At 40.4% G+C, this 144179-nt stretch overlaps 1 protein-coding gene and 2 long non-coding RNA genes across 10 annotated transcripts; 1 reads left to right on the forward strand and 2 right to left on the reverse strand.

Moving 5' to 3' along the window:
• Positions 1-40821: 40821 nt before the first annotated feature.
• Positions 40822-91905, forward strand: MAP3K7 (mitogen-activated protein kinase kinase kinase 7). Of its 7 annotated transcripts, none has more exons than XM_072036179.1 (17): positions 40822-41461; positions 52746-52856; positions 54464-54529; positions 55480-55525; positions 56379-56517; positions 57641-57765; positions 61517-61645; positions 63800-63930; positions 64345-64426; positions 65599-65750; positions 66368-66527; positions 69106-69186; positions 76419-76486; positions 82800-82908; positions 85708-85769; positions 86298-86413; positions 88877-91905. In XM_072036179.1, the coding sequence occupies exons 1-17, from the start codon at positions 41369-41371 to the stop codon at positions 89055-89057; spliced, it is 1851 nt and encodes a 616-aa protein (XP_071892280.1). In that variant the 5' UTR covers positions 40822-41368; the 3' UTR covers positions 89058-91905. The 7 variants fall into 7 exon arrangements, with proteins under 7 accessions (XP_071892280.1, XP_071892281.1, XP_071892282.1 ...); XM_072036180.1 differs by having other exon boundaries at positions 76422-76486; XM_072036181.1 differs by lacking the exon at positions 69106-69186.
• LOC140002226 (uncharacterized) lies at positions 49911-71926 on the reverse strand. The gene is made up of 3 exons (XR_011808463.1): positions 71793-71926; positions 51610-51740; positions 49911-50540 (listed from the first exon to the last, which is right to left on the reverse strand). It is a non-coding gene; the product is annotated as an uncharacterized lncRNA (long non-coding RNA).
• A 10352-nt stretch (positions 91906-102257) lies between the features above and the next one.
• On the reverse strand, positions 102258-109080 carry LOC140002225 (uncharacterized). 2 transcript variants are annotated; one of them, XR_011808462.1, is made up of 3 exons: positions 108628-109080; positions 105415-105564; positions 102258-103006 (listed from the first exon to the last, which is right to left on the reverse strand). It is a non-coding gene; the product is annotated as an uncharacterized lncRNA (long non-coding RNA). The 2 variants fall into 2 exon arrangements; XR_011808461.1 differs by lacking the exon at positions 108628-109080 and adding an exon at positions 106169-106234.
• Positions 109081-144179: the final 35099 nt, after the last annotated feature.

The following is a 144179-nucleotide window of genomic DNA, read 5'->3' on the forward strand; positions in this document are numbered from 1 at the left end:
ATAATAGCGACACGGTCTTTGTGAGGCATTCAGGCTGCATGCTTAAGAGAGCACTGAACAAATATTTTCTGGGCTTCTATAGTAACTAATAGTTGCTCCTGCCTTAAAAGGGTCATATATTCTTCCAAGACATATTTCAGTGAAATTCTATTTAAGTAAAGCAAATACCTTTGTTAGTGGAATGTCCATAATGCATATTAAAACATGTAGTTTACAAAAGTGGGCCAAACATAACCATGAGAGGGATTCAAAGCTTTGTAGAAAGCAGTGATTACACTGTCTGTTCCCGGTTAGCTTTCTCTTCCAGGTACAGACAGGCACAAAGATGTCAGTTTTTAAGGCACAGCCCTGCAGTGGCAGGAAAATTGTTGTACCAGTATTTTAAGATTGGCTGTTTCTTTGACCCACTCTCCATGCTTTTTCCTTATCCTCATAAAATTGCGCTTTCTGGCACTTACAGAGAGACCCTCACTCAAGCTGTTTTACTTGTGAGATACTAAAAGTCCATGGTGATTCTTCTACCTAAGGTTTTTAATTATAAGTTTTATTTTATAAAACATATATCGAACTTAGAATGCAATAAGCAATTCAAATCGAGTTCTATGTTTATTCACTCTGAAGCCACGATGACAAAGCCCTAGCCACTTTATCTTTTCTGAGTTTCGTCACAAAGCTGCTGTTAAACCCTTTTGGCTACCCAGCTTTTTATATATCTGTTTGAAACTAACGGGAAGATCTGCCCTCTTTCCTGGAGTTTTCCCACTACTTTTGAAGTGAGTAAGCCTCCAGCAACAGCCACGGTCGATGGTGGAGAGACACTTACTCTGTCATCAGTCAGTGCTTGGATCTAACTTCATACCTTTTGTTCTGAGAGCTTCAGCAATAGCTTCCCCGTTGTTTTCTGTGCTGTAGGAGCTGTGAACCACCAGCCCAGTCACTCCCTGCTGGGCTCCTGAGGTCTTCATAGCACAAAGATCCACATCCACATCATGTCAGGGATAGGAAGAAATGTCTTGCAGATATATAACTAAAAGATTATGCAACTTTTTGAGACTTATTCAATAACCCATATAAAGAAAACACTCTTCAGGAAAAATATACAGGTTTATAGCTGATCCATAAGATTTTAAATATAGATAGATAATCTAAATGCTTAATTTAAATAAATGATTTATTCATGATCTTTAAACTATCCACTCCCATCATTTGGAAATGATTTAAAGTAGCTGCAGTCCCACATGGGAGAGATGGTAACATGCTGCTGGGAACCTTTGTTGATAGAATTTACAGTTTTATCTGTTTTGAAGTTTAAAAAAAAAAAATGTTGCACACATAGGACACTCCATGTGGCAATAAATTAGAAGATTTGCAAACTAGCAGCAGGGGACAGTGTTTCTGAAGGAAAGTCCTTTACTAGAATCTGCAGGATACTCCAAAATTGCTATTATTACTATCTATTAAAAATCACAGTGTTAAAAATGCATGGAACGCTCTACAAAAAGATTAATGTTATGGTTTATTCCTTGCTCCAAAGAATTTAAAACACATCTCTGCCTCCAGAGACGTTGTTGCCATGCTCATGTAAGCCTGAAGGACCCAACAAAGTCAACAAAAGTTGCACAATATGATAAAGAGCACAGCTGGGCACTGATTAGGCAGAGCAAGCAAAGAAATGCAAGAAAAACAAGATAGCCAGGTCTGAGAATTTTGACCCTGGTTCCTCTCACAGTTTGGTTTCACTGCACTGCATGAAACACTGTTTTCTTTGGGAGTTAATATAAGTTGTATTGTCTATTTAAATGCAATTTCAACTGACTTGAAAGAAGTGTCCCTAGTTCAGTTGTAAATGAGACTGAAACATAGTTATGCTTCAAATCATCATAACCTGGGACTCTACCTGGGTAGCACTGCAAAATATATCTCAGCTCTTCTTCAGACTGTTTACCAGGGAAGTACAGCTTTCTTTACTTATGTGTGTGCAAACGAGTGTAGATATGTACGTGTGTGTTTATACATTTATTTGAAAGAAAGTACATGAGTAAATTTTGGAGAATAAAGTTCTTTGTTTCTTTTAATTTTGGCAGAACACCTTTCTGGCACCAAATCATTATCCAAACTGGTATGAACAAATAAATGAAATAAAAGTCCTTCTAACTCTTTGGTTTATATACCCAAGTAATGGGATAAAAGGAAGATTCCCAGATAATTAATTTTGATTACAGTTTTGTTCCAAGTTCTCATTCATACATATATACAAAATTCATAAAGATATGTGGTCTCCTCTATGGCAAAAGCTTATTTTATCTTGAAGAATAACTACCTTTACTTCAAGCTGTTCAGTGTCTCTCTATGGCTTTTTCTGCGCTAGTAACTGCCAGGACCATTCTTGGTCAATTGAGTCTGTTGTTTAAAGGCACTATGGAGAAGGGACAAACTTGTTTAAATCATGTCGTTGGTGTTAAAAGATGTAAAAGATGAACAGGAACAAAATATTATTACTTGTAGATGGCATACATGGGAGTCCATATCTCATGCCATGAGATGGAAATCTGTCCAGTATGAGTCTGCATAATACATTTTTGAGTTCCAAGGGACACACCAAACCAGGTTCCCACTGTGAGCTGCCCTTTCTGTAGCCATAGTGGACACACCATACTTTGAAGGACTCTCTCAGGCAAGGAATGGAAGTGCCAGCGGCAGCTTTAGACCCAGGAACGGCATAAGTGGAAGGAAAACAAGGAGTGGAAGTGACTATGCCCCACAGCATCCTTTTGCCTTATCTCTCCAAAGTCTCCTGGTTTCACATATTTCTGCCTGCTGGAGAGGGAAAAGGGCAAAAAGTGTCTGATAACTGACTGCTGCACTGTGATACTTCCCTCTGCAAGGAAAAGGTTCTCTCTCGGCACCCTGCCAGAGCCACAACTGGACCAGGGAACTATTACACTCCTTATTTACAGTCATAGGCATTATGACACTTGTCATGTAGCCTGTTTTACTGTAGTATTATTTTGTACTATTACTTTATTATCACTATTTCAGAGCTGTACCAGCAGAGCACAAGTCTGTGCTGGTAAATATATCACAGCTTCAGTGCTCAGTCATGACATCTTCAGGGCCATCACAAACTGTTGCATCAACAGATACGTATACAGTTTAGTTATATTTTTAACTGCAAATAACCTTTCCAATCTCCAACATAAATGCATTGCATGTATAAATGACACAAGTTATATCCATGATACAGGTAGCAGAGTAATGTTGCTGCACAATGGCAACTTTCCACTGTTCAATAACTCAATTTTTATCTAATTATCACAAATTATAACATAATTTCTGAGCCAACAACATTGTTGTAACTGATTTTCTGCTTGAGCTGTACAAACACTAAAAACCACCTGAAACTGGCAAGCTTGTGTGTGTAATTGAAAAAAACAGTTTGTGGTAAACAAAATGTGCCAAGGTTCTTCACCTGGAGCAAATTATTACAGCTGTTAATAAACCCATTTAAATAGATTTCATAACATGAGCTCAAATAGCTCTGGATTTGGGTCTTTAGCTTTATCTCATGGGAGTAATCTAGTGATTGCAGTAGAACTAAACCGATCACATAATTATTTCAGGAATGGCTCCTGTAAGGGGATAAACATATTTCTGTTTTTCACTGTTGCAGGCTTTGAAAGACACACAGGTACTTTGCATGTATGTCAAAAGAAATAATAAAATAAAATTAAAAAAAAAGAGTCCAGAACACTTCTTCAATTGATTTGCTCTTTGTCACTGTCACAGATATGTTTTCCCTATTTTGACAGGTAGTTGTAATTCTATTAGCAACCCATCGACTTCCCTGTGAAATCAATCTCTGTTGGGCTAGCTGGGTCTTCTTAAACTAGCTGATTTATTGCTTCTGCCTAGTTAAAAAAAAAAAAAAAAAAAAAAAAGTGAGAGAGAAGAAGAAAAAGATCTTCTGCTTCCACAGTGAACAAAGTACCTAAACAATGTCTGAAAATGAATAATTTTTAGCCTTGCTGCTGGTTGTCTCAATGGCAGATGAGCTGTGACCTCTCGCCAGCAGTTTTGCTGAGATGCCTGCTGATTCTGGCATGTATAAATGATTGTCAATTTCCTGTATTAATTTACCTGGCGGTCTCATGTATAAACTAGAAGATCTCATTCACCCTAAATGTCTTCAGCATCAATCTATCATGTTTACCTAATTTTGTGATTTCGCACTGGGCTGCACAACCGCCTGAAACTGGAGAAATGCTTGAAGCACATTCAACACCTATTCGCCCATGCAGACAGAAAATGGGGGCACACAGGTGAATTTGCAGTTGTTTACATCCTAGTTTAGGTCAGAGGAAAAGGTTATCACCATACTCTTCTTATTCAGTGGCATCCAAAGAAGTTTAATGATTTGACAGGCTTTAAAATGATGTCCTAGAATTTTAACTGGTATCTGCCTTGGTTGCATTAATTCTTTCTTCTTTACTTTAGGTCATGAAAATAAATTACTTTTCTACTGGCCAGAAAGCAAGTTTATGTTTTCGCAGGTGGTTATATGAAGCTTTCTTATTATCTTTAAATATGTATTTGTGACTGTGGGTACAAAGAGATAAGGAATATTTTTGTACACTCTGTTATCTTGTTCAAAAGTCAGTTACCAACTACCTTTTCTAATAGGTTGTAGAGTCAAAGTAGACATTTAAAACTACTCTTTGAAAAATGTAGTATCTCTCCTCCTTTTTATATAAGGGTGGAGGTCTTTTTTTTTTTTTTTTTTTTTTTTTTAAGTGGATGCAATCAGCTAGCCAATCTCGCTGTTTTAGAAAATCTTATGAGATTAAGGACAGAGAGGCTGTATTGTAGGTGGTCTTCGTGAGAGAAACTCACCTACTCAAAATGTTGCAGTAGCGAGTATTTCCCTTTCAGTCTCCCTTCCTTCTTACTTAATTCAAATATAGAACTTAAAAGAGTACCTTAATGCTGAGTCAAAAGATCCAAGGAGGAAAAGAAAAATAACCCAGCAATTATGTGACTTTCAAAATGGAATAAGACACTCACAAGAATGTAAGTATGTGGAAAAGTGGAAAGGGGGGGGGCGGATTAAAATCAATAATATCCACTTAAAAATAGAATTAAATAGTACTAATGAAGGTAAATATTAAGGTTGATACATTCTCCTAGGTGAAGACATAATATCAAACCAAAGCAAGACTGAGACTGCTGGGTAAAGAATATCTTGCAATAGCTCCAACAGAAAACGTATCCAGGAAATCAAACCTCCACTTAGTCCTTTCAATATGAAAGCATAAAGAAAAATACATCAGGCCACAGCAAAAGTCAACGCCTTTTAGGAAGAGACAGGTAGCACGAGTCAGGATAAAACTGGAAGAAATTCCTCAGATCAGACACATCACATCAGACCACAGTGATAGAGTAAATATGTAAATATGAGTAAATATGTAAATAAAAGAAAGCAAGACCAATTGCCTACATTATCAGTGAAAATGTATAGCCTGAAAAAGTGCATTAGGCAAAAAAAAAGGGGGAGGGGGGGTTACTTCAGTGCAGCTTTTTGACAGGACCACACCACCAGCCATAGCTCCACAAACAGCCTTTCCTTCGTGTTCCCCCAAAGACCTTGAACCAGCCAACAAAACAATACCCTACGCAGACACAATAGGATGTAGACCAGATGGTCTCCCTCTTTTCTATCTACTATTTTCTATCTATCCACAAGTTTTTCCCTGTGGCAGTGAAACTGGCTAAAATTTTGTCAAAACACAGAAAGATGTTTACAGAGGCAGCAGTTCCTGCAAACAAGAAACCACTTCTCCTTCAGCATATGTAGTGAAGTAGCGTTTTGGGGCCCAATATGGAGAAATGGAGGAAGATCTTGGATCATTCAATGTCACAGCACATGAACAAATTCTAGCCCCACAATAATGATAATTGAGGTCTACTAAATTGTAATCACAGATATTTCCAAACTGAGGAAGCATTTTAGAGCCTTTGTGTTAAGCAGTGAAAAGGATAAATGTTTTCCAGGACTCTGGGAGGGAAAGAAAAAAAAAAAAAAAAGGAAAAAAAAAACTTCAAACCCCTCAAAACTAACTGTTCATCTCCTTTGATTTTGTGTTTGTTTTTGTTAGATGTAAGGGCAGTTTTGTTACACGACATGATGGATGTCGGAGAACAGCCAGTTAGATATTCTTGATAAAAAACAAATTGGGTTACTCATTACTATATGAGGAGCCACCATTTTAAGAATTTAAGAAATCCAACGCTACTTGCAGAAGAAGCCCTTTGTCATTCTGATAAATGACAACCATACATGGGACTCTCCACAGAAAAGAAGGACTTGCCAACCCTGGCAGTTGCCCAGATACAGCATTTGACACCGACTTCAGCTGAGTATAAATATAGAATAGTGCCTAATGGACATTGGCTTCTAGCAGCATGGAGACCTTGAGTTGAATTCAATTATAGAAAAAACAGGTTCTAGGGGAGATTGTGTTACTGCTGGAAGGCCTCCACTAGGTACAGTAAAAGCTCTCTGCAAAAGGAAATGACTAAATATGGCAGAATCCTGTCTCTGAAGAAACACTATGAGCAGTGCTTCAGCAGCCTCCTACCATAAGGGGTCTGGTTCTGTATGTTTATGGCCAGGACAACAGCAGAGCAGAAAATACAGCTATACCATGGGTCACAAAAAACTCTTCTCCTTTACATCTCTTTTCCCAAAGGCAGGGACCATAGAGCAAACCTTGGTATTTCTTGTCTTGGAGATGCATATCAGGATATGTGACTGGAGAAATATAATGAAGAAAACATGAATGTCATGATAGCATCAGGGCTTGTCAGTCTTAGGGATGGAAAGAAACCATAATGCATCAACTTTACAGAATTTTTAAAGGGTTCAAAATGAGTAGAAGAGCATGTGACAACACCAGCAAACTCCCCCAATACCTGAGATGCATCTCTGTCACATGAGGTATTCACAGTATATATTCCTGAACAACAGGCTACCTCTTATAATGCTGAAGTGAAAAGATCAAGTTTACCTAACTTGGGTATCTGCCTTTCACCTACATTTAAGGCAATAGGAGTGGCATTTATCTCATATTTAGCCTCTACAGCATAGATGTGCACATCTAAATTTATCAGTGGAGTCCAGAAAGCAACTTGTTTGGTCATATAAATAAAATCCATTGACAGTAAGGGCTAGGTCTGCAGTGGCCACAGCAGAAAGCTAGACATCTACCCAGTGGTGAACATCCCCATCTAAAGTCAGGCAAAACGAGTGAAACAGGTCTCTTGAAAAAAAAGTAGAAAGTGCCCTAGCTCGCTGTGTAGTGGAGACATGTTCTCTTGAGGGATTTTAGGTTTTATAAGTCCTAGAGAAAAAAAAGGCCATTAAGACTGGTAAGGAAACAATGTGGAAAGTGATTAATGGGGAGCTATAATCACAATGTGCTTGATTTGTTTTGCAACACAGAACAAATCCTTAAACTACGGCTGCAGTAAACCTCATCCAGCTTTTGAAGGGAATACAGTCTGTTTGTCTTCACTGAACTGAATCTTCAACATGCAATAGCTAATTAAAGACTCCAAAAGTCTGTAAATATTTTGATGAATATTGATATATCAGCCTGGGATCCTCACTTGGCTAGTTGGCTAAGTCTTGTTTCATTTATTTCAGTGACGCTACGAATGACTGGTGATTTCATCATCTTCAGCTCCTAATAAAACAGCTAGTCCAGGAAAAGAGATGTGTAAAGAAGATCTTTCCATTATATAAGCCAAAGAAATTACTTCTGATAAAAGCAGGAAAATGAAATCTCTTGTACATGTCTACAGTATTAAGATATCTGGGAAGAATATTTCCCAAAGTGCTTTTCATTAGAATGAACAATAAAACAAAGGATGAAATTCAGAGCTGGCTTACAGCAGGGAAATAATATGAAGAATTTGACTCTTCTAGAGTCAAACTACTTACTCTACTTCTGCACAGTTAAAAATAGACTAGTCTGGCCAAAAACACTTAAACAATGAGCAGTTGGATACTTAGGGGCTGATTCCTCATACATCAGATTTACATGCTGAGGAATATTTTTTCTACCTGGTTTCCTAATTCACAGTGCCATTGGCAGCAAATATATAGATACCAATTATTTTTGAAATTACAACTCAGGTCTGACAATGGTATCAGCTTTTATTATTTTCATATCTGCCTAATGCTAAATCAACTCAAAGGTTATAAACATAAGGTAGCAAGCAAAGGCACATAATTAAGATGCATACAAAATACCCTGTGCAGCAAGTAAATATTTTCTTTTTAATTATATTATTACCTGGCTTTATGTTACTAAATTGCTACTCAATTTCATATATAATTGATTTTCCAAGAAAAATATTACCAAAGTGATTCTGCAGTTCAAAACAGCGTGAATTTAATAACATACAAACAATTTTTATCTCACAACCTATAGTGCTGCATGGGATTTAGTATGCTGAAAAAAAGATTCCTTCATATTCACAGTAATTTTGAATGTAACACAAAAACTCAATGACTTTTTTTTCTCTATACTTGTTAAGAAGAACGCTAACAGTCCCTCCTGTGAGGATATATTTTGTAGGTGCTTTTGCAGATTATGAAAATAGTTGTGAGGAAATATTTGGATAAAGGAAGACAAAGCTCCAGGTAGCAATAGGTTTCATACTGAGTTGATAAATGCAATTAGGGATCAGAAGGATGAACAATTACTTCAGGGGAGTTTTGATACCAGAATGCAATATCAGATGATTAGAAAACTGGAAAAATATAATCTTTTTCCTATTGCAGAAGCACCCAGCAGCCTCAGCACAGGTGAGAAAACTATTGTGCTAGGGCAATGGATATTGCATGCCCTGAAGTGTTCACAGGCTCAGTAATCAAATTTGAGATATACCTTTGTGATCATGATAAACTACAAAGCTACATTACCAGAGCACAACGGAAGGAGGTACTGTGAAGAGTTAAAATGAAGGAGAACTCAGAGAGATCTTTCTTGGCCCGGAGGGCTTGAGATAGGTGGAAAACTTTCCCCCTCAGGAGAAGAGTGGACCAACACAGAGCCTACGCTAGAGTTCTGATCAAGAGGTGGAAACATTTCACAGCCGCTCTTAAGGGACTTTGAGTTTACCAATGTTAATATCTCACCAAACCAATTATGACATTAACACAGGGTCTGTGTTACTAACTGCCAGGATTTCTCATGTAATTAATTCTGAAAGAATAATACTGCCAGGAGAGGTCCACTGCTATTAGGCACTGAGCACCTCGGTGAGCTGCTGACCACATTGAGCTCCTATTGATTACAGGGAATGTGCAGCCCTGCCCAGACTGAAAGGCATAGAATGGTTCGCAATCCTTCAGAGATGAAGCTTTTGTTGAGGAAAAATTAAACTGAACTTGGTAACTTAACCTCTGATTTGGTCTCTTTGAACTTGGAGGAAAAAGTAATGGGATAATAAAACATGTGCTGATTAGCTGAGCAATTCTAACTCAGTTATTGTTTCCATTATGCGGCTAATAGCCTCTCCTGAACAGACTTGATTTTTTTATCTGTTTGCATTAGAGTCAATTTGTGGTATGAGATTGGTATTATTTATTGAATGCTACACCCAGCTGCAAAGTTAAAAGTATGACAAGCCTCTTTGAATTTAATCACAATACTGTGAGACACAGGCTTGTATAGATGTTATAAATTAAGTTTAGCAAATATCACTGGTGTGGGGAATGGTCAAATGGAGGTTACCAGCTCCGTGAAGTTGCTTTAGTCATTTCAAAAGGCTTAGACTGCTGTTTTGACCTGAGTTGACCAGGCATTTAGGACTCGCTTATTTTGTACAGATAAACATTCACAATAAAGTCAACTTTACCTAAATATGTAAGGCTAACCTGAGAATGAATATGTTCAAACTCAGAGGCAAGCTAGGATTCAGCATCACTGAGCAATTTGACTGTGCACTGATGATTCTTTAGTACATTCAAAGCTGCAGATTGTTTTTAATTACTACAAATACTTAGTATTCTGACAGGCAGAATAAAATTGATATAAATAAACAATAGCTTTTTTTTTTCTATTTTGTCTAAAACCTTCTGCTTTAAGCACTACAGACAGTTTCTTGCTTTTCTTGTTCCAATATGCAATTGACCGCTCTGCCCAATGTCCTTTTTCTACCTTTTGATTTTTCCCCTAGCTGCTAATAGCATACACCATTTTATACAGCTTCAGTCTATTAACCAAGTGCCTGACCTTGTGGGATGCTGAACACCTGCTGGAATACATTCAGTGCCCATAATTCTCATTGATTTCATTACAGGAGAAAGAACTTGCTCTCTCCCAGGTCATTTGGGCTGACGAACAAAACCTCACTAGAAAAAACACGGCCCCTGGTGGACCCTTGCGGTTCCAGAAAGTCAGACCAACACCAGAAACGGCTGCTTCCAGAGCACCTAGCCTTGAACTGATGCCAGACAATATTACCTGCATACGACAAATTAAATGAGGAGCACAGCTACTCTTTATTTCTTACACAGCCAGTGGAGGGGTATGTTAGACATTCACCTCTGGGTCTCACCAGTGATCCATCTATCCCAATACCATATTTCTGACTTGCACAATAAGAGAGACATTACTAAGGGAGAACACACAAGCCAAGCTGCCTTCTACAATTTCTTCTTCTCATACGACCCAGCAACCACAGCTGTTGCTCTAGGCATGTTAGAAGATGCATTCCTGCCTCTAACACCATGCTCTACTTCCAGCAGTGCAGGATTTGGTGAGCAGCAGTTCTGCCATTACCTTATCCAGCAGCTTAGTGACTTTGGAAGCCTCAGTCATGTCCTGCCTCGCCCTTCTCTTCTCCAGCTGAAGTGTTATACATCTGTTAATGCCTCCTCATCAGGCTGCCCCACACTATTAATTATATTACTGAGCCTTCCCTGCGCCTCCTCTAGCTCCCCTATATCTTCCTTGAAACACCAGGCCAGAACTGTCTAGTGGTCAAAAATGAGGCACACCAAATTATAATGGTAAAGCAGTGCCTTCTGCCTTGCTCTGGATACGGGAGGATCTGAGCCACAGTGCTTTGTATTTATACACCAGCGACCCTGTGCCTTGTCACTCCTACAGCAGCTGTGTGCATACAAGCCAGTCGCCCCAGCCTCCCTTCAGGGAGCAACACCCTTCAGACATGAGCCATCTGGTTTATTTTTTCACGTTCTAATATGAAATGAAGATTAACTTCTGTGTGCCTGCTTCTTCCCATTGACTAGAAAGCTAAGCTACACAGCTAATGCAGACATAGACACCTGAGCTGCAGCTATGCAGAGCTGCCCAGAAGCCCACCTACTGCATGTCTTCTATTTCCAGACAGGTCCCTGCCTCCTTTCAGTGGGATTTTCAGGAGAATTGACCTAAGGAAGGAAAGTTACATCATCCTGTGAATCAAAACTTGCTTTGACCCAGGCAGTGGTTGGAGAAGAAAAGGAAGTGCTCTCAGCACAGGTTCACCTGGGCTGCATGTTTTCTGGGCAGGTGTGACCTGTGTTGGGCTTGGTCAAGATGGAGTTCTTTGGCAGAAAGGCATATTTGGAGCATTAGATTTGCACAGCAACGTGAACGAGAACATAATGATAAACTATAATGATAAGGGAGTACAAGGATACGATCTACTGATGACTGCAACTAAGAAAGAAAAATGAAAGGATGATTGGCAGATAAATACCGCTTTCTTTTGCTTTGCCCTTTCCTGGAAAGTACGTTTTTCATTTCAGGAATATGACTTGTTTATAATGAAGTGTGAGAAGTGACAAATAGGGAAAAGAAAAAATTGAGTGCTAACTGCTCTCCCACCAATTGTCCGTGGCCCAGTCACTACTGCAAGAGCTGCAAGAGTGACTCATTCAGCTTCAGTTTATGTGCATAAATTTAGCACTACTCAAGAAAAACATTTTAAGGGTTCAATTAAAAAAAAAAAAAAAAAGGTAAGTATATGGAGAGATGAAATACTACTGCTGGACTCCAGTTCAGCATTGTTTTGAGTATCCTCAAAGCTTTCCTAGTGAGTTGACCTCCAAGAAAACATTTCATGTCTGATTTACTAGGCGTCTTGCTTTGGCTTTAGTGAACTTTCCTGTGAGGGAGCACATTATAATCAACTTTGAAACACAGAGCTAGTCACAACCTCTAACTATGGAGAGACAAACATCTCTCCATAATATTTACTTACTGGTTTATTTATTTGCAATTCTTAGGGTAGCAAACCAATAATAAGCCCCCTCTAATTCACTGAAAGTGATAATATACTTTCACTGACATCACTAAAACATATAATCATGAACTATAAAAGTTTAAAAACCTGGAAACTGCAAAGATCAAAGGTGAAAGCTAAGAAGTTTATATTAGAAATAACAACAGATGGCCCCAGAATGAAAACAAATGAACTCATTCCTAGAACTTTGCTGCCACTCATGAACCACTTGCACTGGGAGTTTGGAGTTTATGACTTAAGTGGGCCTTTCCAAAGAAATAAAATTTTATTTTCACTACAGAGCCACCATTTATCCTTTACATAGATTGTATTAAACTCTAAGTGTAATAAACAATTGCAAATGTATTTATTACAATTTAAGATGTATTTACCAGCAACCATTTACTTTCATGGAGTTTAAGTACAAATCTGCAGAACAGCATTTGCTTCATAATATGATAGTGTACTAACATCAAATCACAAACTGCTGAAAATTAGCACAGGCTTCTTTGCTGTATAGTTCTCCTGCTTATCAGAACCCATCAAGCCTGCTGCATCCTTCCCAGGAGATAGGAAATATGCAATGGAGAATGGAGAACAGTATGCTTTATGCCAACTGCCGTCCCTTATGTTCTTTTCTCTTTCTCTGTTTGTAACTGAATAAGTAAAACCAAAGGTCAACATAAGCAGTACAGCTGTCCACATGCACTGCTTACTTTGCTGTTTCTTTGTTTTTATATTTTCTTTTGCCTTAACTCTAGAGAGGGTTAATTTGGACCATTATAAGACTTGAGAGTTGAAATGTAAAGAATTGTATGAAAACATATGCCAGTGTAAAAGCCTATAGTATTCAAAATGGACATTTTCCATTTCCTTTCAATTCCTTATATTCTCTTTCAAACTGTATAGCAAGAGCTGTGGTCCTTCCCATTTTGTCCACCTTCTCACCAGAAGAACCCCGGTCTCCAAGTGAATGAGAACCAGCAGCATAAATAATCCTCAATGTAAAACTCAGACCTGAAATATTTCAACTGCTGAAGCATATTAGCTGGGTCCTACCAGTCTGGAGCTGTTGTTAGGTATGACGTTTCCTAATTTCCACTCCTATTACTATGATTCTAGCTGGAGCATCACTCCTTTTGTGGCTCCTTAGGCCAATCCCCCAGTACACATACCCTCTCCTTTTCCTACCTTCATCAGGAGGTCATGTATTCTCACTTCCCAACCGTCTTTATTCAATGCCTTTCTGAAAACTCCTGCCATGCCACCATTGCTAGTTTTTCCTTTCTTTTTGACTGAAGAATAAATATTTCAGGGAGTCAGCTCTTCAAACTGTTTTGGAACGGTAAGCAAAGCTGACATAGAGAGTATAATTATTTTGGAAGAAGTAAGTGATCGCTATCAACCTGTCCTTCGGTCTATAAAGAGAAAAGTGACTGAAGGTGCTGAATCTGCTAATCCTATACCAGGTATTCACATTTTCTCTTCTCTTTTTTTCTTTCTTTTTTGTCCCCCTAATTTTTACCTAGAAACAACGGGGTTTTTCCACTGATAATCGAGCATATTCCCTGAAATGCTCTGAGCTGCTACGCAGAAGTTTCTTTTTACAGAGAAAGGAAAGAAATGTCAAGCTGAGTAAAGAAGCTTATTTTGTTCAGACAAGAAAAAAAAGTGTACCTTTACCTCCCCTAACCAAAGCATTTTTAGGAGCAGGATAGAGGATGTTTAAATCAATAACCATTAAGAAGCACAAAGCTGCTAAAAGCATGCGTCTTCAGAGAAAGAAATTACCAGGCTTGATGTAGAAATTACTGGGTGAAATTCTGTTTATGCAGAAGGGGTCCAGATTAGATGATCCTAATAGACCTTCTTGACATTGCAGTTTGAGAAACTATGAAACATGAGAACAAATAAAACAAATATTGCTCATACTTGCAACAGCTTTTAAAGAATGCTTCCCCAGTGACATAAGTTTTCACTCATTCATTTACTGCACTGAATTTATTTTTGTTCTACATATAGTTTATCAGCTGAAGGTTTTCACGTTGTCAAAACCACATTTTTGAGGACTTAAATTCCAAGCCCTTCCTTTCTTTCCAACGGGAGGTATAGAAGACAGTAAACACAACAGCTGCAGTAAGCGACAGCATTGTCAAGAGCTTGCAACAAGGGGAACATAAGGCAGGAAGGATAAGCAGTGCTCCTGGGGTAGGGGAGGCTCAATAGCCATTTGAGCATCCATCAGAGCCTGAAAGCTGCCTCACAGGCAAATAAAAGCCATGTAAAGCTCAGAAAACCTGAAGAATAGAAGGCAATAACCTGATCCTACAGACACTTGTGAGAGTTTGGCCATTCACTGAGGTGAGCTTTATACACTCAAATACCGAATTACTACTTTAATTCCCACAAGAGAAGTTACAAATATGAGACTGGGTCCTGCCTTAGGTTAAAGCTAAAGGATATTTATATAGACCAGGAAATACATTATCTCAAACAACTGGAAATCTCACTCTCCATTCACTAATGACTGGATTCCCATGATCTTTGGAAAAATCATATTTCTCCACAAAAGGTGGATGAACTAATCACTGCTATCCCTTTGTGATTAGGTAATGATCCCTTTCCTGCTTGGCTGATGTGCTCCAGAGCTGCTCCAAGAAAAACAGCTATGACATCCTACAGCTTGGCCTATAGGAGAAGGTAACACATAAATGGCCAGCATGATGGCTGTACCATTCCTTCCATCTCCTTTCCGCCCTGAGAGCTTACTGTGCACCTGATCCCAGAGCTAGGCAAATACTTGCAATGTAGCACTAGAAAGGCCATTTTCCTTCCTGAAGACAATCCTCAAAGGTTTTACAAACATTCTGCTGCTACTGTAACATTTCAGTTGATTAATGTTTTCCAAGAAACTCACTCTGTGCTGTGCTTTTGCATAGCCGACCAAATATCAGAAGGCTTACATAAATGTACACAGCCATAGGTCTGGCTTTTGTAGGTGCCTCCACATCTTAGGGTTAAGATCAGTATGACATATGCCTTGCTTTTCTTCTTAAATTCCATAAATGATATCTAAATACATGTAATCCCTCTGTAACATGATGACACAGGAGATATCACTGTGCTCAGGGTGTAACACTATATTGCTTCTCTTCACTGGTAATATTACAAAGCCCTTAGAATTAGAAATACTCCCACTTCTTTTCAGATTTTCCTTTTTATTTTAAGCAACAGGTTATTTGCAAGTCCAAAATCATGTATCAGCTATTTGGAAAGGCGGGGTGCGAAGTTCTGCACTGTAACATTTTCATGCCACAAATTGCAGCCCACAGCAAAATTAAGTTAAGATTTCCTCACAAATAAGAGCGTTCTGATATGAATGCATTCATCACAGATGGGGGCTGCTTCAAGATCTTACAGACATAATTTTTTAGTGTAAAATTGACTATTGGAATTTCATTAAGCTTAAAATTAACACAACTTATTTCCAAACAGTATTAATCATAATTACTAGAGTTCAGCTTCTGATTACTCTGTGAATATACATTCATTCCACTTTTGCAGCCTAAATAGAAACTTATCATACTCATCACAGCTTGTTGTCAAATGACAAAGATATTACTGAAATAAAATAAAAATTAAGTTGCAGCCTGCTGTGATAAAAACAATATTATAGTCAATATTTCACCCATGGTTGAAAACCTGACTGATTATGTAAGTGTATCTTATCAGAGTAGAAAGTAGAGGCATCAGGAGACAAACGGCATCTAATCCCTCTGTGGAGTAACTTCAATAAACTTCTCTAGAGTTATACCACTGCCAGGATTAGCCAACAAACTTTGAATTAAAGTATGAACCATGCTCTGACAACATGATTGTAATTTTTTTCATTATTTTAATCCTTGATGAGAGAAAGAAATTGTTCAGACTCCAAGAGCAGAATAATAGTTGTTACATTTATGTTTCTCCAATTATGGCTTATGAGGACTGCTTCTCAGCCATCTCTTCACTCTCATGAAGGTTTTATAACAAGGCTTTTGAATGAAACAAGTGTTTTCAATAGTGTAAGTAATGTAATGACATACTTGTGCAAAGGACTTGCTTTCATTTTGCTTTTATTCATGTCTGAAGTTACAGAGTATCAGCCTTCTGTTTGTTCAGACTCTTTTATCCTCCTCACTTACATTCTTGGTTTAAGTGGATCTGAAGAAAACATTTCTTAAGATTGGTCTTTTCTATTTCCACTTATAATATTGTTTGAAGGGGGACATACTTTTTAAAAAAATGTAGTGTTAAATAGAGAAGAAAAGCAAATGCTCTTGTATATTCTGCTCAGGCTCATAGGGATCAAGGTTGAGCTAAAATGTCTTCTTTGCACCACTACGTAGGTTGCAACAGTGGATCCTAATCCCAGATATCACATGCCAGCTGACCACTAGGCCACTAGGAAGGGTTTCTAAGTATATTTGCTTTACAGTTGATGATTTTTGATATGGAAATGCAGAAATATTAGCAGTTAAATTTTCTCAAGAAATGTTGCTGTTACTCCCCTGATTTTACAAACCATTGTACATGAAGTTTCTATACCCAACCATAGGTCAGCTAAAATTGGGAATCAAAACATACAGCTGGCCAAGGTGACATAACTGATTCAAAAACTACAAGGTATGATATGATATGATATGATGACATTATGATATGATATGATATGATCTTTTAGCCTGACCTTTACTTTCCCCACAGACCTTTAAGTGACTCCTGCATCAAGACTATAACATCTAAGTGAGCTTGAGCCCATCTCTGAAAAAAATATCCACTATTGATTTGAAGACATCAGGTAATTGGAAAGCCATCATATTCCAAGGTAAATTGTTTTGTGGATTAATCACCCTCAATACTAAAAACACATCTTATTTGTCCAGCTTATTTTCTGACTGTTGGATCACATTATGGCTTTTCCACTACATTAAAGACCTGTCTCCACAAATATCTTCTTTATTTAATTCATAATCAGTTCACTTCTTAATCTCCGCTTGGAGAATCAAAAATGCATCAAGCTTCTTACACCTCTAAATTTATGGTATATTTATAGACTTGAAACTAGCTCTGATAAATCTTTGTGAAAGATTTGTGACAGTGATAGTAACATTTCCCTGCTTTTCAGTGCCCTTGAAGGTGTTCATGCTTGATATATTATTATTCCAGTAAATATCTCCCTGCCACGGAACAATGTGGAATACTGGTTTCCTGTTCACATTTGATATTCATTGCAAACACCTGAAAGTGGTGTTCATCCTCTGTCCTTAGCACTTCCTAGTGAGTTCCTCCTTTACTGGTTAGTATATCATGAACCTAGCTTTTTTCAGTCACAATGCATTTTAGGATACAATACATGATTTTTCTTACCACAGTTGTCCCTGTTTTGCTAACTTTACTCCCAGAAAGCTGTGCAAAGCTACACAAGTTCCTCTGATTAAATCAATTAAAGTCTGTTACCTAAAGAGGCTCACCTCAAAAAGCCAGGTCCTACCTGGCATCAGAGAACACAGTTCCCCTTGCCAACCTTGCATTACATGAGCTGACGCTGGCTCACAATTTGGTCATAAGCACAGCAAGGTATTTTAATGCCACTCATATAGCCATTCCTCGCTGAACTTACCATATCCTCTTCCACCAGATAAGGAAGAACAGGAGCAAAGGTTCAAAAGTTTCCTGCAAATGCATCTGGAAAGTAGGCAGATGACCTGCTTGTCACCACCTACAAGACTTGACCTGCCAACTTGAAGGCAAGTAAGCAAGATAAAGGAGATGCCCTTTAGTGGAGTAAAATGAAAATGCTTCTGCCTAATGCTTCATCCCACCATAACAGAAAAAAATGCTAACAAAAAATTAGCTAACTTATGGCATACTTATCTTTAATTTTATTTAGCCCAGTACAATACAATAGGCTTTTCTTTCTTTATTCCAATGGTTACTTTAAGTTCTGACAAAACCCCATTTTTGTAACATGCACCTTTCTAACCTGATAAGCTTTTCAGCTCTAGAAATCTTTTTGGTTAATAAGGGTCATCAGCGGGGACTAAGGAGGGACAAAGAGGGATTTTAATGTGAAATCAGAAACACCAGTGAGAAGCAAGACACATGAGAAGTCTGCCAATGTTCAGGCCATAGAAAATAATGGACTCGCATTTAAAAATTATAGCCCTGTTAAAGCATGGAGATATTGCACTAAAGGTGTTAAAATAACCAATTAAACATGCAGTTTTACTCCTGCAAAAATATAGAGCATTTCTGTGGAAAAAAAAATACCACTGACAAGAACGCACCACAACTGCTAGAAATCAAAATAAATAAATAGCTTTAATTGGAAAAGGAATACTTCAGACCACAGGGCACAGTTTTGTGGGCAAAGTGAATCTGTTAGCCAGTCTTTTAATAAGCCCACGTTGTTCTGGATTCAATTTAGCCTTCTGTGAACATGGACACAACCTGTTAATAATTTAACACACCTCATGGCAAAGTAGGAATGCTGTAAATAAAATGTAAACAAACAAAATAAAAACAGTGCTTTGTATTTGCAACTAGACTGTTGTTACAACACAAAGTCTGAAAATGCTAAACACACACAAAAAAAACAAGAGACCCAGAAAAATAAGATTCCAAGTGAGAAAGCAACTTTCCTATATTCCATGTTTCACAAAACATATATCATGTTTGGGTTTGGTTGGGTGGGTGATAGTTTATTCATTTGTTTGTTTTAGGGTGTTTTTTTGTTGTTGTTGTTGTTTTTTAATGTTTATATATATATAATATATATTAAATACGTGTTTTAAGTCCTGCTCAGCAACACTGCTGTAGGAATTTCACTTTATGAAATTCTTCATTGCATTTCAGTACAGTCCTCTATCTACATTTCTTTTTTCTATAAACAGACAGAGGTGATTCACATCATCAAAGAACAAGAATGCATTTTCAAATTAGAGCATTTATACATGTATTTGTTTGTACAGAGTGTTTATGGAAAAAAATGTATTTATTTAAATGAACAACTAGAAATGACTCATAATCGCTATGTGAGGTGGAAAAGCACTTTGCATTAGTTAATCTACTGCAGGGTTTTGCAAGTTTTAGTTGCTTATTATTCAAGCTTTCAATAAGTGAAAGTAAGGGAGGCCACAGTACATCAGTCCACACAAGCATGAGCAGCCAGCAGCCTCAACCACTTGCCGTTCTCCTAAATTTCACCTTCTGAGCTCCTGAACCACAACACAGGCAAACTCAGTGTGGCTCAAAGCAGCTAAGAGGTCTGAGCTTTGGAAATTAAGGGCCTGAGTAACTCCAGATAACTCAGCTAACCCTCCCCTTGAAGTTTCCACCCAGGCTGGCTGTGGGCAGGTCCGTTCACCTCCTTTATAGTGGCTGCTGGGGCTTCAGCTGGACACTCTGAGCTGGTCTCTCCCGACAGTGTGAGGGGAGCCAGCCCTCGTGCAAGACCTGACCTGGCCCACCAAGCCCGGCTGCAGGCTGAGGCCTAGCGTTGCAACTTGATGGCCACCCCAGGCTCTTCCTCAACACCAAGCCAGCAGTCAGCGCACAGCCAGCTCAGACACCTTCACCTGGAGTTCCCCTAAAATTGCCCTTCCATCCCACTCAGCTGATAGACCCAGGGAAACTTCAGCTGCACATCTGGTGCCAGTTGTCCCATTTCTGCAGCTCTGTGCAGGTCCCTGTTTGGACAGCCTCAGATGCAAGTGCAGCTCCAGCCCTGATGAAGGCTCTCTGACAAACACAGAGATTCTCTATGGGGCAATTCCCCTGTTTGTCAAGCTCTCATTACTTTCCTTCCATAAATCCTTTTGGTTTCCTTTCCACACAGATCTGGCAAATGCCTAATGCTAGATGTGAGGAGCACTGCCCTCTGCCTTAGCCACTAAAACTCCAGGGAAAGCAAAACTTCAAGTTTACTTATATTCTTCCCTGTTACATTTGGAGAGAAACAAAAGCTTTGATTACTATATGGAGCCCCACAATTGCATGTTATGCCAGTGACTTCTGCAAGAACTGAACTCTTTGTGTCTGCTCGCACAGCAGATAAACCCTAAGTTAAAGAACCAGCGTTGATGCAGAAAGAAGCCAGAGAGATGCTGCATCCTAACCTGTTCAGTCCTGGAGAACTACACAGAGCTGTGAGCAGTTCATTTATGCCAGGATGGACGTGCCATGGGAAGATGGATGGGACAGATCTGAAGACCATGCAGGAATGGCAGGATTTGCCCTTGGTGTTGTGAGCTTTGCCACAGATTTGGGCTGAGGTTTGTTAAGGGGTTGAAGATTTGATGCTCCCTGCATAGTGATAAGCTCACACAAACTGCAGTGAAGGCACTGGAATATGTCTGTTCTTGTTATGTCCTTTACATTATACATCCCTTCCCATTAGACATGAGAGGATGCCATTTCCAGCTTAGGATGCATGAGTGAGAACAAGGACGGAAAGATAAGAGTTGTGCAAAACAACATCCCTCTGTTTTTTAATACCCTTGTCATCTATCAAGAGACTGACTGCTTCTCTTGCTTTTTTTTTTTTTTCTTCCTCCAGCATATTTGTAAATGTTATTTACTTATTGTCACCAGTTCCTTTGGGCTGTCTACTTTAATTTTATACCACAAATTGTGACCGGCAGCATTTTGTTGCTGCTGCTTTCTTTATTAATTTGTATCTTACTGCTTCAGCAACAATAAACAGTCTTCAGCCCTCCCATAATTTGTGCTCCATTTTGGATCAAAATTTCATGGGAACATATACAGCATTTCAACTGCAGCAGAGGTGGAAAGGAACTGTGGACATTGCTAAGGCATGTCTGCACTTCTGACAGTCCCTTCTACACAGAGGAAAAGAATATATATATGCCTGAATATCATATCAGTACTTCCACATTCCTCTTGTATCACTAAGCATCGCCACTAGCACATTACTAAAAATACTTACGTTTTACTAGTATTTAGAGTCTCCATAGTTCAGCATGTTATATGCACCTAAAAATAATGTTTCACCCTTAAAGCACTTCAGACCCATTTTTTTTCTGTCTTGAGCAGTTCAGAAGCACTTCCATGAGCCAATTTTGCATACAGAATTTTTGCCATCAAAATTAATATTCTAGTCATGCAAACGGCCTCGACAAGTTCCTCCAGAGTCAACATGTCAGTGTTTTATGTGCCATTGAATTTGCTATTTTCTATCTGTGAATATTGCAGTGGCATTAGAGGCTTGACTCTTTCCCTATTTAACACTCCCTTTCTGACAGTCATCATTCTCAATTCTCTTAATTTGGACCATTACACTATCTCCAACCAGACTGCAAACCTGAATTTGATTGTCTGATTATTAAAAATTATTGAAATCATCTTCTCTTTCCACACTTCATCTTCTTTAAATACCCATGTCTTGCCATAAATAAGATTTATAAAAACAATTCTTACTGCAGTCCTCATGCAATAATGCTAATAAAAGCAATAAAAAGTATTTTTCTTCCATGCCAAACATGTTTGTGTATGCAGAGTAGTTACTTAACTGCATTAAGGGACATTTAATCATGTCTCTTACTAGGGATGATGCAGAAACTACATCCTATGAAGGGAAGTTCTCCAGACACATTTGGCTATGGGTATCCCCAGAAGGCATATGGCTTTGCAGCACTTTTTGGTTTCTATTCTTTTTCACTACCATGAATTTAAACTACTGTCTCTACAGTACAATATATTACATTAAAATGTAAAACAGATATAACTGAGGGGAATAGGAGGAAGGAAGAAAGGCCAGAAATCTGTGATATTAACCAGGATGAATTAACTTGTTTTCAAGTGTGTTTAATTCCTGTAGGCTTAAGTTACTATGTTTTAAAGCACCACTCATTTTCTTAAAGGTATTAGTTGAGGTACATGAGCTGAGAGATAGAAATAAGATTGGATAAATATGTCTGCGATTCAGATCAACACCCCTAAAGTAAGAGTCTGCCTGTCATTGTGTCTGCTTTGTATGCCATCACTGCTGATCCCTGAGTGCAAGGATTCATGGCATTATCACAGCTTCCTTCTCTAGACCTAAATGCTAGCTTCAACACCATTTGGTTTTTTATTATTATATAGTAGGAAAATTGAATGACTCACACTGCCCACACACACTGGCTTATGCATTTGCACACAGCGGTCAGAGCCAAGGGTTTTCTAAATGATACATATAGTGGTACTTTGAAAATCCATGTTCCAATGAAATCCCCCTCTCATTTCTAAATTACTGCTCTTGCTACTTACAAATGCATATGAGGCATCCACACTAGGAAATAAGCTTTCTTGTTATACCAGGGCTGATTGTTCAAGTGAGGATTTTTTTCCCCCATCACATCATCAATTTAAAGAGAAATATATCCCTCTCTGTAGGATTTGTTGCTTCAGAAATATATAGTGAAAACATCATAAAAAGGCTATTAATGGCTATTGTTTAATTCTTAGGGGGTTTAGAGTAATTTCTGTAAAATGCTATTACATTTTTATTGAACTTGTTCAGGTTTTTTAATAGATTTTGAGGCTAGTAGGGACTACTGAATCATCTGATATGACCTCCTATATTGCTCATAAGAAAACATGCAGTTAGTTCTGTATTAAGTCCATTGTATTGTTTAAGTAACAATATCTCTCTGTTTCAGCTCATTCACTGTAATGGATCCCTGCGTAGAGTTGCCTTTTAAAAGATGGATGGAAGACACACTTGAATTGGAAAGAAGGGAATCCTGTCTCACCTCTCCCAAAAAGAAAAAAAAAAAAAGACAGATGATGACAAATAAAATTCCCATTAAGTACTTCAGAAAATTGGAATACTGATTACAGAGATTCCTCTTCATAATAAAAAATAAATATGTAAATAGTCATCTGTTGTCCCCTAAGCTGCAGCCTGTCCCCTGGCCTGAACAGGTCACTATTTTTGAGACTCTCAGGACACAATAATACCTCTTGTATGTTTGAGGTATTAATTTTGGTATAAGACAAATTGCACCCTAGAATTGCTTAGTTTTCTTCCCTAATTTATAAGGGAAGGCGATTAGGTCAGCTACAGAGAGAAGTATTTGAGCAGATGAGTCTCATTCACATTGACTTGACACACTGCTGTCAAAAGAAACAAAAACTAGAAGATGCTACATAGCATTTGTCTGCCTCACAGAAAGTTTATAGGATCTTCAGTACAGTGAGCATATGATCTCCATCATGCCCACAGATAAGCTGCAAATGTAATCTGTGAATGGGTCTGACAGGTTATGCTGTCCCGTTTGGAGTCATCATGAAGAACAGGCTAAAATACACGTAGTTGTCTCTTTTATGGTTAGAAGCACCTAACACATAGTAATGAGAAAAACACCTGTCCATCAACAGACTCCTTAAAAACAGAGTCCTGCAAGGAACAGTTCTCTCCCACAGCCTTGCCAGCATCTACATGCAGCCATGAAATGGGGAGCTAAGATACAGACTCAGATGCCAACCATCCAGCGACAGCATGCAGTGCTGCGCAGCCTTCATTACTGTAAAGCCCACATTACTGTCAAGTATAAAAGATGCAGTCAGTGGCCACACCTTTACTACTGTTCAGGGAAAAGCTGTGGAGAGAGTGAGGGCAAATATACCAGCATCACCAAATGAGCCAAGAGTGGCTCATATCTGAAAAATCACTGGACAATCCAGAACTTGAGAAACACAGAGGTTATGTTGGAGGCTGCGGAGCACGCTTCAGAAAGTTTAGAGCCACTCTGTAATAACCTTTTTTTGACACTGCAAGCCCACAGTATTTAATTTAGGTTTGGATTTCTCATTCAAACTGAGCTCCCAAGGAGCTGTAGCCATCAATAAATGCTTTCTTTTATCTCTGATTGGTTTTAAGACACCATCCTAAGCAAGTCCATCTTAGTTATATATGCTTTCATTAACTCCCATCTGGATTGTAACAGTGCATTTTATTTGAACATGAAACAATCAGACCTTCAGAGACACCTACTAGCTGATTACAGAGAACAAATCATATTACTTTCTCCACTGATTCTGCAAAGTATTGAATCAGCTCAAGATTGCAGTGTTTATACTCAAAATACTCCATGGACCCCAGAAAGCTCTGTCACAATGAATCTTCACACGTAAGAAGAGAAGTTAGCTGCCTGAGAAAGAACTGCCTTGTGATCCAATCTGTCATGCCCGGATCCCACAGGTCATCCCACCTCCTCCTCCAAGGGACATTTTATGCCTATGTAAAATTAAAAGGACTCTACAAACACTAAAGCACGTGACCACTCACTCCTGTTCCCCAGGAGTGAAATGGGAGAATAAACCCCAAATGACAAACACTACTCATGGCAGTAGCCATTCGGCCACAGCACCCCAATATTCTGGTTTTGATGGCAGTATATGGAATAAAACAGCTACCAGAGTGGACACATTATAAATGTTGCCATCTCTGATAAAAATTGTTATGTTCAGATGGATGCATAATCATGTAAATTACAATAACTCTTCTGATTTTGCTACTTGTTATTCAGCTCTTCTTTTCCTGACTTTTATTGCAGTTCCAGCTATTGGATGGACCACAGAGAGTATATGTAGAATAATCCCTTCCTCCCTTAATGAAATACAAAGGCAAACTACTCTGTGACTAACTTGCCTCTATCAGAAGTCATAATTCTTCAGGCAGACATATGAAGGACAGCTTTTGCCCGGTTTACCTCTGTTCGGAAAGGACTCAGTTCTCCATTTTCTAAGCAAGACCACTCCTGAGATTTTATTACTAACTGAAAGATTATATCTGTAATAATATTATTTTTCGACAAGGTAGTGCCCACCAGGAATAACAGATTAAATAGTGTTCTAGCTTAGACAATTGCTAACACACACTGCATGAATTCTTTCCTGCCAGCTTCAATGATTCTGCCTGAGCGTCTACATAGCCTGTTTTAAGAAAGCGCTTACTTTCTTTGCAAGCCTTTTAAATGCAGAGAACTGAAGCAAAAAGAGAAAATAAGTAATTAAAAAAAAAATAGGTTGTCCCACATGACACAGAAGGATGTGATTGAATAAAGATGTAAAAATTTAATTGCCTGTAAGGGACTAGTACTAGTTGTGAATAGTGATTCGGGGGCGATGTCAGAGATTTGCAGGATCCTGTCCCCCAGAACAGACTGCATGCCCTCCTCTTGTTTTTTGGCCACCTTGAAGAGTGTGCTAGCTCAGAGGGCTGGATTTCAAACTGTTCAGGGACAAGAGGCAAGGCAGAGGTGGTGGAACAGCCTTATGACGGGGAGGACTGCAAGAGGGGGCCTGACACTACTCAGAGTGCAGCAGCCATTAACTCAAGGAGCTGTGGCAGGGGAACAGCAAACGCTGCTGCTGAAATGGAGTACATCAATGTCAGCGCTGTCCTTGCTAGCTCAGATGCATTGCTTTCAGCTGGAGTATTTATTATTAATTATTATTAAATTTATTTATTTAAGTGTGCTTTGCACAGATAGACACATTGTCAGTCACCAAGGACTTAATATCTAAATTAGCTAGGACAAACAAACACAAGATGAAACAACACTGTAGCAAAGAGAGTGTGAGGGGATTATTAATGAAGACAGAAAGAGAGAAGTAATTGTTTGAAGTGTTGGGTTATTTAAATGAGCCTCTAAAGATGAATCCAAGGATTTTAAAACTAGCCAATATGATCATTGCAACAGTATAGACTATCAATTTTAGATGATGCAAAAAAACAGGCTGTAACATCAAAATGGACATCCACTCATATCTCAGTGTAGATATAGAACCCTTCGCGCAGTCAGGAGTCAGTTCTAAATCTAACCTCCTATTTCCCTGATTTTTTGCAAAACATCCTTAAAATGAGAACAGACATTTTCCAGATGCAGGAAAAGAAGTGATAAAGACAGTAGAACACAACAAGGAGAAGGTAGAAGACAAGGGAACAAACAGAACAAGAAGATGGCCCAAATGGGCCATTCAGAGAGAATCAGAGTATGTGTACTCAGATAAGAAACATGTAGGTTGTTCCTGGGGTGTATAGCCTTACAGGATTTTAGTGAGTTTACTGCTAAAAGGGCTAGAGGTAGAAAGCCAGCTGCAGAATTAATAATATGTTTAGAGTAGCTGAAAAGGATAATAACTGTACTAGCAAAGCACCACTAGATAAAGGGAGGAGGAATGAGTAGGGCATGGAGGCCAAATGAGATCTAAAATGTCTTTGGCTCTTTAATAAAGAAAGGCTTTTATCTGAGGTCTTTTTCATTTCTTTTGTCCAGATAGAACAGACCAGCAATTTATATCATTTATTAGATAAACCAGCATCCATTCTTCAGTTGGTGACTAGAATGTATGTTTGAATTCTTCCAAAAAAAATAAATAAATAAAGCAATAGAAGTTGAAAGTATATGGACTCCCAAGCTCTGAGGGTCAGCTATTTCACCCACAAGCATCTTGTAGACATACCTGGCAAAAACAGCTGACAAAGAAATTACAGAATAAGACTTTCAAAAGGTCATTTTCTCAGCTCTATTACCTCTTAAGCGCATTCCTAAAAGATTTCTTGTAATCTTGATCCTGCAGTCCCCTTTGGTGGTCATCTCAAATAGGCGACCTTTAATTTTCTTTTCATAATACTAAAGCTGTGCTTTAGCAAAGGTTCCCTAAAGCCCAAAATGGCTCATAAAACAACGGGGTTTCTGGTTGCTTTACGTCAGAGTCTGCAGATGTTTCAGAGTGCATGTGAGCTCTGGGCCATGAAGGGGTGAGTCCAGCTTAATACTTTTCTTAGGCTTCAGAGAAGGAGCATTTAGGAACAGGAACCAAAGCTGGAAGCCACAGGGAAAATATTTTCAGTATCTGTTGCTCTTCTTTGTGTGATATTCCCCTGCTTTCGGAAGTAAGATCCTGAAAGTTGTCTTGCATGGCTTCAGTTCAATCTCTGAAGTGCATTCTTATAACAAAGCAATATTGTTACTAGGATCCAGTGTCATGGGAAACAAGATTCCCACTTTATAGGGCATACACGCACCTCCTTTTCCTGCTTGTAGCTATATAGCTCACTTTTCCCCCTGCAAAGATAACTTGTGGCACCTACAGCAAATTCTGACATGGAAAAAAATGATGTTAGAAAAGTATTTAATCATTTTTCACCTTCTTTTTATGAGCTCTAAGTCCTGGAAACAAGAACTATACCCATGTTACTAAACATCCCTACGAGCAATGCTATCTATGTACCACTGGCAAACCACTTCAGTGTGATTCCTTCCAGCATGCTTCTAATATCCAGGAGTCTCAAGAGCCTGCCTAAGACACATGCTTATTCTTTTTTTTTTTTTTTTTTTTTTTTTTGTAGATAGACCTAATTCAAACACATTTGAGACACTGCTTCATGGTCCAGAACACCTTTCAAGGGCATTGCATATGCTTTTTCCCCCACATAGAATTAATACTCTGAATTACTTCCATCAAGGAAAAAAAAAATAAAAATCTAAAAGAACCCACAGAAAGTGTTATTTTAAGCATTTACATTTGCAGGAAAGCCCCAAGATTCAGAAGACTTCTTTGGAATGAAGAAAAGTAGTAGGAAGAAAGAAGAGTAATAGATGGAGATTTGCCAAAAGCTGAGCCAAAAGCTGAAGATGCACGGTTCTGTTAGGTTGTTAGCCAGATAGGGTGTACAGGCATTTAATAGACCTTAGCTTTATGCTTTGAGAAGGCGTAACCATAGGGAAATCCTCTGCCTGGGATCTGATGCACAAAAAAGCGACCCCTTTTGTAGAGCATGCAGAATGTTTGAGTAGAAATACCTCCTATCCCACTCCCATCTTAGCATAATAATACAAGCACAATATTGACAAAAGACACCCCACTGATATCAGAGACTTGCATCCCACAGCTGTATATCTGCTTTGCAATCATGAACTTGCCAGGGGACTTTAGATCTTTAGCTCTTCCTTTAGCTCTTATTTTAGCATCTATCTGCTGTTCCCATGCCTCCCACTTACTCACCTCAGTTTTGCAGAGTCACATATTCTGAAAACAAGGAGCATCTGGTGTCCCATTTTCACCTCAGCAGGACCAGCTCTATCCTCTGACCTAGAGGCCACAAAGGGGATGCTGTGCACCTTGGCAAACAATGCCTGCTAGATTGCTTGTGGACTTGAAACATTCCCTCTGCCTTGATAAAGGATTACGTGGTGCCACATGGATGCACCTTCTTAATTCATGACTTGCCTGGGGTCTCAACCACTTGCCTGAAGTATGTCATAGTCCCTGGCCTGCCTCAAAGCACAAGAATCTGAAGTGGGACACTACTTGCAAGGATGGTCTGAAAGATAATAGCCATATACAGCTCTCAAATGTGTTTCTTCAATTCAGGAGGAATATACCAAAACTCTACAGAAAAATAGGTAAGTTTTCTAAAACTTGGTTAAATATCACTAAACAAGGCATCACTAAACAAGATCACTGTTTTCTAATATATATTTTTAAAAAAAAAAAGTTAAATGTGAGCCTGCAAATGCCCCCCCTACCCTCAGATATAGATATATATAATATAACTAGGGCTCATTTTGATGCTTTCCCCCACTCTTAACTATAGATTATGTATTATGTTTCATATCTGGTAAGGCCAGAATATGTGGAGTATTTGCTTTTTCAGGCTATCTATAGCATACCCATATACATGGGGTGAACAGAAACAGACCACGCAGAAAAACGATGGATGTAAAAGCTATATCACTGAAAATAAGTTTCTTTTTCTAAAACTGAGCAGTCCCAAACCTAGCCAAGTGCGTACTTAACTTGGAGCAACAGCATTACGCAGGTGGTCCTCATGGCTGCATTGATCCTGGTTAATAAAAGGGACCAGGGCCTATTCTCTGATCTCGGGACCAAGAGGCACTGCATGGCCCGTGTCAATATAAAGCCCATCTCTCCTCACAGTAAAGCACAAACTACAGCCAAACCCAAGCAATTTCTGTCTGGGGGAGTATTTGGTGTCCAGGCCTTGGCCTTGGTCAAGGGCTGTGATGACCATTTAACAGCATGCATGCCTGCACACTAGTGCTCGGGCCTCCACCCTAGTCTTTCGTGATTTTCTAATATAAACTGTGGTGGTGTATCTATATAGACACAACCACGGAAATTATGCAGCTTATCAAATGTGATGGTGGGTGTGCTAATGTTCATGACAGAAGCTACAGGCCTCCGCAAGCAGCTGGAAGAACCCCATACTGCCGCAGAGTTCAATTTAAGCAATTAATTATGTTTCGTTTCTCTGTTTGATAGTGGTTAGGTTTGTTTCCAGGGGGGAGAAATGCATTCTCCTGAATATTTAATGTTTTTAATTTATTCTTTCGTTTCTGTAATTAATTGTAGGTGCCTGTTTTTACTTACATGTAACTGAAGAAGGAAAAAAAAAAAAAAAAAAGATGAATTTCTGAATAACCATACAGGAGCTGTTTTAGTTTGAAAAATAAGGGAGTCTGAAATGGCCTGATTAGATTTAAAAAATGTAATAAAAGGTGAAAAAGTCCAAACAGCTATAATGGAGTTTTTCTGGTAATCTTAACTTGCAAGAAAATCTATTTTTAATGAGACCAAAAAAAAAAAAAAAAAAAGTTAGGAAAAGAAAGCACACCAAAAAAAGAGCCTTAAGACCATTCTGCTAATAAATTTGATTGTAACACCAGAACTGTCTCCTTCACAGACAAAAATCTGCCTTTAACACATTTGCAGAAGGGTTGCAGAAATAAATCAACTGTAGCCAGAACAAGACTTCTATAGTCAGTACCACAGTACCACCTTGTGGGAAAATAAAAACAGCCTCAGCATTGATTTCTTCCACTGAGCAGTTAGTTTCAGGAAATACCTATAATATAAACATAAAATTCTAAGATGAATGAAATAGATACAGGCACCAGCAACATATGTGATGCATGATTTCTCCCAGCGTCAAATTACTTGTTTTGAAGAAGTCATGTTCCAGTCAAAATCTTTCATAAGTCAAACGTGAAAACTTCCTTGGAAGAAAAATGCCTCCTTTTACATTTGCTCAGATTCTTTTCTTGACTTCCATTTGCTGCAAATTTATTTCTCTGGTTACGCTGAATGAAGAGAACAATTGTCTCAGGTATGTCGAATTCTGCCCCTGCAAACACTTCATAAAATTAAAGGCTATGACATAAACAAACTAATGCCAGGACCTTTGAGATGACTTTTCTTATTGCTTTTCAGTAAATGATGCAGAGATTAGGGACAGTAAGATTCCTGAGTACATTTGAAGAAACAAGGTTATCAAATTCTTAGATGCCCAAAGGGAACTATCACCTGCTTTTCTCCATTTCTTTTATACAGTGAAAGAAATCTGTATGATTAAGTAATTGCTGGCTGTCAGAAGAAACAGTCACCCAGTCGTCATATTTTAAGAGCTCTATTAAATGTAATTTTCACACTTTTAAATATAACTTCTTATAGGCTTCTCTGAATTTAATGCCCCTAATAAAGAAGAGTAACTAGTTTTTTTCTTTCCTAAGTGGCTTGTGTCTTGGCCAAACCAAAAGGCAGGCTTCCCTCATGCATTTTACCAACAGGCAGCACTTTTATACCATTAGCTCTTACTGACATTTAATTATGGGGCACTCCCTGGGCAGCCTGTCCCAGTGCTCCATCACCCTCACCGTGAAGAAGTTCTTTCACATGTTGGTGCAGAACTTCTGGGCTCCATTTTGTGGCCCCTTGTCCTGTCCCCACAAACCACTGAAAGGATGTTGGCCATATCCCTCTATCTCCCACACTTAAGGTATTTATAAACATTAATAAGATCCCCTCTCAGTCTTTTCTTCTCAAGGCTAAACAGACCCAAGTCTCTCAGCCTTTCCTCATAGGGAAGATGCTCCAGGCCTCGTATCATCTTTGTGGCCCTCTGCTGGACTCTTACCAGGAGATCTCTGTCTTTTTTGCACCAGGGAGCCCAGAACTGGACACAGTACATTACTGGATACAGGTCAAGAGACTTTCTCAGAGAAATATGTAAGTCTCATTGTCAACATTTCAGGTCATCTGTGAATTTAGATATCAGGTATATTTGGTGGTTTTGTCCACAGTCATGAGATACACGTACTTAAATCCTCTTCACAAGTAGGGTCCAAGTGATACAGATTTAGAATCCCTAGAGGGTGTTGGCCTATGGTTCTCATCAATGTAAATGAATCGGTAATGAAATGGCTTTGAGAATTTGAACTACCCGACCCCAGAAAGAAGTGATTCAGGCAACGGTATTTATTTGCTTTTCAGTGTATCGACTTCCTAGGTGCAAGAGGAGAGCTGTAGCATGCCATGTAGCCACCGTAGTGGTGAATCATAGAATCATGGAATGGCTTGGTTTGGAAGAGACCTTAAAGATCATAGATTTCCATGCTTCCACCATGGGCAGGGACACCTCCCACCAGAGCAGGTTGCCCAAAGCCCCATTCAGCCTGGCCTTGAGCACCTCCAGGGATGGGACATCCACAGCTTCTCTGGGCAACCTGTGCTAGTGCCTCACCACCCTCATAGGAAAGAATTTCTTCCTTTTATCTAACCTAAATCTGCCCTCTTTTAGTTTAAAGTCATTACCCTTTGTCCTGTCACTACACTCCTTGACAAAGAGTCCTCCAGCTTTCCCATAGGCCCCCTTTAGGTATTGGAAGGCCCCTATGAGGTCTCCCCAGAGTCGTCTTTTCTCCAGGCTGAACAACCCCAACTACCTCAACTTGCCTTTGTAGGAGAGGTGCTCCAGACCTTTGATCATCCTTGTGGCCCTCCTCTGGACTCACTCCAGCAGGTCCATGTCCTTCCTGTGCTGGGGGCCCCAGAGCTGAACGCAGTGCTCCAGGTGGGGTCTCATGAGAGCAGAGCAGAGGGGGAGAATCACCTCCCTTGACCTGCTGGCCACTTCACCTGCTAGTGCAGGTGCTTTGCAGCTGCAAGTCCACTCCTCAATCACATAACATGAAATAGTTTCTCAACCATTCAGTCACTAAATGGAAACATCTGCATACTGTGCTATTTTCAGCTTTTTCATTGCTCATCTTTAATGTTTTGGCTTAAGGCTTTTGCAAGAAAAAAAAAATCTGTGCTAGACTGGCCAACAGGAGATAAACAAAAAAAAAAAAAAAAAAAAAAAAAAAAAAAAAAGTATCACTGTATGAGCCCTTCTTGTTGAATTGTTCAGTATGTGCAACGGACCACCGTCCAAAACCTCTTTGCCCAAGAGGATTCAAACACTCCTATAACATTCATCTCCCAAAGATGTCATTAAATACAATTTTGGGGTAATTTGCACTGAGTGTTCTTCAGCTTCTTGTTCCACTTCATGTAAAATACTTAAAAATTAATTGAGCTAGGGAGTAACAACACATAGCTTGGATCCCTTCCCTTGCGCCAATAAACTGGATCACATGGGGTGGAAGAGCAATGACTAACAGCACCACCCATGTAAAACACTCAGTGTCTTTAGGGCTGGATTCCCCATTAGAATGTGACACCTGTATTTCACAATTCTTTCAAATTTTAAAGAAACTAAACCTTGTTACAAGGAGCAAATTTATGGCTAGTAAAATTAGTAGGTGTAGCAGCCTCTGAAGTGTCATTAACATCTAACCTACTGGTCTGATATGAAGAGAAAGATGGATTTGTGCTCACTGAAGATTTACATGCTTAGATACTAGAAAATGTTGAGGTGATGCCAAAAATTAGGCTTTCGTAAGTTAATTGGCTCAGCACTTTATTCCATTGATCTGGCTGTTGAAGTAAAGGCTACAGTACTGCAAACTGCATAAGAATCAGGCTGCCTTTCCCTAGCCTTCTGTGGAGGTGTTTCTAACCTGCTGGCTTACTTGACCGAATTACCTACAGCTCTCCATGTTCTTGCTGCTGTCAGTTCTAGCTGGCATGAAAACAGAAACTAGGTACACAGAGCACCTATCCCTGGTTCTCATTTAAATAGAATAGATCTTCTAGGAAAGTGGAAACATTTTGAAGATGAGTTCTTGACTTTCAAAAGCCTTTCTGGAAAAGTGCTCAGGTGACATTAGTCTTTATTCTTATTACAGGATTAAAACCATGAGTGGTTTCCCCTCTTACTTCCAGTCCACTATTATAGCACTTTGTGGCATTCCACAATCGTGTGTCCCGCCTAAAACACAGAAGGTTGTCATCTCCCTTTTCTAGTATCACTTAAAAATCCTACATGTAAGAATTCCCTCCTCTTCTTTAGACTCATAATGCTGAAGTTTATAGAGATGGTAAAGAAAAAAAATCAATAAATCCTTTCCCAGGATTGAAAAAAAAAATTAAAATTGTCCCTCCACACTTTGTCTTGTACTTCAAAACAAAGCCTTACTCACATAAATCTATCAAAAATATATTTTTTCAAGTAATAAACATATGAGTTCATTTCAATGTATACTCAGCCAAAAAAAGACTATGATTAGAATTCATTATATTATTTACACTTTTAATAGCACTCATTTGGCCAACATAAGATCAGAAAAGATCTCCCTAGGCAATGAATACAGTACTCTGCTCTCACAGGTAGTTATGTCAAATAAATTATTTCACTGATCAGGCACCACACAGCTAAGCAACTTCTGCCCTGGTGGCTAGAAAGCTTTTTCAGGTTTCCAATTTGCATGTATTAACAGCATTGTTGTGCCAAAAGAAGTTTCTTTTTGCCTGAACATCACTTTTTCATCAGCACTGCTTACCTTTCCAATATCTTTATCTTTCCAATCTCTGTAAAACGAAGCAACACATATCCTCTCTGTTTTGCAGGGTTAAGCATGCCAAGTTGTTTTATTTTCCCTTCTGTGGTAAGCCCTCTCTTATCTTGGCCATCTTAGTAGCTTTTCTCTGCATCTAGGTTGGCCTCAATTTATTTTTCTTGGAACACCGATAACCAGCACTGTAGAGGCTTTTAGATGAGGTCTCGCATAACCCTGTATAGCTTTATCACGTATATCATACAGGATATATACAAGCTTGGACTTTTTTCTAGGCACGTTACCTACAAGACTCATAGTCCTCTTGAAACCAGTTAAAACATGCAAGCTGTATTCTTCATCTGTTCCCAATAAGTCTCTTAAAGGACAAGAAGATGCCAGGAGTCCTCAAGTTAATTCACAAACTTGCACTTTAATATTTTAAATATTAGCCACTTCTATTTCTCTTGTCCCTAGAGTCATCTAATTTTTCCCATTTGATATTCTTATCCTCCTCTCCATTAACGATGCTGTCTAAACTTGTGTCACCAGAAAGTATCAGCCACCCTCCTGATTCTTTTGTCAACATCATTAATGGAATTATTAAGATTAACAAAGCTGATCTCAAAACTCAATCTCAAAAAAAATCTATTAGTAACTTCTTTCCATTCCAGTACTTCCATTTTGATGGTCCCCACTGTCTTCTGACTGCTCTCATGCTCTCCTTACCCACTTTCAGTTCTTTTAATGATTCTTATCATATCCAGCTTAATTAATAATTTCCCACAAGGCAATAAATCAAATACAATCAAGATAGAATAGTTCTATTCCATTCCTTGTGTCTAAAAATATCAAAGAATTTATCAAAAATGATCCTTTGTTAATCTGAGATAATTTACCCTTGATTAAAAAAGAGATATGACATTTTATTCTACTTACCTCCATGCTCTCTATTATTCCTTTAAAAAAAAAAAAAAGTTTTAAAGCTTTCTGAGAGCAGACTGTATTTAGATGCCTAGATCACTTTTGTTATTTCACAGTTGCCTGAAAACACTTCTGCCTTTCCCTAACGTATCCTCTATTGGAATCTTCATGTACCATATCTTTTAGACCCCTCAACTGAAGATCAGCTAGTCTATTACCATGGGTTTCTTCTTCTCCCTGTGCTAATTCTTTAGTATCTTTTCCCATTAGCCACTTAGCCAGTCCCAGTTGCTGCCAGCTGCAACAGGGGTAAAGTGTTAATTTAGTTTTGGGGCTGCATCTAGATCATCTCTCACCTTTACTTTGCCCTTTGTGCACAGTGGCTGCACTACATCTATTTCATTGCTCTCTGGGTGGCTTGGGCTGCTGGAAACCTTTGAGATCTCATATGCCACAGATTAAGAGGCAGAGCACTCTTCAGAAACAATTCTGACCACCTGAGTTACTGCAAGATTCATATGAGAGAACTTCCTTTTCTTTTATCAAAGTGAACACAGTTCCTTGCATATAGCTGTGTTTGGTATTTCACAAAGCAGCTCACGTACTTGTTTTGCAAGGCTTGTATTTTTTTAAAAATGTATACTTTTCATTGCAAGTAATAAGGCATACCTCAGCTGAAGGTATTTGAGTGAATTCACAGCCCTTCAGAAGATTTTTACATAGTGTGGAGAAGTCTGTGCAGAAAGGAAAATAAAAAAAAAAATAAAATAAAATAAAAAAAAAAAAAAAAAACATGAAGCATGTTGGGGCTGCTATCACAAAGTATTCTGCAGAAAAAAAAAAAAAAAAAAAAAAAAAAACACTTTATGCTGCTTTTCAAGAGTTTTCAAAACGCAAAAAGAACTGTAGTTTTTTTTTCAGTGGTGTCTAGTGACAGGACAAGAGGCAATGGGCACAAACTGAAACATGGGAGGAGTCGAGTTCAGGTCCCATCTGAACATCAAGAAACACTTATTCACAGCGAGGGTGACCAAGCAATGTAATAGGTTGCCCAGAGATGTTGAGATGTTGTGGAGACTTCTTGTAGGAGCGAGAAGCAACAGGAATTCAGTGTGTTCAGGACACAAATCTGCTCCCGAGGCATACAGAGAACACTTGCACAACGTAACCACACTGATCCAATACTCCCTGGAGATACTGAAAAAAGCCTGGACAGGTCCTGGGCAGCCTGCTCTGGGTGGCCCTGCTTGAGCAGGGAGTCAGACCAGACGGCCTTCAGAGGGCCCTGCCAGCCTCAACCATTACGTGATTGCAACTGAGATTCACAGTCAAATTAGGCATACCTAAATGCTGCAACCCATGCAGGAAATCTTACAACAAGAGCCGAAGAAGCTACATGAGAAGAGTGGATTAGGCAAGAACTGCACCATACTGAACAAGACACCATTCAACACCTTCCACCACTGCTCTCTAGCATCATTCTTCCCTTGCTTAAACTTAGGTATTTTAACCAGCTGAAAAGAAAATGCATATACTGAAAGTATTAAACAAGGTGAAGTCTCCTTAAAGAAATTATTTTTTTTTATTATTTTTTTTCTCATTTACGTTAAAATAATGATGGTTTGCTCTTCTTAAAAAAAACTCCTACAGCTCTTAACATGGGATAATTTTAAGGGAGCTGGAACCTGAAATTTGACATGTTATCTTAAGATTTCAAACAATCTTTAAGTGCTGACCTTCCCTGAAATGTAATTTCTCTCCAACGTGAGAGATAAACTATTAAGGGAAAGAACACTGTCTTCCCCAGTTCTAGGCTTTTCTTCTAAACAAAGCTTTTCTCCCAGATAAACAAAGCCCATGATGGATGCAGCTGGAGTGCTTTTCTTTTCCTTCACCTTTCAAATGTGTTTGTTGAATAAATATTTAAAGTGTTCTATTTTGGGAGCGTACAAGTTATCCTCAGTCCTCAAACCCAACACATAGCTAATTAAGACTGTCAGTCAGAAAACAAAAAGAAGTAACAGCAAAATTACCACTTCCTTAAAACCCTATCTGATCTTCACAACAGTGACATTTTGATAATGATGATGACTCCACTTTCACAAAAGAGAGAACTCATTATTTTTGAGATACATATTTCTACATCAATTTCAGAAAGGAAATGAACCTTACAAACAACTATAATTGGAATGCTGTCCTCTGTGCTCTTAATTCTCATCAACAAAAAAATAAAGGTAACGGAGGAATCACACTGCTAAAATATAAAAGACAGCAACTGTCACTTGCCTGATGTGTATCCTCAAGAGAGTTCTGTGAAACATAACAGAAAGCCAAACATTCAATTATATTTACCAGAGATCACCAACTGCCGTCTAAAGTACAACCACCCAAGCAGCCATATTTCCAAAACAATCCCAACTTCCTCAGTCTGTCTTTGTAGGAGAGGTGCTCCAGCCCTTTGATCATCTTTGTGACCCTCCTCTGGACTAATAGGTCCATGTCCATCTTGTGCTGGGGGTCCCAGAGCTGAACACAGAACTCCATGTGGGGCCACACGAGAGCAGAGCAGAGGGGCAGAATCACCTCCCTCGACCTGCTGGCCACGCTTCCTTTGATTCAGCCCAGGATATGGTTGGCTTTCTGGGCTGCAAGCACACATTGACAGCTCATATCAATCTTCTCATCAATCAACACCCCCAGGTCCTGCTCCCCAGGGCTGCTTTTAATCCGTTCTCCACCCAGTCTGTATTTGTGTTTGGGATTGCTCCAGCTCAGGTGCAGGACCTTACACTTGGCCTTGTTGAACCTCATGAGGTTCGCACAGGCCCACCTCTCAGGCCTGTCCAGGTTCCTCTGGATGGCAGCCCTTCCCTCCTGCGAGTTGACCGCACCACACAGCTTGGTGTCATTGACAAACTTGCTGAGGGCGCACTCAGTTTCACTGTCCATGTCATTAACAAAGATGTTAAGTAGTGCCAGTCCCAATACCGACCCCTGAGGAACACCACTCCCTACTGATCTCCACCTGGATATCGAGCCACCAACCACAACTCTTTGAGTGCAACCATCCATCCAATTCCTTACTCACCAAGTGGTCCATCCATAGAACTCACATCTCTCCAATTTAGAGAAAAGGATATCATGGGGGACAGTGACAAATGCTTTGCACAAGTCCAGGCAGATGATGTCAGTTGTTCTTCCCCTATCCAGCAATGCTGTCACCTCATCTAGAAGGCCTCCAGGTTTGTCAGGCATGATCTGCCCTTAGTGAAACCATGCTGGCTGTCACCAATCTCCTCCTTACTTTCCATGTGCAAAATCTTAAAAGTGTTTACAGGACTGAAGCAATCCATTCATCACTACAAATTTATCTGAGAAGCGTCTAAATGTTAGGAGTCTGTTTTTTATCTAACCTAATTTCTCAATACCTCAGAAATCTATATTCTTCATCTTCCAAGAGCCAACATATTGCACACTCAGCACCTGACATAGTAGCAGCAGCTGCTCGTACACTAGTGATAAGTTTTTCCTTAAGTCATCAGGTCCAGGTACAAAAGTGCCTATTTTGTGACTCCATGTCACACTATGATAAAGGTGTGCACTAATGGCAGCTTTCATGAAGGCAAAACTGCAACATACACCTGGGTATATCAGGTGCTAGATCTGCATCATCCGGAGACTACGCATCTTGAGAGCACCAGAGTCAGTATGAACACCTAAATCTAAATACAACCTTTCAGAAACTAGGGGCTCCTAATTATTCCATTTCAGGATCAAGCAGATATTAACCAGATTTTGTGGTAAGGGAAGCCTTCCCATTTCTAACACCAGCCTCTTTAGATCTTTCTAGACCAAAATGTATTGTAAAATAAGTAAGCAACAGGAATCCGATGTATTCAGGACATGAGCCTGCTCCCCATGCACACAGAGGTCACTTGCACAATGTAACCACACTGATCCAACCTGTTCTGGAAACGAGTTTAATCTTGCTTGCAATGCAGTCAATTGGTACCTGCACCACGACAGTTTGTCTGGGGCTTTCTGGACATTTGGAATTCCCAGCAGGACTGACAGGAAAAGGCAAAAAGGGAGCAAACAACCCAAAATGACAATCTATGGCAAAAAGCCATACCTGTGACAGGACTGGTTTTACTTTGCTTTTTTCTAGCAACATTTGGAGCCATCATGTTGGTAGGTTACTGCCCATATTCCTCCTTATCTTGATCTTCTCTTTCCCAGTTAATTGCTTAAGCAGCTTTTTCAGGCTAGCTGCGTAAATCAGCTCTCTTTCCCATTTACTAGACTTCACTGTGAGGTACAAACATTTGCTAGCATTTTAGTGAGGAAGATCTACGAAAGCTCACTGGAGCTGCTGAAATTACGTGCCATTAATAGTATTTTACAATAACATAACTTTTTATATATAGCACTGAGACTAAACATATGGAAATGAAGCACAGCTGTTTCAGTGAGAGACAGGAACTACATCCACTCCCTCTCAGCACCGTGGGTAGCCCTACGTACTAAACCTAGGAGATCTAGCACCAAAACAGGGATCACAGATTCACAGAATGGCTGGGATTGGACAGGACCTCTGAAGATCATCTAGTGCAATCCCCTTGCCTAGCAGGATCACCTAGAGCACTTTGTGCAGGCTGGCATCCAGGTAGGTTTTGAATATCTCCAGCGAAGGAGACCCCACAACCTCTCTGGGCAACCTGTCCCAGTGGTCTGTCATCCTCACAGCACAGAAGTGCCCCCTCATATTCAGCCAGAACCTCCTGTGCTTCAGTTTGTGCCCGTTGCCTCTCGTCCTGTCACTGGGCACAACTGAAAAGAGACCAGCTCAATCCTCTTGACATCTTCCCCTCAGATATGTATACATATTGATGAGGTCTCCCCTCAGTCTTCTCTTTTGCATGCTAAACAGGCCCAGCTCCCTCAGCCTGTCCTCGTATGACAGGTGCTCCAGTCCCCTAATTGTCTTCGTAGCCCTCCTCTGGACTCGCTCCCTTAGTTCTATGTCCCTCTGGTACTGGGGGGACCAGCACTGGACACAGTGCTCCAGGTGTGGCCTCAGCAGGGCTGAGCAGAGGGGCAGGATCACCTCCCTCGGCCTGCTGGCAACACTCTTCTGATAGCAGCCCAGGATAGCATTGGACACCTCGGCCACAGGGGCGCGTTGCTGTCTTGTGGTCACCCTGCTGCCCACCAGGACCCCCAGGTCCCTCTCTGCAGAGCTGCTCTCCAGCAGGTCACCCCCAAGCCAGGAGCACAAGCAGACACGCCAGCTGTTAAGAGCGGGCTGTTGCCATAACTCCTGGACAGGAAAGGGAGTGGTGAAGGTGTGCTGGCTCACGAGTCCTACCCCTTTTAGTGCTGCGTGTGTGCATCACTCCCTTAATTACCCCCTGCCCCGCCACCCTCCCACACACACTTCCTCTTGAGAAACCGCTGCTGCGTCTCTGAGGGCAGAGCTGAGGCAACACGCACACACTTGTGTACGGGTGTACAAACACACGCGTGTGTCAGGCACTTCCAAAACCCAGCCGTCTGCCCCTCGCCTTACGGAGGCGAACAGTGGGGCTCGGCTGTGTGCTGGGAACGAGCCTGGGGCACGTCCCCGCTACCACGAGATGGCGGCGGCGCCACCACAGCCCCGGGGCCGGGAGCGGGCAGGAAGAGGAAGCGGGGCCGGGGCCGGGGCCGGGGCCGGGGCCGGGGCCGGGGCCGGGGCTCCCCCTGCCGGCAGCGTGCGGCGGGGCCGGGGGGCGGAGCGGCGCGGCTGGGGGCGGGGGCGGGGGCGCCGCCGCCAGGCCGTGGCCCCGCCGCGGCCGGCCGAGGAGCAGCGGCCGCTGCCGGCGCCGTTCCCCATCCCGCCCCCTTCCCCTGCGCTCCCTCCCCCGCGTCGCGGCCAGGCCCGGCCCGGCCCGGGGCGGCAGGAAGCGGCTCCCATGTCCGCGGTGGCGGCGGCGCGGCGGCTCTGAGCGCCCCCCCCCTTCTCTCCCCGTATCGCCGCCACCACCCCGGGGGCGCCCCCTTCCCTCCGCCGCGGACGCGCGGCCGTAGGCGGCTGCCGGGCTCCGGGGAGGCCGCGGCCTAAGGGGGGGGGTGCGGGAGGGCGCGGGATGCGCCGCGGCGCCGCCGCCGCCGGGGCCTGCGGGGCCTCCGCCCGCCGCCACTGAGGCCCGCGGCCGCCGCGGATGCGGCCTCGTCCCGGCCAGGCCCTCGGCGCCCGGCGCCCCCGCGGAGGGCAGGAGCCGGCGGCGGCGAGGAGCCCCGCGTAGCCCCGGGCCCTGCTCCCCCCCCTCGGCCTGCCCCGGGCTCTCGTCCCCCCAGGTGCCAGAGGAGGGATGTCCGCTGCCGCCTCGTCCGCTGAGATGATTGAAACCCCCCCGGTGCTCAACTTCGAGGAGATCGACTACAAGGAGATCGAGGTGGAAGAGGTGAGTGGCGGGGAGCGCGGCCTCGCCCCCCGCCGCGGCCTCGGGGAGGGACCGGCCCCGAGCGGAGCCGGGCGCTCACGGCCGCCCTCCCGGCGCCCTCCCGCAGCGGGGGAGCCCCGTTGGGAATCGGGGGGCTCCCCCCGGGCCCCCAAGCGGAGAACAAAGCGGGCTGGGTGCCGGGGAGCCGCCTGCTGCCAGCCCCCACGCGGGAGCGGGGACGGGAAAGTTTCGCCTCCCGTGGTGGGATGGGTGGTGAGAGCGGTTGTCAAAGGCTTGCACGGGAGGGAACTGCGAGCCCTGGTGTGCCCCGGGAATCCTTGTTTCAGTGCGTCTCTGCTGTCGCCTCCTTCCTGCCACCGACCTGAATCGTTGTGTATTTAGTCATCGTCCCAGTGTTAACTATCGCCCGAGTTTACAGCTCTGATGGCAGTCAGGACACACATCTATCCTTTATTATTATTATTATTTTATTATTTTTTTTGACACACGCTAATGATGTTGCACTCATGGATCTATAATACTTCATCTGTGACTGGTGCCTGTTACCCAGGAAGTGGCATTCAGTGTAACATAGTTGGAAGCGAGCATTTCTTCCTCACCAGTAGGGAGTTTCACAGTGAGATTACTGCCTTGAATTCTTTGGGTAAAGTACAGAATTTCTTACGGTCTTTTTTGTCTTCCTGGATTTCCCGTGAAGCTTGCATACTTTACCAAAAAGCTTAGTACGCGTATACTGCAGCAGTTTTTAAATCGCAGACACACACACACAAAATATTTCTGTTGGATTTTTCTCCTCTGGTGAGGTCTCTACTGGCACGAAGTTGCTTCATGCAGATCCGTGCTGAATTTGATCGCACAAGTTCATAGAGGCTGGTCCCAAACAGACATTGAAGGCTGCCTTGTGTGTTTATTTGCCAATTAACGTCTGTCTCTTTCAGTAATAATTCCCCTTTTGTTCACAGAGTCCTTATGTGGGAGTAAATTTAGGTTCTTATAGTAGCTTTAATGGGTATAACAACCATTAAAGTACTTTGGTCATAATTATCGGACGGGACTCGCATAGCCTGGGAAGGTTCATAGAACATAAAATCTGTGGTATTTAATAGTACATCAGAACACTTTTTGCTGTATTCAGGTAGTGTCATGGTGCCTTCAGCTTCCACCAAAGCAGGCACTGGAAGCTTTCAGAAGATACTATCTCCCAAAATGTTGTCTTTTCTTCTTTGTACAGATATGGCAATGGTGGTGATTTTTTGACTCTGTCTAATCTCTCCTCTTCCCTTTATGCATTTAACTGTTGTAAAATGAGAGAATTTTATGGTGTTTGGGAATTGGAAATATTTTTGCGTTTGATAATATACTGACATTTTTGCAACACTTGCTAATGGACAGTGATCAAATCGTATTCTTCAGGAGAAGGGGCTTTCCTCACCCACAGAAGAAAATAAAGTTCGTAGGAATTTAACCATCATAAAAAGGTGCCCAGTGATGGCTCATAAAAGTGAGTAGCACATACACTCCGCACACAGCACTTTGAACGAAAAAAACACTATACAAGTTTTTTATCCTCACAGCACCCTTGGGAAGACTGTCAGCAAGGACCGTATTGCCTTTTTGCACTTAGAAAATGTGGACTTGCAAAGCAATTGGCGTACCTAGAATTTGTAATTCTAAAGCTTAATGTCCAGAGCATGACTGTGCCATACATGCCTGCCTAGCACCTGCGGAGACAGGAATGTATGCACAAAAATGTATGTAGAGATAATGCCTAAGCACTAATTTGGGCCTTATTTAGTGTGATGGCTGTGTTGTCCTCAAAGTAGTATCTGTGTTGGAGATAACAAATCTCATGTAATATGAGCAAGGAAGCTTTGATGAATTGTCCTCTTCATGAGGAAAGCTGATGACAGCTGTTGTAGCATTTTGAGTTATGCTTTATGTACCTGTTCTACCCGATATTATTATTAGGCAATGGGGCTACGATAGTGCTGAACAGTCTAAATGTCATTGTGCAGTAAAAGAATTAAGATCTACCTTATGATAAAACAGGTGAATTGAGAACCGTGCTTAGACCTAGCTTTCCTCAACTGTGGTTGTTAACCTCTTATTCGTGGTACAGTTTCAGAGCAGAAAGACAACTTTGCAATCATAAAACATACCCTGTTGCTGAAAGTTGTCTGTGCTCACTGCAGATCCAGAAGTTTTCAAGCATTTTGAATTGGCTGTAAGGTTTCAAAAGGGTCAAGTTTTAATGGTAAACTTCAGATGTTTCAAAATGGAGTGTCAACAGATCTGCAGTGGAAACTCAAATGAATGCTTGTATAATCATAGCTTTGCTGTTGTATTATCAAGGCTGTCTTGTCAGCAGATAGCAGTTCCACGCTGCCACTGGTTTATTAATAGATATTGAAGTTCTGGAATACTTGCAGGCACTGAGTCCTTGCTAATAAATGTGAGATCTATAAGTGCACTTTCATTTAGGTTTAGCCAAACTCTGCTGGAGCATATCAAGAATATACCATGTTTTGTTTTAGTTACTGTGTATGTGGCTGTATAGTGCAGCTATCCTGCACTGTTACTTCCTGTAAGTCAAGCATATCTCCAACTTCAGGCTGCCTTTTCATTTTTTAAAGTGCGTGGACTGAAGTAAAATGTGGAGATAATTATGAATGAGTTGGAGTCAAGTCAAGATTGATGTGACAAGGGGAGTGTGTTCAAAACTAGAAGGGGAAAAACAAATCAAAATTTGGGTTCAACAGAAACATTCCCTACTTTACCATGCCTAATTTTGACCGTGTGACTGCCTTTTCAAGTTTTCATGTACTGGACCAACAAATCACTAGAAACCGGATAAGTAAAACTAAGAAACCAGATAAGTAATACTTAAGAATTTATCAGAAAACTTAATGTAATTGAAATCAAGGTAACAATGAAAGGCCAAATAGGTCTACTTAAAAATCTTTTACTTAAGTCTAGCCTAAGTATTGCTTGCTGTTGCTGTTCTTCTCAGAGGAGCTTTCACATCTAAGCAACAGACAAACTTTGGTTTGAGTTGTTCTAGCAACCTGCTCCCTGCCACTCTTTCCTGAAAATCCACAGCCCTTCTCCATCATGTAACTCGAGAACAGTCCCATACATGACCAAAACGCAGACCTCTTCATCACATGATGTGTGTGCGCCTTAGATTGCACAGCCAAGAGATGCACGTCTGGTCTTGTATGCTGTGGCCCTGCCCAGTTGCTGCTTGATGTACACAGGTTGAAAACCAGTGCCTCATTTGCCAAGTTGCAAGTTCCAAGTGTCAGAGTATGCAATTTACTTGAAAACTGTTGTTTAATGCTCTCTTGATATACTATGATACACGTTGAAGTTTGTACTCAGCAATCTGTTTGAACAGCAGTTAATTCTACGGGGATTTAGGGGAATGTTTTCTTTAAGATGAAAAAGTAAGCTTTCTAAATATTTATTTCAGGAAACTTACTTAAGGTGCCAGCAACTAAGGAGATGCAATTTTTAGTCGGTTCACCTACGTTAGGTATTTTTGAAGCAGTTGAATAATTTCATCAACTGTGTGAGAAGTGTGCTGAAATTTATGTATGTGTTCCTTGAAGTTATGGAGCAGAGAAGTTCAGAGGCAAATATATGAGGAATTCAGTGAGATAAATGTGTTTTGCTCTTTGCTTTTCTTTAGAGTAAACTTTAAATGAAATGCGGTGACCAGTTATGTCCCTTGCTCTACAAGACAACACTTGATTGTGTAAACATCTGCTGAACATGGAATTGTTACTACCTCTGTATAAGACTTCATCGTTCTTAGATGCAGTCCTCCATGGATTGTGTCTATTCTGAAAATCTGTGCAGTTGGAAGGAGTGTTAACAAGAACTGCACTGAGATCTGAATTATACATTTGGTGTATATCTGAATAATATTCTGACCTGGGTACAAAAGGCTTGGTTCTAAGGAGCTAGGGGTGGTAATTGGGAATCCATCTGAAGTTAGGCACGTCTGCAACTTCTCAGCCTTTTTCAGAAAGCAAGCCTCTAAGGTGCAATCCTGGGCATCCAGAAGCAAAGGCAAAAACTGAGTAGATGGTGAAAGCATAAGCATGAATTTCTGTGATTTAGTCTAAGTACATTTATGATTTAATTGAAATCATCATTTAAATTTTGTTTAGTTATACCAGTGAAAGATTCTCTTAATTCATCTACATGAAAAACTAGCTGAAGTGTAGAGTGTGAATTTATAGCAGTAGTTACACAACATCAATTTCATGTGGATGAAATTTAGCTTGCAGTAAAACGTTCGCAAATCAGTAACAGTCTAGTTAAACCATTAATGTAAGACTTTACATCTATTTCAACACGTAGAAATATGTTCAATCAATCAATTTGCATCCCCTAAAATATACTGATATTTCCCTCTCATAAGAACGCCTGGGAAAGAAACCTCGCAGGCTCTTGGATGCCAGTGGTGAAAGCAAGACACGTATTTATGAGATAATAACCAAGTTCCATGTCTGATGTGGCAGCTAAGGTCACAAGTGAATGACAGTGTAACTGCTACCAGAAATAGGGGAGGGGGAAGGCCTTTCCCAGCAGAATAAAAACTGAAATAATAAAACAAACTTAGTGTGACCTTTATGTATCCCAGCTGGTGGATTCCAGTAGTGCTTTACCAACTGTAGGATGATTATTTGTTTTTCAAAGACCAATAGTTTTAGAGTGTGCCAGGCCAGCAAGCCAAACTCATGTTGGAGCCCCTTACCTTGAGTGCCTCGTTATCCAGCAATTTGTGTCTAAACCTAGAAAGAACCTCCTGTCTGGTCTGCTGTAATGGAACAAACTGATACATACAAGAACATCAGACAAATCTGTTGTTAATATGGTTAAATGACTGTTAATTAAACTGAGTTCAGTTCTTGAGACAGCCTTGTAAAAGGCTATCGGTATGTAAAAAGTTGGAATGAAAATATAACCTGAGAAACTGTTATCTCTGCTTGAGATGCACGCATTTCTTAGAATGAGCGAGCTATCTGCACGCAGAGAGTTTCATGTTTGGAGAGGAGAGAAAAAAAAAAAAGTCTGGAAACACCCTGATCTAGTGGGTGGCATCCCTGCCTGTAGCAGGGGGCTTGGAGTTAGATGATCTTTAAGGTCCCTTCCAACCCAGATCATTCTATGATTCTGTGATAACATTCAGAACAGGTATGACAGTACTTTGGTACTCCATAAGCATGTTCTGCACAAGTTGAAAAGAAATTGAAAGATTCCTTTTAACAGAACTAAGTAATAGTGCAGTGTTGTCCAACTCAAGAAGGTAATGCCTGGAACAAGGACTGCCTGTATCGCTTTGTGGCAAAGAGAAGTTAGGTGTGTTTATTAAGAATAAAATTATTTTTTAATCAATGATTTTTCATTAATAAATCTTTTTTTTTTTTCTTACAATATTTTGTATAAATTAAAGTGAAGTTAAAACTAGATATGAAATCTTGGTGCTAGTGGGATTGCTAATGGTCTTTTTAGGGTTTGGATGGAGTTTTTTTCACTGCAGTATAAATCCTGGAAAGGGCAAGCAACATTTAGAATTGGGTTGAGCACTAGTACAAATAAACTTAACCAGTCAAAGACCTCGGCTGTAAGAATTGGAAGATCTGAACTCCTTCCTAAAAGTTCTGCCAGCACATTGGCCACAGTCATTTATGGCATGGGGCCGATTTGCTTCAACCTACTTAATAAAGCATAGCAAATGCAGGGGAACTAAAGCTGGAATTTGAGGCTGGAATGATAGAAAATTTAGGGATATATTTAAGGGACTCTAAACTGTTGTTCATGGCTTCTGTTGGCACTTTTTTTTAATGCGCGTCTTTTCCATATGTTGTATGGGCAGATGGGTGAAAAACTAAAAATATTAGTGTGCTTTATTGGTACGGCTGCAACTCTGGTAGATAAAGAGAAGTTAACATATTAAAAATGTTTCTGTTTTCACAAAACACTGTCAAACTTTTTTTTTTTTTTGCCCTCCATCATGCATTGTGTCAGAAGCTTGAAAGATCCGTAAGTTTCATTGGACCTTTCATTTCCAGATACGCCAGCAACAAAAGGGACAGACGTACTAAAGATAATTTAGAGACTGCTGTCTGTTTGGAAGCACAGGTTTGGTTTTGTTAATTTTGAACTGCTTGTCTTTCTTCCTATAATCATAAACAAAAATGTCATGTAGATACTGCAAATTGTGAAGACAATTCTCATACTACATATGCTATCCAGGGAGCTATTACATTTTATTGCTGCCTTGAATATCCAGCAAAGCCTTTTTAGAAAGAAAAGCACTACGTTTACAACATGCAGAGCTAAATGACATGGAGTTTTCATGGATAGGGATAAAAACTATTTCTGTATCTTTATATTTTTGAGTGAATAGAGGACCTCTGCAGCTGATACAAAATCGAAACTTTGGAAGGATTAATTTCAACATTTGATAGGGGAATAGTATGCCCCTATAGTATAAACTTGGATGCTTTTTTCTTGTTTTACTGGGAAAGTGTAGGGAGACCACTGTTCACGTCCCCTAGGACAAAATACATCCTTAACAGCTTAACATATCTGCAGTCTCTTATTTCCTGCATGATTTCTAGTCTACATACTTACTAGTCAGTATAGTCTACATACTTACCAGTCAGTGTCATGTATCTTTGTTTATGTACAGCATTTGATACTATTTGTACACAGGGGCAGAGGTAATGTTTGTTCCACGGGTCTTGTATGGTTCATATTCTTTAAATAAGATTCTAAATACATTATCTGGAAAACATGCAAATGGCGCTCTCTTTCGCGATGTTGTTTTATCACACGCTAAAATGTAACTTTACTGGTATGGCTTTTGTAGGGAGAGGAATACATTCATGCATAGTTTTTAACCTATAAAGCTCTTCAAGCATTTCTGCCAGTTTAAAACATGTTAGTGTCACGTTTTGTCAAGAATCACTGAGTACGTGATTCTTGACAAATTCTTTCTATTATGTGGGATAGCAGAAGCACCAGTGTTCTACACTTCTAAACCTCTCATCTGCCCTGTATTTCCCTTTTCTTCTTATAAGATATTTAAAGGGCCAAGGCCTTTTACCAAAAGAATGTGTTTATTTTTAGATCATTTTCCAAACATACACAGTGCTACAGATCAACTGCTGTTTATTGATTTGTTGTGTCAATAATTCCATTAACTGTGCTTCATATAATTCAGAATATGCGCTACTGCCCAAACATATGGTGTGGCACCAATAGCAGGGGACAAGAAGGAATGAGCATGAAGAAACTAAAGTTCAGGCAGCGCTTCCCTTCCGTGCTATTAAGTTACTTAGTTCCAGTACACGGTGTTGAAGGAAACTTTACTTATTGCATTTGTTACACTGTTCTGACAAATTCCAAGACTTGCTCCTTTAATGAATAAGTTTGGCAAAAACCGAGAAGGAAGAAAATGAAATGGAAGTGGGTTCCACCACTAGATCCATTGTGTTGATTATAAAGAATGTTTTTTGCAATGGATAGGATACTTTTTCCAGATTAAGTAGGAAATACATAGGGGAAAACTATATGCAGTTGGTATACAACTTTAAGGTTGTATCCAATCCATCACTGCTCCTGACTATTGCTCCTTCATATGTTGTCCTGGAGGCTGGGCTGCTTTAATGTAGAATTGAATCTTCTCTGTTTTCCCCATCTCCCAGGTAAATATTTGTTTTGTTCATGTTCTCCCCTCGAGTTAAAGCCTCTGCACAAGTAAGCAGAAAGCCACTGATAAATTGTTATGGAACCTTGGCTGCATAGTCATTTATCAAACTCTTTTCACCAGCCATAAAATTTATGTATCTGATGATCTCTCACAGCCTTCCATTATGTAATTAAGATTTAGATTGCTTGGTAAATTTTTTTATTTTTTTTAACAGTCTTTGGCAGTACTTCCTGAAGTGCATCTAATTCTTAGTATTTACTAATGGATTCTTGGTGTTAAACCAAAAAGTCATGGATTTATCTTCGGGGCACAGCATGGAGTTGTATTGGCTTACGTGCTGATTTTGACTGTGTGAAATCAAATGCAAGAGAGACTTGGGCTTTTTTTCTTTGTTACATATATAAATTTATCTTTATATGCTTAATGAAAAAATGTATTTAATACGCATATAGTTTATATTACACAAATGCAGTAGCAAAATTGAAACTGTAATATATACATAATATATTTGTACCTGATTTATGAGAAACTGTTTGTTTTGTCTCACATTACTGGATTAATTGGAACAGAGCCATAGTCAAAAAGCATGAAGGGTATGAGTACATTTAGCAAAGGAGCCTCACTCTGCCTTCTACCATAAGGTCAATTGTCTCCTGCTAGGACAAATCATTCTATGCACAATTCCCTTCCCCTAGGCCAGGAGGAGAGTTCTTCCCAGTTACTTGATCAATTTAGGTTTCTTTGTGTTGTAGAGGAGCAGCAGACCTGGAACTGAATCGCTGCTGCCAGTGCAGCTCATCCCGCATGAGTTGCTCTGTGGCATCCTTCTCTATTTAATGGTGTCTCCTTAGCGTTTCTGGGATGTAAGGAGGCTGCTAAGTTGAATGTGCTTAATAGTGTGTGCACGGTAGATTCTTTCTACGTGCATAGTAAGTAAATCAGCACTTCTGCAAAGTGCAGACTTAGAGTGCACCCACAGATTGAGACTTTCTGTAAGCTGTAAGTCTGGTTGTGCGTTGTGAGGGGTGGGTTGAGGCGTGGTAATGGACAGCTCTCTTGTGCTAGTACAAGGCGGGGGCCTGCCGACATCAAGAATTTGGGCATTGCTATTCAAAATGTGGTCGAAGTGAGAAGAGGAGATACCAGGAGAGACTTGGGACCTCTAAAGAAGAGCCGTGGCCGTACACTAGCTGGTGAAAGGGGGTACAAGCAACAGGTCCCTTTTGTGTGGAGCAAAACGTGGCACATTGTGGAGCTGCTGTGGCAGTCTTGTGGTAGGCTCAGTCTATGAGCCATCGTTGTGGCGGGTGAGGGTGAGAAGCCAGGGCATCCTGGAAGGCGAAGTGCGTGCTGTAAAGTGGAACAGAAAATATTTCTTAGTGTGTATTAAGGAAAGCAGAAAGTGAAAATGTCATTGATCACCGTTCCTGGGCAGCTGGCTCTTATAGATGTACATGACCTTTCAAAAAGATCTTGGTACTTCCCCTTTTCTCATCTTTCTTAACGCGGAAATCTTGCTTGGTTTTTGTTGTTGTTTTTTTTTGTTTTTTTTTTTTTCTTCCTCAGGTTGGGCCTTTGCTTGCAGACTTTCTGATTTTAAGCATGAAATTGTAGCAGGTCTTGATCTATGTACCTGTAGCTTTACCCACCCCTGCTCTCAGGGGAAATCAGCCTCTGTTTATTTGTGTTATGAAAGCATGTAGCACACACCTCACCAGAGCATGGTTTATGTGCATGACAGGCAGGTCGCTGTGACACAGAGCCTGGCAAGTACCATCTTTGTGTTGTTTCAGCACTGGGAATGTGCAGTTACTCACTGAACTCCTTCAAACTCCATTTTTTTTGTAAGAAACCATCTGGTTAAGGAGTGAATTCACTACCAAGCCTGTAAGAATCAGCGTGATGTTAATAACGTGAATGCAATACCACGTTTGAACATTTTGTGGGTCCTTTAATTATGTGGCATCTCTGTATTTTAATTTTGAATATTCCTTTAGTTGTTGTTTCCAAAGGCTCTCTTCCCTCTTTGGTTGGGTAATGTCATAAATAAAAAAAGACTCTCTAGTGAAGAGTGAAGGTAATTTTGGCAAGTGTGTTTTTTTCGATCCAAAAGAGTAATTGTGTGTGTGCGTTACCCATTTCAGGAAGACTAAAATTAAACTGCAATAATAAACTGTTGTTACAATCTCATTTGTAAATGCTTCCACTCCACCCTGTGGTTCCACTGCCCACTCCCGTTCACTTCTGTTCTCCTTGACCCCTCAAAAAGCATTAATTGGATTAGAAACATCTGCCTTGTTTCTCTAGATGCGTACAGAAGTTGAGAATTAAGGGCTAGTAACGTGAGCAGAGAATACTGTTAAAACCATCAGCAAAGGAAGGCTGAGACAGCCAAATACAGAATCAGAGACCGACATACCAAGCCCACTGTCCCTTTCTTCGTTCCTTATGCTTCCCATCTGCTCCACCTTGCCTTCTTTTGGATTTGGAGGAGCTCCTGTCCCTTAGCTTCTTTTATGCTGTTCTGTGCCTTCCATTTGCTCCTCTTGTCTGAAAGAGAAAGGAGGGGAAGTGAAATGTAACTACTAGCTTGTCCGTGCTTTCCTGTAGCACCTTGTGTTACTGTTGATGGTGGTCTGGTTTCAACTTCAAATTTGTATGTGAATGTTTTGTTGTTTCTGTATGTTTCTGGTTTGCTGGAAGTGAAATTTCAATTTACAGTATTTTAGATTTTGCCCACAACTGAAAGTAACCTCACAGAAAAAAAGACATTTCTCTGCACCCTGTTTATGTTCTCATGCTGAGTTTCAAAGAACTATTCTAAATGATAACCTTCGTCACAACAGATGTGTCTGTTCTTAAAGGATTCTTGAATAATATAGTACAGAGAATCTGCTACTACTGCTCCATGAAGTTACAGTGAAGACTTAGGGCTCCTGTCTTGCTTTGTATATCTTTAGGCAATGCAAACACCAAACACAGTAGAAAGCAGGCATCAACAAAAATGGAGAAAGCACAGTTATGCAGATACTGTGCTTGCTTTCAAGACTCAGGAAAAATTTCCTGTTCTCACACTATTCAGGCACCTGTGCGAAAGTGGGAAGGTAACTGTGAACACCTCACCCAGGCTTCAGCATAGTTCATACAGTTGTTGGCAATGCACTTCCATTTTGGAAGTTTGAGTTCCGATATTACTCACAAGCATAAAAATAATTCAGCTGGTAAAAATACGATTTCACTGGTCAAATCTGTAAAAACAAATTTGCCATAATTCCCCTAATTTTCTTCTGAGCGGATCTTGTTTGAAATAATTATTAAGATCATGTTTTTTTCCGGAATACTGTTATTGAATTTCTTCTCTAAAAGATCTCTGGAGGAAGCTTAGGTATGCACGAGTTATGCTTTAACTGCATAATATTAAATTGCAGCTGTAAAACTCAATTTTGCCTGTCTTTAGTTTTGTAAGGTAAATGTATTTTCTATTTGTGACGTCATGGTCAGAAAATTAAACTATACTGAGTTTTAACTGAAGTATTTCATATTATGTTATTTCAGGTTGTTGGAAGAGGAGCCTTTGGTGTGGTCTGCAAGGCAAAATGGCGAGCTAAAGATGTAGCCATTAAACAAATAGAAAGTGAATCTGAAAGAAAGGCCTTCATTGTAGAGGTACAGTAAGTTTGGTAAACACGTTTTTTTGCAAAGCTTTTTTTTCTTTTCATGTTAAATTTCTGGGGACATTTAGAGTATTTAAAATAATGTCTGTATTACATAGCAAATGTGGTCAGTGGTACCCAGTACAGTCCTGGACTCCAGGTCATACAGAACAGGACTCCTATCAGAGCACGCTGCTGCTCCTTTAGTTCACTCCCACAAAAACTGGAAGGAAAGGGGGAAAGGGAGTGGGTGAAACAGCAGTTTCTGGTTTCTGTCCCACTGTGGAGTCAGGACACAGACAAAATACCCACCAGAGTCATGGAGCTGATTAATGCTTCCAGGTGCTAAAGCTTTTAGGTTCTTCACACAGTCAGGTCCATGCTCTAAAAATGTTTAATTCAGTGGTTTAAATAATTCTGTTATTTTTATATGTAAGGTTATTAATGACTGTCACTCATTAATAGGGCAAATTAATAAGGGCAAATCAGTCTTCTGTTCAACGTCTGCTTCTTTAGAAAGATCCTGAGCACTTCAGATACGCTGATAAACTTCCACACATAGTATGTTGTAGAATTAAATGTTATCTAATTTAAATGAGGTGTATTGTGTTATGCTGCTTAGTAAGAATCTAGGATGTTCAAGATATACAAATGTATTAAAAATGTAACTTTTTTAAGGGGTAAAGGAAGCATATTTGTAATAGGCCTCTCTATGTAAAAATGTTCTTCATTGCCATTGTAGATTATTAATGTTACTCATCTGACTGATTTAATAGTGAGCAGATCAGATCACTTTCTTAGCATTTTTGTGTTGGAGATCTGAGAATCACAGAAATATTTTAATAATTATTAGGATTTAGGAAGGCCTATGTAGTGCAAGCATAAGATGTAATGCTCCATTCGGTTTTTTTAGAACTTCTGAAGTGCACAGAAAAAGTAACATTAGCTCCCTAGAGTGGACTACAAACAACATAAGCTGCCTCAGAGGTCTGTGTAAAGGGAAAAAAATTCCTTCTGATTCTTCTTCTGTCTAGGGGCAAAGAAGAATTCAGTGCAAAATAGTCTTGTCTCTCTGTAGCAGGCATGCTTTTTAATACCATCAATTAGTACAAGCCGCAGTAGGCTCTTGGAAACTGTCACATTAATATTAAACCCGATGGCATATTTTATAGGCTTGTGGCTTTTCTCACTTTTTTTTTTTTTTCCAGAACAGTAGCTTTCTTTATAATGAATAAAGCCATTATGGTTCAGATTGTTTATGAGGTCAGACAGTCTGGATTCCAACACGGGGGGCTCCAGGAAGAGCACAAAACCTTTAAAAAGCCAGAGTTACAGAGTGCTTATGATTTGAGTGATCTTAGTACGCTATGAAAAAAAAAAATCATTAAATCTAATTTCTCTAACATTTCTTTTGAATTCAGTTCCAGTTAGACACAAATCTAATTATATAAATTAAAATGCAAACAGAAGCATTAGTCTTGTAATTTCTCAAATCACTATCAAGGGTTATGCAGACAAATAAAACTATAATTGCTGTTGCTGTGTCTGAATTATAGATGTGAATATAATATTAGCGTTTTTTCTCCCATGGTTTGAAATGACGTATGATTTGTATTGCAGCTTCGACAACTGTCACGAGTAAACCATCCCAATATTGTCAAGTTATATGGAGCCTGTCTAAACCCAGTAAGTTACAGCTTTGTCAGTAAGACAAAAGGTGACTAGCTTACCATATGTAAGCAGTAATGCAGAAAATGTGAAATTTGTATACAAAGAGGGTGTTTTATATACATCTGATACGTTTAAGCCATGATAATGCTTATCGATACAGATATAGATACAGATCTGTAGGTTGATTGATGTTTTCAGGTTCGTGTCCCCTCCCCGTCCTCTTAGGAGAAATAAATTATGTCAAGAAAACCCCAGAAACTTTCTAAACAGTGGTTATATTTCAATTTGTAAAAATGGCATCTGGTATCTTACATACATAGTGTCATTCAGAACTACAGTTCTGTTAATTGCAAATCAGCAATGCAAAACTAAAATTTATTAGCAACACATGAATCATAGCATGTAAATCAGTTCCTGCTCTCATATATGCAGTTTTCAGGATTTGCTGTCTTTATGCCACAGCTGCAAACAGTTCCTCAAATTACGAAAGCAGAAGAGCAAGTACTGTGACAGGACAGATACATGCATAACTAATTCTAGTGCAGAATATATAATTGACTAAAATAATGATACATGAATTTTTTTCTTAGAACTAGATACATTATTTTGACATGATATTTAAAATTTTTGAAAGCCACTCTAAAACAAATAGTAAAGGCAAATGAATTACACTTTGAAGACAGCATTTGATTTTCAGGATGGGAGCAGGAGGGAGAAAGTGCATTCTCTTGTTTCCTAACTTACAGTGGGAACTAAGTATAAAGGTAATTTCTTTTTCTTATATGTAAATGTCTACCATTAACCCTGACTCTATGTCATAGATAAATTTTCCATTACCTTAGGTGTGGACACATTGCATTTTTTTTTTTTTTTTTCCAAAAAAAACCACTTTCTTTTCAGTTTACAAAATCTGTTCTCTGCCCCTACACTTAAACATCCCTATTTTTTGTTCCCTCTTCACAAAGGTGTGTCTTGTTATGGAGTATGCTGAAGGAGGTTCTCTGTACAATGGTGAGTACCATTTCAATATGATGTCTTACTGGAGCTGAAGTATTGGTACTAGTGAAAATATTACCTAGACTATAAAGTTGTTTCATACATATGTCTTAAAAGATTTTTAAAGAGAAAGGAGTGTACTTCTAAAAACCACTTTTCAGACTGTTAGTGTGTTTTTTAATATCAGTTTGTTATTGTTTGTACAAGTCATTGAAGGTTTTCCAGTGGAAGACTTCATCTGAAAAGGACTCTCCCTTGTAAATTCCCTATGTAGTTGTTTAACATGAATTTTAGCAGGGATAGCCCAGAACAAGCAACATCTTTCATGTTCATTGAATCATTGAATGGCTTGGGTTGGAAGCGACCTTGAAGATCCTAGTCTAGTTCCTACCCCCCTGCTGTGGGCAGTGACACCTCCCACCAGATGAGGTTGTCCATGGCCAGGTTGGATGGGGCATTGAACACCTCCAGAGCTGGGGCATCCACAGCTTCTCTGGGCAACCTGTGTGAAGCCTTACCACCTTCTGAGTGAAGAATTTCCTCCCAACATCTAACCTAAATCTCCCCTCTCTTAGTTTAAAACCATTCCCCTTGTGCTAGCATTAACTGCCGGAGTAAAAAGTAAAATGTTGTTACTGGGTGTTAGAATTCTAGCATAAAATATTATGAAAGACACACTAAAACTTAGACATTATTTTGACATTTCTATTAATTAAAATATCCTTTTGCAAGCTGTTAAAGCTTCGCTGATGAAATATTGTTAATTACTTAGGTGCCATACAGCTTTCTGCTTGGTATGTTGTTAACCCTATTGTATCTGTTGTAATATGCAATAAAGTTCTTTTTAGTTTGTGCCTTTGTTTTGCAGTGCTACATGGTGCTGAGCCTCTGCCTCATTATACTGCTGCACATGCAATGAGTTGGTGTTTACAGTGTTCCCAGGGAGTGGCGTATCTCCACAGTATGAAACCAAAGGCTCTAATTCATAGAGACCTGAAACCACCAAAGTAGGTTTATGGCTTATATTTCTTTTTTTTCATAAAATTTGACTAGAAGATCATTTCTGATAATCTCATTGTATTTGACACAAATGCCTTTAATTGATACTAAATGTATTGGATGTACTGTATTCTAAATGAAAGCTGTGCCTTTGAAACTGCAGTCACAGAGGGATGGTGCATGGTTCAGGAAACAAACTAATCACTTGCTTTCAGTTAAAGTGAAAGTGGAAAAATGTCCTGCTCCTGCCTTCCCTCAAAGAAGAGGATTTTGATAGGGACAGGTCTCCTAATCAAAGTCATTTAAATTGTCCCAGTTTTATGTTGGGTTGTGCTGTTCACTAAGAGAACATTAGGTGGGGGATTGCTTGGTTGGTTTTAATATTGTATTTAACCTGGTATCATTGTATATAATCTTTCATCCTTCTCTGTCCCCTTCCTCCAGCCCATTTCACTGCCCCTAGCCAGAATCTCTCAACACTTTTCACCAAAACAAAAACAAATGTATTTCTATCCAGTCACTCTGTTGATTGGATTCATCTGACAGCTTCAGATCTGGTTCTACAGGTTCAGTATAAATGGAGATTTGCAGAATCACTTTTGGTAGTAGCCAGCAGCTTTACCAGATAAAACTAATGTGAAGTGACACTTTGAATCTTGAATCTGTCTTGTATCCCCACTTTTGATTTAGAGAGCTGTTAAAATGTAGCTTCGAGTTCTTTCATTTAAATAGCTACATTGACTGATATTAATGGGAGTCTTGGTCATCATTCTTATGCCAAAATTGTTAAAGTACTTGTTTTTCACTCTCTGGCATCTGAAAGACTAATTTTGTCAATATATGCTTAATGGATTGCTATGCCTAAAGGTATATATTTAAAATCTTTTAAAATCTGACATACAGAAATAAGAATACGTTACAATATGTATTAGATTTTTTTAAAACTATTTTGTACACTTAGATTAGGCACAAGTGACCTTACCTATTTCTCAAATTATAAAACAAAAGCATTGAGAAGCACAGCCTTTTAGATACTCAACTATATTAGAATGATAGTTGTTGTAATAAAAATTCAGTGTTTTATTACCAGACTATTTCATCCTGCAATTACTTTTTTTTTTCCTTTGACAGTTTGCTCTTGGTAGCTGGGGGGACAGTTCTAAAAATCTGTGATTTTGGTACAGCCTGTGATATTCAAACACACATGACCAACAATAAGGGAAGTGCTGCATGGATGGCACCTGAAGTTTTTGAAGGTAACAATAATTATGAACAATAATTATGGTGTTGTTATGCATTCTTTCTAGGGACGCAATTTTGAATTTATTTGTGTAGGAAATAAGAACACCATTTAGTTTATACTTCTATTTCAGTCAGCATATTAAAGTTTGAAACAGCTGAAAAACTCTTGGTAGAAGTCTAACTTTTATTTTAAAATCTGTATGATTGTATACTGCCAAATAATTATGCAGAGTTTCAAAGAGCAGCACCAAACAGACTATCATGGTACCATTAAATAGTTAATAATTAATGAATACATGGGGCTTTTATTTGTGTCATTTCCAAGGCTTATATAAGGGATACCTTCAGATAGCTGCTGTTTCTTATTTTATAACTACATAAAACATACCCAGAGGGCTGTTTTGCTGGGATTGTGCTGTTTCTGAGATTCGTAAGTAATTTCAAACTCTTCTGACATTTAAATATGCTGTCATTACTTTCATTCCCTATTCTGATCAGCTTTTATCTTTAGAATTTGCCTGTTAGTGTCTCTAAATTGAACATAATTGCCTTCATTTTCAACCCTCCACTTTATTGTAACTCCATCTTTGTCTGGTTTTCTTCATGTTTCTTTCCTAGTTTTGCTCGTCTCTAGAGGTTTGATGTACTTCCTCTTGCCTGCATACTTGTTATTAACAGTTAATTTAGTTAAGTAAGAAAGTAAGCTATTTCTTAAGCTAGAGAAGACGGATGACAGTTGATAATTAGATAGGTATAATTGTTTTATGATTATTAGAGAAATAATACAATCATTGTTAGATTGCAAATTAAACGCATTTTACCCAGACAATACCTTAAATTATTGTGATTAGCGCAGAGGGGTCTGGAGGCATCATCTTCGTGTTTTAGGAAGCAGGTGTCCTGCTTTGCTACATTTTGCAAGTGCCTCTGGTACAGTGCTTTCCAAATTTGTGGATCCAAGTGGCCGTTTTTCTTTTACTGTCCTTATACTAGGGAGAAGCAGCAAATTATACATATTATACACAGTTAACAATTTTCAAAGGTGCTTCCTTCTGAGCACCACATTTGAAGCTTTTGTTTTGAAGGTACCTTATATTTCTTAATGTTACTCAGAGGACCCACCTAAAGATGATTTCACTTTGGTGCCTAAAAATTTTCCACTATGTCACTTTATATCAGGGAACCTACAGTATTTCTTTAACTCTAGCTAGGAATGTTTCATTTCTTAACATTTGTTTATTATTAAATAATATTGTATACATTACAGATGTTTTATTCTTTTATAAGTAATCAACTACACAATCAGTGTTTAAGCTAGATTTTTTTTGAGTGAAAAAAAATAATCTAAAACAGATTTTAAAATAAATGCATTGTAGTAGGGATTTACAGTGCTTATCCTAATTCCTATTATATGAATGCAACAAGGCAGAACGAAGAAATCTTATATTGCAGATTTATTGCTGGATGGCAGCAAAAGCCTTCAGTTTACATTTGGCTTTATGTACTTTTTTTTTTTTCTGAAAGCTTTTACTGATAATGCCACAACCCTTCATACAAGAATATGTAAAAAGGGAAGACAAAGGAATCTAGTAACTTTTGTGTTGCAGCATATCAAATTACTCTTGAGGCAGCGATTAAGAACTACTAAAATTATGTCCAAATCATTAAACTTGTTTGCATATACTACTGCATCAGAAATCAACAAAATAAACACTGATATTATTTTAGTGTTTTTTAGAACTGAGTTTTAGATGAGAACTATAAAGGCACAAGAAGTATCTCTTGTAGATGTCAGTGATCATTGAAGTAATGCTCTAATATTATGAGTTTTCCCCAGTTTTAAGTATTAGGTCACCTAGACCTTGTAACAGATCAGTCTAAATGAAAATAATGTCATTTAGATCAGGATAAAGTGAAAGAGAGCAAGTACTCTAATCTCTGCACTCCCTTCACTCCCTTTACAAGAAACTGTTTTAAAATGCTTTGGGATAATTGGATACATTGAGGACTGATGGTATATATCTGTTATCCCGCCTCTGTTACATAATGAAACACTAGAATGATCTCTCTGTAAGATACTGGTTTTAGACTATCGCTTCAGAATTAGTTCTCAGCCACAGAATAAAATTTCTGTGCTTAAACAGGAGAATAGCATTACTTCCCTGTCATGGGCTGTCTGTCTCCCACTGCATACCACATGGGGTCTTTGCTTGGTCCTAATGAAGGCGCAACTTTTTTCTGCTTTAGAAAGCTGTCTTCACTGAAAAGTGACTTCATCTGATCTTCAGATCTGGCAGAGACAAGGAGCCTGAAAGTTGTCCCTTTCTTCTTGCCATGCAGAGGTTTTGACATAGGAGAGGGGAACTACGCTCCTTACTGCTTTGCTCCACACAGCAGTATTAAGGCTCCTCTTTCTGGGATCCAATGTTGCCATGGCTAGGGAGAATGACCAGCAAAAGTGGAGTGGCTAAGACAGGGTTGATTGCGTAGATGAAAGTGCTGTGGCTGCACAGGTACAAAGACTGCCATTGTTAACAGCTACCTTTTGGGAAAAACAAAAAAAGTGCTGACTGATGAAGCTAATGTTGTTATTGTTACTGTCCCCTTTGGTAACTTTTAAATTCATTTGCCACATTCAGAGATGCCAGGTTCTTGCAAGTTTTGTAAAATCATTAGCTGTGAGAAGTTCAAATTAGTTGTGCTGCTTAGAGAGGACTTCTGGTTGCACGGCTGCATCCTGTTTGTTCTGTTTGGCTCCCGGACTGGTCAGTGTGTAAGAACTGATCTGAGAGCATGCTGCTTTCCTTGCACAGTTTGTCAGAAGTCTGCAGACCAGAAGAGGATGGCTCATAGGTAGTGTAGAGCTTGTTGCAACTGGGTGTTATAAAATAGGTATCCACAGGAGACTGGAACTCATCAATTCTGCTGTTTATGAAATGATCTGTTTCAATGATGCTTTCTGATTATGTATTAGCAACAAAACCAAAAATCTTGGCCATTCAATGCCAATTTTGATCCTTGCTCGAAGACATGTGAGAAAATCCCTATCACTTATATTTATTCACGTACTATTACATCCTTCACGTTTCTTTTGTTATTTGTATGAGGTAGGGTTACAGAGCATACAGTCTTCCTTTGTAGCCTATGAACATTCTTATTTGTTATTCTATAGCAACTATGTGTCTTCTGCACCTGTAACAGGAAGCTTAGAAATATTCAACTTGTGATCAAAACTTAATTTAAATAACGACATGACAAAAAGAGTAAAACTGATAAACAGGGAAAATAAGATGGTGAAAAATTGGGGCGTCTGCTGATTTGTTCATATGGTAACATTGGTTCTGCTAAAGACCTTTAATTAAGAGCAATGGATATGGCAGAGATTTTTATTGGCTGACATGTGACTAATGTGGAAGAAGCAAGTTCAACAGCCATATTTACATGAAGCAAAAATAATCAGTTAAGTTCTAAATTCAAGAGATCTTTGAAATTTAACAAATTGCGTATGATATTATATAACAAAACTGACATTTTATAATTTCAGGGTGAAAAGGACTGATTTCAAGACAGGCATTCTTAATGATAAGTCATCAGTCTTAAGTTAGCAGATAAAGCAGTTCTAAACAGCTTTAGATTTATTTTTATTTTCTTCGGGAAAAATATGAGGTAAAAAAAAGCATATAGAGCTGTTTTTCATCTCAAATTTTACTTATTTTTAGTGTGTTATATATAAAACAGACAGATTATATTGCTGATTTCTTTCAGGTAGCAATTACAGTGAAAAATGTGACGTTTTCAGTTGGGGTATTATTCTCTGGGAGGTAATCACCCGTAGGAAACCTTTTGATGAGATTGGTGGTCCAGCTTTCCGCATAATGTGGGCAGTTCACAATGGTGAGTTGAAAATGTTTCACTGCGTTTCAAGTTGTATATTTGACCTAAAAATTTGCTAAACATTCTTAAGTGTGCAGCTTTAAATTATTAGTTTTTCAGTTTTATGTTTCATTAAGTAAGCACTTTTTGTCATAAAGATTTAATATCAAGACACTGGCGCTTTTGTATCAGTTCTGGTTTTTGTGTTATTTGGCTGCTGCAAAGTTTGTGTTGAAGAGTGGTGTCCCTCAGGGGTCTGTCTTGGGACAGGTACTGTTAATATCTTTATATATAGACAATGGGATCAAGTGCACCTTCAGCAAGTTTGCAGATGACACCAAGCTGAGTGTTGCAGTCAATACAACAGAAGGAAGGGATGCCATCCAAAGGGACCTGGACAAGCTAGATAAGTGGGCCCACATGAACCTAATGAGGTTCAACAAGTCCAAGTGCAAGGTGCTGTACCTGGGTCGAGACAATACCAGACATGAGGACAGACTAGGAAGAGAACTCATTGAGAACAACGCTGCAGAGTAGGACTTGGGGTTTCTGGTGGACAAGAAGCTTGACATGAGCCAGCAGTGTGTGCTTGAAGCCCAGAAGGCTAACTGCATCCTGGGCTGCAGCAACAGAGGGGTGGCCAGCAGGTGGAGGGAGGTGGTTGTGCCCCTCTGCTCTGCCCTTGTGAGGACCCAATTGGAGTGCTGCATCCTGGTCTGGGGCCCTCAGCACAAGAAGGATGTGGATCTGTTAGGGAGGGTCCGGAAGAAGGTCATGAAGATGATCAGAGGGCTGGGGCACCTCTCCTATGAAGAAAGGCTGAGAGAGCTGGGGATGTTCGTAGAATATCCTGAGTTAGAAGGGATCTACAAAGATCATTGGATCTAACAGACTCTGCACAGGACCACCCAAAAATCAGACCATGTGTCTGAGAGCATTGTCCAAATGTTCCTTGAACTCCAACGGGCAGGGTGCTGTGACCTGGGCAGCCTGTTCCAGTGCCTATCCACCCTCTCAGTGAAGAACCTTTTCGTAATGTTGAGACAATAATGTTCCTAATAATGTTCAGCCTGAAGAAGAGAAGGCTCCAGGGACACCTCAGTGCAGCCTTTCACTACTAAAAAGGGACTTACAATAAAGATAGTGATAGCACAAAAAGGATAGTGATAGTACAAGGGAGAACAGTTTTAAACTAAAAGAGGGGAGATTTAGATTAGGTGTTGGGAGGAAGCTCTTTGCTCACAGGGTGGTGAGGCACTGGCACAGGCTGCCCAGAGAAGCTGTGGATGCCCCATCCCTGAAAGTGTTCATGGCCAGGTTGGATGGGGCCTTGGTCAACCTGATCTAGTGGGTGGCATAGGGGGTTGGAACTCGGTGATCTTCAAGGTCCCTTCCAACCGAAGCCATTCTATGATTTCCTGCTACATATAATTACAAATGAAATAATGAACAAACAAGGGAGAAAAGCTATGGCTAATACATCTTTAAATACTGACTGCTTTCTTTGCAAAATGTCGCTACATCTCATGTGTTAAACACAACTGGATGTCTATTAATTGTACTTGCTGAAATAATAAAAAGGGTAGAAATTGGAACCAAAACCAGATGAATAGATTATATTTTACTTCAAGTGTAGTATATAATTGAAAATGTGCAGAGTCTGTGGAAAAAGTCATCCAAAATTAATGCTTCTGTCAAACTTACTAATACTTACTAATTTTTCAGGAAATTCTTATGAGCAAAAGCAGCCTCAAAAGTCTTTTTTTTTTTTTTTTTTTGTGAGTTCAGCATTAAGAATCAAAGGCTTTCTATCTTGGACTAGAGCTTTACTCTTCAGAAAGCTGTAATATATTCATTTGTCACTTTAATTACCACTGCAATACATTGTATTTGGTCAGTCAGTGAATTTATTCAAACCGTTATTGAAGGAAAAGTTTTCTGTTTTATTTCTTGTTTGTATGTACCTGTAACTTGTATGTGATGCAAGCAAGTGAACTTTTGTTGTCAGTTCTTTGTTTGAAAGTCAGAAAATCAAGTACAAGCCAGTTCCATCAGACTACAACTAACTATGTATTTTCTTCTATTTATTTAGCAAAATATCAGACAGAGGTTATTCACTGTCAGTCTTCTTACAGTCTGCTTAACGAATTGTTGTTTTTCTAATTTCAATTACAGGTACTCGGCCACCACTGATCAAAAACTTACCTAAACCAATTGAGAGTTTAATGACCCGTTGTTGGTCCAAGGATCCCTCACAACGACCTTCCATGGAGGAAATTGTTAAAATAATGACACACTTGATGCGGGTATAACACTTTTTCTAGTATCTTAATCATTTCTTAGCCTGTTCAGTTTGGAAGTTGAATTACAACAGGTATGCCTTTTAACTCACTTTAAAGGCAGGCTCATGTGTTCTCTCTCCTTCTTTTTTTGATTATAAAGAAAAATTATTATGGTAAAAGAAAAAGAGAGTTATTTCTTATTGGAGGTGTATAGTATTTCATTTATAACAAATATGTGGAAATTAATAATAGGAGTCATAGATGTATTTTAATGCAATACTTAAAATAATTGGATTTACTTCTATATAAATTCTTGTAATCGTGTATAACATATGATTTGTTATGTTTATGAATTATTTCATGAAGTACTGTTTGAATTATTTTAAAGCAATTCTAATTGCGTTTTACTATTATTAACATACTGCTTTTTTTCCACAGTACTTTCCAGGAGCTGATGAACCTCTGCAGTATCCTTGCCAGTATTCAGATGAAGGCCAAAGCAACTCTGCCACTAGTACAGGTACAGTTGTATAAATAAAAGAACACCATAAAGCAATACAGGTGGATTATAGAGCACACTTTTATGTTGATTTGGTATGTTGATTTTAATTTGATTTCAAAAGGTAACCTTTCAAAAATCCTAAGCGTTGGCAGGAATCTATTTTTTTCAGACTTTGTACCACATCGTATTTATATTGTTCTCAGATAAATAGTTTTGCTGAAGCGTACAGGTCATTTTAATGGAAAATAAGCATGTAATAAAAGCTAGCTCAGAATGTCCAAGTTTAAGGTCTCCTTTTTGTTCCCCTGAAGATTGCTAGCAATTGACACTTCCAGTCATGTATAATGTGTAGGAGCTGACATAAATTTTTGACTGTTCTGGAAAGCTGTGCCTGCTTTCAGTTATGATCCATACAGTTTAAACTTGTAGTTGTTTTATGTTCAGCTGCAGTAAGTACAGAAGTTTAAAGAAGCACAAGGAAATCACCAGAAAGGGGAGTAGAACAAAATGTAAGCTAGGCTTTCAAGTAGTCCTGGCCACAGAGAAATCCTTTTACTAATAGAAAGTAAAGATTGTTCAGTTCTCTGATTTTATAGAATACAGTTTTCCCACGTCAGTAGTTATTAATATACAGTGTCTTCACCTTTCGCTGCTTGATTTGTTTCTTTCCTATCTCCAAAATGCTGTTATTTTGAATGAAGTTTCACTGGCTACTTTGCAACTCAGCGACCTGCAAATTACATTACAAAATCTTTTCAGCCATAGCATTTTACTGACTTTATCTTGTGTTCTCCACCCTTCAGCACATGATTCTAAGACATGATTTATTACCTTACATTACAAATAAATATTGCCTGTTACTTTTCAGGTATTTGTGCTCCTCTGTAGTAAATGATGGACCTTGCCACGAGTTGTGAATGATGTTGCTGGTTGTGTTGTTAATTTACCATCTACTCTAATTTCAGAGCAAGCTAAAGACTGACCTCAAATGTCACTGTAGTACTTAGTTGTATGTTCTTTCTTCCACCCACTCCATTTTACTTCTTTTATTTGTGGGTCTGTTGCAGTCTTGCCTTTTGTTAAAAGCTTTCAAAAGAGTTGCTCTACAGCAAAGTTAAGCTGCTGAGAATGTTTGAAGAAATGCACAGTAGCATTTTTAATGTAAATTTGACTTTATTGCTCATTTCTAGGTTCATTCATGGACATCACTTCTACAAACACAAGTAACAAGAGTGATGCTAACATGGAACCAGGTGACTTCCAAGGAGCTTCTACCAATGACACTATTAAACGTTTGGAATCAAAATTGGCACAGCAAATGAAAAATACAGCCAAGCAGCCGGTAAGCAAATGTCTCCAGTTTTGAGCCATAATAGAAATGGACAAAGATGGACGAAAGTGTTGCAACTGCTATAAAGCATTAGTGACTATTCTTTCAAATATAGTACAAAATTGGAGTCAGTTACTTACAGGAAAGAGCATGAAAGGGGATGGAAGAATACTGAATGATTCCAAAAATATAAACTGGAAGGCCCTAATAAGGTATCTCCGATGAAATCAAAAAACAGTTCATTTAAGGGGATTCATTAGGTTAAAAAATATGTATATTTGCATGTCATTGCCTGAAGTTAGAACCAGAAGTTTAGTGTGACGTTTATGTGAATTTTGAAAACACTGTTTTATTTCAAGTGGGATGGAAAAATACCAATATTATCTTGTGACAACAGTGTGCTAATTCTTCTCAGTTTGAATGCAACTAAAGTTAATTATTTTGAAAGAGCCAAGGTGCAAGATATTTGGTTCTTAAATGACAGTATTTTTTTTAACATTTTCTAAAATTTTGACTTGTTTTTAAAATCTATGTTATAGAAATTATTTTACCCTACATACTGATTATATCATGGAAGGGCTTCTGCAGAATTTTTTTCTTTCTCTTTAAAAATGTAACTATTGAAACAGGGCGAACCTGGCCGTTTGAGTTTACCCCCATCTCGTGGGAGCAGTGTGGAGAGCTTGTCAGATGTTCGTGGGCGACCACAGTCAGCCCTTGTTTCAGGAGAAGCAAAAAGGATGAGTGCTGACATGTCTGAAATAGAAGCAAGAATACCTTCTACCACAGGTAAAATTATGTTTGGGAGACAGAGTAAGGAATTGGTAAGAAGAAAATAAGTAGGATTTTTTTTAAGACAGTCTTAGAGAAGGTTAATAAAATTAGCCATATGAACATATTCAACTTTTCACGTAGTCTTTATTGTCCTTATTGTCCTTTATTAGTTGCGGGGGAAAGTTACTTCATTCACTGTTGTACGTTCAACTGCCAGACAGGCTGAGTACTTTAATTAGGTATTTTTAATGTCGGGGAAGAGATTACTATTGTCGAATTAGACTTTCACCTTTCTAAAATCATTATGAGACTTGTAAATATCAGTCTAGTTCCAAATGCACAAGCTTTATCCTTTACATCTGAAATAATGTTTTTCCATCTCATTCCATCACAATTATTTCTAAAATAACATTTTCCTAAAGGTTATTCCTCTAGTACTTAAAAATGAAGAGGTAGGTTTGAAATTCAGCATTTTCCCAAATAACTTAAAATTCACTTTAACATATCTCAAAAAGATAAACATTTTATTCATCAGATGAACAAAGCATTGATATCTTTTGTTTCAGAAATAGTAATAAATAGCTTCAGATGCTTTATTTCAGGTAGCTATAAACTGTTGTATCTAAATCCTTGAGTCCCTGAGTGAATTAGAATTTATGTGCAAGTATAAACACTTAATTTTATGGTGAAAGTAATCTTAGTTCTTCCCAAAAGACTGAGTTAATAAAAATGTGTGAAGCCATAGCATTTTATTGACTTTATCTTGTGTTCTCCACCCTTCACTTTCTTGTCTGTTTTCTTCATCAAGGATATTGTTTGTTAATCTATGCAAGTTTTAAGTTTCATATCTGGAACTTTTTTATTTAAATCTGTGGTTATATACCATAATCAGACAAAATTACTTCGGTTAGTCCAGAGTTATGTAGTTGATCTTGTATTTTGCTACCAATCTGATAATTAATCAAAGAACTGTAAGTAGTAAGGAAATATGCATTATATCCTGATTCTTCTGCACCACAATGATTTTACTATTGTTCTTTGTTATATTATGATTATTCCAGGATCTTGTTTTACTAAATACTGAAGATACTCATAGGTTAATATTATCTTGCCCTATATACTTCTTACTTCTATGTTCTTATTTTAAAGACTTATTCCAAGATTTGTCTTTTGTATTGTTAGCCTTTGACTGAATGATTGTGCAACACTTCTCACCCTGAATATCTCTAAAGGTCCCCTAACACAGATGGCAGCTGTGTACTTACCTGATAATAATAATATGCATTTTTATTTTAAAATGTCAGGACTCACTTTAGTCACTGACACTCTAAAGTCAATGTAAAGTTTTGACATTAGTGAAGATAACTCTGGCCTTCCTTTTGTGTGAGTTTTTAATTTTCCTGGTTTGTCTTCCTTAAGTACATTGTTTTGAATAGTAACCATTATTTCAAAACATCTTAAGTTTTTTGTTGTTGCTGTCATTGTGACTGTAACGTTTCTTCTTCTTGAAAAAAAAGAATATATTGAATATAGTAGAGTTTGGGGTGGGTTATTTATTTATTTTTTTAATTACTTCATGCAGTACTAGAAATCAGGTCAAGCCCATCTGACCATACCTTTTTCAAAAAGAGCTGAAATGGCATTGTATGATTTTTTGCTTTGTTTTTTAATCTTGTTATCTCTGTGATAGAAATGATGTTGTGACTTGGGGAAAAAAAAATGTGACTGGGTGAGAATTGGGCTGTTGTTGAGAGTAAATAGTCAAGAATTTTTTAATTTTCTTGCTCCATCTATTGCTAGATTAAGTGTTTAGAGTAAATCACATAATACACGCCAGTATTCTATGTTAAGTTTTAGATAAACATGCTGCAACATTCTACCTTTGAGAGCTGTATTTAGACTTTTCACTAAATGGAAACTTTATCTGTAGGTACTGAAGCAGCAGAATAATAAGAAAACAAATTTTACTCCAAAGCATAGTATGTTTCTTGAACATCATTCAGAAATGAAAAGGTTGGTAGTGGTATCCAGTTTTCAAAACAAAAAATCTTCACTCAAAGGGCAGGAATGTTTGTGCAATGTAATAACAATAAGCATATTTTTCAGAGACAGGTTAGGTTTGCTTTAACAGGAGGTGGTTCAAAGAAACAGAAGTATCCGACTTTTAATCTTGTTTATAAAATAGCTTATGCCCAGCACTAAAGAGGAAGTGTTACATAAGTTCAGGCAATCAAGAATTTGTTCTGAATATACAGGTGATCTGAAATAATTTACTTTGTTCTCTGTTTGGATAATTACATTTGGTTTTCCCTTCTTGTTGCTATGCTGCTTTCTGTGTTTGACTTTTGTGTTGCTAACTATAACTAATTACACGGTGTTGTATTGATGGCTAGTTCTGCGTTTTTGCTTTTTAACAGTTGCTTTACTATGTGTAAGCATGAGTGAAAGGCAATGCAGTTTATTCTGCATGAAATATTTTTGCATGAACTACAGTTTAACAAAGTTTATGAAAAATGCAATATTACAAATTTAATAATTTTGCTATTGCCGTTTTAGTGTTTTGCATGTGTATTGTGTATGTGTATTTTTTCAGCCTATTCCAAGCCTAAACGAGGCCATCGTAAAACTGCTTCATTTGGCAACATTCTGGATGTCCCTGAGATCATCATACCAGGTATCGCAGACCAGGTGATCGGGTCAATTGGTTAAGATGCTGGAATAATGATCAGACTGCTTAGAAAATACTTCTTGCTCCAGCTGCTCTAGGACAGACCTAGAAATAGCCCAGTGTGGGTGTTTTTTTTAATGTCTCTGTAAAGAGGAGCATGATCTTTTTAGTACTAACTTCTATCAGCAAAGGTTTTGATCTTCTAGTCTAACTTATTTTTGCTAATAGAGGACTTTTTACTTTTATGATCCTGATGTTAGATTCTCATTATAGAACAGAACTAGGCAGAACTTAATTACAGTACATCATTTGGCAAAGACAGGCATCAGTTGAAAAATTCCTGTCTGGATAATTTATATTGCCCTGATCTTTGTAGTGTTTGAGCAACCATTTTAATCTAATCAAATATTAGTAGGGCAAAAGACTTAAATACACTATGTACAGAACTCCAAATCTGTATAACGCATGTGATTAAACAAGATTAAAGCTTGATCTGTAGAATTTTTATATTTGACTACAGTTTTCCAGAGCTAAAATGTGTTTGCATGAGGTATTTCTGTTGTGTTGAAGATAAACTAAAATTATTAAGACAAGCTTCTGACAGGAAGAGGATCAGGATAATCCTCACCATAGCTGGTAATTTCTGTTGGTACCTTAATGAATAATTCTCATCTATCTCAAATTTATATTTAGTTAGAAATATATCTTTTTCATTCCCATCTTTTATTTTTTTCCCAGTCCAAGTGGTTCATTTTATACTTCTTAAAGCCTAAAAATAATTACAATCAATCTCAAACTGTGATAGGTATACCCTTAGTGGTACACAAGCTGTTTCAAAGTGATCTGTCAGGAGATGCAAATAATAGTATCTATTGCTAATCAAGAGAGTCACTAAAAATTATGAACCCCTACTCTAAGTTTTTTGTCATCTGAGGAGGTTTCCTTATAAATGTTGAGGGGTTTTGGTATTTTAAAGTTGTGTGCAAAAGATAGAGTTCTATACAAAAGTTTCAAATAACTTTATGGAAGCTTACGTGAAAAATACAGAATGTCAAAATGTAGCTTCCAAGGAAAAATAGTACAGTCAGTGAAAATAAAAGCTATTCAGCACTGAGACTAACAAATGATCCAGAAAGCTTACTAGGTTTCCACTGTAATTTTCAGACAATCCTGGCCTTCTGTGGTATAAAAGAAATCTTTAGAGCACGGAAAAAGGAGGTGAAGCAATATTCTGAAAGGATCTGTCAAGTTTTGCAGTGTCGATAAGTGATGGGAGTTCAGCAAACATGCTCTAAAAGTTTATTGGGCACCTGTTGTCTGCATGTACTGTCTGTCTGCAGCAGCACATAAGGCTTCAAAAAAAAACTTTGAAACTTTTAGAGAAGAATAATTAAAAGGTCAGTGAAAACATATCATATGGCTTTCCCAAAATAGATTGTGCCAAACATATCAGATACCTTTTTGAGGTTTTACTTATTTAGGAAAAGGAAGTCATTTAGATGCCCTTCACCTGGACTATTTTAGTTGAACTTGGCAAGATGGGCATTCTAACAGGAGTTTGGAACAGAAACAAGAGAAATAACAACCTATTGAAGCAAGCATAGGAATGAATTTTCTCAAAATTCACTCATAAGGCATTTAATAAGCCTTAAATGAACAATAAAGTGTTAACAGTAAATTTTGTTATCAAGAGTGATTACTAATAAAGAGAAATATTTGAGTATCATATAGGATGAATTGTGTTGTGATTTGGGGGGGCAGATGGGGACACAGAAACAGGATAAAATTCAGGGTCATACACTGTGTGTGAAGTATTTGTAAAGGGAAAAAAAAAAAAAGAAAACTGCTTACAGTTCCTTTTGAGTGGTATATTTCCAAGAGAGACTAAAAAGCACTAACGCTATTTTACAGGCCCTTGTTGAGGTCTGATCTCTGAGGAATTCAACGTAGTATACTGGGCAGCCAGAATAGTGTGTTGAGCCGTAAAAGAAATGTGAACTCTGAAGTAATAGCAAGAAAAGCTACTTGGATCGTATGAAAAGTATGAAGAAGAAAGTGGAAGAGCATGGCTGTTCTAGCCCACAGAATGAAAGCTGAGAAATGAGTAACTTATTTCCTGTAGACAGATCTGCAGCTAAAGACTGGGAAGAGAGAAGCGTTTAAGCTAAAAGACACAGTACTGGCACTAAGAAAAAAGGTGTAAATATGCAAATAAGTCTGGGCTGTGTAATAAAAGATGTCTCTTAGTCAGTACAGCTTCCCAGGAAGAGCTGCAGGGCCAGGAAAAGAAGAACATGTCCCTAGTATTAAAGCAGAGCTTAATTGTTATGTGATGTGAAAATGACCGGCTTCCTAATAAACTAACTATATTTGTCTGTATCCTCAAGGCAGTGTCTCAAAAGCATGTTGCTCTATTTTTCTTCTTAAGACAATATATGGTGGCCTATTTCTCGCCTCATTCCTTTCCTTACTCTTTCATGGCTATCAGTCCTTAGCATGGCTATCATGTCTTAGCACACTTTTCCCCTTCCAGTCATACTTCCAAGCTCTCCAAACTGGCACCTCTGTCTGGATCCCACCCCATTATGTTCCTTAGCACTTCTGCCACGTACCCAGCTCGTCCGACCTTCCCTGGGCACGTCCGTCCGTGGGAAGAGCGAGTGCTGACACTGTCCGTGCTGCTGCCTGAGCTTCTGCTGAGCAGTTGCTTCCCGCAGAGGGGAGGGTACCAGGCAGGCAGGCATGTTACCGTGAGTCAGCTGCTTTGGGGCTGGGCTATTTTAGAAGCATGAGTACTACATCTGCTGTCACTGGGGTTTTTTTGTAATGGGTTTTGCCTTGGCCGATTTTCATCCGTGAACTAATTATGCTACCAAGGTTATAAAATACAGATTTTCATCAATTGATGGCAACATGTTTGCAGAAGTGGAAATTTTTAATTTGCCTTTGCTCTTGTTTCTAAATACTTCCGAGTAAGTATAAACAGAAATTATTTTGATTCAAGATCCTATTTTTGTTCCTAGTTTACGAAACTTAAAAACTGAAAAATGGATCAGTGAGTTCCATTTTAGTGCAACAGCTTGGCAAATGAATTTTCAGTGGTGGTAGACTGTAGCCAAATAGCCAGGTGAAGTATCCTTTTCTTTCCCTTTATTTTATACATAATATGAAGTATAGTACAGATAATATGCACCGATATTTTTATATATTTTTATTATTTTTTCATATGCATATATGAGAAATAAAAATCCTAGTAAGTACAAAAGGCTTAAATAGCTATGTGTGTAAAAGAAAAAAAAAAGTATAGTTTTTAATATGATGGAGAAAAATAATCAGAACGCCTTTTGGATACAAACCAGTCAAGCAGCATCTAACAAATATTCTTTAAAGTTCGCCTTTTCTTCACTGGCAAACAGCTCATGCATATAGCATGAATGCGTTTGGCTTTTTAATTTTGTCATCTAAAACTGTACCACAGCATTGAAGTATTTTTATAGCATTGGCACTGCATAAGTGACTACTCAGGATAGACACATTTTGTTGAATATCTTTAGAATAGGAATCATAGAAATCAGATGCTTTAATCTGTGATTTCTACATCTACCTCAAAGCCTGTATAAGCCAGAAATCCTGCCCAGATCACTTAATTCTTCTGGAATCCCGATCAGAGTTTTAACTTCTTTAAATTGTCTTCTAAAACTGTTACATTTCTGATCATCCTGTACTGTAAGGGAGGTTTGGTTCTTGTAGGGAAAGCTCTTGAGAGTATGGTGTATGAATAAGTTTGTGAGAACATGATCAGGGAGGAACTAAGAGAAGGATCCTCGAGCACTAAATTGAAAAAGAAAGGAGCAGGAGAGGGAGTCTGAATGAGAAAACAGGCGAGATGAAAGAAGAGGGAGAGTGTTTGTACTTTGACTGCAGATCTACAAACAAAATACTGTTGCCTTAAAGAGAAGAGAACAAGCAGCATGTGTTTGTGAAAGTGTAAAAGGAGAAAGCAAGTATCTGCTATAGGGCAGGGAGAAGCGTGTGTAGCTGCTTTGGATATTTGAGGGATGATCAAAAGCCTTAGCAGGAAGCTGTAATTGGTTTCGCTGGAGTATGTGGAGCAGCTCGTGCTAGAAATTTTTTGTATGTTTTGAATTATATTTCAGAAAACAAACAACAGTGTGTGAAACTTTTTTTTGAGGCCAAGGAAATATGTTGGTAAGGAGAGGCTAATGAGTATCGTGAGGTGGGTAGGAGGGAGTAAGCTGATGGAAGAGAAGATGGAGTGAAGTGAAAATGAGGAAGATGAAATAGAGGAAAGGAGGGGGGAGTGGAGGAAGAAACGGGAAAATGCAGATAGAACAAAGGAAATGAGAAGAGAATGTATACTTTACCAATGCAAATCTTTTGTTGTGAACAATTTTTAAATTACTTTTTACATGAAATGCTTTGTGGCATGAAACTAACTTGAGGATATAATGATTGCTTTATTTTCTTTTGATTTTGTTGACTACTTGGTAATTCAGCAATTAATGCTACTTTCCTCTGAGCATTATTTTGCTCTTTCCTCTTCCCTGTTCTTACTCCCCTCAGTTTTTTCACTTTCATTTTGCCCTCTTAGTTGATATATCCATAAGTTATTAAACTTGGATATTCCAATAATTGTAGCTCTCATCTGCAAGCTATGCATATTAAGAAAACCTGAAAGCATAAATCCCCAGGTACTGTTTGGAACTTCTAGAGCTATGTTACAGTAATCGCTTGAACCACGAATGGCCATATCATTGTTTAGATCAATTTCTCTTTAAGTATAAATAATTAAATTAAGGTCTTTCAACATTTCAGGTGGTGATGAGGCGTTTGGAGCTTTTTCACTAAAGCTCTCAAAACAGATGTGTAATTGAGTGCTCATTGATTTCTAGTCTTAAAGTCCTGTAAACTGTTAAAATACTGAGGTGGTACATCATATTAGCTTCTGCACATTTACAAAATAGTTTTTATAATGAGGAAAAATTAGGAGTTTTAAATGAATGTAGAGGTAAAAGATTAAAATTGAGAAAGGAACGCATAGAGAAGTGATAATTTCAAATAAAAACTGTATGTTACATAGTGTACTCTTCAACTGAATTTATCGTGAATCTGGAGCAATAAGTATTTGTTGATTTGTAGTCTGTTTCTGCTTTGTCTAAGCTATTTGCCAGATGTCTGCAGTAGTTACACTAATTAAAATGGCATTGCCTAGTAGAGCTTGCTCTTCCCTCATGCTACTAACTTGGAGATATTTCATTTAAAGGTATTCATTTATTGCAACACGGTAGTTTTGGCCCCTTTCCCCCTCCCCATCCCAAAGCATTTTCTTTTCTTTCACCCCACCCTGATTATTTTAACTTTTTGGCAGCCATGATCTAATGTTTCAGCAACACATGTGTGGGGTTCTTTAAATTCACAAATGTTGCTAATCTGAAATGAGAATTTCAGATATTTTTGCAAGCTTATTTCAGCTGAGCTAATTTTAGAACAGTGTTGTTGAATGAAACGTGCACATAATTTTGTGTCAGTCATGGGTGGGTGGATCATCCGTATCTTGAGTATTGAGATCAGCTGTGCCAGCCAGATGAACTATCTACAGTACCTAATTCTATAAAATTAATAAACATGTTTCTAAATGGTCAGCTAGTGGAAAAAGTTCACTACAAGTGAACAAGTTCAAAAATTTGACATGGATTTGTCATTCACTTCATCCCTAGTATCTTCATGGTAAAGTATTAAACATAATATAATCATTGATGCTTAGGTAAGTATAGACTGTCTTTGAATTTCAGAAGCAAAAGGTCAAGACCTCAAAAAAAGTTGCAATTAAAATTCATTTGTAGTCAGGGTAAAGAATATACTCCTTTTTCTGGAATTCTTGATTTTTCTAGTAAGTTTGTTTCTCATAGTATTTCTTAGAAATTTTATATTCTAAAATGTCATTATAAATTGGTGAAGTGACACTGACAATTTGGTATGGCTGCTTTGTGGTAATGTGTTCCTACATGTGATAGTACCTATATTTAAGAATTATTAACAGTGATTTATGAATTATTAAATTGATACCTTAAATGTATTGATTCATATTGCATAGATAGTCTTACATTTTTGTTGTAACCGTTGCGAATCAAAATACTTAAGATAGGCTGTGAAGTAACACTGAAATGATGTTGAATAAATATCTAAAAGGTTTAAAAAAAAATAGACCCTGTTAGAGGACTTTGAGTGAATTGGGTTGGCTGCAGAGTGCGTGGTTGATGGGTTAGGGGCTGCCACTGCTGTAGTACATGTTTGAGATGCTACCCTCTAGTAGAAAAGTTACGTAATGCAGATCTAAGACCAAGAATTTTGAGCATTGTCAGCTGTTACTCAGGACGTTTTGGTGTTTCCTTTTGGACAGCTGACCTGCTCTCAAGAGACAATATAAACAATCACAGTAATAAAAATCAAAGTAGTTAGGGAGATTCCGTTGCATAATCTCTTTTATTTTTAAGGAGACTTTGTTTCCTGGAAATGCCTTTGATTGAGTGTCAGTGTTAAAATTTAAACTGTTTTATGTAGCTGTCACAAGTAGATAATTGCTAACAGGTGGAAGGAGAAGAGGAAAAGATTACAGCATTGTGCTCAGGAGGTTGATAGCAAGATGTGATTTAGCTGAACCAGTCCCCTTTTCACACTTTTCAGAGCATGAGAATAGGGCATAGTTTCCTTTCTCTGAAGGAGAGAAAGAGCTTTCAGTTTGCCCAGAAGGAAGCACATTTGCTTCTTGGTTTTAGCGAGGGAACCAAAACACAGGCAGAAGTCCTTGCTATGTTACTTGAGCATACCAAAGAGCAACAGGTTAAAGCTGGCAGCGTGTTATCTTCGCAGTCTAGCTTTTAGAAATCCCCATAACGTAACGCACTCGAAATAGATGTCGTCATCAGCTCCTGCCCCGAGTCCTAAGCCTGTTCAAATACATGTGACAGAAGATGGTGGAGTGGCGTGCAGCAGCAATTCATGTGGTAGGAGTGGTTATTGTATTGGGGGGATACTTTTTGTTGACAGGCCAGCATGTTTTGAGTTAAAATTCTGCAGCTGTCTCTCTCTCCCCCTCTCTCCCTTTCTCTCTGTGGATTTGTACAAATTCCAAGCTCCTCTGCAACAGTCGCACCCTTCTTATTTTGTTCTGAATAGATTTCACTGTTTTGTTTTTGTTTTGTTGTTTTTTTTCCCAGCAGGAAACGGACAGCAGAGGCGCAGATCCATTCAAGATCTTACTGTTGCTGGAACAGAGTCCAGTCAGGTAATGTCTCTCATCTCTTCTTTATCTTTCAGTGAAGTTGGTGCTGTGTCTGTACAGGGAAACTGGTCTGGAAATCTCTACCTTCGATACTTCTGTAGAAATCATGTGGAAGCTTGACAGAATGCAGTGCCATTTATTGCATTTAAATCCGATACCACGAGGGTGATCTATGAATGAGCTCTAGATGACCAGTGATTTCGATATAGCTCATACAGTATTTATCATTTTTTATGTACAAATAGTTCATGTGTACTACTCAATTTGACTCAGGGCAGATGCTATACAGGAAAGCCTTTACCTCTTTTTATGTAGAAAACAACTGAAATAACTACTTAACGATTGCCTGAAGCAGTTATACATACATTAGACTCACTTTTTGCATAAATATTTAAAAAAAAAAAGTTCATTAATATTATAAGCATATTTTTTAATGAATCTCCGAGCACCAACCAGTAACTCGGACTAGTATCTTTCCATTTCTTGTGAAAGTTCTATAGGAAGGTGTTATCACACCGTTTTTTGGTGTGTTTTTTTTTTTTTTTTTAACATAACTGTCTCAATAAGACATTTTATAATTTCATATCTGGTATTGTAAATGCCATGGTAACAGACAGTGTTATACTATATATAAGTGAAAATATACTAAGAACATCTTAAATGAGAAAAGTACAGCTGATGCTTCATTCAGATGTGTTCATTTTGTGTTTTAATTGCTACCGTGTCTGTTTCAGTAATTCAGAAAGGATACCTCATCGCTAGTGTGAATTAGCAATTTTGATGTTCCTATTATTGTTTGTATGTTGGGAAAATGGGAGCTTAACATGTTCATCAGGTTAATCAAGTTTCCATATTAAACAACATACTGCAATAATCTAAAATAGGTGGTAACTTTAGGGGTGATCAACTTTAAGGGCGATCAACATTTGATCCTTCTTTAATTCTGTAGACTGTGAAAGCCGCAGAAACCTCATAAATCACCCAGATATTATTAGTAGAATTTACTACTAATTTACTAAGATAGAATTTGAATCTATTAGAAAATAATAGAATGACTCTTAAATACATTTTAATATCTTCAGAGAAATCAGGTGTTCTAGAAATAAATGAATCTGCAAAATTTAGTAAAGAAATTGATTAGCCTATTTGGTTAACAGTAAAACAAAAATTATGGAAGACTTGGGGGGAAAAAATGAAATGATAGTACAACATTTATACCAAATTGCACTGATTTGGTGTATGAATGTTTTTAATTATAATTTTTGTTTAAGGTTTTTTGTTTTGTTAATTTTAATGAATGGTTAATATTTGAAAACATAGAATTTCCGGTTTACTTCAAATACTAGTAGCTTTTTTAAAACGTTTCTTTGAAAGCTATTCTACTGCTTGTGTAGCTGTTCTAGCTAAATTGCCCTTGTGGCCAGGAGGGTACAAAAAAGTTTTGTTTACTTCCTCAGTTTCTGATGAGGGTCTATAGAAGTACCAGAATCAGATTTTGCTTTCTTCCTTCTGATAGCGTGTATATTGGAAATATAAATGGAAGAATTAAAATTACCTTCTTTTATTTTACACTTCTTGAAAATGTTATGATAAGGCATGGAAAACATGAAATTTTAACAGGCAAGAAAAATGCACTTTGGAAGAAATTTATTTATATGGACAGTGCATAATATATGGACAGTGCATAATACATTTTCACCTTTTTCTGGTGTGAGAAGGGAAAGCACTGGTTTCAGCAGCCTTTTCTAACTTCTAATATACATAGATATGCATATTAATATTCATTTGGGAAACAAGAAAACAAGCACAATGTAGTTTGAGCAGAAGACCTAAAAGTATTCTTTTTAGGTTTCTATAGCTTTGGACTTCGCTGCCTTGAATTCTTATTAAAATCTTGAACTGCGATGTGTATAAGCAGTCTACAAGCCAAAGCAGAAAACACATCTGTAACTAGTGTAGCTCTGGTCAGTTTATAGCATCTCCCCATATGCACCATACCATATATAGGTTATCCTTTCTAACATGAAAATCCCTTTCCCCCTCCCTCTCTTCATTGCAAACATCCTTCTTCCCTGCATTCCATTCTCTCTTACACCCACCCTTTGGCGTAGCCTTCATTGAGCTGCCACAGCACTGTGTGCTTCCACTCCCGCACCCAGGCCTTTTAAGTCCTTGTCCTGCTCAAAATTTTGCTGTAGCGCTGCTTTTTTATTATGACAAGGATTTAAAACCATTTGACTGAGAACACTGTAAGGCTGATCAGAAATCTTAATAAACTTATCTTTTTTTCTGGAAATTGCCAACATGTCAATAGAAAATGATTGTGATGTTTTTTGCTTTGTTCATATCAGGAGGGTTTTTCCACCTTGGAGTGGATTTTTTGTTAAGGTGGAGGAAAACAGTGTACTTAATAACAAATATACCAGAGTTTCTGGTGCTTGCCTGACAAGGGTAGACGAGGACTCCCTGCCTAGCTTCTGGTCTGTTCTAATCTAACCTTGTGAGTTTTCTGATTGTTCTTTCTGTGTAGTGCCAGAAGAATTCTTTGTGGGATTTGTATGGTGATGAATACTTGTGTGTGTGTGTGTGTGTTCACAGACTTAAGACATTTTCTAGTAATGGTCTTACTGATGCTACCAAAATCAGCAGACAGTAGCAATGCTTTGCAGTTGATTTTAGTACTCAGCTTACCCTTTTAAATTGAGAGCTTAGGTAGGAAAATATACTACACCGAAGGTTTTCAGTCGTTGGACCAGCTGCTGGAGGGGCTCGCTGTTGAGATCACATGTATTAAGCCCTGTTCTTCACAGGACTTGATGAAAGTCTTTTGCTCTAGTACTGGCTGACCTTAGACTCAACTCCAAGTGACACGAGCAGTGCTGGTGTAATCTTCTCACAGTCAGATGTCCATTCCCATTTGTTTCTGTACATGTATTGTGATGGTCCACTCATGTTTGCATGTAATCTTTTTTTCTCCACTGACTTGATTCCTCTGCCTTTCCATTTGCCTGTACATGCACTTTAAAAACCCCTTAGGATTTATGCGGTGCCTGTCCATTACCAGTACTGCTCTTACCTAAACATCTGTGTAACACAGAAATAGATGTGCAGACTCTGAGCTGCAGCCATAAAAAGCTTTGGGAGGCTAGATTGAACACAACGAATCTGCTATTTATACACGATTGAGTCTTCATTGCAAAATTTGGCATTTTACACAGGTAGATTTAGAAATTTATTTGACATAATCATTAAAGATTATGCAATAAGATATCAGTAAGATATCCATGTCCTCGTCTACCTGTTTTTATTGGGTCATATCGGTATATATCATCCTTTACAATGCCATCATAATAGCAGAAATACTTCTTTTTAATGTTGTTTAACTGTCACTGGGCCTCTCTACTTTCAGTTTACTTTGAAGTGGAAAAAATGAATGTGTTAAAGAAAAGCGTGTACTGTATCGAACAGTTGAGAGGCAAGGTTTGAGTATGCATGCCCGCATGCAAGTTAAGTGTGAGAATTCATGGGATCTGAAACCATACAGATGAATCATTCTGCCCATGAGATTGTGCAATTGGTCACAGAGGCACTTTTCTTCCTCCCCTTTCATAGGGAGACAGAATCCGCAGATGATGAGGAGAAAGGGCTGGTACCACTGATTTAGTTTTTTTTAAATTTGTTTGCCTGTTTAAATTAAACACAGAAAAAATTGTGCTGTTCTGAGAAGGGGGGTTATTCCTTAGAGCACGTCAGCTTTCCAAGATGCTAAGCCTTTGAGAAATGGAAACTAAGAAGCTAAGAACACAGTGCGAGTTTGGCCACCTGGCAAAGACGATTTGAGAGTAACCTTACAAAAAGTATGTTTTTCATACTGTGATACCTGGAGGAGGCAAAAATGGCAAGATATCCATGAAGGGATGACAGAAACTGGTTGCTGAAAAGCGGTCACTGGCTTACCTGTCAGCAAGGCTGTTGTCAGGGAAGGTGGCTGTGGTCTAGTGCACCACCAGGAGAGCTGACGTTATCTCTCTCAGCACACCCAACCGCAGTAATCTAACAACTATTCAGTTTGGGGAACTTCCCTTGGATTTTGTGATGCTTTTAAAATGTGCCCCAGATAGGAATCCTTCACTTCTGTCTCTAGTGATTTCATCTAAACAGTGTTATCACAGAAGTGGTTTTACTGTGCTGATGGACCAAAGCAATCTGGTACAGCAAGCAACCCTGTATAGCATGGTTTGCTAGAGTTACCCTAAGTTACCCTAGCTAGAGCGTTTCTTGGAACCCCCTTGCTGCCAACTATATACTCAACAGATCTTTTTGCTTTAAGGACTTACACCCCATTAAAAATGCTTGCTCTATCTTCTGATGTTTATTTATCATTCATATCTCAGCACACTGACAGTAAACAGTAAGCTAGGCCACTTAAACCTTCATAATGTCAACAAAGACTTCAACACAAAAGATTTTTCAAAATATCTGATGTGGTCATCCTGATAATATCATCCTGTTGAATTATTTCTACAACACTTCCTGGCTACTAACATAAAATGGTCAATAAAATAAATGAAGCTACTCCTCTTCATGTTGCTTGCAGTGGCTCTGTCAAAGAAGGAATACAAGGCTAATGGATAAATTTCAGTCCCAGTTTGGCAATTTCTTTGTTCTTACAGAGTTTCATGTCACTTTGTATTTATGAATGTATTTCCCTTGATAAGGCAGAAAGCACTCACATATGAGTTTCCTCAGCATGTGAAGACTGAAATCATTTAAGAAACATAGATAGCTTAAACAAATATGTAAGGGAACTTCAAAAAAAAATCATTTTTAATAACTATTGGTACTAAAGCTCTGTACTTTGTTTGGAAACATTTTTCCATTGCATAAGCAAGCAAGACTGAAGCGTTCAGTGTTGGCACAGGGACAGCGTTAACTGCTGCAAAATAAGGTTTGCATTTTAAACAATTTTTAAAGCTCTGAGAAGGTAATAATTGAGCCATGTTTCTGACTTCCCTGTTTTACCCAGTAGACTTAAATTATTGCTGTTTTAAAGATGTTTCATTTTAGAAAGTATGGGCATTTACTGTTATAGGTCTCGTGTGTGCAGTCTAATAGTGTGTTTTCCTAGCCTCTTAAACTGAAGCAATTACCGGAGAAACGTATTGTAATGCAGTTGAAATAATGGGTATTTCAGTGTGTAGGATCTTACTACTCTTTGGATTGATGCTTGACTGAAATCCTGGCTTTTAAAATTAAATTAAGATACGATATTTGGAAATCAGGGTCATAAAGAAATACTGCTTCCAGGTAATGTATATTTGAGTGTTTCTTTTTTTAAAAAAAATGGGGACATTTAGCTAATAATTTCATAGAAAGCACCCCGTATTGAAAATAATTGTCTTTTGAATAGCATCTTTTCTTTTGACTTTTTTTCCTGTAAAACATGGTGGGGTCTATACTTTTAAGTCCTTTACTGTGTTACTTTTATGTCTGTGAGAAGATGTATGGCATACAATAATTTATATTGTAAATAAGTATTCTGAAACAGAAGCTAGATGGAATAATGAAGTCAGTATTAGATCTTCTGTGCTTTGATAAGGAAAAGGATTTAAGTAGTAAAGTACTCCTTCAGTGTAAAGGAGGTTCCTGCAGAATTTTGTTTTAGTTTTCAATTTGCTTTGAGTGATAATTTCCACATTTTTTAATTTCCTCATTTTAATCAGTTAATTGAGTGTTCTAATTGATTGTTTTGTTAAAATACCTCTTCATGTTTTCTGAGGATGGATTGTATAACCTCCGACTTAACATAACCACAATAAAAACTGTAGATTAATACAATGCAGTCTAGTGCAGTTAGTAAGGTGTATTCTTTTTGGTGAATGTAGTTCCATTCATTGGCTAAATATCAGAAATAAAACATTATTCCTTCCTTATTTTATGGAGCTGATAGATTGCATTGAACAGTATTGTGAAAATTACTAGGTGTGTAGGTGTGTAGTATTGTGCTTTTTATATAAAGATCTTGAATGCATTGTTCAACAGTGCTTTTTATTATGCTGAATAGCAGAATTATATCCATTTCTTTTTCTATAGCAAAGATGAAGTAAAGATGGGGATGAAATTGCTGCAATGCATACAAGGTTTATAAAGCTATCTGGAAAGCTTTCAGGAAGAAAAGTTTGCAGGGAGTATTTGGGAGGAATATCGGTTTTGTCACATTGTTTTTTTCATTTTAATACTGTTTTGTAAAATGAACATTTTGGGAAAAAAAAAATGTTAACTTTCCTTGTCATTCTGTTTTGCTGTATCTTTTCAGGAGAGTAGAAACAGCAGTAGATCATCTAGTCCTAGTGTGAGAATGATCACTACCTCGGGACCAACCTCTGAAAAGCCAACTCGTAATCCATGGACACCTGATGATGCAGGTAATCCTTTGTTCATTAGTTAACCTTTTACATTCAAAAATAAGTAAATATTTGATAGGGTATGTACCTAGATATAGAGAAAATGAGGCAAAGTGTCATCCCATTTTAATGCTGGTTAGGTTAAATCATTACATCATTGCTTTGTTTCCAACAGTGGCTTTAAAAACGTTTCATATTGGTAATGTGAAGTTACCTAAGCTTGTAAGAGTTTTGTTTGTCACAAGGTGTTGTATGTGTGCAGTGCTGCTACTATTTAAGAGAGCACCAGTTTTTGTCTGTAAAGCCTCATTGGAGAGGGAAGGAAGTAGACATCTTGTGGCATTTTAGTGTCGTGCATTTGTATTATGAATGCACAGATAAAGCTTTCATTGCCCTGATTTCTGGAATGAAGTGCTACTTAGGTGAGTATCAGCTGGCATACATTAATTCTTTATCTGCGTGTTGTAATTTTGCTTATGCTGAATGTGTATGTGCACACAAAGTTACTGGTCTTAAACATATAAACGTGTGTCTACAGAAATGTAAATACTTCTACTAAAATACTTCTAAGATACTAAGATACTTCTAAAAGCATCACTGTTCTGTTACAAATTATGATTGAGTAAACGTAATTTAATAGCTGAATTCAGTCTTAAAAGTCATAATGCACACCATTATGAAATGGACCGCTACTGGACTGCATATAAATAATGGATCCCCACAAATTCCTTTTTAGAACATAAGAATTACATTTTCATTACCAGAATGTATACGGTACTCTTAGACTTAATCTCAAGTTGGTATTTCATAGTGCCTTAAATTCTGAAATCTTTTGCTTGTAATCCATTTCGTCTTTAACTGATCAGATTCTGTCATTCTTTTTCTGTAACCAACTGCAAAATGGAAACTCACATATGGACTGATTTTGTGCCAGCATATATATATCCATATATATGTGTACTGGTATTTTACCAAATACAAGGTGATTCTGAAAGTAAGATGTGTACTTTTTTTTTTGCCCTGCTTTAGCAGGAGGGTAGGGCAGCATACTCTTATTCCTTGCTTCTGTGCTTTCTTCTTTCTGTCCATTGTCACTTCGCATAATCACACTCTATGCCTAGTAACACACAAATTCCCAAAGCCCATGCCCTCTGCCACAGCCTTCCTTCTCTTGTGAATCTTGGATTTCAAGTTTATTTAGGCAGTGAGCACTTAGGGGAATTGCTGCTTCACACAGAAGCAAGCTCTTGTCCATTAGTTAAATAGATAATTCATTGGGAACTGAAAGCTGCTGATCTTATGCCAGTGCAAAGGCAGTTTGTCCTAAATCTCTGGCCTTAGATGCAGCACACCACTAGAGCTAAAGTCAGGTCCATTACTATGGTGGCTTTCTTGTTCTCAGAAGTCCCTCACCTTATACTCAGGTAAATACAGAATATACCACACGTATATTTTTTTCTTATTAGGTTTATGCAGTCCGTTAACAAAGGGCCATTTGCATTTCTGAACAGATAAATAATTTTAGTTTTCTGTAAAAGAAAGTACATTATTAAGTTAATTGGGCAAAATGTTAAAATGAGGACACAGCCAAATCTGATCAATCACAGGAAAAATTACAGTTCTGTGACACAGCCGAAAGCTGAGGAATGCGATCTGAAGTATTTTGCATGTATTGATGTATTTGAAACATTGCAATAATTCCTTTGCTGTAGCAGTATTCCATAAATGGCAGTAATCAAATGTAGGGAAGGCATTGTTCTGATTTAAGACACTGTGGTGATTAAGTCTCTCTGGTTTTATTTTTTTGTTTATTTTTATTATTTTTACCACCTTCCAGTTTCCTTACGAGCATACACTTAACCACTTTTTCTCCATTCCCACCCTCTTATTTCTGTTTCCTTTTGAAGCTGCTCTTGGAGATAGCATAGTCTTTGAGGGCAACACCTTAGTTTCTCTACCACGACTACTCTGTGGCAGGTGCTTTTGGGGTATGGGTAAGCAGCCCCTTTTTTTTCCCACCTACCCTCCTCCATATAATCCTCTAGTAGCAATAATGCAGCAATAAAATCAGTAGTTTCTCAATGTGTCTTTACTCCTTTGTCTCTTAAAGCTTAACAGTAACCTTGTGATCCCTAGATTCTGGGCTACCAAAAGATATAACCTGTAAGAATTCAGAAACATGTTAAATGTGGATTAAAGCTCTAGAGAAATCCAGAGTAATTAAAGTGTAAGAAGAGAGCAGCCAGGCCCAGAAGATGGATTGGGTATTGGGTCCCTTGCTACCCACAAAGTGTCTCTACAGAGCAAAGGAAATGCCCTAGAGCTTGTTGTGAGGAAGATACTTAAAATCCTCACCAGGAGTAGGTTTTGAAACTGAGCAGGAGGTTGTGCTTATTTTATTTTGGCAGAGCCGGTTTGCACAGCTTCTAATTTTAAAATCATTAGATGCATGGCTGGCTGGCTGATCCTTCATAAACAAGAATGAAATGGCAATTTTTTTAATAAACAGAACACGATAGCAAACTGTACAAAAATAATATTTTAAAGAATGTGTATGCGGATACATGGCTTCTAGAAATGTAGGATAACAACCTTAATATTTGTTTCTTCTTGGTGTGATAGATCGTAATGTTGAAGTTCTTAACTTTATCAGAAAAGCAAAGAGTCATCTGCCTTGGGATTGGAACACTGCTATTTCCATTTGCCTTTTCACATTCAGATTGTGTATTGTGAAATCATGTAGTTTTCTCGGTTTTATCCTGTAAAAATAGAATTATTTGTGTTTAAAAATGCATTAAAATGTTCTTGGTGTTGTTACAGAGACCAATGGGTCAGATAACTCCATCCCAATGGCATATCTTACATTAGATCATCAGTTACAGGTAATAAATATGTGTCATTAGATGGTTTGTTTTGCATTACGTTCTTATGTGTGAATTTGGGACTGCAAAATATAGTGCCACATACTTACCAGTGTTTATAGTCTAACTTTTGACCAAGGCTAAAAAAATATATTATGTAATCTGAGATTGGTTGACTCAGATTTGATCAAGCTATTAAAAACAAGCCCTGGGAAACATGATCTCTAAAACCAAATGTAATTTGAGTTTGACTGTCAAAATAAGATTTTTTTTTGCTTGAGTATTACTGAATCAAATTGTTGCATTCACTTTATTTGGGGTGTGTGTGATTAAACATTAGATTGATTTTTGATCCTTGTGACAAAGAGACTGTCAGATTAATAACTGCAGATTGGAAGTTTGAGACAACTTTGGCATCAGTGCAGTTAAGTTTTCTAAGGCATGGTTTAACACTTGTTTTTAAAAGCCTACTGTTTTTTAAAAGATGTTATAAATACACCACAGAGACTTCATTAGTTCATTAGTTTTTAACGTCTGATTTATTTTCAGCCTCTAGCACCATGTCCAAACTCCAAAGAATCTATGGCTGTGTTTGAACAGCACTGCAAAATGGCACAAGAGTACATGAAAGTTCAGACAGAAATTGCATTGCTGTTGCAGAGGAAGTAAGTGAAATGTCTTGAACCTTTGTCTGTTTTTCTTTATGCTTCTTTTACACTAAGTCAGTTATCTGTGACTGCTGTTTCAGGCTTTCTGAAGTAAAATTTCATAGGGCATGGTTCTTTTCAAGACCTAATCTTGTACAGATACTGAGATACGCACCATAGGTGAGGTATTCAGAGCCTGTAACTTAAGTTTTAAGCAATATTAAGACTTTTCTTCTGGACAGGCCCTACAATAGTGTGGCACATTTGCATACATTCCATAGTAGTAATGTTTGTGTCATTTCAAGTGAAAGACCTGGGATGTTGAGGAACTTTGCAATTCTGTTTCACACACTGTACAATAAAAGGCTTCCAATTGTAAATTGTAGATAACCATTTGGATAATGCATTACAGAATTTTGAGTAATATCTCAATGTTATCTATTGGCAGTTAGATTTTATCTTATATCTGACTTGTGTTAATAATCACATTTATAGCAGTATTATCAAGACACATGTTGTGGTTTTCTACCAGGGGTTTAGCGCCTAATACATAAAAGCTGCTACATACTTTCTTATCGTAAGAGGAAAGAGATTATTTCTAGTGCACATTGTGTACACGTATAAGTGAAGCAACTGCTTGCATGTAGTGTTGGATTGGGGCCAAAGTTATTGCTGATTCAGAACTTCAGTTTGCAATGTGTTCTGTTGTGTTCTGCTTCTCTTCATTTCTATTTCCTGATGCTGGGGAGCAGTTCTGAGAGGTCATTACATACTCACATACTAGACCAAGGAAACAGCTTGTTACCCACCAGAGTCTGAGACACTGCAGGCCTCAGTGTTTGTGGAACAGCCAATGAGACAAATGTGTGTGTAAACCTCTTCTACTTGAGAAACAACAGACAGAATGGGGAAAAAGCTACGTTAAGATTGACCTTACATCATCTATTCATTTTGTCGTAGCATCTTGAAAAGAATTTCTTCAAGTGCGATTAGAATTTTTAGACCTTGTTGAGGTGATGCTGAAACTAGGGTGAAGATCTTAACTTTGTTTTTATTTCTATAGTCCCTCCAGATCAATAAATTATATAAAAATAATCTCCTGTTTCACAACTGTTAATTCGTACCTTTAGATTCCTCCTTTTCTTTGTTCTTTTTTTTTTTTTCGGAAGGTCTGTATAGATATATTTCTCCCAAGTTGTTTTTTCTTAGTCAGAACATAATTGCCCTTAGGTTTGAAACAAAAAAATAGTACTGTGATTGATGTATTTAATGCTGTTTGAGGTAGTAATTACTCTATAAAGGTTGAACTAATGAAGTTTTCTTTAGCTGTAATTACAAACCATATGGCAACAATTAATTATCATGAGGAACTTTCTCCTCTACTATTTTGTTGCTAAAATATTGTTGGCAGCTTGCCTTCTTGTCACCTCATAAACAAATAGTAAAACAAACTGCATTCTATTTAGCTACATCAGTTTTGTAGGATAATTTTTAGCAAGTTTATCAGTGCATTTGTTCATCTAAAATTGTTGCTTAAAAACATATTGAATTCTTAATGCGTAAATTAAGTGAAATGACAGTTACAAAAATAATCTGCCTGAGTCTGTTTTGCACTGCTTTAAAATATACAGCTCAAACTACAAAACAGTGTTTCAGTGTAAAATTGCCAGAGTTACTGCAGTGTTTTTTCCAAGAGTCAAACAAACTCTGCTCTAGCAAGAAGTTGGGTTGTAAGGGTATGTAAAGCACAAATTAGTGTTCCTGCAGCTCTGAACTTTACATGATGAAACATTAACTGAATTGCTTGGGCAACTCCAGGTGTTTTGGGTTTTAGGCTTTTGTTTTTTAATGCTCTGTCTGTAAATAATTAGTATGCTGGAAAAAAACAAAACTGCAACCTCATGTTTTATGTAACACTAATATGCTTCATAGAAATTAAGAGATAAAATTGTAGAGAATTTGTTCCTCTAAAAGTAATTGCTAAAAGCATTTTGAATTTATTGTAAATATTAGCTCAAATAACAGCAGTAAAAATAATCTGCCTGATCAAATAGCACTTCACTTAAAAAATTATCTAAATTATTGCTGTCTTGCCTTTTAAGTTGCCTACTGAATTTTTGAATATACAGTTAAGAGCTAAAATATTTATAAATTTCCGTGTAGATTCTTAGATGTTCTACTGTGACCTGTAGAATTACATCTGAAAGCTATTATAAAAAAGGAAAATTGTAGAGATTGAGTCTATTGTTTACAGCTGTTCTAACGTTTAAATGTGGATTTGATTTGGAAGAGAATTTCTCCTCGGAATACAGTAAAGAATAAGATTTTTTTTGTTACCTTTTTTTTTTTGCACAAGATATCACCAGCCATGAATTCAGACTGATAATCAAATTAAAATTTGAAGCACATTAAGTCATCTACACACAAATAGAAGTAGACTATAAATGACGATTACTTTTTTTTTTTTTTTTTTAACTGTAGACAAGAACTAATAGCAGAACTGGACCAGGATGAAAAAGACCAGCAAAACACATCTCGTCTGGTACAAGAACATAAAAAGCTCTTAGATGAAAATAAGAGTCTCTCAACTTACTATCAGCAATGCAAAAAACAATTAGAGGTCATCAGAAATCAGCAACAGAAACGGCCAGGCACATCATGATTTCCTGGGACCTTTCAAATGAAAAATATGCACAGAAAAGACTGATTTTTGTATTGTTATTATTATCCCTTATTATGACAACTCATGAGTGTAAGCTTCTTGGTGTGGTCTGTATTTGTCTGCTACACTTAACATCATTTAATTTTTTCATTTTCCTATGGTGGACATCCAGTTCAACAGGTTAACCCGATAAGGTGAGAAAACAGTGACTTGAATTAACCAACAGCCCTCAGTGTAAAGCAAGAACCGTGGCTGTATGCATGCTCCTTGTGTGAAGGCTAGCCTAACAAGTGTTAGAGGCTGCAAAATTGTAAGATCTTGGTTTTAGTTTTTGGTGTTACCTCGATAAGAGCAAAACAAAAACTTTCCTGTTTAAGAATGGTTTTGTTCCAGTGTCTCATCTCAAATTTATAATGATGATTATTTTCAGGACATAAACATGCACCAAGCTGCAGAGGTGATGTTGGCTGACCAGAGTAATTCATGATGCGTTAGTGATGCCTTTTACCTGTAGAAGTAGTATATTTTTTCCACATGCAAAATAATAGTCAAACTGATGCCAGCATCCTTGGTTCAGTGCTTGATAGCCCTGCATTTTGACTAATATATTTGTTGTAACCTTGCATTCATAAAATATTTGAAGTAAAAGGCTGTATTTTCTTTACTTTCTTGGGGGGAATGTCATGCAGTTCCATCTAGTTATAACTGGGCAGAAGTTATGAACGTGATTCACTGCGCAAAATTTATCCCCTGTATAAAAGAGGGAAACAAAAATGTGATAAAGTGTCTTAAACCTTCAAAGCTTTTGTCACTGAAGCATTCTTAAAAGGAAACTCAGAAAGCAAATTAAAACAAGATTGTAAGTATTCCCTTCATACCACTTACGGGAATATTTTTTTCTTTACAACTTAATTCCTCAAAAGTATTTGCCATAAATACAAGTAACTTTGTTTTGGATAGGAAGAAAGAGACTCGGGGAAATTAATTTTAAATATCAAATGATGCAATGGAGTTAAGTATGGAAATGGCAGAAGCTATTAAGAAAATGAGGGAAATGGCTTCAATCTTCATCAGGAATCTCAGTTACTCCACTCATCTGAACATACTTCCTTTGAAGTCCATCTCAGAATGCCTGCTGCCTTTGTGACTGAAGAATTGCATTTAATGAATTCAAGCAGAATATGTAATTATCAGTCTCATTATTTACCATTTCTACATGGGAGAAAACAACTACTCGTTTACGTTGCAGATTGATTATTTGGTTTATGAGTTAACTCCTAACTGGTAAAGAAATGAGGCATTTCTAAATATAATAAGAAATTATTCCTTACATAAGCTCCTGGTGTACTCAGTTATGGGCAGGGTTTTAACATTCTTTTGCAAAGGAAAAATAGAAAATTGAAATATAGCTGCTGAGCCCTCAAAGTAGGAGAGGTAACCCGACCTTTGATTTCTGCGTACTTGAAATGAATAATTATTTGTAGGAGCCCATTAACAGAACTTGGAGAAAACATTCATGGTAAAAATATCACAGTATTTTTCTCTTCCCCTTATAATAAACATCTTGTGAACGTATCTGTGAACAACGAAAGTGGCTGACAGTTTACTGAATGGTGTCATTCTGTCTTGAAAATAAATCTACTGTTGGCAAACTTCTGGGAGTAAGAAGTGCTTCCCTCTTTTACTTAAATAAAGGAAGGGTTATCATTCCCCAAACCTTAGCAGATAATTTGATTAGTTAGCTGAAACTGATATTGGGATCAACTTAAGGGCACACATATTTATAGCAAAATGTAATTGGTGGAGAAAATAACTGTAGTATTAGGAATAGCACAAGTTATCCAAAGCATTGCTGTTCGCATACATCTGTCCATCTACCAAAATGGACACACTCCGTGTTCAGCAGCTTGCTTAACATATGCTTAAGCATCCAGTAGGGCAGCATAAATGCCAACGCTCGACTTGAGATGCTTGGTTGATAATTACATACACAAAATCATTTCCCAGGACAGTTTTTATGCTTTGCCTCATCATAAAACAGATTTGTTTAAAATAAATCAGCATTGCATATGAAAAGTCACTTTATGGCAAAGTCTGAATAATGGAAGTGAATGCAGTGCTAGCTTTATGGTACCTAATACAAGCGTCACTTCTAACAGTTGTTTATGAGTTTTCAGAGTTTAGATTAAAAAGGGTCTCAGATTGTAAAATAAGTGCTGTGCTACCGGCCCGCTGTTGAACTTGGCTCTGTTCACTATTTAGGTTATATTGCTGTTCTTGCTATTTACAAAGGGAATTTGGAGTTTGACCTTTGGCTTTCAAGTTGTCTCTTTCTTAATTGCACCTTTTTTTTTTTTTTTTTTAATTATTTGCCTATAATTTTCAGTGAGGTGTTCTGTGTGGCAAAACTTGTGTATCAAAAAAGTGTAGAACATAGCAGTTTGGGCAACTAAGAGTTTAACAGCTTAATTTTCTAGTGACTTATTATTTTCTTAAGGCTCTTGTTTGAAAGTTGTTTACAAATGTACTTTTATTTTTCTGTTAAGCTATCTGGAGTGTTCAGGAAGTTTTTCATGTACTCTTTTGTCCAGTTAAAGCCGTTCCTCTAGTAATGGAGGTGAAACATCTAATTTTTGTCTGGGCAGTGCCTTCTCAGAAAAAGTAACAGGCTCTGCTTTTTGTTAAAGTATGTGTTCTGTAAGATATTGTATAATTGAAAGTATGCTTCTGTACACTGTGCAGTTCTACCAAAAATGCTTTTTTAGGCTTATTTGTGTTTTTTTTCTGATGAGAAGTTGAAGATTGTAATTCAAAACTTGTATATAAAATGGTGAATGATTTCATATGATTCAGGAATGAGCAGTGTGGCTTTCTGCTGGAGGGTTTTATTACATTTTCAGGAATCTAGTTAATAAAAGCTGAGAGACTTCCACAAACATGTAATAGTGCCCCAACACTTGCCAGGACATCCTTGATCTCTGATGAAATCCCACACTGGCTGGGGGATAATCATCATGCAGTTGTTCCCACCACCAAACGAAAATTCTTCTGTTATTAGCTCTTCCCTTCCTGTGTGCTGAAGTAGGGTGTTGGATGAATAGTCTTGGTCATGACCGAATATCGAGATATTTTAAGAATGCCACATCTTTTATACTGGTGCTCTGTAAAAAGATGAGCGCGATCTTCTCTTGTTCAGTGTGGATGAATTCCTTCCCCTGGAACTTCTCTATTCTAGTCATAATGGCTTTTATTGTTTAAGAGTTTCCTTTGACATACCATAGATGGATGCAACCTGTTAACTGTCTCCTTGCCTGTGAAGAAGACAAAATCATGCTTCAGATCTGTTTCAAGCTGCTTTGAACAACTTGGGCAATACAGGTACCCACTTGACCCCTCAGAATGCGTTTCCATGTGCTGAACTGGTTGAAGAGGAGAATCATTAAAAAGCTAGTCTGTGTATATGTTTATGTGCATTTATGCGTACTGCTAATGTGTATAGGTATGGAGAACTGCAAGTATCAAATCCACATTGATAGATTTACTTTTATTACCAAAATCTGCTGAGCCTGAGACCGGTAAGCCTGCTGTAGTTACCTTTTAGTTACTTTTAAAATGTCACTAGATGAGCAGTGCTTTCTGCCTGTGAAGATAAAGTTCCAGAGATAAAGAAGATAAAGACAGATACATACAGATTTGTGCATGTAAGAGCATACATTGATTATCTTCTGTGCCTGTGTGACCCTTTTCTGCTTGCAGGGACAATTCCAATCTCCCACTGCACTTTGACAGATTTGCTACAAATATTTTGACTTCACACCTGCACTCTGACTAGTCATGGGGGCATACTTAAATTCAGTTTTGCTCTTTCATTAAACCAAATAATTTATCATTAGTAATAAAAAGCTGTCTTAAAATACTTTAAAATCACCGCTAATCCCAGGACTTTAACCTAAACAAGTATTGATGTAAAGCACACAGCTATGATTTTTTTTCATTAAGTAGCTAAAAACTTGCGATACTTTAAAGGGATAAAATGGGTTTGTGTTCACATCATTAGGCCTGCTTTGCCATTAACCCCTTTCCAACTTGGAGAGTGGTGGTAGTCAAAGGCAGCTATGGGAACTGCTGCCTTTAATAGGTGGAAAGAGGAGCAGAATGATGCATGAAGGCTGGATAGGTTTCTAACTTCTTATCAAGCAAAAGGCACTGGCAGAGGCAGAGCTGGACAGGGGTGGAATGGAGTCCCTGCCTTGTTGGGGTCAAAGTGCCAGGAGAAGATGGGGGCATGATGCTGTGTGCCCCAGCTGTGCCATGCCCCTGCCAGACTCAGCTGTTTTCCCTCAGACCAGCAGTTGGTGTTCCCAGTGTAAATACAAATCTCTTAACACTGGCATGTAAACCAGGGGAAATGCAAGGATTTTGCCATTTCCCAAACTCTTTTCCCTTCCAGCAGCGTTGAAAGGGAGAGGCAGTGGAGCAGCTGCTTGTGTAGGCTGTTCTCCTGAGGTATTTAGGCAGAGGACCAAGGAGTGACTTGCATTCATTCATATAGCATATTGGCTCAGCACACAGGACGGGTCACAATTCTAGCTTACAGCAGAAAATCAGTGGAGAAAAAAAAAAATCCTATCAAGTATAGTTTGCTCTGAGCCCTTTTTGGAGCATAACTGGTGCCAACCCCATGTGCCTTTAGGACTACTCGGATTCCCTTCAGAAAACTGGCAGTTTTACAAACGTCAGCCTAAGGGAGGGACTACGTAGTCCAGTGAGGTGAGGATGTGGATTCACCCAGCCATTGCTGCAGAAGGGATGCTGTGGGCGTCTTTGTTCTCACAAGGTCCCAGAGGCCAGTCTGCCTTTGCCAGTTGCCAGAGGGCTCCTCAGACAGCTGCCTCCCAAAAGTTAAACCTGGTACGTGCAAATCAGGCTCTTATTAAAGTTTCTTACATCACCAGCAGCAGCAGCAGGGCTAGAGCATAGCTGAGAATTGTTTGGGAGGTAGGAGGTGAAGCTAATTTAGCTTGTCCTCTGAGCTCAGCCTGGGCCCTGTGGGGCTGCCAGGCACAAAATATTTCTGTCACTCCACTGCGTAGATAGGACCCAAGACAGAGGCAGCACAAGGAGCCATTTTGATCGCTGCAGCTGTGCTTTAAATGAGTGAAGCACAATAGCTGCATGTTGGCAGCCTTGGTGGGGAGAGGAGGGCTCATAAATTTGTTAGGGGGGGCCTAACAACTGCTCCAGGTGTCTGTGAATGCTGGGAGATGCTGGAGCTGCAGCAAAATTGGAGGATTGGGACAGTCTTACGCTCATCAAAAGCACTGTGTGTCAAAAAAATGGCTGAGGAGGGAGTTGGAAATTTTGTTTAGATTAAACAATAAAATACAAAGGCCAAGATCACCAGTATGCTGCATCTTGCCTCTCGATCAGGAAAATACACCTGTAGCCCTGGCACGAGTCCTGCTCCAAAAGCACTGACAAAGGAACAGCATGAAGTGGCACAAGGGAGGCCCTGGTTTTACTTCATGGTTGCTTTTTGACTTCCCAGTGCTGAAAGGAAAGGGTAAAAAGCCTTACAAACACTGCTGGGGAGCTGAGTTGACCCCCCAGAAAACTGTTATAGGTCAAGCTGAGTTTTCAATCTCTGCTATTGCAATTCTGATGTTTTAGGGCCTGCACCACCTGGGCAAACCCTCAGCCTTCACCAGCTCTGCTCAGACACAGCTGAAGAGGCCATTCCTTGCCAGCAGTGGATGGAGCTGGTAGTGTGTACTCCTGTGAGCACTACCAGCAGCAACAGCTTCTTTTTACCAGCTCAGTGACCCGAACAAGGAGGGGCAGAAAAACTCTCCGGCCTAGCTAGATAAACATCTAGCTACTTCACAAGCAGAACCTCAGGCTAAGAACTTGATCTCTTCTCAGAATAATCCTGCTGTGACAAATCATGAAAGGTGCAAATTAGGATGAACATTGAGAATCAGATTTGTTTTTTAATTGTCTAAGAGCTCATATTTGGGAGATTTTCTTCTTCCTTGACACCTGGTCTCTGAGGTAGCAGAATAGCTAGCTGATATAACTGATTACACCTTTCTGTGTTTTTTTCAGCTCCCACAAATTTAGCCCCTGCCAGTGAGACCCACATGCAGAGACTAGACAGTTACTAAAGAACAGTAAAATCTAATTGCAAAAGAAATTGAGTCTAGAAAACCTTAGTCTGTACTTGATTTATTTGGAAACTAGTTTTGTAACAGTGAAGTGAGTCATTTTCAGACTACCATCAGTAAGAGAGAGTCTAACAGCAGGCATTTACATATTTATAAGGTTTAAAGCATCGCTGTGTCTTCATTTGCCCAAGTGATTACTTCTAGTCTGGTCATTGAAGTTGCTGGGGGAAAAGTAGAATGTCAGGTTCACAAGAAGTGAGCCCGCAAAGTCTCAATCAAACAAAATGCCAAAATCTCAGAAACTTGCAAGAAAGGGAAAGAATGCCAATGAGAAAAATGAATTTGCAGCCAATCGGGCATGTTAATCCAGATGTCTGAAACTGTCTGAGCAGGGAAGCTAAACGAAGTACTGTCTTCACACCTGCAGCAGGATGATGTTCCTAAAAATTTGTGTTTTGTTTTGTTTTGTTTTTTCCAACTGTGTCAGTTGGACAGAGGCGGTTGGTGGGAGGTGGTCACTTTTCAAAAGACCTTGACGGGCTGAGAACCTGTCGCTGCCACAGCTACAGATAGCATCACGTCTGCCTGCTGTTTGCAAGGCTCTTCAGCAAAAAGTAGACCCTCAAGACAGCAGTCTTTGATCAGTAGCAGCGCATGCAGGAGAAGGGAGAGTGTGTGATCTTCCATATTTCCCATTTCTCTGTGTTTGCAGGAAAGTTTCACTAACCTCACAGCAGCTGTATCTGAAACAGGAAGAGCTTCTTATGAATGGTTTATAGTGATAATTATAGTGATAAGGAACTTGCTGCTTAAGATTCCTTGCTTTGAATTAGCTTCTTGCACCAAGAGGAAGGGTTGTTTTTTTTTCACAATTGGTTATTCCCCTTACCCTCCTCAGAAATACACATTAGAATTAAAGATATATATATATATATATATATAAATATTTAAGAAATCTGAGGTGTAGATGTCTTAAACAAAATAGCAGATCTCTATGCTGGCAGTGTAGTATAAAATTAGCCACTGTAGCCTTCCCTCAGCCAGTGTTGCCAACTCCTGAGAGCCTTTTACTTTGCAGGATGACTGAATGAGCTGAATGTTTTAAGAGGTGCTTAGAAGTGCTGAGTGATTATGCTGTGCTCCCTCCTGCTGCGTAATGGACAAGCGTGCAGTCGCTCCAAAATCTGCCTGAAGTGCGGAGGTGCTCAGGCGAGGCATGTATTCATCTGTGCTCAGCACTTTACGTGGTGAATATTTTTGCAAGATCATCACAACTGATCTCTCAAACCTCATTGCTACCAGCTCCGTGGTCTGACCTGCTGCCCAGCCGAGTGCCCTCGGAGAAGTGGCTGCATCTCAAGGCACGTCAGAAGCTGAATGCAGCATCAGTGTCGCTGTGGTTAGTTGCATAAAAATACTGCTGTACAGTATGGCAGTGCATCACAGGCCATGCTGCTCACTTCTGAACTTGGCATCGGTACAAATCCCTTAAGAATCAGATGATGAACACTAAGCACTTTGAGCTCTCCTGAACCTTTATGATCCTATGTCTGGCGTTTACTTGGACTAATGTGCCCCCTGGTATCTGCTCAGACCTAATCGTTGCAGTGTGAGTGATGATAATGCGCTAATGCTGGCTCTGCTTGCTTTCAGGCACAGCAACATTCAAAATCTTACAACATGATTAAAAATAAGCCGTGATTCTGGGGATCTTCTTTGTTTTGTTCTGAAGAGGCAAGGAAAAGAAAACTACAAGTTTCTCTTTAATTTCAAGAGTTTTATGTACTTGACAGGGTTGAGAAGCCTGCTGCAGTGTATCTAGGACAGCAGCGCCTGTAAGAAGCTTGAAGACGCGCAGCGTTCTCCACAAGGATCAGGGTTACAGAGGGTTGATGCAGTCTCTGCTCGCTGTATGACCATTCTTCCCATGTTGACCTCTTTCTGAAGAGATGAGCCTTGGATGGAGGGGTGCTCAGTGTATTCACCAAGACATAAGCTCTACTTGCTTTCCTGGCAAGGCAGTAATTCAAATTGTGAGCCTGATGTAGGCTCCTGAAGTGGATGATGCAGAACAAAGAGTGCTCTGCCTTGCACCTCAGCCTCACTGTAGGCTGTACAGATGGATCTGGGAGAGATTACTCTCAGATGTCTGCACTTAGCATTTGGGAATACCCCAAAATTCCCCATCTGCCCATGAATAAAACCAGAGATGATACATACACCTGCTTTTTTCCCAACTGTTGTGTTTGTAATGCTGAATGTGTTCTGGGCCTCGAAATAGCCAAACATAAAATTGACCTGCAGTTTTCACTTTAAGAGTGCACAGCATAACTTGCCCTGTAATTTTGGACACGGTTTATGGTTTGAGATACAGTAGGCAGCGTTTTCGAATCGTCGCTGGCAGTAGGAGTACCACGAGCAGCAAAAGCCACGTGTGCCCTCAGCGCATCTCCAGGCAGGCTGCAGGAGGAACTGCGGTACGAGACGTCTTGCAGCCACCACAACTCCACCTCAAAGAGCAGCAGGGATGCGAAGCTGTGGCAGTGGTTTTGCAAGGTGAACGTCTTTAATCTAGGCTAATGTCGTCGATTTGCTCGGTGTTTGCCACCCAGCAGACAAATTAATAGCATGAGTCATCACCAACCCCTACTAAATAACCAGTGACCTAGAGATGAAAGGCTCTGTATCCAAATTGTTTTCATTAATTGCACTGTGGGGCAAGGATAGATTTAATTTCAGAGACAGGAATATTAACCTCAATTCCCTTCCTTAATTGAGTGTGGAGAAACAAGAGGCATAAGCGAGGGAAGCAGAGAACAAGGACATGGGTCATTAGCACTGTCAGCTGGTCTCGCAGGCAGCAGCGTCTCATCAAAACACCACTGTGGCAACCAGAAGGCAAAAGCTTATTTGGCAATGTATAGGGCATCAGTAATAACAAAATTTACAGTAATGAATGGATTTCCATTGGTTATTTAGGTGCAGAAGTCCCAGCAAAAGTCTGTAACGACAACCCAGTGACTGGAGCCCATCTCGCAACACTTCATAAGGTTAAAACAGCAGCAAGAGGCTGCAGAGCAGTCTCTGTGGGGGACACTGGTCCCATGGGAACCCTTTAGGGGAAAAAGATATGAGTGTGGTCATCAGGCCTACTTTTGTCAATGATATGTAATGCTTGCAGAGTGGTTCTCGCCTAAATAGCTTTACGTAAAGCTGGCAAGCATGGTTACAGGGCAACAGAGGCAGGAGGGAGTGCAGCTGGGCTTCTGAAAGATCGGTACCCAACTGGGGGGCAAGGCTCAAGCCTCCTGCCTGTTCATCCAAGAGTTTCATTAGTGGGCTCCAGCGATTCTGTTCCTGGTGAAAAAGCAGGTAAGCAGCACAATTTGGGGCAGGTTTCCTACATCTAGCTTTGCTGGAGAGCAGATCCTTTAAGCCACTAAGGACTGAGGGCATTTTTTTTTCACTGCTCTTTTCTGAGTTGATTAGACAGATGTGAATGGAAGTTAATCAACTACTTGCAAACCAGGTCACCTGTTGTTGCCAAAATGGGATAGCAATGAATGAATGAATAAATAATCTTTTGGAGACGTAGCAGGGTGATGAATTTACATATTAACATGAGATATGGCTCCTACATAAAAAGGTCTTAATAAAAGACCGTGGTTTGGGGGCTTGCTACAAACTAGCTGACTCTGCTTAATCTTGCTCAGAATCATAGCTATTGATGAAATAAAACAATCTTAAGAGACAACTTTCTGGAAATGCCTGAAGGAGCTTTATAATTCAAGAACAAAATATTCTAAACCAAACAAATTGTTACTTGCTAAAAAAATCTGTAAAACCATTGAAAATTATGATATCAATTTTTGTTGAAATAAGAGGTTGTCAGAGGTGTATTTATGCTATTTACTTCAGGATCCTCCTTACAAGTGATTGCACTTTGTTACATTAAAATCCTGTGCAATTATTGAAGAATGTGCCTAAAGCTGTGTCTCCACATGTAATGCACGTATGAAGAAAGAATTTCTCAACAAGTTCTTTTTTTTTTTTTTTTTCTGTTATTTAGAACACAGGAAATGCAAGTTCATCTTCCTTTTATAAAATCCAGCACTGACTGCAAATCTATAAATAAAATACATTACTTTCTTGTGACACCACTGAAAGAGCAAAGAAAAAATAAATACCTGTTTCACATGATATCTAGAGGAAAACCTCTAAAGCTCTACAGAAGAGTAAATTCTGCTAGTCTCCTGACTTAGCTCAGTTGCTCTCAGCTCCCTGGGGTCCCGTCATTTTGAGAGAGCTGGAGCCTATTTGGCTTGAGAAACCAGCCAAACTCTCTTTAACTTTAAAAAAAAGAAAAGCAGAGTTTCTTGCAACAATCCAGAAAATACAGCTAAGAGCAAAACCAAAAGCCAGCACAGCACAGAAGGGCATCTTGTTGTGTGTTTGCTCTCCACGTACCACTGCTGTTTTACTGAAGATCCAATTTGTCATCTGCTTGGAGAGAGACACCTCCTTGCACCATGCAGAAACTTGTGAACCTGTCTAGCTCGGGGAGGACATACCCTGCTGGGGCTCTCATTCAGCCCCAGTCAAGGAGCCCACCAACACCAGTGCCCAACTGGAGAGACGTGCAGGACACCTGGGTCACCACTACACTAAATTATGCTCATTGAAATGATCGGTCATTTTTTTTTTAATCAATGGCTTGTTCATGTCTGGCCCAGATTTTTTTCCCATATCCTCTCCATAGTAAGACTGGGCATGCACATGGATGTGTTTTAAACTAATTATTGAGCATATTACTTGATTTTGCTAAACAGATGATTTTTATAGATACTGATATAGAAATAAATACATTATATGCACAGATTCTCCTCTAAAGTGAGATGAAATAGAAAAATGTGTTATTCTGCTCTTTATTTTACATACCAATGAAGAAAAGGAGTATGTTTTCACCATGAGTGGTAATGAATACATGCTGTTTTTCTGCAATTTTTCTGTGTTATTTTCAATGGTTATGCTAGAATGCTCCTCCTATTCAGCAGAGGGAGAGCAAGAGCTAAGATAATGCTAAGGCCTGAGAATTAAAAGTTTTAAGCAAGCAACTAGAAGACTTTTGCAACACATGGAGAAGAACATTCACTAAGAAAAACATTGAGATTATCTCAACAAGTATGAGATTGTCAAACCTTTGACCAAAGTAGATCAAAACCTATTTGGTTTGTCTACCTGCTGTCAGCACTCAGGTTCTCAAGGTTTCTGTAAGCCTGTATATTTGTATATTGGTTGGGTAGAAGGAGCTTTGCAGCAGTTTTATTCAGGTTTGCAAGAACCTGAATAAAGGCCAGGGAAGAGAAAAACGGTGCCAAACAGCCCTCGTGGACTTTTTTGGGCAAGGTAATTTTTCTCTTGCATTCACACATCAGTGCAGTGAGGACTTCGTACTAAGGCTTTTTGTTTTGTAATTTCTCACAGAGCTGTGAATTTTGTTCTACTGAAAGCTGTGATTATGCAAAAATATGGCTTTTTTTTCCTAGCCTCCAGTGGAACGTCACTGCTTTTGAAGAAGCAGCTCTGCTCTGCAGAGAAAACTCGCCAGGCCTGGCAAGTTAGAAATTTTGTTTGTCAATGAGCGAGCCATAAGTTGTGCACACATTTCTTTTCAACACAGTGGCCTGGAAATGCTCTGAAGCTAATTAAACTGTGTTAAGTCATCAGCTGCTGGTGCTGAAAACTGTTTTATGGCTTGGAACTGGGAATTGCAGTGGTTTCCTCATTTTCATATGGATTTCTGAGGAGCATCATGTGTAGCCTTATCCAATGTACAGAGCTGCTCTAATGGGTGCAAAGTGGTTTCGTGTCTGAAATGAGACAAAGTTAATAATTTAAGAGCAAAGAAGATATCACCTTGGGTAGAGGCTGAGGTTTCCAGGAACTGCAAAGAGCCTGTGTAAAACCACAGCTGACCTGGATGAGAGCTGGACAGGCTCAGCTGCAGAGAGGTTGGATTATGGCATTTAGCAACCAGTAATACTACAACTATTGAAATTAGTCTTTAAATTAGTCTTTTTTTTTTTTTTTAAGAAACGCCTTGGATGCTACTTTTTCTTTAGGATTTTCCACATCAAAAACCAATATCAGTACCTAAGTCTCCCAGATGAGTTACCAAACCTGCATTTGAAATCAGTCAAGCGGCCACAGGATGCTCACAGCATTTGCAGCTGCTGGCAGACAAAAAAAGGACAAGCTCAGTGCTCTCCTGCTCTGATAGTGACTGCCCTGGGTAATTCCCAGCATACTTCAGGGACTCTCATTACCACCATGGCCTCAAACCATACTGGCTCCTTACCTTCAACTCTGAAATGACTCAGAAACAGAGCCCAGCTTCTGCTCCAGCAGCAGGCAATGCTCATCTGGAGACAGAAGAGGTGCATTCGTACTGCTCTCATCCTCCTACCTGGCATAAAAGATGCAGACAGCCCTAGGACAAGGCAGTTTTGGGTGCTCCCTCTGCCTGTTCCGCAGCTGTGCAAGCTCTCTGAATTTACCTGAGTGTGACGGAAAGGAAGACAAGGTGCGTTCATGTGTTTCCTTCTGCCACGTGGGCACACGATCCCACAGATCTCACCTACAGGCACCAGAGGGGTGTAGACGTGAATTTTCCTCTTCTCGATGCAGATTAGAGGAAGTGCATGGAGACTTCTTGTGGTGGATCTGCAGTCTGTATCTTATTTAAATTTAAAATTGTCCATTGAGTAGATTTCCACTTACTCTAGCAGAGCTCTGGTGATTTACATCAGTCAAGAATCAGCTCATCATTTCCTTTAAAGCTACTTATATCGTTCTGTGGTTATGAGCACTCCACACAGCATTTCAGCTGCATTTTTAAAGAGAAGAAACCCTCAACAAGCTTTCTGATGCAAATACAAGTTTGAAGTGATATTTCAGAGTGATAACATGGTTAATTTTTGTCTTCCAGAGTTTTCAGTGAGGTTCGGTGCGATTTTAGATGTAATAACCTGTTTAATAAAAAAGGAATGTTTCATCCTCTGGTCTCTGTGTCAATATTTGTACTTCATATTATGTTTTACAGAAATCATTATCACGAGCCATTTTATTCGAACTCAGCATGTAAAACATGGCTTTCATGAAGCTCTGATGTACTATCAATTATTTAATAAGCACTAGGCTTACAACTTAGCTAAAGGTTATCATCTATAATATATACATCTGCTTATGTTTTCCCAAAAGCAATGCATTTTGACCTTTTTGCTATACAAAGGAGTAAGCTGTTTCTGTGTCTGTACCAAGTACTATGAGACTGTGGTTTTCCTCTTTATTTTTGCACTGCTTGCATTGCATGACTTTGAATTTAAAAATAAATAAATAAATAAGTTGTAGGGGGTTGTGCTGAAAACAAACACAAACACTACTGTCCTGTCTTGAACACTGCCATTACAATATGATGTCAAACTTTATATTAAAAACTGTTTGGGGCCCTGTCATGCTGTAACATAGACTACATTTCTGAAGACAATGATCCTTTTGGGAGCAATTCAGCTTTTCTTCAAAATGAGGTCATTTCCACTGAAGTAACATTTTTTTTCAACAGAGCCAAATGAATAAGGTGTCTGCGTTACATGCTCAGGGGGGTTCTTGGCTCCTTGAAACCTAGGTTTCTACTGAAGTGAATGGGACCTGGCTTCCTAAAAGTCCAAAAGTACTTCGGAGAACAGGAGCTAATCAGCCACATAATTTTGATCTGGCATCACAGTCCTGTAAAAAATAAACAAACAACAACAACAAAAACACTGCTGTTTTGGCATGGGTGAGCAAGGCCAAGACCACCTTTTTTTGACTCCTTCTGTAGTCACTGGCAGCCCAAAATTGAATCCCTTGGACTCTAGGTAACACAGACAACTGAAATTTGGCACCTAACTTTCCTATATAATCATATAGTTACAAAGAGTGGCCCAAAAATCCCACATCCAGGTGCTGGGGAATGGGCTCAGGTCACCACCAGTGACTGAGGGAATTAACCTTCCCTGTGCATACCATTGCCCATTTTAAATGAGACATAGGCTCCAAAATCATTGGGTATGTATAAAATTTTCAACCTGACCCTACCAAAACTATGATTTAAAAAACACCTGGGAGATTTTTGTGTTCATAATGAAACTCCAAAGCTGCTGGACTGTAGGACTTGGGCCTACATTCCCACATTCATCAGATGAGAAACCCCTTCATTTGGAAGGAAATTTTCTGAACTGCTTCTCAGCGCCCAGCGTTGGGCTTTGGATGTGGTCATTTGAGATGTCATTTCTCCAGTTTACTCCTAAAGGTTGCTGACTCTGTGAAAGAACCCTCCTTGTTCCTTCCACGAATCCGTACTGAAGCAGGTAGGAAACATTAAGCAATCCATTATTGTAAAAGAAAGATTGTTTAAACCAGAATGCCTGGAAGCACCTTAACTCTAGACAACTGGAAGTCATTTTCTAAAACCTCTTATTCAGGAAGAATCATTTAATTCTTTGAAATGTAGGCCATTTTCAAGTCATTTTCTACAACAAATGGGACCAGCTCAATCTGTTCTTCACATTTTAGTAATTTAAAAGGACATAACTGAATTTTATTTTAATGGTAATTGCAAACTCATGCAGAAAATGTAAATGCACACTTTCCGATTAGCTTGCAGCATAAACCATGGGTTCTATTAATGTATTCCAATTTGTAATTCTTTGCACAGTATGAGATTTGAAAGCTGTGATTAAAATTAATTAGGTTAAGTAAAGTTTATCCCCCCTGAGCACTGCTATTTGAAGAAAGAAATAGTAAAACACTAGCTACATCTGGCACTGCAGGAGGCTAAAGCATCACAAGGAGCAGCAGCATTGCTTTGTCAGAGGAGTCACACGCTGCCTTTTTGGCGTACCTTAAGCACTGTGCAGTCTTTCTAGAAGCTAATTGAAGCTGTTAAGTCACTCTTTGCCTCTTGTAAATGCTCTGGAGCTACAGCATCTGTATGAGCATCTGCGTAGCCCATCTCTGTAACTGAGCAGATGACATAGATGAAGAGGGGACATCATTGCTACCCAGTGAGGCGTTAGGAGCTGCCCCTCTGCATGGGAGCTGAGTCTCCTAAGTGCAAGAGCCAACAGAAACGCTGTCCTGAAGGAGCCCCTGGAGTTTTCACCCCTTCTCTTCTGCTGCAGTTCATGATACTTCCACTTGTTAGCTGAGAGACACAGGACTCTGGCTGGAAACTTCATGTAACACACTGTGTGCTGCCTTTTAGACTCTGATTTGTCACTCCGGAGGAGGCAAGCTATGCCCCACACCTGGTCTTTTGCCATCCTCTGTTACTTCAAAACAGCCAGTGAACTAACTGAGCAATTCTTCATCAGGTGAAGCCTTTTGCAATCAGCAGCTCTCACAGCCAAACTCTGGTGCTAGTTACTGGGTATCGAGTATGCTTGGCACACTACCTAGGTTTGGGCTAGAAGCCGGAAGGTATTTGGGAGACAGATGCTATCTGCTGACTCAAGACAGCCTTCATGCTCTCTGATGGAGACAGGCTGTGCCTATCAGGAGAACGTGAGGGCAGCACAACAGATAGCTCTTGGAAAAAGTTTTGCCTTGCTGATGAGTGCTCCCTTTGCTTTCTCATCCAGTTGGAGTTCACCATGAGCTGCTCCCGCAAGCCAGGTTCCCACACTGGAGCACCTCTGTGATTACATGGCCACCAGGATGCACCTTAGAAATTCAGTCAGATGCAAGAAATGACAAGGCGTAGTCTGGGCAGGGAGAAAAAACCATCCTTGCAGAGAGCAAAGGATAATGAACTTAGCCCACAGCACTCACAAGAGAGCCCAGCAGAGAGCAGAGGGGCTCATTATTATAGGAATGGACCCAAATGGAGCCAATTCAAAAGTGGATGAACCTTGCAGAGTAGAAGAATTAAAAAATCTAAAATCTAACTCTAAAGCTAACTCCAGGCCAATAGTGAAGACTGAAAGGAAGTTTTTATGTAGTTGTATCCCTGCCACTGCCATGGCACCTGATTAAGAAAGCAACAGAAATGAATTTTGATGTTGCTACCCATGTTCTAGCCCAATATTAACAGGCACAGCAAAGCATCAGTTTTTGTGCCTTTCTCACCCAAACAAACAGCTTTACACTCTCACCTCATATTTCATTGCCCGAAGTCAGGAGCTGTACAAAAAAACACAGTCCCAGTGGAAGCACAAGGCTGAGCTGCCACGCATGGCAGAGGAAACAACCACAGGTCATCACCCAAGGCAAAATTGCTTGTTTCTATTTCTTCAGCCTAAGAACTGGAAAAGAAGAAACAGGAAATCCCATTAAAAAATGAAAATGCTTTACACTTTTTCACTGACAGGAATTCCTGGAAAAGAATTTCTTACTGCCTGTGGTATTTCTGGATTAGAAGGAAAGACCAGAAAATATATAGTCATATGATCCTTTAGCTATGCAACTGCCAGAGCCAGCAAAAACACTGCCATTGGGGTGGTAAACAAAAGGGACTGAAAAAAAAAAAAAAAAAAAAGAAGCCTTTGTAGTACTCTGCGAAGCCGCAGGCTTCACAAGCCAATTCATAGTTTCTCAGGCTCAGGAAGAGGCTCCGCAGTCCCGGGGTCTGTCAGCCTTTCAACGCAGGCCAGGCGGTTACACCCAGTCATTCCTGCTGCAGGCCTGTAATTTACCTGAGCTGCAGCCGTGTGCTTCAGCAAAACAGCAGGAAGGACTGAGACTGTCATTAGCCCTGAAATGAAGTAAATCCTTACTGAGAGAACAGCATGAGGCCACAGGGCCCAGTGGACACCGTGACTCCAAGCTATGGCTGGATGGGGTCTTGCATTCAGTTAATAGCAAGGAAGGAATGGACACTGCATAAAACAGACCACAGAAGCCACTTACCTTGCTAGGTACAAAGATCTCCAGGTGGTTTTAAATATCACAAGCAATCCTACTCCTTCCAGCTGTCCCTTTTCCTGCCTCATCTCTGCCCCACACAGTGCTGCTCTCTTCTTCCCACCCTTCCATGCTTCTCGCCCCTATGCTGTGGGGTGTATGAGCAGAGCGGGACTGGTCTGATTGTTTGCTGAAGGAGTCTGAGAGCAGTGGGAGGGAAAGACGTGATAATTGCAGAAAAAGTAGACAGATAGGACAGTGCATAGGCAATGGAGAGTGGGAGCAGTGGTGTGATGATGGATAACACTGGGACAAGGAGAGGCCGTGTATTAATGTGAGGCTTTGGCAGCTGTGAAACATCCATAGGAGTGAAAAAAAGTGAAGGCCAGCATGGGACTTCGGTAAGAGGGGTGGCCTCTGTTCACCCATTCACACCCTATTTGGGGGAGCCAGAGAATGGGCAGTCTGAGCTATTACACAGGCCCTCCAGCCCTTCTATCCAATCTTTGATAGATACTCAGAGAGGCAGGGCATAGATAAAGAGATCTTTCTGCTCACAAGGTTTCAGGGGCTTGGGTGAGCAGCAGTGTAGGTTTTCTCTGAGGTAGAAGTTGCAGTGTAAGTCACTGTATTTCATGAACCTTCCTTGCTGCTGAAATACAAAATGAAACCAGCTGCAAAGCACCTTGAAAACAGAGGTCTTACTACATAATACTTACCCTAGAGGGCTCCCTTTTGCCATCTACGTAAGGAATATGATATGTCATGAAGTACGATTAGGGGGAAAGGACTGTGAGATTAATTTTCCTATTCCTGCATGGTTTTATATTGTTTCTACAAGTGTATCTCTTCAGAGATTTGCCCAGCCTACTTCAATTAAATTAATCTCTTTCCCTAAAGAGGTGATAACAATCTAGTGGAGCACTCTGTAACTAGTATTTATTAAGCTAGGAGTTATTAGGAGAAATCTGGTCACACGCTCTCTGAGTTTGGGAGAAACAGCCCGTTTGCCCTGTAGCTCATACAAACCAGAATGAACTGACCGGGCTCCTGGAAATACATTTTGCAGAGTACTGGAGTGGAAAACATGAAGTGACAGAACTTGTGTGGAAGTACCTGCAAAAGTTAAATAAAATAAATGAAATAAAATGAAATAAATGAGATAAAATAAATAAAATAAAATAAATAAAATAAAATAAAATAAAATAAAATAAAATAAAATAAAATAAAATAAAATAAAATAAAATAAAATAAAATAAATAATAAAATGGTGAAAGGAGGTCTACTTCACTGTTTCTGGTAAGTGACTGTTGTAAGAGATGGGTTTCCAACTAGGAGAGCACATTCATGCACTCCCAGGGCAGACCCAGCATTACAGAGCTAGTTCACAAGTCACCGAGATGACTGCTAACCTGATGCCTTGTCCATTGCTCTTACGTTGGCTTTTGTTGCAAGAGCTATAAAAATAAGGTTTTTGTTTTTGTTTTTATTTATGCCTAAGTGCACTATTTTGGGGAAGAGACAACCCTCCAAATAACAGATCTGAAGAAAGGATGTGATCAACTGCCATATGGTAGCAGGGTAAGTTTTTGCTTAACCTACATGGTGGCATGGTCCCAAAAGAGTTGGATTAATGAGGTTACTCTGCACGTGGGACTTTGCATAAGGAGAGGCTAATACATTTCTGCTGGCCTGGCAAAAATTCATAACAAATCTGCAATGCTGCTTCAAAGATCACCATAAACAATTCAGTGCTCTCGTTAGTGTCTACACCCTGCAAATGTTTAAACCACAAGAAACCACAAACCACAAGAAACCTGCGAACTGAATAAACAGCTGCTGCTCCCAACTCAAAATCAAATTTACAAGATTCTGCTAATAGACAGGCATTTGCATTGCAAAAGCAGATTTCATATTACCAATATCTATGTCACAATTAGACTATAGCTAAGCTTTTAGGTGTTTAAATGAATTCACGATAATATACTCAAGAAAATTGTCACTTGCAAAAAAAAAAAAAAAAAGTTCTAAAATGTCAAAAGATAAAAGTGGTACAGGATGTGGATGTATTAACATCTCAGGTAAATGGGACTCATTAGCTACAATATTTCATACATTACAATATAAGGTATGCACATAAGAAGAGGCTCCCCTGGGTTTTTGTAGAGCATGAGCTCTCTAGGTCTTCCCCCATACTGTTGCCTGAATTGTTTTAACACAGCAATTCAGTACGTAAATCTGGCTGCCCTCACACTAAAGAAGCACCACCCTTTGGCCCTTGAGCTCACTTTTGTCTCTGTTTACAGGTCAAACAGAGAGGAACGGACACCTTGGCTCGCACCAAGCGCAGGTTCAGCCCGTCCCCAAGAGCAGTGTGTGTGGGGATGCTCAGGGAACCACACACGAAGCAGAGCAGGCATGAGGTGATCCTCCTCCTGCCATAGCTCCTCTCTCTTTGCAGTTACCTGGGGCTTGTGGATTCTCTGAAGAAACCATGAAGGGTCTGAAGGCCCTCGGTGGGTTTTCTGCCACGACTTTATCTCAGTGCTTCCCGAATCCATTGCACCTTTCCAACAGATACAATAAGGAAGAGCAGGTCTCACGGGAGGTGCACAGTGGTGCCGGGACAGCTGCTGGGGCTCAGCCCTTGCTTGAAAAGAGGGAAGGACCAGGTGCTGTTCAGTGAGGACTGGTGTCATCTTCTGGCCAATGAGTCACTCATCACGACAGTTTAGATCACGCTGATTGCGCCTACCTTAGTACATGGGCCTGAGACTGCTTTTCAGGTCTGACACAAACCTGCAGGCTATTGCTCACACCATACAGGTAACCCTTTTCTGTAGCCTGCCAGGAGTAGTCCCAGGCTAGGTCTCAATATGAGAGCACCAACGTGCCCGTACCTTGCTAATTAATTTCATCGACAACAACATGCCACTGCTCAGGCCCTTTCCCTTGACCTGTTGATTCTTGTAGCAGTAGCATAGCTGTTGTGTTTGAAATTCACAGAAGCCGTAGTCCCCAGAACAACATTATTAGTCAAAGCTGTGCTTGTGACTAAAGGAAAGAGTGGGTCAAACGGAAGAGATAGGTCACGGCGGAGCGCGCTGTTTTTCTTAGCAAAGCCTGCCGGGTTCTGCAGAAAGGGGCAGCAGGGAATGGGGTGGATAATGAGCTGGACACAGGCCAGATCAGGTGAAAAGGAGCTGAAATTCCTGGTGTAGGAGTCAACAAAGGTGGAGAGACCAACTAACACAACAGCAGATGAGAAGAAGGAGGCAGCTGCACTGGAAAAACACAGCATCATGACAAGATTTCCATCAGTGTTGCCCACAACATGGGAAGGAGCTAATGGGTCATCTTATCAGCAACCTGACTGTCACTATTTAGGATACTCAATAGCAGGAGAACTCATGGCCCATCTTTCAGCAATTGTCCCGACTTTGTCCCACTAGGTGAGCACACTGCACCAACCAGCACGAACAGAGACAAGGGCAGAGCCCAGCTCTCTTGCCCTTTGGTAAACCTGGAAGCGTGCATTTCCCTTTTGCTAAAATTGAAAAACCAACACTTCACGTGCAACGGGACTTGGGTCTGAGCTAATTCTAGATGTTGTCAATCTGAAGCACCCTTAATTTTAGGCTTTTCTACAATTCAGGAACAAAACGAAGCCGTGAACCCAGAACTTTGCCTATTTATAAGGTGCTCTAACCAATATTCATCCTAATATCTGGGACTCCTCTGACTTCGGTATTGACCTTTGCGCTGCTCCAACAGAAGCACAAGGAAAATGCTGCTGGAGTCTTAGACCGAAAGGCAAAAAGCTCGTGTCAGCTCCTGTGCCCTGAGTTGACAGCGGTGTCGGGGAAGAGACCTCCGTAAGCACAGCCACTAGATGCCACTATAAGCACGGCCTTATGTTTCGAAATAAGCTCTAAAATAAAGCGAACGGTCACAATTTGCTAATTTTAAAACAGTCCTTTCAGTGAGAGTGCACTATCTTTGTACACACCAGCCCCGCTTTACAAGAATTACACTTTTACCGGGGAAACTTTCGGTTGCCTGTTTCCACGTATGATCGCTATCTTTACACAAGAATGTGAGTGCTTGTGTGTAAATATGAGTATCCCATTCTCTTTTGCCTTTCTGGGCCCTTTGTCCTCATGAACGGCTAAAGCAGAAATTATCTTTGAAGATCTCTCACACGTCTTTCAAAAGCATTTCTCTCACCTCCATCGGGGGATGTTCCTGTCACCTCGAGCAGAGAAGCGTACTGCACTATCAGCAATGTACCCTGCTGCGTAACATCTTCAGCCACACGCGCCTCTGCATACTAACCCATTTCCTATGCTGCAAGAACAGACTGTGGCTCAGTCTACTTTCACCCTACAGCCCAAAGCAGCTCTGCCATTGCAAAACTGGGAACGGCCTGGGCTCCTTTAGATGAAGGAGCCTTTGTGCCACGCCGAGCAGCTCAGCTGTGCAGAGGGCAGGAGGAGAGGTGGCACCAGCAGCGCACAGACACTGCACCGAGCCCCTAAACCGTCTCCACCACTGAGGCTGGACACCCGCCCTCAACCCCAAAATGCTGAGCATCCGTGTTTGATGCTGCCACAAGCAGGACACGTTTGCTGTTTCATTAACCTCCTTTCTCCCTCATCTAGCCCAGGCTGTCAGTGAAAACAACACTGCCTGGGAAGGAGAAAGCCTTACCCCCACCCACACATGACTCAATCCAAAACCCTCGAAGCTTGCAGCAGCGGTCAGTGTGCTAATCTTCAGCATCACCCAAACAGTTTGGTGTATATATGGGTCATGACTGTAGCAGGCCAAGGAGGCTTTTCTTGCTAGCTGCCAATGTTGCAAATTGGGGTCTGAAAACTAAGAAATGATTTCTCAGCCACTGCCTTCTCCCCATTCATAGTTATGCTCAAGCCGAAAAACAAGGTTGTTTGCAAGAGGAAGAGACCTCTATCTGTATTCTTGCACTGCAGCTGTAGTGGCTCCATTGTGTCCATTACCTGTTGTTCAGTCAGTGGAGAAATCAGCAATGCAAGGTAGGACTCATCTCACCTCTGCAGAGGTGTCAGAATTGTGGATGTGCACATCTGAGATCACCAGCTAAAACTTCTCTGGGCAATGGAAAAAGAAACACACACTTTTTTCCCTTCTTTTAAAAAGACATCTATTTTAAGATGAGATGAGTCTCATCACAGATATGGAGGCCTCCACTGTTATTACCTGCAAGAGGATAAATGAATATAGGTCTTGGGCAAAATGCTTCAATTTTGAAATTCCAGCAATTTCAGATGTTGTCTATTTACAGTGGAAAAGATAAATGAAATCTGCTGATACTCACTCACAACCCACATCGAGTTTTAAAGCTAGTTTTGAAAAATAAAGAAGGTATCTGCACTACTTGGTCAAGACATGGTTGTAAATATTGAAGATTTAGGTGCTTTTCAGATTCGATAACAATTTTGGATGAATGCTGTGGTCTGTGGAATCTGAGTGGCAATTTTAACGAGACTAATAAAACATACCATCTTTACTGGTATTGTACCTCCAGTTTGTTACCATATCAGAGCTAACATAAAAAGCATGTTTTTCTGCTTATCATCTTTCATTCATTCTTAAAATGGAAAGCAAACTCTAGAAAATAACACACTAAAGAGTTTTCTCTGCAACTTTTACCTGCACAGTTGAATATTCTAAATCCAGTGCTCTTTCCCAAATGGTGGTAATAAAAACTGATATGTTCACAAATGGATGTGGAGAACATTGGATTTGAGCACTTGCTGGGCTTCCATTTAGGAAAAATTAACATGAAAAGATTAATTCTCAGATGGGTCCTCTCCCTTGGGGTGGTACAAGCACAGACAATCCTCATCTCATTTCCAACAGGGTTGGTTGCCTGCCTCACCCCCAGAGATGTGCTAGCAAGAAGTCCCAAACCTTTCCAAACCATTTGTGAAATATTTCGAAGTGGAGCAGCTATCTTTATTAAAGTAATGAAATCTAAGACTCTTTCCCAAACACTCCTGGGATACTCTCTGTTTTGGCCCATATTCAGGAAGGCAATTAAATATGTGCTAACTCTATGCTCATGAATAGTCACATTGAAATTTAAGGAATTACACATGCCTAAGTGCTTTCTTGAATGAAGCCCAAAGTTTGTATTCCAAAGAGAGCTAGAAACACCATGGCTGAAAGCCTCACACTGCTCAGAGGGACATGTCAAGGGAGCTACAATGCAGCATAAGCTCCCAGGAGGGAAGGAAGTCCAGATTTATGCACGTTGCAAAAGGAAACCCACTATTTTCCATTGGTAAGCACTGCCCTACCTCTCTGGGGAAAAAGATACTGTGTTTTCTTTCGTTCTCCATTTCCCCTCTTCAACACCGATAGCACTAAAATAATTTCTGATGCTCACTGTTTTGCAAAGTTCACGTACAGGATGCCATGGAGTCTGTGTGGGGAAGATACAAAGAAACCCAGGGGATCTCTGTGAACAAGAACGGGAATTTATTCGTGTCCTTAGCAGAGCCAGGCAACTCTCTGCCTCATTTTCCCCACCTGATGATAACAACTGCCCAAGAGTGGTTATGCTTACAAGTATTCTGTGTCTCTTAAAACTTATTTAGGTCTATTTACTTGTTGTGGTCTTTGCTTACACCAAGATTCGTAGCATCCTCTCCTGATAGAAAAGTCGCTGTCAATGAAGAAAATCCTTCCTATGCAGCTATCACAAGATATAGTAATTTACAGCATCTTCTGCCAAACGATTACCACCATAAAGGCTAAGTTGTCTACCAGGTTAAACACCAGTCTTTCAAATTCTGATCCAGTCTGGCAGCTTGTATGTACCTGTTTTGGGCTGAATTGGTCAATAATTGGAGAGGAATGGTTATGGCTAGGTCTCAAACATGGCTTGATGTGACTAGGTGACTAGGTGACTTTCAGTTGCTCCAGTTTTTGCTAGAAGTTCTGGTACCTCCTGCATTGTGTAAAATACAACAGAATATCATTTAGCATAAAAGACCATTTTTTCCTTGCCGATACTCTCAGTTGGGTAAGCTTTTTCATGCAGAGAGGGGGGAACATGGACTGAGCTGTGGTAAACAGCTCTCCTTTGCAGCCAGCATCCAGCAGAGCCCAAGTTACCTCTGCTGGCCCCAAGGAACCTCTCACTCCTCCATCCCAGGGCCAGATATGGTGCAACGTATACCCACAAAAGCAGGGGAAGGATTTATGTCTCCTCACTGAGAAGGTGGCTAAGTAAGTCCAAGCTGGTCACCCAGGGCTCTCTATATTGAGAGGAAAGCAGCAGGCACCTCCACAAAATAGGGCAGTTCATGCCATCTGCCCTATTTATCTCAGGAGCTGATGAATGGCAATATTACTGTGAAGTAACACTTGGGTGACAGCTGATAATCCACATATTGTTTCCTTAGCAGCTTCTCAGGGAAGAGGCACTTCACCCGTCACATACCCTTCTTGGTGCCAGCAGCTGGTTCACCTGCTTGCCATGAATTTCTTGTGTGGTCCTGGACAAGGCACCTAACCTCCCAGCACCTCACAAATCCTTCTTTTTCTCCATTTCCTCTCCTTTTGTCCTTTCCATCTGCACTCCCTGTTACTTGTTGTATGTACAGAGAGGACCTACTGCCATCATGCCCTGCTGTCTGGTGGAGACCAGCTGACCTGCCCAGCAGAAGAGGTCACACAGTGAAGTCAGAGATTTCTCACTTTGAGACATACCTTTCTCTTCAGCTCCAGCAATTGCTGCCCTTGGTTTGCCAGTCTGATAACGGTGATTTTCAAGGCAAGCTGCAAAGTCACAGGTAAAAAGAGGAAACCATCTTAACTCTTAAGACTGGTTTGAAACATCATGCAGTTTTCAGTATATATACATATATATATGTTTCTGCTAGGTATTTACCCTCTTTAAATGCAAAGAGTTTTGGTTTCTGTTATGCAGAAAAGTGTTTCAAGTACTGACTTTTGGTTTCAGTTTAGCTAATGGGTGTGAAGAGCGCACTTTCTTCATTTGGACTAAGTTCATTCACAGTTAAAAAATCAGTCGGGAGTGGAAGAAGCATCAAATCTCATTTCCTCTTCCAGCCTGTGAATAGAAACAGGTGGGCAAGGTCAAGATACACTCATTTTAGAAATGTGAAGGAAGTGGGGTGAGATTTTCCAAACCGCTCAAGCAGGTACCGTTCCCACTTCGCACGACTGTCACCGATTTCCATAGCAAGTAGCAGGGCGATGCTATGGGAAACACCACAGAGCACTTTTCTCTATCTTTATGAGCTTTTATATCTTTGAGTATAGAGTTCACAGTGACCAGAAGCATCCTGTTCCCTCATCAACTACATTTGCTACTTCCCTTATTTAATATGTCCGTTAGATGTAAGTACAAAACCTGTTTTGATGTATTTTCTATCCAACCTTCCCCACAAAAAAAAGAACACATTTGAAACAGGTGGTTTTTATCATTATTATTATTGTTGTTATTATTATTAGAAAATTGTGATAAAAGATACAATTTGTGTACTTTTAATTGGCTTTCCACATTCACTCAACAGTTGCTTGACACAAATCATGGAAAAATGAGCTTTCACACGATGAGTAACAAAAGTTGTAATATACCATTTGCTGACACAGAATATGTGTTTGTCTATACATACAGTCTTGTTTGTGATGGAGAAGTCAGATGTTTTCCCTGCTCAATCAACCAGTCCTGTGCCCGAGCATCAGAAAGCTCTTGGTTACCTGCTATCCACTGCAGCAAGCTGTCCTTCCTTCACCCCCTCCACGACCTGCCTCTCCAGCACGAGTCACTCATCTTCCAAAGTTGTTTTGCCCAGGCATCAGCAAGAATAAAACTCATTTCCTGGACCCCTCTGGAAAAACAGACGCCAAGTGGGGTTTCACTACCATATCAAAAACATCACCACAGAGGTCCTCTGCAGGCTTTGCTGAGCTGCTGTTTGTCCTTTGCTGACGTTCCCAAGTTATTACCTGACCTGTAAACCAAAACCGGTTTCCGTGAGAAATATTTTCAGTTTGTTTGCTCATCGAGGTCAGAAGACAGTGGTCTGGAACAAACGTCCTGTACATTTTTACCAACCTCAATTTTTATATATAGTAAGCAGTCCTGTGAAATTGATTGATTACAGTTGGCCGATGAGCGTTATTTCTACCAGACAGTGAGATCACCTTGCTAGTGTGGAGACTGTTTTGGAGCAGGCTTCTGTTTTAAGCTTGCTTGAGGTGTGCCCACAAGTCTGTTTATTCTCATGTATCTTATGTGGTCAGGGTGGTGGTGCTGGAGTTTTTCATTGCTGAGCAATTTCTTCTAGTTTATTAAATGAATTTAGTTTCAAATGGAGTACTGGGTTTTCGTTTGTGGTGCTGCTTTTCCTGTTACTGTTGTTGTGGTTTACCGTCCACACTGGGGTGTTCAAAAACTGCTCTTCAGAATTCACCGAGCTTGTTTGTGATTTGTGTTTTTACAGTTCTGTACATTTCTTAATCTCAGAGTGCTGAGCGTGGGCTGGGACTCCCTCCAAGAGGAGTTTTGGTATATACAGCGCTGGAGCAATGCTTCTGACTTCAGCCAGACATTCATTTCAAGTCCCCACCAGGCCAGGAACTGTGAGGGAGGATGTAGGGATCCATCCAGGCAGGACTTACGATATCAGTAAGGCCATCTAAAATGTACAGAGACTGTTTAGGAACTGTATTTCCAGATTGGCTTCTTCCCTATACCTAGCAGTGTGTTTTAATGGTTAGAGCAACATGTTGGGGGGGCGAGGAAATAACACACTTTTTTCCAGACTCAAGCAATAACATAGAGAATAACACTGAGCATGTCATGAAGGTTAACTTCAGCTGGAAAGTATTCTGAACTAATCGAAGACAAGGGGCTGCCCACACATACATAGTGGGAGGCCTGGCAATTCTCTACCCAGCTAATGAGACAACATTAGAGATCGTGACTCTAGCTCCCAAACATGAGAAATGAGGGATTCCAGACAGGGCGGTATGAGTGACACAGCCTAAGGGCATATCCTTAGGCTCCTGGGAAATGAATACCTGAGGGCACCATCCACACAACCCCTCGATGGTCAGCAGAGCAGGGCCTTCCTGATTTCATGAGCAAATCTACTTCAGTGTACATTTCCTTAGGCTTCAGACAGTTTAAGCAACACAAGAAACAGAAAACAGAAATATGCCCCCCCTTCCCCCCCCCTCCCCCCCCTTTTTTTTTGTCAGCAGCTCTGCATCACTTTTTGGCTGGCAAGTGCAATATATCTGACAAAGATTGCTCAGTAGCTATTTGCATTCATAAAGAGATCTCCTTGATTATCATCACCCTGAGACTGGGTCAGCCATGCCCTGATTTGTGCCCTTTGCCTGATTCTTATGTTTCTCACCTTGGCCCTCTCTGCTCACAGCCCTATGGCCTGCCAGTAACCCCATGGGCACCCCCCGAGTCCTCAGTTTCCCTTCATTTCCACTCATCCCCAAACCCAGTTATGTCTTGCTTACTTTAAGACTGATTCATTGCAGCTGTCTGCAATGACTCCTCTTGCACAGCCCCACAGTCTCTACCACCACGTCTGCTCTGTGCACCCCAGCCAGCTTTCGAGTATTTTCCTGCTCTTAAAGGCCATTCTGAAACGTGGCTACCTCCCAAGCTAACTTTCCATTTGTTTTTAATCAAGCTGGTGAATTCCCTATGCAATGTCTTTTGTGTGTGTCATCATCATCATCACTATTATTTCCAGTACTCAAAAGCCTTTAAGGCTCTTTGTTTTAAGACAAAACAATTTTACCACTTAACAATGGGAGGGAGAATGCTGCCAGTTTTCTGAGTTGAGATTAGGTACAAAAGAAAGATTGGAAACCACTGGCCCAAACAGCTCTTAATCCTGTGGTAACCTGCAATATGTTCCAGTGCTCGGTTGTCTGTCACTAGAAAATGTTCCTGACGGATAGCATAAATCTTCCTTGGTGCAATTTAAGCTCGTTACTTCTTGTGTTATCACCAGAAGGTATGGACAAGACTTTGTTACAGTCTCTGTTGCTACTACCTTTTATGTGTTTGAAAGTTGTTGTCTTGTCTTTTTCAGACTAGACACATTCTCATGGCTCAGTTTTTCCCCCCAACTTGACATTTTCTAAACTTCTGATCAGTCTTGTTGCTTTCATCTGAGCTTTCTCTAGCACTTGAGTAGGGCAGCTAAATATATCACTGCTCTTCTTTGAGATCCAAATTGGCCTTTATGCTATGAACTATCCTGAGAGTGCCTATAGGATTGATTACTAGCCACTTCACCTAAATCCTTCACTAAACCACCACTTTCTAAAACAGAGCTCCCATTCCTGTAGGAAAGCTGATTTTATTTGTCCCTAGCTTTACGGATTTTCATTTGGCTGTCAAAATGGATACCATTAAACTGACCTTCCTTTAACAAGTAATCCAGATCAATTTTTCTATCTAACCTATCATTCACAATTCTTCAACATTTTTTTCTGTTTTTCTGCAGATTTTCCACAAAGACCAGAAAGGAATCCTGTGGGACCCTGCAAGGAACATCCCCCAGGGTGATAAAATCTCATTTACAAGCAACATTTAATCTGATTATTATGAGCTCTTTTGACTTTGCACTTCTCATTTATTTTCACAGTGTCATGCGCAGTGAAGTCACGTGTATTGCAAAACCCTAAATGCATAGTGTCATCACATTTACCCTTACCAAACCTGAGATCTGCTCAGGAACCAATAGCAGGTTTGTTATCTGTAAGGGACCTCCAGCTTTCTTAGGGAGGGACAGAGTTCAAGTAACACAAGGTGGTATGTTGCTTGGAAAAGACCAAAAAAAAAAAAAAAAATAGAGGCAGGAAATCTGTTAGACATAAGAGGAGTGTATCTGTACTCATTTCATAAAGATATGAATTAAAGACTGGAACTGACTATTACTCTAAATTGATTGCATCTGGTAAGCATTAACTGAGTACACATTTCTGAACTGTTTGCTGTTTTTTTTGATCCCACTGGGTAGTCAGCTTCTGATATTTCCACTGAACCATGTTTAATCATGTTTAGCAATATTTTAGTGATAAGAGGTGGTGGCATTATAGCTCCACTTTCAGTCTTTGATGCATATGATTATATTACCTTCTTCAGTGAATGCAAAAATCCTCCAGTAACTTGCACTATTGACGTCTGAGGAAGTCAGGGCTGTTATTGTTTCAGTGTTCAGCATGCTGCCACTTCATTGCTTTGATCCATGGCCTTACGTGGCTTTTTAAAGTGGAGGAGGGTGGAGGGAGAAGGGTCACTGAGCTTGTAAACATTTCTATTACATCAGATTAGTTTCTCTGCCACGTACAATCTGCTGGTGAGACTCAGACTTTCACATTTTATAGTCAGCTATGTCTACAGGGACTACAACCATTCTGAGAAATTCTAGATAAATGTGAATTAGTTTTATTCTTATCTTATTACACAATGTACAATTGTACAAAAAAAAATGCCCTTTTGTTGTCTTTTAGTGCAGATGTGCAACCACTGGCAGATAATGAGAACAACGTGTTCCCCCTCACCAGCTCCTTTATTCTTTGGCTGTTAGCCTTAGCACAGGTTTAGGACTAACCATTCTCATTCATAGTGCTCTCAGTTGCTTTCCACCCACCTCTCAAATTTTTATTGAGGCTGCACAACAGTGATCTGAGATGGCTGCCACTAAATACTTGGAGTCATGTTTCTTAGAGTAGATCATTCAACCGCTTTTGCTTCGGGGAATAGGGCGTGCTTTTTCACAGTTACAAGGTCTGGGCAAGACAATTTATTTTTGCCCTTGTATCGGTTCAGGGCACTGTCAGTAGCATGGGAAAAGTGATAGTCATAACCAGCAAAAATGTTAATGTCTCGTATAAAATAATCTGGGGCACCACACGTAACATTTTCCCCTCAGAACTTTCTGGGCAGGATTTTCAAACAATCCGCTTTGTGGCAGCCAAAGATTGCAATTGCTTTGTTATCTCTCACATGTTTTCTTGCCAAATGTTTCCACAGTTGTCTGCTATTCAAATAATGTCTTGCTAACACAGTGGTCATTTTGAATATGCTAAGGAACAAGCAGGGCTCACAGCCTGCTTGCAGAGATCCTGAGCAGTAGCTGTAGTTTCTTCAGTGGTAGGACACACCAAGCGTTTTTCTTCTTGGACACACTACCTCACAAAGGCACATCGTCTTTTCTTGCATTTCTGGAAAGAGTAAACAGGACCCACTCGTTAGCCCCAGTCGGAGGAAACAACTGCGCCAGATCCTTGAAGTAAACAAAACACGATGATGATCCTGCAGGAGGCCCCAACTGCTTCTACAGGGCTCTGCAATGCATCAGTCATGCTCTGCAGCATGAACTCAGAAGCAAAAACAAATGTTTTCTGAAAGTTCAGGGTACGACTCCCAGCTGCATAAAGGCTGTGAGTAAAAAAAAAAAATAAAAAAAAAAATCAGGAGAACCTGAATGATCCTTACCAGCCTCTCACATGGTGGACTGGGCATCACACTGCAATTGTTAGTCAAACTACTGAAAACTATGTGCAGAGAAGAAACTAGTTAAGATGTTCACTGGATTGTGGCAAGCTGGAACCTGGTGATTTCTGAGAGGGTCACGCATGAAAAGCCATTGCCAAACACATGGAGGCTGGGACAGGGGCCTTCAGGCTGACTCAAACAAGACACTGTGTGGCTCAAGGCCCATGAGAATGTGTTCTTCTTTCCTTGCCTAACCTTCCTGACCGACTTTAGGTCTGCCTTTCTGCACCTGAATGGAGCCACATGCTTGGGGCCGGTTGTGAAGGTGAAAACAGGGCTTTTCTTCAGGCAAATGAGGACCACGGCTGCAGGTGTGGAACAGCCAGGCCCTGCTGGCCCTCCAGCCAGCGCAGCCCTTTAATTGGGGTGTAGCGAGCTCGCAGCTTGTGGGAGAGGTCAGGAAGCTTTTATCAGGTGGAAGAATGAGTCAGTGCAGGATGTGAGCCCAAATATGCTCTATTTGTGGAAAAGCATTTTCTTATTAACCAACCTGTATTTGACAGGGTTTTACTGAAACAACAGACTCCCCGAGGGCAGGTAAATGTGACTGTGGCAGCAGTTAGTGTTCCCTGGGGCCTTCGTGCATCTAGGATACAATTAGGTACATTTGTCTGCAAATGCTTTAAATATTTCAGCTGGTATGCCATTAAGGAATAAGAAAGGATTTTATGTTAAGAGAGACTCAAAGCACTGCAAGGCAGCCAATATCACAGACAAGGCATAAGAATGATTTGGGATAGATAATGGTTGTGAGTAATGTTATAAATGATCTCATAGAGTCTTTTTTTTCCTGTGAAGTAAATGACCTTCCTTCTTCCACTTAGGGAGCTGTGTGGCCATTACAGTGTGAAAAATGTCTCTCTCAGCCAGGACAGCTCAGTACATTTTTACTGAGGTCCATTGGATAATTTTAATGATGTTTGCTCACTTTCACTGAGCTCTTTCTTGTGGTCTTGTCAGGTTCCCCTCCCCTCCAGGACATGGGGAGGATAGGAAGGGGCAAGGGCTTTCTCACAGGGATGCAGGAGGCTTCGTTTCTCTAGATCTTTTCCGATGTCTGAGATGTTGTTTAAGTGGCCCACATCTAGCCTTTAGCTTTTTGACCCCAGATTCAGTGCTGGAGCTTTTATGTTACAGCAGCAGGAAGATTTACTCATACTGCAATTGGATTTGTAAGGAGTAGTGAGAACCGCAGCATAACATGATGAGACACTACACCCGCGTAACAGAGAAAAAAACAACCCTCTTTCAAAGATCATAAGCATCTAGTGGGAAATAGGAGATGAATACAACACATGCATGAGGATGTGACGATCTCTGTGAGCAGCACAAGAAGCAGCAGTCCCAGAGCACAGAGGTGATGCTGCAGAGTGGGCCAACTGTGGGCATTGGATTGAGCTTTCTCCTCATCTTTCCAGGCTGAGCCTTTGCAGGTGCCTTGTCCTCCACCCCTGCGACTGCACACGTAGCCACAAAGATGCAATGTGGCAGTTCTCACTGGAGATGTGCCCAGAGGCTGCCCTGTGATCCCACCTTTGCTCTCTCTTTCTGTGTTAATGCACTGACAAATAAGCTCCGTTTGGAAAAGAAGCCCACTTGAGACCTACTTAAAAGCTTTCCTTTTCCTCCTTATTTGGTAAATTTTCATCCTTTCTGTCTCTGTAGCATGTGCAAACGGTGTGAAGAGAAAATAATAGTACCTTCATTATGCCTTTATTTTCATTAGATATTTGCACAGGAGAACTTATGAAAGGAGGCCTTTGTGCCCTGATCAGCTTTTATTATTCTGGATGCCTAGTAATGGGTGAAGAGCATGAAAAAATATTACATGCTTGTTTTAAGTTTATGCACTTACAGTCATGTGCTCAAAATTGTAAGACACCACAGCTAAAAGTCCAGCTGAGACATCTGTAGGAAGTGCAGAAACTCCACAAAAATATTTCAATTGTATACATTACTCAAATCATTACTAATCCCACCAACTCTACTATTCAAGGTCTAGCTGAAGGCTTCCATCAGGGGATAGGATCCAGCACACGTGGCAACAATTCTACAATTTCGTCTGAATCTCAAATTGCAATGCTTACCACAAAAACTTTTGTTCAGTCATAGCCCTCTTGCAAATGTGCTTCAACTTAAAATGTCAGGAAAAACACGCTGTCAAAACCTGAAGCCCTTCCTCCTTTTTCATTCAGGATCTATTCTGGCAAAGCTCCCCCCAAGTCAAGTGGAGACACTACTCTGAACAAAAGCTTCACAGTTTGACTCAATAAACTTTTCATCTTTGTGTAAAGAAATTGATAATATGCAAACAAGCATTGTCCTGACATGTCACATAGCTTATGGCAAAGACACTTCTTTCAGAATATAACTGGGCCATTGGGCCAAAGCTGGCAGTGATCAGTGCAGTCCAAATAACTAGTCCAAGTTGAAGCCTTTAGTCATGATCAGCCCTAAGTGACTCCCAGATCACTCTGCACTAGCCATGGTGCTCACGCAGGGGGGGCTGACAATCCAATTCAAGCTTGCAAGTCTCAGTGAAGTTCTGATTCTCCCACCAGTGACCTGGTTGCTCACCCTGCCCCAACCTGTGGCATGTTTGGAGCTTAATTAGGCACGTTCACCTTGAGCCTGAATGCCTGCCAGCAACAATCCCACAAGTCCTCATTGCTGCTTTCTGGCATTTTTTTGCCAGAACATAACATGCGCTTTCCACCACTTCCTCTCCTTTCTATAGATAAGGTCTAACAACACTAGAAAATGGGTTGCTTACTGACGCACGCTGAGGGTGGCCTTGGTGCCAGACTATAAGATGTAATTAAGATACGGCAGGTGACTCCCATATGGTGCAGACTGACCGGTTATATGAAGAGATCTTATGCTAGACTAGTTAATTGCCATGTTGTATTTCCAGTGAGAGTAGATGGTATGTTTATGTCATGTCAGTGTGTACTCCCTGCTGTATATGACAAAATATTTCTTTCAAGCTTATCTGTGTTTTTCAGAACCAGTACACCAAAATATCTAGGGTAACTCGTTTATGCCCTTTACTACATCATCAAAAATTGGCCCCTAAAATTCATGGGCATTCAGGGTGAATGATTGCCTGGATCTGAGATAGATGTCACTGTGCAATAAAATGTTCATGTTTGGAGTTGAAAAAGACAATGATTTAGTGGAGTATTGATTTTTTAAGGAGAAGGGGAATTGCGATTGGAGATTGGAGTCAGTCCAGCCAGAGATGAGGCAAAGCAAATGAGAAAATTCATCTACTTATTTCAGGTACTTAGTTTCCCTTACTTAGATAATTACTTATCTGCCATTGTAGAAAACCTTACAAACACAAAAGCATTGTTCCATTGTGCTCAGAGTACTGGGCCCAGGAGATAAAGGCAGTGTGCACAGTTTGGTGAGGTCAGTCCTGAAGGTCACCACCACGGTGCAAGCCCCTCGGATATGCCAGCTGCCATCAGCCCAGGGGTACGATTGACCAAAAAACCCACCTCAAAGGGTGCCTCCCACACTTGCCCCATATCTGGCTTGTCTGCACTGCTTACACCCTCCGGTCCCAAGCCCTTTATTGAGGGAGACTGGTGGATGTAAGCAATGCAGACAAGTTAGGAGTCCAACCCCTGCAGCCTTCAACTTCCCCCTCATCTTGGTTCTGTGGTAGGCTGATAAGTGTAAGCAGAAAGGGATCTTTTAGGAAAAAAAAAAAAAAAAAAAAAAAGGTGATAACACCACCTGTGTTGTGATCAGACACACCTGGTTCTGCTATGGTTAGTGCTATGGTTAACTTACAGCCATAGGCAGACTGCTCTCCCCTCTACCTACAGCTCTGAAAATCTCCAGAGGCTGCTTCCATCAAGCTCAGACCTGTTAAGTTCAGGGCACCTATCATGAACTTCACTTGCTTTTTTGCACATATGAGATAGAAGACAGACAGTGAACTAAGAATTTGCCCAAGGCCCTAAACCAAAATAACAAACAGATGTTGTAAAGTGCAAAAATATTTTGCAATTGCCAAATGCAAGGACTTTTTCTGGTCTCCTACACAAGAAAATTGTAATGGTTTCCTGCAGAAAGGCTACTGGCAAAGGGTAAACCTGAAAGCCAGACCACATTTAATAGCTCTGTGACATTAATGACTAAAAATAAAGCAAAACATTTACAAAAGTTCCAGACTTCCTCACTGGAGAATCCACAGATATAGAGGTATTTTCATATTGCTTCCTTTTTTAGGCCAGCTCACAGTGGCCCAAATTAAGCACAGACCACACACTGAAAGGCTGGTCACTCTATTGCTAGAGCCATCTGGAATCCCCTTAGATTAAATGTGCCCTGACCATTGCTGGTTTATGGCTGGAATACGTTACTACAGAAAAACAGAAAGCATAAAAACACAATGTGGCCAAAACCTTAAAGATAAGCAAGAAGTACAGCCTGTCCTGTTAGTAGTTGCTTGGGGTCTGCAAAAGTGCAACAAATAAAAAATTAGAGCCACCAGGCCTTTCTGGCTTAGAGTGTCAGGCCTCAAATCCAGATTGTGAGCTATCCATCCATTTTCTTCATAAAGGGGCGACCAGCCTGTATAACCCCTCCCTGACGTGCTGAGGAGGTCGGGGACCAGCTGCGGCTATGCACACATGGTCTTGCACAGGGAAGTGCAGAGCTAAGGTCTGGCAGTCAGGATCTGTCTTCTGAGAGTCCTCAGAAGGGCCAAGACTGCTGTTCCTCAGGGTCCTCCTGAGCACGTTAATGGTCCAGACGCAGCCCATTGCTAAAGTGTTTGACTTTCAGGAGATCTCTTCCAAAGGAAACTCCTTTCAGCAACAGCCAGGATGTTTTTTAATTTGCGCAGAGTACCTGACCTTTGAAAAACAGTCAGAAGGCATCTTGTTCTTGACAAACAGGGAACCTAGACAAGGTAGAGGCTTGGCTCTGGCTGGTGGAGGTCACTGCCTGGGGTGGTGGCGTGGCTGTGTCAGGAGAAGGGCCACAACCCTGCAGAAGAGCAAGCTGTGCCACTCACCCCTCCCAGGCCTTGCTGCTGTCAGGAGCACCTCACGCCTGAGGCTAAATTACCTCCCCACATCGTTACCTCATTCCCATGGCTGTTTCCATCTACAGCCTGGGAGTAAAATGTCCTCAGCTTTTCCCTTGTCCTGTGGCACTGGTGGTGGCATGCATTTACCCTTAACCCCATTTCCCATTCAGCAGCAATCTCCCTACATCGGTGGCTGTTGCAGGTGGCTTTTCCAAAGCAGTGACCTTATACTTCTTTCAGTATGGAAAGGAGAACACAGGACTCCAGCCAGGTCATATGGATATACCTTCTGTCCATGCCTCAGTGGTTTTGTGGAGGCAAACTACAAGATGGTGCGTGAGGCTGCGATCAATCTTGTCACATAGTTTCCTCACGGCTTCATGACTGTGCGTGCGAGCAAAACTCAGAGCAAACTCAGAACAAGGTATTGCAGAGCGCTATCCATCTTTCCAAGAGTAGATGCTGTGGAGGCTAACATAAGGACAGGTTGCTTGTAAGTCTCATCCAGCCCCAGAGATACCAGCTGAAGTGCTTGCTGGATCTTGCTTTGACAGCTGGGCTCCTGGGCAATGAAGAAAAGTGGCCTTGAACTTGCCAGCAGTGTGCTATTAGTTTGGTGATGTTTATATAACGACTACACTGGAGTGGAAGAGCAGGGCATTGGAATTCAAGCCTCTAAATGCCATGGTTTTAAACTTTTCACCAGGCCAAACTCAGCACTGTTGCATTCCCTTACACAGACGCCTATGCACAAAACAACCCCTATTTAAAACAAAGGAAGCAACCTTTTTTCTTTCCTTATCAGCTACCCAGCTTTGTAACACATCGTATTATTTTCCTTCCAAGTGTAACAAGACTCTGTGGCAGGGTTTATCAGAGCACCGATAACAACAGCCTTTACTCAGTGCAGGTGAGAGAACAAAGCGGTGCGTCCCGGCTTGCCCTCCAGGACCTCATGCAGTGCCTGCACAAACATCAGCAATATGTGTAGCTGCTGCACCGTGCACTTACAGGGTGGAAGTGTCAATCTGATCTCCTGAAAGGGTATTTTTCCTGATGCCTCGTGACATAATAGTCTTGTAGCATCTTTAATTTAAAACAAAAGCTACTGCGGAGGATTGCTCCTACAGACTTACCGACCTGAGGAAATCAAGCGGGGAGACAGCATGCAGACAGCAATACCTTAGAGGATGCTGCTTAGAGCTCTTTCATTGTTTGTTTGACGGTAATGCAAAAAAGGTGCAATCGAGATCAACGTCAGTTGTGCTGTGTGTCGCCCAAATACACAGAGAGATGCAGGTCTGAAAATCTGCAGGCATATTTAACGAGCTGCTTTTGATTTGTGTAGCATCCTGAGGTAGCAGCGGTTTTCATGTGACAGTCAGAGCAGAGGCTGAAGAAGCCAGAGGCCAGGTCTGCCTGGTGTTATACGCAGGCATGTGCACTACTGACACTAGTAAAACAAGGGGTTGTTAAAGAAAAACTTGATCTGATTCACCAAATCATAGACTTGTTCATGTGTTGTGTCCATGTGGAGTACTTCTAGCTGAAGTGTGGCTGGTGTCCGAGCTGATTCTCAAAATCCTCTGCATATACATATACAAAATCCTTTGCATATACATACTCATAATATGTCCTGTGGTCACTGTGACTGTTTCATCTGAGCCATAACCCAGCTACTGAGGAGTATGAAGGAAAGTTGCACCTCTTGAAGCCTGCTTCCCCCCAGAGCTCGGTTGCTTTGCACCTTTCATGATGGGGTGGACTCAGGCCACGATGCCACAGTGCAGAGGCTTCAATAGCTAACAGTGAAGCTAACAGTGAAGAATAACAATGATTTTGTTCCCACATTCAAGCCATGCATGCCTTCTCCTCACATCTATCAGCACAAATGTTTGTGGATCAAGTCCTCTTAGAGACCTAGGAAACCCCCAAATATACTTCTGCTTCTTTTTTTTCAAACAGAACTGGTGCCTGATCTAATCTGCTGTGTGGAGCCACCATCAGTGCTCTCAGGGAAGGAGTCCTACCTGGAGGAAAGACCATCAGAGACTCCTGAAGCTGGCACTGACACCAGCATTGGGATGTCAGCGAGGCTCAGCCTCAGGAGCATCACTGTGGGCCTCTCTGCTGCTGCCAGGTAATTCACACCCATTCACAGCTGTGCCTGCAAGAAAACCAGAGCGGAGAGAAAAAAAAATTAGAGCACACAAAATGAGGAAAAAGACCATTAGATGTGCAGGAACACCATTTTTAGGTACTGACTGCCATTCTTTTTCCTCTCTATTCTACTTCTGTGACATGAATAATTTAGAAAATTAATAGATTAAAAATTAATGTGTGCCATCACAGAATGTGCATGAAGACACATTCCCAGAGATTACCTTTTCTCATTCCTACTAGAGGCCCAAAGCTGATCCTACCCGACTAGACTCAAATATTTTTATTTTTCCATTGTGAATTTTGGATCCAAGCACTCAGGGCGAACTGAACAAAGCTGGGAAATGAAATTACCAGCACGCAAACAAGACAGATCATTTCTGTGGCATATTTGAACAAAAATAAAGAAATAAATGAAAGCAGGCAAAAAAAGAAGGACTTGCTGAAAGTTACATGAAGAATTCCCCCTTGAGCCCCTCTCTTTGTGTCATTTGGGAGTAATTTAGTCAAGCAGGTCACTGAATAATGCCTGCTGTTTCAACTGAAGGCTATTCTAAGCATAGTAAGATCTTAAAAATGCTCAAGGGAGATGGACATGAAGTAATAAGCGTGATGCCCAACATCCTGTTTTGGTAGAAAAGTTTCTGTTCAGCTCTATTAATGACAGTTTTAAAAACATACTTCTATCAGAAAAGGTGAAATAAAATATCTCATGGCAAGCCATGGGTTAATGACCATTTGCAAGGAAGATCTGTGCACTTGCCAGGGATGCAGGTTTGTGATCCAGCCTTCAGGTCTGAGACCCGTTCAAATCTTAGTAGAATCTGCGTAACACTTAATTTTTCCAAGGTAAATCTAGTGAATACCAGCCAGTGCTCTATCCTTTTTTTATATATATACTTTTAGGATTCCCAGCACTATATTTTCCAAGCTGCTACTGTGCGTGAACTTTTATCGGAACTTTTGTTATTATCTGCCTGATATGGACGTGGAACTTTTTTGTCAGAGAGAGGCTAAAGTCTGATACGGTGCACTCAAATTTTTCCACAGTACAGGCTGCATTTTCTCTGCCCTGGGTTGATCAGCTTTGTTTCAAATCTATGTAAATCATTTGTGATCTCTTCACCTTGGTTTCACTCTGTGCTTTTTCCTCGCCTCTTCCTCCCCTATTCTCATTCCTTACCTCATTCTCCTGCTCATCTTTTATTTCTACTTAATTTGTGTCTTCCTAACTGGAGATACAACCCTACAAAAGACACCCTCACTCCCCCCAAAAAACATGCAAATCAAAACATAAATCACACAAGAAGCATGCATGTCTTATCTTTGCTGCCATCCCATTTTCTTTTGTACTTGAACATTGCATCCCATTTGTGCCCAAGTCCAGAGCTAGGTGAAGACATTTTGGCAACAGGAACCACCGCACTATCCTCTTTTCTTAAACATTTCTTTGTGTATGTCCGTCTCTTTGTCCAGCAGGACCCAGCTGCTGGTTTTGCAGGGTCTGGCACACTCAGCTTCCAGTTCTCGTGGCCCCTTAATCACTATCCTAACAAATCATTTTGTTATTATTAATTATTTTGGTTGACTTGCATTGTCCCGCTCCACAGTGTACAAGTTGGCCTTGCAGAGCAGTTGCTTGCAAGCTTCGTCCCCAGACACAGCTGCATTTTCAGTGGTGTGCCTGATCTGCGTGTGATTCATGTCTCAGCTGGGATTTCTGTGGAATAAATAGCATTACACCATTATGAAATGACAAAAGATGCCAGAGCTGTTATCCATCGAAGTGGAGCCCAAGAGTGCCACTTCTACCAGACCAGCAACAATTAGGTTTGCAAGTGTTACCATCTCCTATTGGTAATCCCAGCTCTGTTTGGGCATCCGTAACCACTGGTTATGTTGTAAGACCACTACAGCTTCCAAGTAAGAAATCTCAGTGTTCTCATTATGTGCTGAGTGTTCATCACATCAGATCCATTTCTCAGCATTTAATGTTAATTACTAGCTTGGTTTTGGATTAGCTGAGAGCTAAATGATGTAGTACTGCAGAAAACTATTAAGATCTGCGTCACATAGGCAAACATAACCATCCACTTCCAGAATGTGAAATGGAAAATGAGTGGGTATAAAGGAGTTCTCAGAAACCCCAGCTGAATGTATTCAAGAGCAATGCTTCCTCTTTAATGGGCTCTCTGCCAGAATGACACATCACTCTGCCTCACTGAAGTCATTTATAAGCTGTCCTTTACAGCACTCTTTTCTCTCCTGCGTGTGACGCTTCTCCTCCTATGGATAATCACATAAAGGAGGGAGGACGCATCCGACAGCAACACACGGCGCTGTTCGGAATAGTAAAGCTCGTGGAGAAGGCAAGAACCTAACTTTCCCCACAACTCAGCCTAGAGGAAAAGAGACGGCAGGACAATGTGAAAAGCAGAGCTGCACAGAAGGAGCTGGATATCAACCAAATTCCCAATTCTTTGAGGCTGACTTGGGTTTTCCACTCAGAAGCACTCCCTCGGTTTCAGACTGTAATGCAATATCTGAAAGCATCCTGTGTAGTTCCCTGCATTCCTGGAGAAAGCCAGGCTGGAGCACACCCCTTGAAATGGCAGGCGGAGGTTGAGGCAAAGGTCCGGGAGGTTTACACTGCGTTCCCCTGGAGGGACGGTGCTGAGGTGTATCAAAGAAAGTGTTTAAAGGGAGGGAAAGGAGCTTCTTAAAAACTCTATGTACCTTCCCCTCCCTTCCTCTCCTTCTGCCCAAGCACGCTCCAATACAATGAGTCACGGGTGGTTGTCACAGGCTTGGGATCCCCATTGTATTGCTCAGCGCATGAAAACACAGTCCTTGCTTTCCACACACATGTGAAAAACTAGACCCAGAAATGGTGTGCATGAGAGAGCACAGGGCAATTTTAGCCATCCTGGTGGGCAGCAGGTCAAGCAAAACAATGGCAAGATTTGGGCCTGCCCTGCACAAAAGAAAGTCTTTGTTAAAACAAGGGCTGGAAGAAAGGGAGAGAGCGCTGCAATTTTTTTTAATGAGGAGTTCCTCCCAAGCCTGGGGAGAAAATAGCAGAGGTGCTTGCTTATGGCTGATGAAGGTGGAAGTCAACCTCCTGACAGTGAATGAAGGTTTATGGGCAGGGTGGGGATAGGCTCTAATAGAGCTTGCAAGTGAAGAGAAATTATTTCTGCCTGATATCACAGAGGCGAGAGCCAGCACAGGGATGTGATCAACAAAGAGAGAAAGGAGCTGGCAGCGAAAAAAGTGATGACGGAGTAATCCAAGCGATGGGAGAAGGAAATGACCATTGCAGCAAATCTCCTGCTGCAATAAAAACGTTAAGCTGCTGGGCGCTAAGAAGCCATGCAGGCAGCCTGGAAAGGCTGCATGTCAGAGCAGTACAACCAAGAGATCTGCAAGGCATAAAGTGGGCATGTTTAGTTAAAGAGAAAATCCTCACTACTTTGGTCATCAGAAAAAATCCTTGCATTAATATCTGAAAATCCTTATGCCATGATGACTGCTTTGCTTTTGTTGAGAGAGAGAGGTCGGCTTTTCTTTGGGGTGACTTCCCAGCGGTTACCTGATTCACCAAAGCAATTGCTTTGCCCACTGCCAGCTTCACTGCTTACACACGCCCTACAGATGTTCTGTATGGGAAACTGCAGACACGCTGAAAGCACAGACAGGACTGTAGCATGCAAAAATGCTCCTAAGCAGACAATTTCAGGGGGGAAAAAACACTTCAGCAGAATTTTAAAATGCTTAACCAATTCCTTGCTCTGGGATGCAGCACCGAATATTGAATTCAGGGTGCAGCAGATCTCACAGCAGAGTTTTTACAAGGGAAAGCAGAGCCACTCAGTAGCTGGTGTGATAAAGAGAAATGTGCGTTTCCCCTTCCCCCGCCTTGCTCCAGTTTCTTGGGCTTCAGGGGGCCTTTGCTTTTGTCCTTTGAACATCCAGTACAGCTGCCTGGATGTGCTGGAGCCCCCGTTACTTCAAAACCATTGCTGGCAATATCCACAATCACAGCCTTCTGCAGCAGTTGGAGGAAAGGATGGCTTCTGACAATGAACTTCACATACGTGCAGACAAAAATGCATTGTGTGGCTTGCTGCTCGCCTTTGTTTCCCTCTTTCGCAGAATTTGCTTCTCTCGTCAACCTGCTGAGGGCTGCCAGGGGCTAGTGTTGCCCTCATGGTGTTGAATTAGTCAGTCAAATGCTGAGCCTAGGACAGAGAACATCTTCTTTTACAATTAAAATGAGTTGCTAACTGGGGAAAGGTAAGGCTGTCAGCTCGAAGGGAATTTAACTTGTCCAGTAATCTCCTCCCTGTTTCAAGACTTTGTGGTTTCAGTGAAAAGACACTACAAAGATTATTCCTGTAGCCCTTTCAGCAATTCAGATAAATCCTATTGAATTACTTGAGTTCCTTCCTTTTCATCTTTAACAGCAGACTTAGAACTGAACACTCCTGTAAACTGAAAACAAATGTAGGTTAAATACCCAGCAGGGATTCCCCTACCATCCCCAAAAGCTACATAACACTCACTCTCCTCCTGGAAGCACCAACAGACTCCTCCCTGTTAGGAAAAAAAATACATATACAAGGACCACAGATGAGATTGTGGTGATTGCTATGGGGTAAAACAAAAATGCAACAGCAATGGAGGATAAAGGGGAAGGCAAAGCTAAGTACGTACATGGCTGTGGGGTTTTATGAAGCCTGAACTCGGTCTGCTGATGCCCGTGAGCATTTGTTTAGGACTAGAGAGGAAAGTTGCAAAGTGATCTGTGGTTATTAGGTAAACGTTTTAAAACAGATACCTGCAAGTTGTATTTATATTCCTGTTGGTTTTGCTTCCCACCAAGCTGTGTGGCCACATTTTAACAATATTGTCCAAACATAAAGAAAGAAAACTTAGGTCACCACTTCACAAGGAAATCTCCATTTCGGGAGCATTATTTTTTTCCCAAGCTTGTGCTCCCACTAAGAGCTCTTAAACGAACATCCAGTTGAGGCACCCCATCGGACCAAACACATTAGCTAACCGCAAAAGCAAAATTGCCTGTAACAACTGCCACGCTTTGGGGTGAAGGAGGCAGCCAGGGCAGACCTGGTGTTGCTTGCAGGTCCCACCAAGCCTGAAGGATGCAAATAATCGGCAAATTACAGGTTAAGAGTCAATTTTACACAAGCACTGAAGTGACTGGGCTGAAAGGAAGAAAATAATTTTCTTTTTATTTGTTTTAATCATAACTGCCTTGCGAGTGTGCATTCAATATGCATGTGGGTCACCACTGGGGCCAGGCGTGCTCTCACAGGATGCAGCAGCCGAGGGGAGCCCGCTGCAGCTTACCTGCTCTCTCCTCCTGGCTGAACTCTGGAAACTCCATTTTCCTGGAGATTTCACTCCTTCCATCCATCTTTAGGATGGGATAAATTCATTCTGCCAGAGGATTGGGAGTAATCAGCTGGGGGAGAGCTGCAGAGATGGGCTGTGCTGGTGCTGCAATGCTTGCAAGAGCTTTGGAAAAAGCCCAGTAGGAGCTCCTGTGTGGCATACAAGGCTCTTGGGACACAATGGTCCCATGTGGACCACCGCAGTGCCCCTGTGTTCCTCATGGTGCAGGCTGACAGGGCTGTGGGGAGCTCAGTGTCTGGGGCAACGTGTGGTGCCAGTCCCTGATGCCGGGCTGTTGCGTGCATGCCCCATTTCTCACATGGGCTGTTGCTTGTTAAGAAGAAAAATTATTACAGCGAGAGGCAACAAAAAGAAACTGAGTTTTCTCCTGGGTTACCTCAGTTTAGGTGCACCTGAATCCCTTGCAGGCTCCACACAGGCGCAATGGGGAGAGCCAGTGGCTGCAGCCAGCTCCTCGTAAAACCACGGGAACGTGCAGGAGCCGTGACTGCGCCGTGTGCTCAGCGTGGTGCAGGGCTATCATGGAAAGACATTACCCGTCCTTTATTTGCGCAGGACCATTATTTTCATTATTGCTGTATCACCTACCAGTGTTGTTGCAGTTAAATGTCTATTAGTGACAGTGTCTCTGTTATTAACTTCTGGTCTTAGAAGTTTATAGCTGCGCAGTCGTGGCAGTGTTTGCAAGGGTTTTAAGGTTGACTTGCGGATATCTCAGCCTGGAAGAATATCAATTTCCTAAATCCAGTGGTTTAGTATCATCATTATCATACTTTGAAAAATAACTTCACAAAATGGCTTATTTTAAGCAAAGAGGGGTTTGTTTCCTTTTGTTTTTATCTTTTAGGATTTTTGTTCCGTTCTTTTTTTCACTCTCAGTGGCTTCAAGGTTTCAAGATACCTGGATGAGAACAAAGGAAAGGACAAAGGACAGAGGTATTCACAAACAACATTTTTACCACCTCCCAGGTCTGACTTTGGAGACAAGTTTCGCTAGGGCCCGCCTGAAGTCCAAGGAGAAAGAGGCACCTCCAGAAGGTGAAACCTTAACAGGCTTCAGCTCTGAAGAGCCTCCTGGAGCCCTTGCTCTCCAGCACAACAGGAGCCAAGGGGCTCCAGCTTTCTAATTGAGGAACCTTTAATGGCATCACCCTCCGTCTTGTTAATAGCCTGGGAGAGAAGCAGTGGGAGAAAATGCTTTCCTCCTGGTATTAAGGGAAAGAGTAGCTCTGCCCACCAGGCTGGGTGGCCTGTTTCCACAGGCTGTACCCATCATGATGCCTCCTGTGGCACCACAACCAAACACAGAACTGAACCTGGATAAAACAGACTGCCAAGGAACAGCATCTGTCCCATAAAAAGGGGAAGTTTTGTCCCGTAAGTGAGGTCCTCAGGTTTCCTGGTACAGGGCAACACCATTACAAGAGCAGCGCATGAGTCTCCTGGGGAGCTGGTGGGAGACAAGCAGTGGCTGCAAGAGGGCTGAGCCTTGGGACTGACATCCTTCAGGGCTGTCCCAGCCCCTGGGGGGCAGCTCGGCTTTCCCACCTTGTTGGTGTGCACATGAAAAGGAGCAGAAGCTGAGCATGCAGCTCCCCAGCTGCAGGGATGGTGCAGCAGCCCCTCATCGCAGGAGTTAATGCACTTGGCAGAGTGCATGCTTGGCTGCAGCCTGTGTTATGCACAGGTTAGCTCTGGAAAATGAAGGAGAAAGAGAGAGAAAGGAGAAGCCACTCCGGCAGGGAGAAGGTTGATAATGGAGTTCGTAATTAGGAGAAAGGATATCAAATGTTTCAAGGCTCTTTTACCTTGACTGTAAGTCACCAACCTGGAACACCTTAAAGAAGAGCAAGTGTGGGTGTTCAGCAGAGACAGATGCCCCCAATTACTGATTATCCATGCTTAAAAGAAAACTGCTTAAAGTTTGCTGCCTTACAGATTTCACTGGTAGGGTTACTTGTCAAAGGAAGTACATATGCATAGCACTAATGTTAGCAATGAGTGGGATTTACAAATGACATTTATCTCCGACATTCACGGAATAATAGCTGAGGGAGGGAAGGGCGAAGGAGTGCTTGTTTGGCTATTTCGTTGCTCTGGTTTGCCAAAAACTGGAGCACCTTATCTATGGTGCTTGCATTGTAAACTGTGAGAAATTAGCGAGGAGACAAATAGAGATAGATGGATAAATAGATAGATAGACAGACAGACAGGTAGATAGATATGTGTGTATGCCTGTGTTTTAGTATAAACTGAAAGTGTTTTTCCCGGTTTCCCCTGAATCATTACAGCAATCCCTTTTAGCCCGGCTAAAAATATGAGCATGGTGTCATCAAACATGACCAAGAGGCAGCAGTATCAAAGATGCCACATTCCCACAAGCAGCCGTGAAAAACAGGATTATAAGAGCATTTGCACTGAAATAAACACGGGCTGGTGAGCTGAGGTGTCAGCAGGCTGCCAAGAATATACCTGGGCACATCCAGCCCCCAGAGGGGCTTCCTTTGGGGTTCACCCCTTATCAGGGAGCACACCCCCAGCCTCTGGTCCCAGCGCACAGGCAAGCAGCCTCCCTCCGTTCTGCCCCTCTAACCTACTTAGCTGGGCTTGGGCTGCTCTTTTCATGGCAAGCGTTTGCAGTCAGCCTCAGCGCTGCAGCAAAGAGCATTCTCTCATGCTGTTTTCCAGCTAGCCCCAGGAATAACTCTGATGTCAGCGGGGAGCTCTCTCTCTGGCAGCCGTCCCCTCCCTGCCAGCTCGGCAGATAAAAGGTCAGCTGGCTCCACCAGCTCCTTAGACGGACCTGGCGTGTGTGGTGCCCCGCTCAACACCCAGCCACCCCGAGCAAAGGGTGTATTTTGTCCTGCAGCTGCAGCCCAGGCTAGGTTTCCTTGCACTAAATCACTCCCCTGTCAAGGATATAAGAAATTGCAGCTTTATCCAGCATAGCCCCTAGGAATCCAGCCCTGAACAAACAGGGTCAGCAAACCTCATTCATATCGCTAACAACAATGGCCGTCTTGCCTGAGTAAAGGCAGAGCTAGGACTTCAGAGTTTGGCCCAAATCCTAGACTATATAAATAGATTTCTATGAATCAAAGCTCCATTATGTAAGACATAAAAATAAGAGAACAAACGAGAGGAAAAATAAGCTGAACTTCACAGTCTGCAGTGAAGCATCAGCTGAAGGTTTTGGGAACTGAGTCAAGACACAGATCTTTCTCTCTCTCTCTCTTTTTTTTTTTTTTTTTTTTTCAGTTTGCCTGCTTTGCTTTAAAAGTGACTCATCTGCTCACCCCCCTCTCACCAGCACTTTCCATGTTGTTTCAGACATGCCTGTACATTTTAGAGCTCAGCAGGACCGTCAGAACTGCCTGTTTGTTGACTGCTCAGCAGCATTTGCACTTCTGAATTGGAGGGAGGGGAGCGGGGTGTGCACAAGCAAATAAATAAATAAATAAATAAATAAAAGCCTCAACACACACAGGCAAGGCTGAGGGAGCCGTGGTGCGATGCATGCTGCAGTTTACAATGAATCGCAATGTGACTAAACGCAGCATGTGACAGCCTGCTATATTTAGCGGTGGCTTTTGCTTTTACACTCCTTGAGATACACTGTCAAAAAAAAAAAAAAAATGCATCTATGTTTGTGCATCTCGGCAGAAGAATGAGCCCCTGAAGGTGTAGGAAATCTCAGACAATGGCTGTGTGTACATTCCCGCTGTCGCTGGGGCATTTGTTTGTACACGCCGCAGGCTTGCCTCCATTCCTACCTCTGGCACACTCTCATCCGCTCTGTGCTTCGACCACAGCAGTATTTTTAGCTGGCGTAACGCAGCCCTTTCGCCGCTGGATCTCCTTGTCACACCTTTCTCCCAAGCCATTAAAACAGAAGGCTTGGGAGCAGATCACGGAGCCCCTCGTAAAAGTGGTGGGGCTGCTGTGCCTATAAAAGATGAGACGTGCACCAGTGTGTGTGTTTTTTCTTTACTTATTTCATGCCAGTCCACATTCTCAAATGGATGATGAGTATGTGTTTTGTACGAGGTTGTAAGGTAAATTCATGTTGAACATAAATTGTCCTGAAGTGTTTTCTCTGGTTAAAAGAGATTCTGTTAGTCATGTGCGTATCCTGGAAGGAACAAAAAAGAAAAAAACCTATATATAAATGAATTTTTTTTTCATTTGTGTTGTTTTTAAATCACCCTGAAATGTTGTTATTTTGGGGGAGAGTTTCTTTTTTTCTCCTCTATTGTAGCTCTTCTCTAGTGCTTGGTAAATAAAAACATTTCTTACATTCACTCACCCTGCATGCATCCTTTAGGATTATAAATAGTTACAGAAATGATACTTTCTTTTACAATCCCCTTTCTAGTCTCTTTAAAGGCTTGCCTGACTGCTTTTAAAGAGGGCTTAGAGACATTCAGATAACATGGTGATGCATGCATATAAGAACTTGAACAACACTAATAGTCTAGCCGGAATAAGCATTAGAGCATTCCCAGTATTCCAGATTTCCATAAATCACATAAATTAACTTCCCAGCTATTTATATGCAATACCGGCTACAATGGCCTTTTATTTCTTTCCCTTTTCCCCCCCCACCCCCATTCACAAAATCAATATTCAGCCGACATTCGGGGGGTGGCATCCATTTTTTTGCAACAGGCTGCACAAGCACAATGGATGCTGCACGAGTTCACTGGGGAACAGCCGCCCAACGTCTCGGTGCAGCTCCGTGCGGGCCTCTCCGCTGGGAGATTTGTAAGACAAAGGTAAGGTTTGTTCTGCAAGAAGCTCCGCACGTTGTCACACCCAAACAGGAGGTCCGTCTGCCATTGAAGCCGTGTCAGCCCTGAGTCAGTACAACAGGAATTGTAGAAAGATTTCTTTGCATGGGCCAGGAAGGGGATAAAACTCTCATCCTCCAGTCCTTGCTGAGATTCTTGGTCCATAGCCCAGCTCCAGACCTATACTCCGTGTTTCCAGGGTTTGGACAAAGTATTCTGTGTGCTGCCATAGCAACTGATGCTCACATATCTGCTAGCAGATGGCAATTCCAGGAAGGAGGCCTGAAAATGTCTGTGCAGCAGTCATTGCATCCCTTGGACATTTCAGAAATGCTCTGCCTCGCAGGCATCTCTTCCTGCAGGTTGGACATCGCCGGTTGGCATGGGGCTTCATGAAGTCAGGACAGGGCAAACAGGCAGCTGCCCTACCAGTAAGGCTGACAGCCGTACTGGACAAACCAATAGAAACTTTTTTTTTTTAAAGCATAGGACAAGTAAACACATGGGGAAAATAATGATTTAATGGATAAGACTTGTAATAGCCATTGGACAGGGAAGCAGTATCATGAATCGACTACTTTTCTAGAGGAAGCAATGAGCATGCAGATGTAGTTCATTTGGGTGATAAAGTAGGAGTGGATATTCAACAGGCTTTCACAATATCCCTTACCAAGGGCTCTTAAAAATGCTAAACTAGGGGAGAAGTTCTCTCATGGATTAAAGTTAAAGGAAACAAAGAGGAGAAATAAATCTTAAGGTCCCGTGGAGGTCTGTTCTGCTTCTCTGTTGTTAAGCGTATTCATTAACTACCTAGAAAAGGCAATGGAGACTAAGCTGATGAGGTTTATTGATGATATTAAGCTATTGAAGTTGTAAAAATGAATGATGTCTGTGTAGAATCACAATGCAGTGCTATAGTACAAAGAAAGAGAGCAAAAAGATGTCAGACAAAACTCAGTCTGACACAATATTTGTGCATGCAGGGGAAGGCTAACCTCAGAGACACAGCGGTGGGTTTTTGAGATATCTCTTACCCCTCAGAAAATTAATAATACTTGTTGTCCCCATACCCTGAATCCTCTGTGGAGCTCCAGTACTCCCATCTTTAAAATAAATAGATAGATAGATAGATAGATAGATAGATAGACAGACAGACAGACAGATAGATAAATAAGGCACTACAATTACAGAAAAGGACACAAACATGAAAAATACATCCTTACAAATCTGAAAAGAAAAGACTCAAGAAGCACATAAACAACCTAGGAGTCTTCCTCCTAGAGAGAGATGACTGAAGAGTGAGTTGACAGGCATCTAGGAAACCTTGAAGACCATGGAGGAGTTGGAGAAGGAATGATTATTCACTCTTCCTACACTCCAGGAAGTACACAGCATCAAATTCTGAACCTACCAGAAGGTAGCTTCAAAACAATGGTGTCATTTTTTTTTTTTGCAAAGCAAAGATTACACTGAGCAGTTGCCACAGGATGCTGTAAGCCCCAAAAGTTTACGTGGGTTCCAAAACATGATAAGACAAAGTCATAGGAAAATATCGTCATGAGCTGTTATGCACAAAGATACCACCTCTGGCTCAGGAAGTTTCCAGATAAGAGATTGCCAGGATCTGTGAATATACCTGCAGCACCATCATCCTGCTGCTGTTTTCCTGTCTGCTGTTGGTCACTGTTAGAGACAGGGTACTGAGATAGCTGGGCCTTTGGTCTGGGTGGACAGCGTCCTCTCATTACATGTTCTTTGAGCCACAAGAACTGATCTCAGGCTGTGCTACATGTGAGGTACAATGTTTTTTCACTGAAAGCTAATCTACATCAGCTGCTTCAGATCTCCCATAAATTTATAATAGCCCCCACACAGTTATGGTGCCACTCCATCCCTCCATGCTCTTTTGCTTTGAAATAGAAGAGACGAATCACTGAATGCACAAAGAGAAGCAGAATACTTGGTCTGAGGCTTTTGCAAACCCTCTGAACCTTATTCTTTTTCTTTATTTTCCCTGAAATGTCAGCACTGGTACTTCCTTTACTGGGAAAAATGAAGATATGCTTATTTTATAACCTTCCTCATCCATCAGCTGTTCTTCAGTAGGAAAGGACTGCCATTTGGTTGGAGCTTTTCTACTGGAATAGGGAAGGGTCATGCTCTGACAACTGGATTCACCCTACATTGTACCTCACTCAAACACTAGTCACAGTGTAATCACTGCAGCTGCCTCGAGGATTAAAAATTATAAGGCTAATGAGAGCAAGAATCTGCCCCTAATGTACCAAGTCTCTCTTAGAGAGTTCTGTTTGGTTCATCTTGCTCCAGCTGCTGCCCCATTAAAGCCTTAAAGAGAACTCATAAATATAAAAATACCCAGGAGCATGGCAGAAAATCCTGCCCTGAATAATTGTACTGAAATGTTCTAAGAGGAACTTAATTTCCTTCTCGATAGCCTCAGTAATACTTTGAAGAGAGAAGAATGAAGGTGAGGACATGCATTACATTCTGTAGAGGTACAGAAAGAAACCTTTTTTGCAGCGAATACATCAGGGGAATATGTCTAAAAGGGCTTATATCTGTGAAAATATGACCTCTGATTTTGCCAAGGTCAGTAAAACCTACTGTGATTCGCTTTGTAAGTGTCGGTCACACAAGTTAAAGCTGCCTCAAGGCAACTTTAATTTCTGTACCCAAATGCAACAAGACGTGATGTTTCTGAACAGTTTGCAAAATCCTCCTCTATGTGGAGGAGCAAGATTATCTGGTCCAACATTTCTTTATAATTATTTATGGATACAAAACAAGTCAGTTTCTTTACTATGAATTCATACCGAATGACAGATCAAAAAGCCATTAGGGTCTGTTAATCTAACATGAAACAGGCTTCTTAATTTCAATTTTGTGGCTCACGCTGTTCACGGGTAGGTGCTGTTCTTCTCTTATCCTCCATGGCAATACACTCCAGAAGATCCTCTCTTCACACAGGCCTGTGGTGCCGTTTGCTGAGACAATCTGTTACAGTGCTGGGTTACATGATTTGCTCAATATTTCTTGGGTCAAAGCTGAGAAAAGGAAGGCATGGGTCTTGCACTCTGCCCTGGACGCCTTTATAAGGCTGTTCAGTGGCTGCCGCTGCACCCTGCAATAGCCATTTTTGGAGGCAGAGATGGGCACACGGGGTCACATCATTACCCATTCCTTCAAACATTCCTGATTCTCAGTGTCAGAAAAAATGAGCTCCCGACATCCACTGCACTTGTGTTCACATGGGATTTCTTTATTGTGCTAGGCATAAGAGGATTTCCATAGAAGGGTAAAGCATTTTGTGTCCTGCCTGAGGCTGGCCAACTCTAGATGTTTCTGAAAAAGGTGCCAAGATCTTGTTAAGTAATTGTGGAGGAGTGTGATCTCCAAAACAGTTTCCACTTTACCTGCACCAGAAAAAGAAACCAGCTTACCACCTGTGATGTAAGTATTTACCCCTTGGATTTTCTGGTTATCCCACATAGGATAACAACAATATTCTTTTATTCATTTAAATGCCTAAATGCCTATCATTGCCTTGACTTTTTTTCATATCTTGTGGAAATGAACATATTGTTGAAAAAGTATTTACCATTTACTGGAAATAGTTACCTTTCAGTTTCACTTCCTTTTTCACCCAAACAGTGCTATATTCGTTGTTTGTGTGCCATAGGATGCTCTTCTGTGTCCCCTTTTATTCGCCTCCTATCTAAATGAGCAAGCCCAGCCTTTTTCCTGACTTTCCACTGAGAAGCCCCCCAACACTTTATCTGTTTTACCATCAGGTTTCTGTATCCTCTTTAGAGTGGCCTACTACTGAAGTTAACGTGACGTATTATCTTACAATGCCTCTGCAGATGTAAATACCATCCTCTGCTCATTATTTCTTTGTCCAAAACATCTTGCTCATTTTCTAATAGCTATGGTGCATTGTGTAGTACATTGATGCTTGCCATTTGCAAAGACACAAATCCTTCCAGTTCTTCTGGAAAATCCGAGTTTGAGCTAGAGTTGTACAGCACTTGGCAACCTGAACCTCATTCCCAGCCTGCTGCTGGAAGCCAGCCCTCTGCCCCTCTGGCCATGTGGCTGTGATGATTCTCATTCTCCAGCACCAGTGCTTCATAGGTATCTCACCGAGCTGATGCAGCTCATGAAACCAGTGGAAAATGGACCTCAGGAGCACAGGACATTTTCTGACAGATCAGGCAGCTGGATTAGCCCCACCATTGGCCACACCAGCAGTGTAGTGGGGGCCAGAGAGAGGGTGAGGGTCCTGGTCAGTAACAAGAGAAAGAGTAGGAGGAAGGAGAGGGGAGAAGGGGAATGTGATGGTATCTATCAGAAGCACCAACCCAACAGAGGGCTTCTGGGGAAAAGAAAGGAAAAGTTTTGTGATGGGGTATCTGTTTTGAAATGTAGGTACCTAAACATTGGCGAGAGTGAATGCCTGTAACTCCAAAGCCAGAAGTACTGTTTAACCATCTGACCCCTAAAAGCTAAGGGCACACAGAAGGTTCACCTCCCTGTGTAGATGTCAAACAAACACATCACAAGGGCAGCAGACCCAAGCCTCCAAGTGTTGCACCACCCTTGACAACATCAGTTTCCCTCCTGCCAGCTCACTCCATCTTGTTAGGTCTCTTTGTTGCTCTTCACAGCCCTCTCTTGACTCATGAACCAATTACGGGTTGTGTACGGCTTTGTGGCCGCAGTGGTTTCCCCCTCCTTTCCAGCCTGACATATTTCAAACACTTGCTCTAGATAAGGTGCTTGGAGTTGCTCCTTGTTAGCACTTAACGATGCTGAGAACTGCCAGCCTACTGCTGCCCTTGTTTCTCAGCCCTCAGATGCGTCTCCCTCCTCTTCCTGTGGCTATTTGCTCTATTAGCTTTCTGTCGGGGATTTTTGTCAGGTATTTGTCAAAGGCTTCCTGAAAGTCCAGGTGCTCAGAATTGCCTGGGTCACTGCAGAACAACCTTGGCCATGCCTCTAAGACCTCTGGGGAATGGCAATGTTTTTGTTTTGTTTTTTTTTTTTTTTTTTTCTCCTTTGTTTGTTTGTTTATTTGTTTTCACTTTAAGCTCCTGCTTTCTCCTGTGAGTTTCGTTCATATTCAGATGAAGAAGAGATGCAAAATTTCACAGAAGGGAAAAGGTGCACAGCAGAGGGAGATGAGATACGGAGTACGATTATGCAGGAATCCTGTGCAACTTGAATTGTAGGAAAGTCATCTCATCTCCTGCGCTGGAATGTCTCATGCTGATGGGTGCAACCCTTTCCCAGTGACTGTGAAAATCTTGATAAGGAAAGTGATGAGACACTCGATGCAGCTAGAGCTCTGAGACTTGGGTTTGCCCTCCCACGCATTTTGGGTGGGCAGGCAAACCACAGACAGTCATCTGTGAAGTCAGAAAGCACTGGGTACATTTAATTACTACATTAGCTCTTGCTAACACTTTCAATGCCAAGAACTGGTTGTGGAGGGCTTGGGGTTGTTGTTGTTAGTGCTTTGTTTTTACCATGACATAGCTATCGGGGTAGGAGCTCACATATCCGAGAGCTCAAGTCAACCCATTAATAGGCACTTACTGCAATAAACAGGTCAGGAAATAGTTGTGGCAAAGCAAGGAGCTGAGTGGCTTTGGTTTATTATCATACTTCTCTTCCAGTTGTTTCTTATTCTGTATTTTCATACTCATAAAGTTTTTTCTTTGTAAGTTTTCCACTTCCAACAACCTTATTCATGCTGAAGAAGAAGAAAATAATGTAAATAAAGGATCTTTGCAGTTATAAAAGGTCTCCCAAGCCTTAGGCACCACAAAAATTCCCTCTGAGGATCTGTGCCTGAGAATTCACTTTAACCAGACCTGTGGGTTGGTCACTGCCCGGTCCACCTGGCAGCAGGTGACAGGCCACAGCCTCATCATGCATCCCATAGCCTAGCCACTCTCTTTCCAGAAACCCAAAGGGGTGGTCCAAATCCAGTAGCAACAACAGCAGCCAGCTCCTGATATCCACTTTTCCCATGGGCCCAACCCCCCTGGAGACAAGACAGGCATTTGCCCCTAGAAATCATCCGGCTTGCCCCACTGCCTGGGTGCTCCCCTGGGGAAGGTGCAGGTCCAGCTGCACGAGATGCTGCTCCCCAGGCCACCAGGAGCCTCCAGGAGCTCTCCTGAGCTACATTCATCCAGAGGCATCGTATGGCACAGTTTTGCTTGCTACTACGGTGAGTCACATAACCCATCGACCTAAAAAGTTTGGGCACGGGTGTTTTACACAAGAAAGAGAAATCATAATCTCATCTGGCAGTTTCCCTCACAACACAAGCTGAGGCATCCAAAAGGGGTATGTGGCTGTTCCGATGTGATCTAGTTAAACATTCAGGTAGGCAAATAAATACCCGAATGAAAACAAGCTTTTGTGACAGGTTTGGGATCTTTCAGTTATTTTTCCGTAGTTCGGGTATCTGAAATGAGTCAATGCAAAGTCACTGTTGCTTAATGCTAGGGGATTGATGGCAAAAAAAAAAAAAAAAAAATTACAACAACAAAAAACAGTTGAGAGCTCTTCTGTTAGTCAGCATTTCCTTCCTGATCCCACGACAGGAACTGAGGTGTGTGTGACAGCGCTGGGCTCAGCCCTCCCTGCGCACACTTACCTCCTGCCCACCAGGGAAGGAGAGGAGGAGAAAGCCTTCTTCACACCACCTGTACCTACGAGTGCTGCCCCCCAGCCATGGAAATGTCCTGACACTGTTCGTCTCCTCGCAACATGCTCGGGCTTGCAGGATCCATCTCGCCTTTTCTTACCTCAGCTCTAAACCTGGTGTTGAATCAGAGGCTTAAGTATGGCAGTATTTGTTGTTCAAAGCAAGATTAAAACACTACACAGGAAAAAAAAAAAAAAAAAAAAAAAAGATCACTTCCATTTCCT

Source organism: Anas platyrhynchos, chromosome 3 (assembly GCF_047663525.1).
Source record: "Anas platyrhynchos isolate ZD024472 breed Pekin duck chromosome 3, IASCAAS_PekinDuck_T2T, whole genome shotgun sequence".
NCBI lineage: Eukaryota > Metazoa > Chordata > Aves > Anseriformes > Anatidae > Anas > Anas platyrhynchos.

Coding starts and splice junctions, on each gene's coding strand:
- MAP3K7 (XM_072036179.1), top strand. CDS start 41,369: ATGTCCGCTGCCGCCTCGTCCGCTGAGATGATTGAAACCCCCCCGGTG. Junction 56,518..57,640: donor AGAGACCTGAAACCACCAAA/GTAGGTTTATGG, acceptor TTCCTTTGACAG/TTTGCTCTTGGTAGCTGGGG. Junction 82,909..85,707: donor ATGGACACCTGATGATGCAG/GTAATCCTTTGT, acceptor GTGTTGTTACAG/AGACCAATGGGTCAGATAAC.